The following is a 139231-nucleotide window of genomic DNA, read 5'->3' as shown; positions in this document are numbered from 1 at the left end:
AGATCCAGATTCCGTCCGTGTGTCTTCTGCTACCTCACCTACACTCCAACACAGAGGGAAGTTCACTACCAACCTAACTCAAACAGTTCATTGATGAAGAAGACAGTGACTTGATGCTTGTGGTCAAGCAGAAAAAAACTGTTCCTTATGCTTAACGTCTGTAAACGTAAATTTCGCTCATGAGCGTTGAAAGCGAAGTAAAGCTGTCAGATAAACGTACTTAGTCGCAAACCGCACACAAATGCTAAGAATCCTATACAATTGATAATACAAAAGTATCTTAAATGTGCAATTCATTGTTTGACTGATCTATGACTGTACACTGGCTGATACTGCAGCAAACCAAAATGCAAAACAGTGGGCTGCAAAGCAGGCATAAAATTTCAAAGCAAAACTGCTAATAAAGCCAGCACGTGGTTTGAGGCATTTTCTTGTCAGCCGCATATGCAACAATGCCGAACGAGCAGAGCGTGCGCCAGGAACATAAAACTTCCCACAGGCACAAGACTAGAAGTGTGGCATTTTTTAGCTTACGTGCACCACCTACCGGAAAACAAATACTTTTGCTTATGTGATGACTACGGTACAAACCTTTATTAAGGTAGTGTGCTAAGAAGTTTTGAAAATAAAAAAAAACATATAGAATGGTTCAGACACTTCTCTGTGATCACGTTTTAAATATATAAAGAACAGCAAATGGCACAGTTGAGTAAAAAAACACTGATTCAACATTTATAACATAGTATTAAAAGAGCCTAAAAAAATAACAAGTACGACAATATTGCTACAACTTGTATAAAAAAATTGTATGTCTACTTTATATATTTGCACATGTAGTAGATATTTTATGCGTTCACTTTGCTATCATTACGATTTTTTGCCTTCTGGAAGATAATAACAACGCTGTTTATAAGCAGTAACTGCATTTTTTTAAAAAAGCTAAAAAATGAATTAATTTATTCTGAACTTAAGTTTACGGCAAGATAACGATCATATACAATTCATAAGAAATATTGTGCAGCATTTCAGTAGTCGTATGCTGGTGGTGGGGCTTGCTCTGTAGCGCCACTTAGAGGTATAGCAAATGCCTGTGATTCGGCCTCTTTGCTCTGAACTGCCGTATATGCATTTTGTTGGGAAACAGCTGAAGTCGAAACGGGGCCGGTTTGAATTTGACTTGAACCTGTAAAAAAGAATAAAAGTGCTGCAAAAAAGGTCAAGCACCAAATTGCTTCCTAAACAATGGTAACCTATTTTAGTGGTTGGCAAAAGATAACATAAACTGGGAAAGTTTTTTTAAAGCCCTTGGCGATAGCAAAGATGCTTGTATGATTTTAAAATGCTAACAGATTATAACTTAAGAACAAACGTTTTCATGCTTGTAGGAATTATAGAAACGTTATTATAAAATTGCCTTTTCTGTATTTTTCTATACTATAAGTTACTTTAAAGTTCAAACATCTGCATAATAAGCATAAATGGAGCTCATTCTTTGTAATTTATTGTGTGTTAAAGCAAGTTAAAATCTCATTGGTAAACCAAAAAAGAAGGAGCACAACAAATATTTTTTAGAAACAATGTAGTGCTTTAATGGTTATGTTTTGAAATCTTTCTACAACTTTTTACCAAAAATAGCCAACGCTTTGTCGAAATAACTTTAGCAAAAGCATACCTGGTACCATCACAGTGTTCACAGGAACAAATTGTTGGTTTGGGTTCATGCTTTGAACAACATAAACAGCTTGGCCTTCTGGTCGGGTCTGCAATACAAACATCATTGAGGTTGAATATAACATAAAACGTCATTTGACTCACCCAAAGTGTAAAAAAGGAAACATTTGCCAATTTAACACACAACATATCTACTGTACATTAAACATGGTAACGTTTAAGTATCGTATAATCGAGTATTGCTCATCCAGCAGTTTTGTTATAATCGACGTTTAGGCGTCCTACACAAGATAATGGCTTTTTTGGGAGACAAATTTCTGATAAAGCGACAAATTGCAACCAACTACACACAAAAACCAGCGATAACAAGATCGTGCGGCTGCTCGCACCAACGTTTAAGTTTTGTGTCCACATGGTCAATTGGTAACTTGAATGCCAATGTCACTTTTCACAATAAACAATTACTACTCAAATTTACATTTTCTTTACCAGTCGTTGTAGAATAGAAATACAGAGTTTCTTAACCGGGGGTACGTGTAACCCCTTGGGAGTATAAAGCAATAATTAAAGCATAGGGTTAAGAGATAAAAATGTCAAAACAAACATTTGTAAAAAAGCGGTTTTAGTACCGTTTGGAATACTGTTGTGCTGGAAACCTTGATTATATTTAAAGACTTTGGTCCTAATGCATGCATACATCAAATGTTAAATTTCATGTCCTTCACAAGATTTGTATTTTCTTTTATTAGTCGTTGTAGGAAAAAAGTACAAACAAATAGCGTTAAAGCCTAAAAAGGTACAAACGCAAAAAAATTGTTAGAACCGGTAATTTACAGGGTAAATTTTAACAATACAGCCAAATACAAAAAGCAGAAATTATGTTTACCTGGTTGTTATAAGCACAGCAGTCACAGCAGCTACTGCAACAACTGACGTGTCCAGCAGCAGAAAGAGTGTAACAACAGTAGGTGGCGCTCACGATACATAGGATGAAAGTTACAAACCCAAATACGGCTAGGACGATTTCGATATTATGAAGAAAAATGGATCTAGAGCTCTGAAAGGTTTACAATGTTAAAAGTTACACCCTACAGATTCTTGTCGCATTACACGACTGTACTTTTAAAAGGGATGGACATACTTAGGTTTTATGACTGTTGTTTTGAGTAAACGCATTGTTGCCCATGGGGCGATTATCCCGCCCAATTGGGCCGGTTTCTGACATCGAATTACGGGTTGCTTTTTTTCGGCGAGTGGTTAACAGCTTAATTATTTGTTATTTTAAATGCATTTTAACATACATGTGCATTGCAAGCAGTTAAAGAGAGTGTATTTGGGCTTGAGTTTTACTGTTTGGGAATGCGACCCAGCAACACTGATTCAGTGTGCTATAACTCAGTGGTCGACAACCCTTTTTTATTGCGGACCGTTTTTGAAACAGAAATTTTATCGCGGACCGGTCTACAAACAATAACCACAAATATTTAGCAATGAAAACGCCTAAATAAGTTCATCATTCCCGGGATACATGGTTTTAAAGAATTAAACATGAAAAAGTAACGGCCCGGTAACAAACTCCTCGCGAACCGGTACCGGATCGACGGTTGCCGACCACTGCTATAACTATTGCAAGCAATCACAGGCTTGACAAAAAAAATGTATGGCAAACTTGTGGTTTTATGCATCTGACAGTACTCTGATTACATAAGGTTATCAAACGTCATTGAATGTATAAATGTAGACAAATACGCACAATTTTATGACATGTTTGTAGTTTGTACATTGCTCAAGTGGGTATAAGCGGGTGTAACAGATTATTTTTATCATTAGTGACCCTTTACATCACTGATGATGGCATGATCATTTGCCGAGACGTTTGAACAATAGAGCATGTCGCTTTTTACGTCTATTTGGACCGTTTATTTTGTCTTATGCTATAGTTTTGATTCGTAAAATATCTTTTGTAGTTTCGTGAAATTCTAAATTATTCCCCCAGTAATTTTAGACCTACTGAGTTATTTATTGGGCCGACGTTGTCGCAAATGGTAACGCCTAAACATATGGCGAGCATTCGGTCAACAGCAGAAAAAACACTCAGCATCATTTAATGTGGTTGGCCATTGAATGTAAGAAAACGATACATACCCTGAATCTGAGAATAAGAGACATGGGTATGGCAATTGAGAACATAACTGCTGAGAAGATGGAAGCAACGATCGACAAAGACATGTGGCTATTGATCTATAAAAGAGAATCCGGTTGAAAAATCGAAGAGTTAAAAAGTTAAATATCAAACAACCTACCATGCATTGGGTTGCATGTTTTCTTCCACTCAGGATTCCAAGCAAACCGGCAACAATAACCTGATATACAAACTAAGCGGTAAAATATATGTAAGTTATGTTTAAATGAGGCAGGGTAATATTGTAGTTAACATTTTACACCCTTGTTCGTTTAATTTTATCGTTTCACAAAGCTACATAGGTGGGATAACAGAAAATACTGAACAAGCGTTTCGTCCACCAGGTTTCATAACAATTTTGTCGTTAAACTGATGTGATTCTAAACAAAAAATTAGTTGTTTAAATTTATTATTGTATTATTTTGACGCATATTGCCTTCCCCTAATAACTAAGGCTTAAGCGTTGTTACTGAGTCATACAGCAAACTAAAAGTCATCAGTGGATAAACACTTTCTTATCTGTTTGCAATGTATGTCATTACCCTGATGAAGGTGTTTCGTATGGGACATCGAAACGTTGGCATATTAAAATAAAAAACTGCCGGAAGAGCTGAAAATTTTGTTGATACGTTATGCCTGGCAGCAACAGTGTATTCACTTTCTTATCTATTGAACACGCTAAAATCAAAAATATTTTTTAAAGGACAGGACAGAGAGAATCGGAAAAGCAGGAATCACATTCATTTGAAAACAAAGGTACGATTTTGAAATCTTAACTTTAAGTATTTTTTAAATTGAAAAAATGTTATGACTCTTTTATAGGCATAATGTCGGAAGTGCAATATTTCGTATTTAAACACTTACCCATACTCCACACCATAACCCCTGACCCATATAAAATGTTTCGTTATAATATGACGATGTTATTCTGTCGTCGTAGCTGTAAGCCAGTGCAACGATTCCAAGCAACGTTGAGAAAAGACCGAGCAAAAATTCAGTGACCTACAATCAAAAAAATATAGGACATTGAAAACTTATTCACATACAAAGGTAGACATTGCGATAAAGAATTTAAACCAACTTTATTCAACAAACTTTAATGTTTTGTTTAAAACAATAAACAGATTGCATTATTAGAATATTTGCATTCATTCGAACATTTGCAATTCCTATAGTCTTGGTAATGAAAATTATAGAAGTTAAACATCAGGCTATACCACTAGAACAGTTGTAATTTTTGTTATGCTCAATGGGCGTAATGCTCACAATGATTCCGCCGCCGTTGTTTCACTGCAAGTTAGCTATATCATTTTCAGTTGATTTTTTTTATTTCTGGTGTTTATGACTTTAATTTGTTCAAGCCATCAAATTCCGCTTAGTTGTATATCAAAATTGGACATTAAATTCAAATATTTTATTCGCATGTATATTCGATAAACTACTGAAGACGCGTTTCGAACTATGTGTCGTGACCTGAACGCTATACAAGTCAAGAACTTTTTATGTTTAGTCAGTACATAGTACATAATATCACAGTATTTGTGTTATGTGCTCACACCACAAGTAGCGCCCGTTGTGCTTCGCGACATGCTTTGTCGACCTGGAAACTTAACTGTGGTGTCCGGCGTCAAGGACTCAGACATACGGTGTGTTTACGATTTGTCTACCTAAGGGTCAGTACAGTTTTTTTAAACTTCAATTCTTTTGAAGTTTTTTCTCAAATAACACAAAACCCTGAGTCAGAATTTGAACCTACGCTCTTACGAACATAAGGCAGTTGCGCTAACCGATTGTTCACGTCGGCAAACCACTTGTTCAACTGTTTCATATTTACATCCATATTCTGGTGTTGCCGTATTTCAGCACAATAGTGTTGTGAACGCAATTGCCAAAACTAAGGCTCATAAGCAAATGATGCTTACCGCTTGGATATATGCGACACAACTTTATTTGCCTGTCATGAAATTTACCAGTAAATAATCGCGTAATCGACGCGTAAAAGCCAGACTACGTAATTAAAAATTTATCAAATTAAAATTACCCCCAGGCCAAGAAGAACTTTCTTGCAATGCGCCAGTCTCTTTTCATTTGAATTCACAACCGCTGATACCGGGACTTGAATCATCATTCCAGGCTGCTGGATAGGTGCTTGAAGCGTTGTCATTCTTATATCAGTCAATATGGTTTGCTAAATTCACCTTCAAACAAGTTGCAAGAAAAATGGTTACACATGCTAGGGTTAGTTGTATGGTAATATTTTGTGGCAAAGTAGCAATTTTCTATGCCAATAAACAATAATTTTAGTTTATGTACCATCACTACATGGAAAATAAATTATAAACAAGCAAATCCTTGCAAAGGAACCCTTTTTTGACATCTATTCCTGTAATCTGTGAGATAAATTGAAACTCACAAAAGGATGACTTCCTTATATGTCATTAAACTTAGTTGTATGTGACCCTGTGTAACTAATATTGCATGTAAGTAGTCCATGTACTGCTGCTGGTCTAAAGGAAAACAATAAAAATGCCAGTCGCATGCAGATTTTCTTTTTAATATAACAACATTTCGTGTAATAAAGTTAACACTTCGATTTACTCTATTAGTGTCACATTTGCATACACGATCACAGCAGACCAAGACAATTAAACCAAATCTAAACCTGTTTCTCCTTTTTTGACAAAATATATTTCCTCTGTGTATAACATACACGAAACACGACCACTACACTGCAAACAAACAGAACCGCACTAACTTAAATGCCAATCACACAAACTACATGTTTATCTGCAACACGCAGGGTGTATGTTGTCACGAGCACTCGTGATAAACTTTTCAGGAAGCAGTGACGCCAATCTGTCAGCTGGCTAGTTCTGTCTGACGCGATGCCGTCACTCGAGCGTGTCTGTTTTGAGCCCGAGGGACAAACGTCACACAGAAAAAATACGCTTGTGGGAATTCCCCCTTAACATAAGTGGCAAGTGTAGTGGTTCTCAACTGGTAGTCCATGGACCTAGTGGTCCATTATGCTCTTTTTGGTGGTCCACAAAATTTAGTAACAAAATTGAGATGATTACATACTACATGTTGAAAGAGTATCAAAATGCTAGCTGTTAATAAATGTATCTCACTTCTTGAAAATCGGTTTTAATAAATTATACTTAAAGCCCAAATGGTTGTTATGTATGCATACTTCAGTCTTGCTCAAACACGAAATGGTCCATGATATTATTTTTACTGGGCCGGTGGTCCATGGCCCGAAACGAGTTGAGAACCAATGGCTAGCGACAAGCTCGGGGCAAATTTATTCATAAAAACACTTGATCTTGATTATTGTTAGCTTGATCACCAAAATAACAAGGACCTTGCATAGCTTGACAAGTAGTTTTTTGTACATTGAAGATTGAAATGTTATATCATCATTAATACCCACTTTTTGTTCCAACCTTTTGAACAGCTTATATTTGCAATCACATTGTTAACGGTCAAAATTGTGCAATTTACTTTTTGATTAATCTAACCTGATACAGAAAACCCAAATACAAAACAACTGTCAAAAAGTAGAACTGCTTCACAAACTGCTGTAAAACCAAGTGTCTCATCAACGCCAGCAAGTGCCTTGAGGCATTTTATCTTTATTAAAGGACGCAGAAATGCTGAGTAAGCAAAACGTGTACCAGGCATAAAGCTTTACCGACTGCTAGTGTGGCATTGTCACACACACCATCTACCAGAAAATAAGTATTCTAGCTTGGCGTAAACTATGATAAAAACTTTTATTTGGGTAGTGTATTGATAAGATAACAAACACGGAAACTAAAGATTGGAATCGTAGAGACATGTTTCGATGACATCGTCGTAAACATCTAAACAGCAAAAGAGCAAAGAATAAAGAAAACACTTAAACAAGCAATAACATAAAGTACCACGAAAAGACAGCTTTATGCGTTTGACGCAGAAGCGCTTCTTTAGGTGCAGAACTAAATTGCAGCATGTATAACTTTTTAATCTATTTTATATATTTGCACATGTAGATTTTATGTATTCGTTTTGCTATCGTAACGATTTTTCGACTATTCGCAGTTCTTGACAATGTTAAAGCAGAAAATTATATTTTTGAAAGGTAAAGACCAATTCCACTTTGCTAAACTCAACTTTATAGGAAAAATATAATGATCATATACATCCCCTCTTCCACATAGTAAAGCGTTTTAGTCGTCGTAAGCTGGTGGTTGAGCTTGTTCTGTAGCGCTACCTTGCGTTAATGCAGATGTCTGGGATTCAACCTCTTTGCTCTGAACTGCTGAAAAAGCGTTTTAGTGCGGAACAGATCAAGTCGAAACCGGGACGGTTTGAATTTGACTTGAACCTGTGAAAGAGGGCAACAAATGCGGCAAGATTTTCGATTGATTTTCAACTACTCACAAAGTGATTGGCCTTCTAGTGGTCCGCAAAGATAACTTAAACTGGAAAAGTTTATTTAAAATATCCCGTAACGGTTCTTTTCTAGAAAAAATATTTTGTGTTGAAAAGTGAACAGAATATAACATAATAACAAACGTTTCCATGCTTGCTAGAAAAATTGTCATATTTTTTTCTTATACCTATAGGGTCTTTTTATTTTCATAAATTTTTCTGAAAAATATTACTTTGTTTGATTTCGAATCAAACTGATCGCTCTGGAACAATGTTTCTGGCAGAGTTTTATGCGAGAACAAAAAAGGGCCTGAAAGGGTATGAAATACTGTTGAAGATATGCTGTTCGTTTGTGTCACATGCATGTATCATCTATAAAAAAAACAGTAAAAATCCAAGCAGTTAGTGCATTGACATAATAAGGTTATTTTCGACTTTTTAAATCGACCAGGCATACGTTATATAGCAGAATGAGACTGTACTGTTTTAGAAATTATTCGGGATACACATTCTCAGGCCAAAATATAAATATATGGGAAACTACTGACTTCTGGCAATTCTATAAAAGAAGCTAAAGACGTTTTTTTATACATTAGGCTAATATGATGTATGGTTATTTTTGAATCTTTAAAAAGATTTATTTTCCCCACTATTCGTATCTACTACGGCCGTGGTTCTCAACTGGGGGCCCATGGACTTAGTGGTCTATAAGGGGTTGGTCCACAGGACCACAGGACCACAGGACGTTAATTATATTTGGTAATTAACTTAAATAAGTTTTTTGTAATTTGTTGAATATTCATTACGATCAAAGCCTATCCGAATTATCGGCCATATCTGGTTAGTTGCTTGATATCAGTGCTCAAAATTCTGTATTAAAGGAATACATTTCAAGTCAATATGCTTGTTAAGGATGCCTCCTTTATCCTTATTTAACGGACTGATCCAGGTTATTCTCTTAATCGAACCAGTGGTCCATGACCTAAAACGCGTTGAAAACCTATGCACTTCGGTATGTGATGTATAGGTTATCCCAGACTACAGTGAAGTAACGGACAATCCACTAATGTGTACAAATTAGAAGCCCGCAATGTTCACAAAAGTCTTCGTGCGCGCATGATCACATGGTTGTTATATTTAGAGACGTCGTCTTTATTCAGAGTCAAAAGTTTTTTTGTTTAACAACACAATCACCTTTTTACTTGCGCTCTATTGATCATACGTGAGGCGCGACGCCACGTCACTGGGTTGTGGCGGTACTGTGGAAGGAATAACAAATTCCAGTTCAAATGATTCGTTCCAGTTGTTGTGAGGTTTGTGAAATATCAGAGGTTATTTTCTGACCAAGTGACTAAAACTCGAATTCTGATAGTGTCGCTCTAAATGATGATTTCGTTTTAGCCTTGTTTTCGGTCGCTTTATTACCAATCGGATGAATTGCATCGCAATTGCGCTGTAAAAGGGCTTGTGTGCCTCAAAAAGAGGAACTAGTTTTGGTAACATTTTACGTGACCATGCTGTCGTAAACAACGTCTTTTGGTGTCTGACAGCAGCTCTAAGTAGCTGATTTTAAGTAAATTCTAAGTAGCTGATCAACTTTATTTTACGGTACACCTATGACTTATAGTACAGAAACAATACTCGTAATTGAAACTTAAAACTGGAATCACCCAGTCCGTTGCTTGGTGGATGAAGACTAATAAACCTTATAACAATGGATGCAAAAAAAGTACATCCATAAGTTGATTTCTGAACATACATCCAGTTAAAAAAAAGAATGTTGTTGGGCCTGTTTATTGATAGCAGAACGGTCTTAGCCTCATGTTATCGAGACAGGGGTTTGATACGTTTGCTTTACTTTACGTTACTTGTAAACTTACACATGTAGGTTGTTTTCAATGCATCGTTTCGTTTTGTCAGCACCATTTGTCACTTAGGCATGGCAGTTTCAATGCCAGTAGATAGATTGTTAATTGATACGTCTGTGATTATTATTGAATTGCATGGGAGGTCTGCACAACTTGCTATAGCCGCAGCGGCAACTGCGGGTGGATATTTTTTCTGGAAGGTTCAAAATCCAAATAGATTTGTTGACGCCATATGCGCGTCAGTAACTGAGGTGACAGGAGCTATTGTCGAGCGTATACGCCGAGGGACTCTCAGGGACTCTCTAGTTCTCACAGTCCTTGCTGAAACATCGGAGATAGCGCAAAGGGTGACGGATGCATGTCAATCCGGTGCTTTGTTGGCTGAGATAAACAAGGCTCTTTCAAGATATTCCAGCGAATTCCAAGACGGTGTGGGTCAATTTGAGTCAATTCAAATTACTTCTCATCAAAAAGTAAAATCAAGACCGGACAAATTGCGAAGGCGGAAAGAAGATGCTAAACGAAATCTTGCACTTGCGGCTCGAAACGGACTCAGACAGACAGAAGTAAGCTGCGTATTTTTGAGTCAAAACACTATCTATTGAACAAATCGCATACCCAGAAAAGATAAAAAGAAAAAAAGCGAAAAAATAGTGTCACGGGCTTATAAATGACCTAGAAGCAACTAAAAGTTGAGCTTACAAATGTGTTTTTGAATTCAATTCAAAGTACATTTAGTATGTTTGTTTTTTTCAGAAGGTGGACATCTACAAAGAAAACACATCTTCAACTTCGTTGGAAAAAGGTATTTCTTACTACAGAAAACCGTATAACTCTTTAGTCAGAACATTTATTATTTGTTGATATTTATAGTGGTAAAAAGCTTTGAAAAGCTAAAGGCGCTGTTGGAAAGAAATTTGTCAGCACTCAATTTATACTTGTATTAAAATATTAAAAGAGTACAAACGATAAAAGACAAGCAATGCAGATATAACGGTCGCGACAGAACCACCGCTCAACACCAACTCTCCCCGTCTAACCTCAAGGGCCACGTCTCGCTACAACGACGCAACATAGAATTGCATTTATGACGTCAGAGGGTGATGCCAAAAATACGTAGCAATAGTATTAGAGGGTAGCTTAAAAGTGAAGTAAATTATTAGTCAAAGCCACCCCTATCTTGGAATGAAAAATATAAAATAAAGGCCTATATATAGTTAAAGCTGAAATCCAACATCTGTTAATGATGGTGAAATTAATTTCCAACGGCAATGTACGTTGTAAACAACCGTCATAACAAAATTATAATCAAGCTAACGTTTGCTACAGAGGAAAGAAAAGCCATACATATACTTAAAAGAGGCAAGGACAAAAAATTTCAACTCGATAAACTGAGCTTGAAAACGGCACTGAACCATGCCGAAGGACATCCTATATCAATCATTACCATCAGTGGAGGCAAGAAGAGTGGAAAGTCCTTTATGCTCAACGTGTTTGTACATCTCCATATAAAGGTAAAAAAAATGGCGGAACGTATTGTTCGATATTTCTTAGTCTTGTATTTTAATCACTTGCCGTTTTTACGATATTCCCGCGAACATTTAGCATTTTAGCTGTAAAAATATTCGCAGGGTGTCGGTGTTTTAGATTTCAAACTGTATTTCTAAACATTGATTTTTTAATTTTAACACTGCAGACGTTTTTATGACCCTCTTACATCTATTAAATGACCCTTTTTATGACCCTCTGGCATCTAAAAAAACAATAATTTTTCTGTGCGTGGCTCTTTAACACTGAGTGACATCAGTTTAATAATTTACCAATTCCTTTTGTTTGAAATGTGTTTCCATTAAAATTGGGGTGGTGTGTTTCTCTGAGCTAGAGAAAAAAACGTAATGCTGATTGGCGAATACGGCGCACTCGGCGAGGCGTTCAAAAGAACGCAATCTGTCCCGTTCACTGCAGTTGCTTATATGAAACTTAAGTCAAGCGTTAGTGAGGATGGATTTTACAAGAAGTTTATTACTTACCATGATTGGTCAATGCGATATTTTTCTTAGGGAATGCCGAAAAAAGGGTGGGCAATCCTTTCCGCCTTCACCAAGCCAGAACAGTTAATGACAGTGTTTGGATGGAATGATGGCAGAACATCCAACAGTGAAGGAATCTGGATGCTGGACAAACCTTTGATGGTTGATACTTTAAATGGCAAGGTTGATTAACTTTCTTTTGAACTTTATTGCAGTTGACAATTAGTTTCCGGTTCATCACCACAAAAAATGCAGGTTGCTCTTTATCTGGTGGACGTACAACAAGGAACGGTGGATAGTTCAACCTCTAAGAAGGAATCGACTCAAATAATTACTCTTGCAACCCTTATGAGCTCGCACCTGATCTTGAACTTTAGAGGACAAATACAAGCAGCGTACAGTGAAAACTTTGAAGTAAGTGTAGCATGTTGTCAATTTCCACTTTCAGTAACACAAAGTAAAAGCTATTTTCTAAAAAAGTTTTTGGTTTAGTTTAATGCTTCTACTTTGTTTTAGTTTTTGAAAGATGTTAGTGGCTATTTACATGAAGTATCGCCAAAGCCTATGCTTCAGGTTGGTTGTTTAAAATTACCTAATGTGGTTTTGTAATTGTGTTTTTATATTGCTGTTTTATACTACAAACTTTTCGGACACTTTTTTATTGTTAGGAAATGTCCTTTTTTATTCGAGACGATTCGTGCGAGGAAAATATGGCAGAGGGGACAAAAGTACCAGGGTTTGAAACATTGGCAACTCGGACCAGAATAATAAAATTTCCCACTCCTAATAAAAGCGTGACAGGGCGACATGAAAAGGAAACACAATCGATTGAAATACTTGGTCGGTCATAAGTAAAATATCTATGCGATTTAAATTGGAAATGATTTGTAACACCACTAAACGCACATTGTGTGTAATTAGGTATCGGTGACACCTTTTTACAACAAGTGGACACTGTATTTAATGACATCAAACAAAACGCACGACCATTTCAACAAAATGACCTTGAACTTAACGGTCAGCAAATCTATGACCACACCCTGATCTGCTGCAAGCACTTGCTGACCGATCAAGAACCAAGTGCTGCAAAGCTGGGCAAGGTTTGTCGACTGAAAAAATGATTATTCCTAAATCCTTGGATTCAAAACAAAAGTCATGTTATGACTGTAGGTCGCCTGATTTATGTTGCATAGATGCACAAAAGTTGCTGCATGTAGCAAGTGTTACTTTTTGTAGCTACAGAAACTTGTTTAAATTGTAATTCGGTATCAAAGCAAAACCTTTTTAGGCGATGGCCTCTTTACAGCTACAAAGACTGTTGGAGGAAAGTGTAGAAAAGTACGAAAGTGTTATTAATAAGGTGAGCATAATTTATTATCAAAACTACAATTTTCAAACCGTTTTATATATACTAATGCGCAGAACTTGCAAGACTTTGAAAAAGGTGAACGCAGTTGTCAGCACCTTAAGGAAAAATCCCTTCAAAAATTTGATGAAGCTCCCAAGTGGGGAAGACATGACTTAATAGAAAAATGCAAGGGAGAGATGGCAGAGAAAATTGATGATATTAACGAGGTTCGTTTTCATATTTGCGCACATATAGTTATCTTAAACAGAAATACAAAAAAATTTAGTCGGTGGCAACTTCGCAACTGGACAAACGTTTGAAAGAGAAAGCGACGTACTATGAGACTACTATGACAACGGTAAGCATAGGTGTATTTTTTATGTAAATGTAGTATCAAACTACCAAGGCAATTAATGATAAGTAAGCTACAGACAGTGCACACTATTTCCACTGGTAAGGTCTCATCAGTGCAGTGGGGATAAGACATACACAGTTTGACCATTCTGTAGCCATTTAAGTACTCTTTGGTGGAAGTAACAGGAGTAAAATTGTGGGAGTTTAATAATTGTTTAATTTTCTTGTCCAGGATTTACAAGGCTCCAAGGAAGGCCACTATAATTGTCATCAATACCACAAGCGGTTGGTGCAAGAAATACTACAATCTTTTGACAAAGCTCCGAAGCTAGGAAGTGATGGTTTGGTCACAGAATACAGGAAAGAGTTAATTGACAACATTACCCACATTTATAAGGTCCTGTCATGTGCATTTGCACAAAGGAAATTTTCGCTTGGTGTGGTTCAAAACCAAAATGAAGAACTGATGACTACAAATGCAGAACTAAAAAACAAAAATGCTTGTTTGACAGCTGAAAGAAAAGAAAACGAACAAAAACTGCAAAAACTGGCGGAAAACGCAGAGCAAAACCAACAAAAAATACAACGGCTGACTATAGACGCAAACCAAAACCAAGAGACAATAAAAAAACTGAGAACTGCTGTCAAAGACGAAGAACAAAAAATACAACGGCTTACTATAGAACTGAAGGAAAAAAAACGCAAAATTGAAGAGTTGGAAAAGAAACAGGGAATGCAGAATCGAAAGGTTTATGAGATTCTAGGCAACCATGAGGGACAAATAGAACAAATGAAATGTAACCAAACACACAATGAGGAACAGACGGAGTTGATGGAGAATATTTCAAAAAGTTTGACAACATTTAATGAATCCATAATGCCAACGATACCAAAACATGATGAACAAAATTGCGACAAGCACACGACCAACACCGGGACATCACAGATATTTGAATAAATTGCAACACAACTGGAGATACAAAAATGTACATATATGCTACTTCTGTTCCCACTTATACTAGAAAGATGTGCACGTCTATATCGTCTGGTGACCACAGCTTGAAAAAGCGGCAATGTTGAACCTAAAAAGACTTACAGAAATCAAAATGTTCGTTTAGTGCGGTCAGATTGGATACTTTTGGTTCCAAATCCACAGCACTTTAACGACAGAACAACAACAAAAACACTCACCACTCGGTAACGTACCAGAAAACAATGCACCACAATCGTCTGATTATGCTGACTACATTCATGTAGCTGTTTTTGACCAAAATAACAGCTTTTTAATAGTAACAAAAGTAGGTTTTCGGAATTCTACGCTGGATTTACTGTTCTATTTTTGCTAAGAAAGTAAAAAAAAATAGTTTTAGCAATTGTTTTCTTTGCTCCATATAGGTTGTGACAAGTTTTATTCATTGTGGCTATTGTCTGTAATGTAATTTTATATTACAAATCGTTTTGGGCATGGGATTAATGACGTAAAATACATAATTGTTGCACAGGTGAACTGCCAATCGCAAAAACAGCATTTTCTTAGGGTATGACTTGTGTTTTATTTTACTTATGATTAATGTCTTTATGAATCCATTGAAATTGTTTTGTTGTTGAAAATTCTTTGTACATTGTTTTTAAATTCATAGTTCGTAGTGGCTCCCTGTCGAAATTGAGCGGTGGTCATGCCACAAACACGTCAGCATTTCCATTTTTGGCGTTGACGTAGCACCCTATAGTGCAGAAGTACAATATTTTTTGAACTATACGTTATGGCTGTCAGAGCTATTGCTTGACTGGGTTTGGTTTGATCAAGAAGTTTTTATGTTAGCCGTGTTGTTTTTGCCATACTTAAGTCTTCAAAAATCATTAATTCTTGACCTCTTCATACTTAAGTCTAAAAAAATCTTTAATGTTTAAAAAATTCTGTTGTATAAACTTTGTAAAAACAACACTGACTTAAGTAGGGCTTGTGTTTTATTTCCACTCCGATTGCTTTTTTGTGAATCCATTGAAAGTCTTTTGTTGTTTAAAATTCTTAATACATTGTTTTTGGATTCACAGTTCGCAGTGGCTCCCATGTAGAATCACAAACACGTCAGCGTTTCCGTTTTATGTGTGAGTCATGTTTGGTCGACGTAGCACCTATTAGTGTGGAAGTATAATATCTTTTACACTGTGCGGCTTTGTCTGTCAGATTTTGGTTTGTCAAGGTGAACGGGCTATTTTAATACTGGGATCAGCCCTGAAGCGTATTTGCGGACCAGCGATCACTGATATAGAAATATGATAGACACTTTTCAATGGGTCTGGTGTACTGTGATTTGGCCATGCTCATTAAAGGCGTTATATATAACGATTTGATTTTGGTTTTGATAGGTTAGTTAAGATAAGGTGCAGTGTTGATATGCCAGCATATGAAGCGAGAACGGTGATGGCCACGTAACGGCACGAATGGTGGAATGTATGCAAGGTGTCAAACACCGGCTTTGCAGCGTCTGTCATCCTTGAGCACTTGTGCAGAAAGCGTAGGCCAGGGGTCACAAAGCTAAAATCTCACACGTCAGTTTTTCCAGTACTTCAACTGGTTCGATTGTATGGCCTAAGAAAAGATATTTAACGCTTGGGTATACTTGCTAATTGCTATGCGCTAAACGTATTACCCATTTCCTGTTTTTATCACCGCATCCTACTTAGCAGTGATAGACCGACTAGGCCAAATTAGGTTTGAAACGAAACAATATGATTAATACAGTTTTCTGCGTTGGGGTTTGTAAGCTATGCGGCTGTCCCGCGTTTTGACAAACAATTTCAGGCACGCTGCAACAATAGTTTGGTCGGGGTCTTAATTTAAGTTAAGTTAGGTATATTGCGCAAAATAGTAGATGGCATAATTGGTGACTAAACTCACTACAGCACTGACCTGTATGTCAAACACTTCGTTAAAGCGGTTTATGGCGCCTATTGTCTTACGCTCAACCTTGGCAATTTCATCGGTTTTTGTTTTTTGTTTCGGTTTACACGCAACGATAAAATTTATCTTACATACTTAAACTATTTGCGCCATTCTGTTCTGTTTGTTTATTCGTATTTTTTACTTTGAACTTCAATAGGCCACAAAACGTTTTGTGTGTAGGTTTTTCCAAGTTTTTCTGAACAAAACCGAGTTGCCTATATATTAGCACCCTATAGTGCAGAAGTACAATATTTTTTGAACTATACGTTATGGCTGTCAGAGCTATTGCTTGACTGGGTTTGGTTTGATCAAGAAGTTTTTATGTTAGCCGTGTTGTTTTTGCCATACTTAAGTCTTCAAAAATCATTAATTCTTGACCTCGTCATACTTAAGTCTAAAAAAATCTTTAATGTTTAAAAAATTCTGTTGTATAAACTTTGTAAAAACAACACTGACTTAAGTAGGGCTTGTGTTTTATTTCCACTCCGATTGCTTTTTTGTGAATCCAATGAAAGTCTTTTGTTGTTTAAAATTCTTAATACATTGTTTTTGGATTCACAGTTCGCAGTGGCTCCCATGTAGAATCACAAACACGTCAGCGTTTCCGTTTTATGTGTGAGTCATGTTTGGTCGACGTAGCACCTATTAGTGTGGAAGTATAATATCTTTTACACTGTGCGGCTTTGTCTGTCAGATTTTGGTTTGTCAAGGTGAACGGGCTATTTTAATACTGGGATCAGCCCTGAAGCGTATTTGCGGACCAGCGATCACTGATATAGAAATATGATAGACACTTTTCAATGGGTCTGGTGTACTGTGATTTGGCCATGCTCATTAAAGGCGTTATATATAACGATTTGATTTTGGTTTTGATAGGTTAGTTAAGATAAGGTGCAGTGTTGATATGCCAGCATATGAAGCGAGAACGGTGATGGCCACGTAACGGCACGAATGGTGGAATGTATGCAAGGTGTCAAACACCGGCTTTGCAGCGTCTGTCATCCTTGAGCACTTGTGCAGAAAGCGTAGGCCAGGGGTCACAAAGCTAAAATCTCACACGTCAGTTTTTCCAGTACTTCAACTGGTTCGATTGTATGGCCTAAGAAAAGATATTTAACGCTTGGGTATACTTGCTAATTGCTATGCGCTAAACGTATTACCCATTTCCTGTTTTTATCACCGCATCCTACTTAGCAGTGATAGACCGACTAGGCCAAATTAGGTTTGAAACGAAACAATATGATTAATACAGTTTTCTGCGTTGGGGTTTGTAAGCTATGCGGCTGTCCCGCGTTTTGACAAACAATTTCAGGCACGCTGCAACAATAGTTTGGTCGGGGTCTTAATTTAAGTTAAGTTAGGTATATTGCGCAAAATAGTAGATGGCATAATTGGTGACTAAACTCACTACAGCACTGACCTGTATGTCAAACACTTCGTTAAAGCGGTTTATGGCGCCTATTGTCTTACGCTCAACCTTGGCAATTTCATCGGTTTTTGTTTTTTGTTTCGGTTTACACGCAACGATAAAATTTATCTTACATACTTAAACTATTTGTGCCATTCTGTTCTGTTTGTTTATTCGTATTTTTTACTTTGAACTTCAATAGGCCACAAAACGTTTTGTGTGTAGGTTTTTCCAAGTTTTTCTGAACAAAACCGAGTTGCCTATATATTAGCACCCTATAGTGCAGAAGTACAATATTTTTTGAACTATACGTTATGGCTGTCAGAGCTATTGCTTGACTGGGTTTGGTTTGATCAAGAAGTTTTTATGTTAGCCGTGTTGTTTTTGCCATACTTAAGTCTTCAAAAATCATTAATTCTTGACCTCGTCATACTTAAGTCTAAAAAAATCTTTAATGTTTAAAAAAATCTGTTGTATAAACTTTGTAAAAACAACACTGACTTAAGTAGGGCTTGTGTTTTATTTCCACTCCGATTGCTTTTTTGTGAATCCATTGAAAGTCTTTTGTTGTTTAAAATTCTTAATACATTGTTTTTGGATTCACAGTTCGCAGTGGCTCCCATGTAGAATCACAAACACGTCAGCGTTTCCGTTTTATGTGTGAGTCATGTTTGGTCGACGTAGCACCTATTAGTGTGGAAGTATAATATCTTTTACACTGTGCGGCTTTGTCTGTCAGATTTTGGTTTGTCAAGGTGAACGGGCTATTTTAATACTGGGATCAGCCCTGAAGCGTATTTGCGGACCAGCGATCACTGATATAGAAATATGATAGACACTTTTCAATGGGTCTGGTGTACTGTGATTTGGCCATGCTCATTAAAGGCGTTATATATAACGATTTGATTTTGGTTTTGATAGGTTAGTTAAGATAAGGTGCAGTGTTGATATGCCAGCATATGAAGCGAGAACGGTGATGGCCACGTAACGGCACGAATGGTGGAATGTATGCAAGGTGTCAAACACCGGCTTTGCAGCGTCTGTCATCCTTGAGCACTTGTGCAGAAAGCGTAGGCCAGGGGTCACAAAGCTAAAATCTCACACGTCAGTTTTTCCAGTACTTCAACTGGTTCGATTGTATGGCCTAAGAAAAGATATTTAACGCTTGGGTATACTTGCTAATTGCTATGCGCTAAACGTATTACCCATTTCCTGTTTTTATCACCGCATCCTACTTAGCAGTGATAGACCGACTAGGCCAAATTAGGTTTGAAACGAAACAATATGATTAATACAGTTTTCTGCGTTGGGGTTTGTAAGCTATGCGGCTGTCCCGCGTTTTGACAAACAATTTCAGGCACGCTGCAACAATAGTTTGGTCGGGGTCTTAATTTAAGTTAAGTTAGGTATATTGCGCAAAATAGTAGATGGCATAATTGGTGACTAAACTCACTACAGCACTGACCTGTATGTCAAACACTTCGTTAAAGCGGTTTATGGCGCCTATTGTCTTACGCTCAACCTTGGCAATTTCATCGGTTTTTGTTTTTTGTTTCGGGTTACACGCAACGATAAAATTCAACTTACATACTTAAACTATTTGTGCCATTCTGTTCTGTTTGTTTATTCGTATTTTTTACTTTGAACTTCAATAGGCCACTAAAACGTTTTGTGTATAGGTTTTTCTAAGTATTTCTGAACAAGAACGAGTTGCTCATTGGGAATAAGTTATGGCAGGTAAGTAATCCAGCAAAATGCGTTATCTCTTACATGTAAGATAAATCCTAAATTACCCAAATTTTTGTTACCCCAAGTAATGCGTGATCTTGATTACAGCATTAGCCAAAGTTACACTAACTAGAATTATTAGGAATAATTTTTGTCCAGCTTAATTTAAAGAAGAAACTTCCTTTAAACGTAAAGTAAGTTATGGAGTAATTCAAGAAAAAAACTTAATTAAACAATAATATATGAGGTCACCTGATTTAAATCAAGTTATATGCTTTTTCAGAGGATCGAAAAGCCATACAAATACTAAAAAGAGTCAAGGAGAAACACTTGGAAATCGATAAATCTGGTTTAAAAACAGCGCTGGACAATGCCGAGGGACATCCGATATCAATCATAACCATATGCGGGAGTAGGAAAAGTGGAAAATCGTTCATGCTCAACTTGTTTGTACATCTCCAAGTTAAGGTACAAATGAGTGCATTGTTAACAATAAAGTGCATCTTGCGTTTGTTTTAATCACAAATAACCACAAACTCTTTTTAGGCACAAATAAAAATTAAAAAAATAAACGAAAAAAATGAAAGAAAATGAAAAAACTTTAGAAACGAAAAAAATTAGGGTGAAACGTTAATGTAAGTCAAGTCACTCATACAGGGTTGTTTAGCCATTTAATCGTCCACAGGTTGTACTGGGCTACGTGGTACCAGTAGCAGTTGTGGAGCCTGACCTGACACGTCAATGTAAGGCTCATACTGCAGCAAAAATGATACAATTAGCAATAAATGCGCCACATGCGTTTTAATGAGAACATCAAATCCAATTCAAACCGAACCAATTTGTTTAAAACAGTGTTTATTTTGTTGTTTTGTTATTTATTCTTTTACCTGATTTAACGTTTAGTTTTGGGACACACATACAAAAACACAAAACCCGGATAAGTGCATGATGTGACGTTTTTCTTATAGGGCATGCCGAAAAAAGGGTTGAAAGATTATCTTCCATTCTTCAAACCAGAACAGTTACAGACAGTGTTTGGGCGGAATTATGGAAACAGATCAAACACTGAAGGAATCTGGATCTTGGACAAACCTTTGATGGTCGATTCTTCTAATGGCAAGGTTGATTGACATTCTGTAGAAATTTATTGAAGCTGTAACGAAGGGCGCCGGAACGTCAAGGAGGTGCACTTGCCCTTGTTTCCATAATCTTTGAGGTTGTACAAAATGGTACACGTGATTATGGATGTGTGGCTGCGTGTGAAGTTTTTTCACATTGTAGGGTGTTTCAGGATGAATGCAATGCAATTCTTCTGTTTTTCATTTATAGCTAATGAACCACTGTACAAATACGTCACTCCCCCCCCCCCCCTGCCATGCAAAAATTTTCCCGTCCCCATGGCTGTATCATAGTTCTGGGCTCACCACTAACACAAATTATGCAGGTTGCTTTGTACCTGATGGACGTACAGCAAGGAACGTTAAATGATCAAACCCCCAAGAAGGAATTGACCCAAATATTCACGCTTGTAACCCTTATGAGCTCGCACCTGATCTTAAACTTCACTGGACAAATACAAGCGGGATTTAGCGAAAATTTTAATGTAAGTGTAGCACATTTGTCTATTTTAAAATTTTGAAGGTAATATCTTTTTGGATTCATTTTTTAGTTTTTAAAGGATGTTTGTAGCTATTTGCATGAAGGATCGCCAAAGCCCATACTTCAGGTTGGTTGTTTAAATAATAAGTTCCGCCTTCTTCTTAAATTGAATCGAAGACCTTCGTTTTAATTTGCTGTTTAACATTTCAACTTGGCCAGGTACATTTTCATTATTAGGAAATGTCCTTTTTTATTCGAGACGATTCGTGCGATGAAAATATGTCAAAAGAGGCAAAAGTAACAGGGTTTGAAAAATTAGCAACTCGGAGCAAAATAAAAAAATTTCCCACTCCCTATGTAAGCGTGAAAGGACGAAATGAAATGGAAACGCAACCGATTGAAGTAATTGGTAAGTCATATAATTAAAACGACTATAGTAGTTAATCTTGTAATGATTCGTAACACGACTTATTGTGTATAAATAGGTATTGGTGACAACTTTTTACAACAAGTGGACACTGTATTTAATGACATCAAGAAATACGCGCGACCAGTTCATCTAAATAGCGTTAAAGTCAACGGTCAGCAAATTTATGACCACATCCTCAACTGCTGTAAGCACTTGCTGACCGATCAAGATCTAAGTGCTGCACAGCTGGGCAAGGTTTGTTTCAAATAAATATGAAAGTCGATAAATACGATTGTACTTTAGTACTGAAAACAACGACCGGTAAAATGACACAAGGAAAGCATACTTTTACTCTTACTATTACACTTTTGGTGCAACCGGTATTTAACTTATGAATGTGTGTTTCAAAATATATTTTTATAGTCGGTGGCAACGTCCCATCTAGAAAGACTTTTGGAAGAAAAAGCGACTTATTACGAGGCTACTATGACAAAGGTTTTTACAAACTGTTTGTTATTTGCAAAACTGTTTCAGTTATTTTTGTCATTGTTTAATTTTGTTATGTTGTGCAGACGTTAGAAGACTGTACACACGGGCTATTTTATTGTCACCAAAACCACAAGCGCCTGGAGCAAAAAATACTGCAAGCTTTTAATGAGGCAAAGATGGGAAGCAAGGACTTGGTCGGTGAATACAGGAAAGAGTTAATTGACACCATTAACCACATTTACAATGTACTCTCGTGTGCTCATGCACAACAAAAATTAATTAACAAAGATGTTCAAAATCAAAGTGAAGCCCTGGAAGCCAGAAATGCACAACTAACCACCGAAAATGCTCATTTGAAACAGCGTCTATCAGCAGAAATGGGAGAAAAACAACACAAAATACATCAGCTGACTGCAGAAGCAAAGCAAAATGAACAGAAAATACTAGAAATGACTATAGACTTGAAGCAAAAAGATCAGAAAGTACAGCAACTGACTTTAGAAGTAAAAAGAAACGAAGAGAAACACAGAAGAATTCTTGAAGAAAAGGAGGTTCTTGCCAAAATTTTTGAGATTCTTGCCAAACATGAGAAACAAATAGATTACATGAAATGCAATCAATCAGAAACTGGGAAACAAAAAAATGAAATTATAAGTACGGAGGAGTCGTCTTGCATGTTCAAAAAGGTTTTAAAAGAAAATTAGGTTGTCATAAATTTGACATCCGAAAAAGAAACAAGTCGACACAGAAATATAAGACAAGAACGCAACAAAATGGACAAATGAGTAAATTTAAGCAAAATCAAAGTTACATGAATGTACATATATGCCAACATCGTATATGTGTATAAGTTATCGTCTGTTGTCAACAGCTTGATATAGTTTTCACTTACCTTATCCACATTTTCGACTTTTAACCGCAATTTAAACGCGTTTTCTGAATATGTCGTAGCACCTGAATTCATGGTTAATTCAATTTTCATCACAAAGTGTGTTGTCATTTACAACGTGTTTTCGTTTCTTGTACTTATAATGAGAAAGATGGTTCCTTTAGTTTCGCCAAACAAAAAATGCAAAATTAAAAACTTCACTTGTCGTTTGCACCCAATGCTAAATATCTTGACATGAATCATTTTGGTCAGTTATTTCTGAAACGAATAAGGTTATTGACTTTTATGTTGTATGACCTGTGATGAACTAAAACACAACTTATTATTATATTCATAACATTATTGTCGTGAAACCCATCTGAATTATATGTTTTACCACATGATGTCTCGCGTAAGCTATGGTATACAATTTCGTTACTTGGTGTCTGTAGTGTTTCAAATATTACCCAACACTTGAATAAAAAAGCTAAGTTTTAATACATTTGTACAAGGTCCGTAGCCTCTTGCTTTTTCGCAAATGTTTCGTATTGTACAGAGTGACATTTTTGGTACGCCGACCGATTTCAATGCTTTTGAAGTTGGATACAACAATGATTTTTCGCTTAAATCCCCCATAAATTTTGACAAACTGAGAAAACTATGGTTGAAAGGCAACAAAGGTCACCTAAAAGAAAATAAATGAATTTAACAAAACTGCCACGTTGCGAATAATGACTTTCTAATTTGACCCAACTATCAAGTTGCAAATCTTGACTTTCTAATTTGTCCCAACTGCTGCATTGCATAGCAGTTATAATATTGAAACGCGGGAGAGTTAGCGAGGCCTAAGATTAACGTGTATCGATTGTCAAAACTACAGTTTCCCTTGTCGAACAGGCCCACCTACGCAAATCGCCCACGACAGTCATTCTTTATTAAACCGCAACCTTGTTGGTATAGTCTAGAAAAAAGTTTTGCCAAGGAATTGCAACCTTCCAGCACTAGTTTGCTCGAAGTTCAACGGCCTTTGAAACGCCACGTGCCAATTTACTTCATTCTCCTAGATGTGTAAAAATGACACTGTCAACAAAGTGCACTGCAGAATATCGATTAAGGATTAAAGACTAGTTTAAGCTTAACGAGCATCTAACGGAATTGTTTGCACAGCAACAAAATGCACCCAGACGGTTTTAATAAATTCAGAGGTCTGCTTTTTTACCAAAAATGCAAGTAATTACACTACCATCATATTTCACTGCACTTTAAATATTAAAACGCGGTTGAGTTGATACGGCCGGGGATTGAATAAAACGTACATCGATTGTCGAAACTGCAGTTTCACTCAGACAAAGAGGCGACTCTTTGTTTTGGTTGTTGAAATGTCCAAACAAAAGTCATTGGTTGTTTAAATGTCAAAATTAAAACTCAATATACAAACCGTTATCATATGGGCAATGAGTATACACATGCCAATTGCTTAGAGCAGGTTTGGAAACCTCTTTAGTTAAGGGCAATCTACTCAACCAGGCGAGAAAAGAGTTTCGCCAAAGACTTGAAACCGCATAGCACTGGTTTATCACTCCATGCGTGTTTTGCGCCCACTCGAGACAGAGAAGGAGAAATGAGCGCTCCACACTGTTTCTTTTTTCTCCTGACCCCTCGCTCTCCGCTTGTTCGGCGTCTTTGCAAGCCAGATTCAAATTTTGTTCAACAGAATTCTTAACCTATTTGGAATTATCCGTTCTACAGTGAGTAAAATTAGTGCAGTTGCACAATGCTTAAAAGGCCTCGGATATGTTATATGTCGGTAATGGATAGACAAATGCCAGGAGAGCTTTAAATGCTAAAGTGACAAAGAGTATTTTGAATCAGTTATGTACTCAAAACCGAAGTAAGGTATCACCAACATAGGGTGCTCTTGAATAGGGTGTTGTTACTAAAATCATGTTTTTGTGGCAATGTTTGGTGAGCGAGGTATTTGAAACTTAAGAAAAGTTTCCAAGGTTAGTTAACAGTTATAAGTATCCCGCGAGATCCAAATCGTGAAACAAGCACTACATAAACTGTAACTGTGGATTCGCTTCCTCTTTGGACTTCTATGTATGGTTGGTGACATTACAGACATAAATTTCGGTTCCCTTTTGCTGCCGCACCAGCGGGACATTTGAAGGGGATGTCCACGTTGGTAACAATATATTTGAGGTTGTTCGTAGCAACAGTTAGCGTATGTGGCAATGGCTTTAAGTATGTAAGATTTGAAGTTTTGCGTAAAGGCATCACTATCTTAGTAATTGAATTTGTTTAACTTGCTTATTTGCAGTGTAAAAACATCTCAACGGCATGTGGTACTGAAGTATTACTAGCCTTTTCAGTTTGGTTTAAGATTGTTTTGATTGTCTAAGAACACTAAAATACTATTCATGAGCTAGTCAAACTGTTGCTGCGTGTGGTTTGTGTCGAATTAGACCAAAATTTACTAAGAATTTGTTAAATATCATTATCTTTTTTGTTGTACAGATTTGTATTACTTATAAAAACCTTATAGATTTTACGTTGGTGACTGCATTGAAAAAGCCTTGCAATGACAGGTACGTTTCTATTTGTGTTTTGTAACCATTCTTGAACACGTGGTAAGGATTGCTGGTAATAAAGACTGCGGTTATGATCGTTTACACAGTTAAGGGCACATGTCTAACTTAATTTCAAGATCCATAGTTGGTATGTTTGCTTTTTTTCATATCGTAGTCTTTTGACAGCTTAACAGAGTTCGGTAAACAATGTGGTCTTAAATAAACATTTTCACATTAAAGGGCGTTTACACTTTATGTTTTTTATGTCTGTAGCCTGGCTCATAAAGGCAAGGTGATCTCGAGCTAAGGCTTTAAAAGTTGAATTATATTTCACATTTGCAAATAGAACAAAGTCTTCCGCACAGTTTATGACTCTGTAAATTGTTTGTACAAAGACTGCACCAAAACCCTAAACCCCGATCCAAAAAAGCCTTTAAAAAAGATGAACTGCTATATTGCGCGTGTTATAATTGCAAAACGTAATCAAATTTGCTAACGGTTTTTCAGAGAACTACAACACCGTCCAAGTTCTGATCAAAGGCCCCGATGACTCGTTCGAGCTTAATAAACGTGGTTTAAAGGCGGCTTTGAAGAATGCGTGGTCTTATCCTGTTTGTATCATCGCTATCTGTGGTGACAAGAGAAAGGGAAAATCCTTTATTCTCAACTTGTTTCTTCGTTACCTCGTAAAGGTAAGTTTATAAAGCTTGTATCGGGGTGATTGTTGGCTTTTTACGCTATTCGTCAATAGCCACTATCATATATGTTTTGTTTTTTTATATAGGATACAGATTTTTGGTTTGAAAGTTGTGTGTAAATGTTTTAAATTAATTGGAAAATATATTCGTCAGGGCTTACCTGGCAAGTCGTATCTTTCATACTGGTGGGGTTCAAAGGAAGATTTACATGCCGCGTTCGAGTGGAGAGGAGGGTCAAAAAGAAACACAGAAGGAATCTGGATTATTGACAAACCAATTATGGTTGATACCCCGGATGGCAAGGTTACGCAGAGCTGTAGAAAGAATAGGTGTAGGGTCACCAAAAAAGTTGTTGATGAACAGCAGGGTAGTTTTTTGGCTACAGAGCGTATCAGCAGAACACAACTCTGTACTCCCGTCTAGCGGAATCATTTTTTACTTAAAAATATAAAGGCAGACTTTGGTAAACATAGAACTTTTATTTTTAACCAGGTTGCTGTCTACTTGATGGACACACAAGGAATGTTCGACAGCCAAACCTCTAAGAAGGAATGTTCCCAGATTTTTGCTCTTGCCACGCTTATGAGCTCACATCTTGTATTCAACCTCATGAGACAAATACAAGCAAACGACCTTGAATATCTTGACGTAAGTTTGATAATCCTTTTCATAACACCATCACCGCTAAACATGCGCATGTAGACGTATTTTCTGCACACGAATGATCAATAAAAAGTTAATAGTAAATTTAAAAAATTTCTGTTGCAGTTTTGGACGTAGACGGCCAAGTACGTAAACACTGGATCAGAAGAAGCCTTTTTTCAGGTACTTTCGGAACATTGCACTTTTCGAACAAACTAATTATCGTTTTCCTTCGGTTTTGAATAATATTATCATCATTATGGATCACAAAAATCAAAATTTTTATCATTTTAAAACATCACAAAATCGCAGAGTTTGTTGTTTCTCATCCGGGACTTTCCCTTTCCGGATTATGGTTTTGGAATCCAAGCAGGGGAACGTTATCTTCAGGAGGAGTTGAAAGAGTCTGACGACAAAACGGCGACAGTAAATGAAAACATCAGAAACTTAAGAAACGTGTTTTCCAGTGTGAAGGCATTTGGAATGCCAACCCCGGACAAATCTGTCACGTTACGTAAAGAGGAAGACAAACCGGTTGATTTGCAATGTAAGGATACACATGTCTCATGAAAATTGTTCGTTCTTTGTAATCAAACAAATTTTAATGAACTTATTGAAAGTCAAGGCCAAATTAGGTTTTATAAAATTTGTTGTAATGCTTTGTTGTGGTATGTATTCTTTAAGAGAGCATCTTAAACCTAATAATAATAATGCATGTTTCTCCTTTAGATGCGGGACCGTCATTCATGCAACACGCAAGCGACCTGTTCAAGTATCTCCAAACGAACATCAGCCCTCTGACATTTAACGGAAGTCCGATGAGCGGACAGCAACTGTACGACTATGTGTTGAATTGCAGCGAAAATCTGCTTAGCGACAAAATACCAGATCCATTCACACTAAGTGAGGTAAATACTTACAGTTTCTAATCAAGTTTTCATTTTTTAATGGGATTAGCCCTCAAACATTTACTTGGCGGAATACTCATGTATCAAACGTAGTATATGCTGTGAATAGCTATTTTTGACTTGTTGCTAGGTGCAAGACCGATTGGATTCCATCAGTATGCCTCGAGTGGGCTTAATTTTTACTTATTGGTCTTGGTTATGTTTTAAATTAAAGTGCGCCGTTCTTGATTTTTTTGTACAAAAGGTACAAGGCTGTTCCCAGCATTAAATGTTTTTTAACGGTTTTGGACTAGTTTATAATCTTGTTTTCGCATTTTGCAGTCAGTGGCAAAGTTTCAACTTGGCAAGCTGGTTGAACAGGAAAAAAGTGAATACGAGAAAATCATGAAAGAGGTAAAAAACAATATTAACTACTTTATTATTTAAAAGTAACACATGTTTCACGTCCACATTGTGTACATTTATACGGACACTGGCATCTCTTCTCGACAGGCGCTGGACATCTTTTTATCGGTTTCTGATATGTACGAAAATCACCAGTTACAACTTCTGGAGGCACTGAGGAGGTTTGACAAGGTTTCCAAGTTCGGCAGAGATGATGTGATCATGGACTACAGGCGCATGTTGGAGCTGGACATCGGCGACATTTATGAAGTTCTCTCGAGTTACGTCAATCAGAAGTTGGAGTTGAAAGACTCCGAAAACAGGCGAGAGGAAGAGGCAAGGATTGCCAAAATGAGGGAGGATCAATTGGGCGACATGGTAAAGAGGCAAGAAGAGCAGATGAAAGAAACAGCTGCAAAACACGCCAGAGATGCGGAGGAGATGAAGTTGCGCCTCGAAGAACAGGAGAAGCGCTTCCAGGAGGCAGAAGACAAAAGAACAAAAGAGGCCGAAGAAGCAAAGAAGCAGATTGCAGAACAGAAACGGCTGCACGAAGAGGCAATGATTGCCAGAAGGAAGGAGACTGCTGAGGCGAAAGCAATGTACGAAAAGCAAAAACAAGAGATGCGAAAAATGGCAACTGATAGCTCGAAACAGGCACAGGAGGCTAGGGAGAACTTCAAGAAGATGGAGGAGCGTTACAAGCGTGAAGAGCAACAAAGAAAAGATGACGCTGAAACAGCACGTCAAAATTATGACCTGCAAATGCAAAATTACAAAGAGATGCAGGAGGCCAGAGAGAGGGAGGCTGAAGCGGCAAGAGAACAACAGCAGAAGATGTGGGACCGAATGCAAGTTGCTGACGAGCGTCGCTACGAGGAATCCAAAGCAGCACAAGCAAGAACAGATAAACTACTAGAGCTAATGCTGAAAGACCGACAGGTCCCGCAAGACTCCCCACCGCGGAAAACTCGTCGAGATCCTTCACCACCGAGATATGCGCGACAGAGGGTAAGATTTCGGAAAATTTACGTAGTTTTAAAAACTACGGAAAGTCTTAGAAGTTTTTATGAACACCTAAAAAATGTTGATAAACCTAAATAAACCGTTGTAAGATTTGCAATGCAAACCACAGTTGCAATATTTAAAGATGGTGATATGTTCTTAGATATTTTTTACTCTTGCTTATAAGCTTCCGAAGCAGGTGGTAAAATGTACTTTTGTGTTTTTCAGGATGATTCACCACCAGTCAGAGGTTTCGCCAGCTTTGCTCGTTGGGTCGGACGAAGGATTGTTACTTAAAAGGTAATTGGTTAAAAAATTAACCCTTACTTTTTCAATATTTAAAAAAACTCTGCAAGAAATAACACAGTTGCTATTTTTTTAGATGGATCACCACTGCAATGAAAAATACACTTTCCCCTGCAGTTGCTTTTACTTTCTTGTGTGTACGTTAGCAAAGCGTTCCCTATCGTGTAGTGCATTAGTTTTATCCCCTTTTCGTTTTGTGCACCCCTGTACAGCATATTCCATGCACGTTTATTATTGATGTAACCAGGATTTTCTAGAAAAACGAGAAAAACGAACAAAAATATTTGATTATATATACACACTCTCACACATTGAAACTCCAGCACCTACAATTCTTTTGGTGAACCCTTTTTTGTACCCTTTCCTCCTCTTGCAACCCTGTGACTGTTATGCGCCCCAGTTAAAGAGCGCTAGTGTAGAGTATATTTCCATTCGTGTTTCATTAGATGATTTTGAAATGAGTTTTAACTTCTCTTTGTCATTTCATGCCCTATTTGAACACCACCCGGTCACAGGTGCATGTACATGACGTCATAAGGCGACGTGTTTGCGTCATTAAGCGACATACTGTTTTTCGCCGGGTTTTACAAATGTTTCTAGACGCCTCGACATAATTATCTGCTGGCGTGAAATTTGTCACTCTTTTTTAACCAGGGTGGTCGACTCACGTGAGAGGTTTGTTTGCTTCTTGTCACGAAAATTTGAATGTATATCTTTGTGTGAGGACATATATATGTATTTGCTATAATGCTTAAAAATCGTCTTGTTTTGCTCCTGCACCACTACATAGCTTGTACAGTTTTCACCTTCGCATGTCGTTTTTGAGTGTTTGTGCACAGCTTGATATCGGCTGTAGTTGGTATAGTTGGTTTTATTGTGACTTCATGCCTATTATAAGAACCACTATCCCTATCGCACTCTCATGTAAATGGTGTCATTAGGTGACGTGTTCACAAATAAACGTTCTTCGTCAGGCTGTACAAATATTCCTGAACGCGGCGAATCAATTATTTGATAGCGTGGGTTTGTCTACCCTTTTTGTTGACGACGTTGGGCGACTGAGATGTGGATTTACTTTACTTGTCACGAAAAGTTGAACCACAGTCGTCCTTTTAGACAAGAATGTATGTATCGGTGTTTGTGGGCATATGTGTATATTTACATACCAAAACGTTTCACAATCTTGTCGTTTTTACTCACATGACGCTACACCGCTTGTACAGTTTTTTCTTGTTACTTGTAGATTTTGCAAAACTGTATACAGCATGTTATCAGCTCATACTTGATTTGTGGTTGTTTAGTGGACTTGCTTCCTTTCTAAAAGAAACAAAATATGTAGTGTGAATTTTTGCTATGAAAACTAGGGAGACAAAAATACAGTGAATTTGAATGGGTGCAAATATCAAAACTCTCGACGAGAGTCAGGCTGGGTTCGGGCTTACGTTTCTTCGAACAAACGGGCTTGATTCGGGCCGGACTTTACACTATGTGTCAGTATTTTTTAAAATAAATTTATCTAGCTAAGTAGCCTGTTGCTGGACCTGACCTCATATTAAAAGCCCTAAAACGCCTTGTTCAAGACCAATTGTCTGTTGTGTTTGTTGTCTTGGTATTTCCCGAGGCTTTAATTTTTAGGCCTGTCAATCAAACTTTCAAACCTGAACGGGCTTCTCAAAAACGATTCGGGTTCGGGTCGGGTTTCGGACTTGTATTTTCGAGTTCGGGCCGGGTTCGTGCTCCAATGTCAGGCCTGTTTACACCTCTGCTCTCGACGTAGTTTTTGGCAACGCAGCAACCTAGCCAATTTAAAAACAAGTCAAAAGATGTAAGTTCCGAAAAACCACTTAGTCGTTCACCCTTTGGTTTTAAAGATAAATTTTTTTAGTCTTCACCCACCAAGCAACGGACTGGGTGATTCGAGCTTTAAGTTTCAATTACGAGTATTGCAAGTCAAAAGATTTCTTAATTTAATATGGGACTACAAAATACCCCAAATAACAAAAAAATGATGTTTAAATTGCAATTAAAGAATGTTTTTATCACATATAACTTATATATACAATGCGGAATTAGTTGTGATTGCAAATTCCGAACCAAACATGCCACGATCTTTTGTTACAAGCAATGAAGTTTACTTACATGTAAATCGCCAAACATTGGGTTTCCAATCAGGAAGCGAGAAACGAGTCTCGCTATAGACTGAAAACATTCCAACACATGTTTACCACGCGACCGCAGGAATTCAAAACCAAGAGTCACAACAAAAAGAACGGATAACGTGGCGTATAATGTTTGTGGGCGGGGTTAAATCACAATAGGGGCGTAGTAATTTTAAACCAGGTTTGCAAGCCCACTAACATCGAACTAATAAAGTTTTTGCAACACCTCAACTTTTCTACTCCAGTGAAATTGTGGTAAATTTTTGAAGCAATTCAGTTAACGTGAAATATAACTTAATCCAAAGGCCTGACGATCCGTTGGAATGCAACAAATTTGTTTTGATATCAACTTGTTAAAGTCGCGTGGGTGTGTTAATCACATAAAAACATCGTGTTCGCATCATTGTTGTGGGAAAGTTTACAATTTCACGCTAACTCGGCTTCCGCGCGGCTCGGGATACCAACGAGCACTCGAAAGCTTTGTTCTTTGAGTGCTCCGACAACCTAAGTAGATTTTCCCTGTAAAGAATCAGTGAAACCTTGTAAAGGAAAAACTCCGGGTTTGTACCGGAGGCAAACAGATACTGTTACTCACAATCGCGCTATTCCAAAAAGGTTTAGACTGGGAATTTTGTTGATCATGGGGTTGAAAATTCGAATGGTCGGGACGTTTGAAGTTAAAAAAGTATGATTGGGATTGTGACCCCGAAAACCCAGAACCCGAAATTTGAGGGTTTTTTTCTGAATCCCGATCCCGTAAATATTTGTTTTTGAGGGATCGGAGCATAGTTTATTACGCTTATTGGAGGTGCGTGTTTTTTCATTTGAAGAAAACCGTGCATAAATTTGTATTCCTAGGCAAAGATTTGTTTTCGAAAAGCCATTATGCTAAAATCCCGATCTGAGATTTTAGAAATTAGTCTGGAAATCCACACTCTAAAATCTAAATCATGACATTTAAAAGCATAAAGCAGCGTCAAGCTGTCTTTGAACCAAATCTGACACTGAAATACAGATTAATTTTTAAAAAGATTGTCAATTTTTCACTTAAAAGTTCAGTTCTATAGATGCAACAAAAATTCAAGAAATAGGCTTCATAATGGTACTTTAGCTAATCTTTGGATTGGATTCCACCTATATATAATGGATAAATACCGAACTACTAAACATTTGATTGCAAAACGCAAGCCTTTTGGCTTTAGATGATTCGATATAACCATCGTGCAATTCACAATGGAGATTAAAGTAAAAATTAATACTTTTTGAGAAAGCGAAAGTGTATTGAAGTGCACTTCATGATGGTACTTATGTTTTTATACGTACTTTTTATACATGTAGCTCCTGTAAGGCATCGAGGGATTCACCGTACATGTTACAGAGTTTGATAGTGACCAAAAAATGTAATGTGCATTTAGCAAAAAATGCATTTCATTTAGCTTTTGACTATCCAATTTCGACCTCAATATTTCATACCAGATGCAATCATCAAAAGTGTTGTTACGATGTTACAATTCTTTTGTTACAAATATAAGTCCTCAAAGGTTAATAAATTTGCTAAAGGTCGTCGGTGTCACGGGAGTTCCTACATACTACAAATTGTAGTTGTAGTCGCCTAACTGCTGGACTTCTTCCTGCGATGGCGTCACGGACACAAATGTTATAAAAAGGTAGGTAAGGTGCGATAACAATATTCTGGCTAGGCGTCAGGCTGCTGATTAAGCCGAATAACTTTAGAATAGGATTAAACAAGAGTGAAGATGTTTTTGTTGATATTTTGTAACTATGAAAGTTTAATTGAGATGATTTAGTTTACTTCGCTTGATAAAAAAGATGCTCGTTTATGCCTGCACTGATTGGTGAAAAATGGTTGTAATCGGTTAAGTTTTCATATGGAACGTGTAATATGTGGTGACTTTGTACGTAGAAAGGCGAACCAGCTTCTATTTTATGCATAAATCTTTCTTTATCGTGCAGATATTTATTAGGATAAAGCTGACTGCAGTACCAACTCATCACAATGGTAGGTGAGGATTGATAATAAGGCGAACAATAAATTAACAAACAACAGAGATATAAGAGAAAGCAAACTAAAAATCTTGTAATAGAAAACCAGCGGTTTTTACCAGTCTTGTGTGGTTGTTTGTTCTCAACCATAGGCCGGAAAAACTGCGCTGCTTGTCTTATCATTGTTTTCTAGGACATGGACACTTAATTGGGTGCAAAGAAGACTCAAAAGACCCACTTTTAATATGTTTCATCGTATAACACCACAATAATTAAGTTCATCGCGTTACGGCATGTCAGGTTATAGGTATATGAAGGGTGTTTGAGGATCTAGTCCACGGAAAGGGAGGGTTAACCCTTTTACATTCGCTTCTAAAAGTGGCCCAGATCGTGATTGTATGTTCGCTTTGGTGTTACCGTTGCTGTGCACCAACACTAAAAAGCACATACAAAATTTAAATTTGCTAAATTTTTCAGACAAATACAGCACCGTTCAAGTTCTGATCAAAGGACCCGACGACTTGTTCGAACTTAACAAGCTTGGTTTAAAGGCGGCTTTAAAGGATGCATGGAAGCATCCAGTCTGCATCATTGCCATCTGTGGTGACAAGAGAAAGGGAAAATCCTTTTTAACATGTTTCTTCTTTTCCTTGTCAAGGTAGGTTTATAGATTATTACCAGGTTCAGTCCAAAACCCGCAGAACCTGCCATGCCCCATTTAGCGCGCTGTATGTTCCCATAGGCCACGCCCACTATTCCGGGTATAGTGGACTCAGCTGTACATAACAGGACAATAATATGGTGTAGCAGTGTCGCGTTTAGCCATCATGCAGCAATTGTGCGCTTCGCTGGTTTGCGCCCAAACATTTCAACGTCGCGCAGCCATTTTCGGCTAGTAGATCGTTGTAGTGCCGTTGTGTCGGTATGCTTAAACTTAATTCAACTCCTATCAATACTACCGGACGAAGAAGTATTTTTGTCTAATTGGTTTGTTATGTTATTTTTTGTCAAAAAAATGTACTGTGACAACCTATCGCCTTTTAAAAGGTAAACCAATACAAAGCAAAAAATGTAAAGTTCATTGGTCCGGTCGTGGGCGACGTTTACAGAATACAGATAAACTAATCGCATTTTTTATTTTATCGAACCTTTACAATGCTCAATCAAATACTAAACTATTTGGTAGGGCCTTCCTGGAAAATCAATACTATCTAAGACAAAAAAGATCTACCTGCAGCATTTGAGTGGAGAGGAGGGTCAAGAAGAAACACAAAAGGAATTTGGATTCTTGACAAACCAATCCTGGTTGATACTCCAAATGGCAAGGTGAGTAGAAAGTTAAGTTGTACAAATGTTAGTTATCGGTATCGTTGTGCACGTATTTCATTTCTAAAGATTGTATTGTATTGTATTTTGCTTACGTGCACCTTGACGCAACAAACATAGAAACACGTTATGGTAATGTGGCCCAAAACAATGGTAAAAAAAACGCACCAACAGCTGTACCTGGTAAAGGAAAATGGGCCTGAGGGGTTGGAGAAGCGCTTAGACCAAAATGCAACGCGATTGGGTTTCACAACATGGGTGGATACCAGCCGGTTGAATAATGAAGGTATACCTATAGGTGAACAACGACCACCGAAAAACGACCAACGTATTATATTAAATAACCGCGCCTTTTCAATTTTCTGATGAACTTGTTGTCTATATGTTAGAGTTGTAAGTCGGGACGGGCTTTTTGGGCCGGGTTTGGGTTCGGACCGGGTTCTTTTTTTACAAAAAAACGGGCTTGATTCGGACCTGACCTTATGCTTTGTTTCAGTATTTTTTTAAATAAATTTAACTAGCTAAATAGCCAGTTGCTGGACCTGCCCTAATGTCAAACATCCCTAAAACGCCTTGTTCGAGACCAATTGTCTATTGTGTTTGTTGTCTTGGTCTTGGTCGAGGCTTCGAGTAGGCCTGTCAATCAAACTTTCGTGCCTAAACGGGCTTCTCAAAAACGATTCGGGTTTAGGCCAGGTTTCGGGCTGCTACTTTCGGGTTTGGACTCCACTTTCAGGCCCGTTAACAACTCTAGTCTATGTTAAACACCATAATGAAAGTTGAACAAAAATAAAAGCTACTTACTCTATGTACGAAAATATTCCCAATATAATTTCCACTATTTCTTGAATTAGCTCACACATCTTGGAAATGATTCAAAGTCGAACCCCAGTATAAAACAGCTTGAATTAACACCAATAATGTCTTTACTACAACTTAGCGGAATCGATTTAACCTTGTACCTGTGTATGTTAGGTTGCTCTCTACCTAATGGACACACAGGGAATGTTTGACGCTCAAACCTCTCAGAGGGAATGTTCCCAGATTTGAGTTCGCATCTTGTCTTCAACCTCATGAGACAAATACAAGCAAACGATCTTGAATATCTTGACGTAAGTTTGATAAGATGAACATAAATTCATAACTGGGATCAGCCCTGAAGCGTCTATGCAGACCAGCGATTACGGCACACTCATCGCACTGTAAGTTTGATATTTAAGTATTTAGACATTTATTTTTTATTGCCTCGTTTGTTGTCCATTGCAACGAACATTTACTTGACCAGGGCTTTTACTTGACCATGTGAAAACATGAAGATGCCACTATAAATGCCGTCATATGTATTCTGTCTTCCTCACAATTATTATAAATTGACAAAATCTGGAGCATAAAGTGCCCTGTACATATATAATGTTGACAGATATTTGCTCTTTAAATTGTTGTATTTGTCTGGCGATTAGAAACGTCATGTTTTAATTGTTTTATAGTATTGGACGCAGTCAGCAAAACACATAAACACTGGATCAGAAGAGGCATTTTTCCAGGTATCAAGGTTTTTTGATTTTAAATTAAAAAATATTTGACCAAAAACATCAGAGCCAGCATTTGTGTATAAAATATGTCATCATCAAGATATCAGAATTAATAGCAACAGAAGGCATGATATATTTATTAATGCAAACAAAATTGTCATGAAGTTAAGATTTTAAATCATTTTTTACAATCAAATTGCAGAATTTGCTGTTTCTCTTACGGGACTTTTCTTTTCCGGATTATGGTTTCGAAATCCAAGCAGGGGAACGTTATCTCCAGGATGAGTTAAAGGAGTCTGACGACAAAACGAAAACAGTAAATGAAAACATCACAAACTTAAGAAACGTGTTTTCAAGTGTGAAAGCATTTGGAATGCCAACACCTGATAAATCCGTCACTGCACGAAAAGAGGAAGACAAACCAGTTAACTTGCAAGGTAAAGATTTGTGACAATTAAAAAAACAACAACTCGGAACAGTCCGACAGGCCTATTAAAGGCGTCATACCGAATCAGCCGGTCACTAAGCATTTACCACCATATGGCAAGGCGTAAGCTAGAAAAATCTAGCCTGCGGTGGGATTCGAACCCACGACAGGACTCTTTCAGGGAATCGCACTCTAGCAACTGAGCTACGCAGGCACAGTGGAGAAAACGCCGAAAGTCGAATCACAAGCACCTTTGCCTGCCTCGTATGCTGCACATGTCAGCTTCGTAGTAAGGGATCGACATATTGACCAGTATCAGTTAAGATTAACATAAATTCATAACTGAGATCAGCCATGAAGCGTCTATGTAGACCAGCGATCAAGGAGCACACATACATAAATCGATCATGGGCTAGGGAATTTTAGATCACAATTGCATACACAACTCGTATGTGCTACATATGGCTGTAAGCTTAACACAAATATGTTTTTCAGATGCGGGAAAAAAGTTTATGCAGCACGTCAACGACCTATTTAAGTATCTTCAAACGAACATCTGCCCTCTGACATTTAACGGAAATCCGATGAGCGGAGAGCAACTGTACGACTACGTGTTGAATTGCAGCGAAAATCTGCTCAGTGACAAGACACTCGATCCACTCACACTATGTGAGATGAGTGTTAATTTAAGGAGGATTCTGTACTTTGCTGAGCTACAGCAGCTGTACATTATTAACGTAAGCGGGTAAATGATGTTAGGTTTGTCAGACCCATCCTAACAAATCATGCTGGTCTTGCAAGCATTTCCATTTGGCCGGGGATATGTGACAAAAGTCGTTACGTGGACCAACCGTAACTTAAGGTTAACTTATAAACTATATTATACTGCTCAGCTTGAAAGACCAGTTTTATTTGGTACAACGCCTCGGATGCATATTGCGTCTATCGTGGTTTATTAATTTATCGTTATCGTAGGTTTGCAAGAACGCTTAGGGACGGATCTCAGCTTTAAATATTTATTCGCAGGCTTGTCCTAGTGTCTAATCTAGTTCTTGCATTCTACAGTCAGTTTCAAAGTTCCAGCTTTAAAAGCTCGTAAAACAGGAGAAAGACGAATACGAGATAATCATGAAAGTAAGAAAGATTTTACACAACTAGAGTTACTAAACATTTACTAAATTTTCTTAAAAATCAAACTCGACACTATTTAAAGTACTGTTTGATACTGCTACTAAACATTAAACATTTTGCATTTTAATTCTACTGAACAGGCACTGAACAACAATGAAGGATCGCTTTCCGATCTTCACAAACATCATCAATATGAACTCCAGAAGGCACTACAAAGGTATGACAAAGTTTCCAAGTTTGGCAGAAAGGATGTGATTATGGACTACAGAAATACGCTGGAGCTTGATATTGCTGAGATTTACGAAGTCCTTTCTACCCTCTTCACTAAAAAGCTGGATTTAAAAAAATCCGAGAACAGGCGAGAGAAAGAGGCAAGGTTAACGAAAGAACAAGAAGACATAATGGGCGACATTGTGCAAAGACAGGGAAAAATAGCTGAAGGAAATGACTGAAAAACACGCCAGAGACGCGGAGGAGATGAAGAAGCGCTCCGAAGAGCAAGAGAAGCGCTTTCAAGAGTCCGAAGAAAAAAGAAAAAAAGAGGCGGAAATCGCCAGGAAAAGAGAGGCTGCCGAGGAAAAAGCTAGGTATGAGGAACAAAAGGAAGAGATGCGGGTAAGAGCTTCCACGACATGGAGGAGCGTTACAAGCGACAGGGGCAACAAAGAAGAGATGACGCAGAAAATGCACGCCAAAATCAAGAGCAGCAAATGAAAATTTACAAAGAGATGCAGGAGGCTAGAGACAAGGAGGCTGAAGCGGCAAGAGAACAACAACAGAAGATGTTTGATCAAATGAAAGCTGCTGACGATCGTCGATACGAAGAGACCAAAGCAGCACAAGAAAAAACAGAGGCGCAACTAGAGCAAATGCGACAAGATCGGCAGCGACAAAGCGTAGGTTTTAGAAATTGCTTTGAGTTTCATGTGTTGCACTGTAGCAAAACTTACTCACCACAAGTATAGGTTTAAAAGAGTGTCTGACTCTACAATATAGAGAACCAGTATTACGTTTTTACCATGTGCTAAATAATATTTTAGGAAGATCCGCCAATCAGAGGTGTACGAAGTTTTTTGGGTTGGGTCGGACGAAAGATTGCTGATTAAGCGGTAATTAGTTTTTTTTAGCAATCTTTGCTATTGCTAAGAAATATACGTTTGTTTGCTCTAATGTCGCCTTCATACACGCGACATGTTACAAATAACGTTTTTTTTACAAACTTGTTTGGCCCAAAAGAGGATTGCGGTAAGTAATATGCAGCATCTAATGTTGATTATTATTTTTTTTATGTTAACATTCTAGTCACCATTGCAAGTAACAAAATTCTTTCACGGGAATGATCCGCCTTTATCGTTTGTGTATGTTTGCGAATTGTCACGTATTGTGTACCGAAAAGCACTGTATTTTTGTACTTTGTTTTGAATTTTGTGTTTGCTTTCACAGCAGAATAGTACCATGCTGATATAGCATGAATTAAATTTTTTTGGCTATTTTTATGATGTGTATTGCTTGTTTGGTGAGTTTGAAGTTATTCTGTAAGATTTATTATTCTTGTTACTTCTTAGTTTTATCGTTTTAAAAGTATAATAAAACAACTCACACCAGATAAAGTTTGCTAAATATCGCAAAGATGTGGCGCAGACTGCAATAGTGTTGGTAACTAACTGGGCTGAATTTTATGCTATTACTAAAGTTGGTTTTATTGTTATTAATTATTAACAACACACTCCAACTCCAATGGCCCTGGCCGTCAGCATTTTCACACAATTTGCTTTTAAATCGCCAATGTTTTTTGCACCAACTATCGGGATTTAGCAAAATTTTCTGGTGTGACTTTTGTTGGATTTTCCTATCTAAAACTGTTTGTCATCTGTTGTTAATGGCATTAGGGTTGTTAAGTAGATGTGCTTTCGCTTTGTTCCCCCCCCAAAAAAAAAATGAAAAAAATGATTTTTTAAAAAAAGGACCTACTTTTTTTTGCAAAGATATGGTATGTACTATGCAGTCCTAAGAAACATTTTATAACCGGTAAAGAAGTCTTTTTTTGCCTGCTTCATTTACGAAACTAATATTATAGTAAATTCGGTTTCGAAAGGAGTAAAAAGCTTGAGTCTATCAAAATCTAATCAGCACGATAAGACCGGGGTTCGATGCCTACACTAGATTATGGTATCCGATATTGTGGTAGGTTGTGTACGCCACCATGTGATCAATGTTTCTTTGCATTTTAGCCGCAAAGTGCTGATGTGGATTTAATAACTTCCCAGCTTGCTTATCTGCAGTCAAAATGAGAAAATAAGTTTATATGTTTTCAAACCGTTTAGTCCGTACAACTTGCTGTCCAAAGGCGATTGTTTCCTTGTTTGGTTCTCCATAGTCGGTCGGTTCTACCGACTTGGTAGAGTAAAAGTTACAGATTTAATGATCCAAGCGCCTGGTCTAGAGAGTCTGGAGACCGCTAGTGGACATCAGTTGGTTAAAGCGAACAGCAAATACGGTCATAGCATCGTCGCATAGCTCACTACACTTATTGTAAGAGCAAAGGGCCAAACACAACAGCTAGGAATTTAATACAGGTCGCAACTGTTGACATGGTTGGGCAAGTCGCGTTTTATATGATGTCTTTAATAACTAGCTATTATACCGACAAAAAATTATGCGCGTGTACGCATAAAAATTTTTGGTTTTCGAAAATCGTTTCGATCTGTTTCAATCAACCGACATTCACATGTTTATGGTCTAGAAAGATACAAGGGTACATTTATTTTCTTTAATTGAGATCAGGTTTATTTGTTTGTCTGTTTTGCACTTGGGTTGATCATGTCTTCCATCATCTTTTTCATCTCCAAAACCTTTTTCTCCTGAAGTCTCTGTTTATTTTCCAGCTCTTCAATTTTGTGATCCTTTTCTGCCACTTGTTTTGTCAGTTGTTGTATTATCTGTTTGTTTTTACTGGTTTCTGTCCACAGTTTTTGTAATGCTTGTTCCTTTTGCTTTGCTTCTGAAGTCAGTTGTTTTATTTTCTGTTCATTTTCTTTTTGTACTACATACAAACGTTGTTTTAGATAAGCGTTTTCGGCGGTTAGGTCAACCTGCTTGTTAACAACATCTTGCAAAAAATCCCTTTGAGCGTAAGCACTTGACATGCTTTTATAAATGTGTTTAATGTAGTCGATTAACTCTCTTCTGGATTCCCTGACCAAATCATAGCTTCCCAACTTCGGAACTTCGTCAAAAGCTTCCAGTATTTCTTGCTCCAGGTCCTTATGAAGTTGGCGACAATAGAAGTGTCCCTTGTTGGAGGTTGTTAATTTCTACAAGAACAAATTAGGCACCGACCTAACTAACATTGTTATTTACAATAAATACTGTAGGGACGTACCTTGCCAAATGTAGTCTCGTACCACGTCGCTTTCTCTTTTACAAGGTTTTTTAGTTGAGACGTTGCCATTGACTATAATTTTGGTGCAATAATTTTTTTAAGGCGTTTGTTCTGATCCAACGCAAAATCAAACGCCTCATATTAAATATAACTGACTAATTTTCTATTATAATTCTATCAATCTATACATTAACATAAGTGCACAACAACAAAAAACACCTCATTACGCTGTTCGATGATGCTTTTCAACTTGTCAGTGTATTCTTTGGATAAATCTTCGCTTCCCCATTTTGGAGTAGCGTCAAACATTTGCAGCGTTTCAGTTTCAAGGCGTAACCAACAGAGGTTACCCTTTTCAAAGTTTTGCATATTCTGTACATTTGTAAACACAAAGTTCCTTATGCTATAAAATATGTTAAATATCACATATCGTACTTACCTCGGCCGAATTGTCTTTGTATATCATTTCACACTTTTCCAAAACTCTTTGCAGTTGAAAGGATGCCATTGTCTGAAAATGATAAGTTTTGAACTTCAAAGTACTTTAAAATCCCAAACGATTGTTACAAGTGTTGAGAAATTTATCCGAGATATAGTTAAAAGTTTTTATAGTTAAAAAAAAGTTTTTTTACCCAAACTTTACAAGTGCCGTAAACCAAAGGATGAAACGGTAGTAAACTGCTGTGAAAAAATGTGGTAAACAAACCTCGCCTAACTTAGCAGCATTAGGATATGACTCAGTCAGCAAGTGTTTGCAGCAAGCCAAGGTGTAGTCATACAGTTGCCCACCATTTAGTGCAACGTCATTTAATTGAACTGGTCGTGAGCTGTACTTTCCATCAAGCAAATCGTCACAAACAGCGCTGACGTGTTGTAAAAATATGTCATTGATACCTAGTTAAACACAAACTGTTACACCTGTGTTATTCGTTATTGAAAACTTCAAACGGAGTCGTTTTGATTTTTGCTTTTAAGTTATACCCTACCAAGCATATCAACCGGTCGTGCTTCCCCTACTTCACGCTCTGTTACGCTTTCATTTGGCGAGGGAAATTTTGATATTCTTGTCCGAATTGCCAAGTTTTCAAACCCTGACTCTTCTGTAACTGTGAGGGGAGATTTTGTCACATTTGTGTCTAAATCTGGATGATCGCGGATGAAGAAAAACAATTCCTAGAAGTAGCAAGGGGAACATTTTTTAGTCGAACAAAGCCTTACACAAAAATTTAAACTACAAACTCGAAGCATAGGTTTCAACTCTTCTTGATGCAAATAGCTTCCAACTTCTTTCAAAAACTATTGAAGCAAAAAAAAAAAGCAGAGGAATAAAAATTGTTTAACATTTGAATTAGGTTACCACATATAAATGACCCTTACATTAAAATGTTCACTGTATGTTGCTTGTATATGTCCAGTGAAGTTTAAGATCAGGTGTGAGGTCATAAGAGTTGCAAGAGTGATTATTTGAGTCGATTCCTTTGAGGTTTGATCCGACGTTCCTTGTTGTACATCCATCAGGTAAAGAGCAACCTGCAAAATTTGTTTTCATAAAGTGAAAACTAATTTACAGCTGCAATAAATTTCAACAGAAAGTTAACTCAACCTTGCCACTTGAAGAATCCACTATAAAAGGTTTGTCTAAGATCCAGATTCCTTCATTGTCGTTTTTTTCTCCATAATTACAACCAAACACTGTCCGTAACAGCTCTGGTTTAGTGAATGCGGAAAGAATTGGCCAACCTTTTTTCGGCATGCCCTAAATTAAAACAACCCATTTTCTCGCAAAGACCACAACCAACTCATTGTTTTTATCACGTTCCAAAACTCTCTACGTAATCGTTCAATTGAATTCAAAAAAGGATTGACATACACTCCTACCGCAAACTAAAAATGTTGCCTTCTTTGTCAACGAAAAATACGTCGTTTTTGTTTACTTTGTCGTCATAGTTTTGATACAGCCAAAATAAACGACTGAAAAAAACTCTTTTACCCGGAGAACATGAAGCACCAGGTGGGACAGGCGACAAAGTTAAAGAAAGTCTTGTATATGAAAATAAGGTTTAGTTATGGATTAGATTTGGACTATTGCCTAAAAAATTGTTTTCCATTCCAACACTAAATGTGTGCAAATGCAAATAATGACTGCTACTGTATACAATACGCGTTAATGTTACCTAAAGCTCTTATTTGTACCTTGACTTTGAGATGCAGGAACATGTTAAGCAAAAATGATTTTCCACTTCGTTTGCTTCCACAGATGGTAATTATGGCAACTGGCTGACCCCAAGCATGCTGAAGAGTTTTTTTTAAACCCTGTTCATCGAGTTCAAAATGGCTCTCCTTTCCCCGTTTTACTATTTGTATGGAGTTTCGTTCCTCTAAATAAAACAACGACTGAATTTATGTACGTTATGTCAGCTGGAAGCCTAGAAGTCTTCAAACTCAGTTATGCACAACTTTAACTATAATAGCATGCGAAAGATACATGGCCTTATTTTGTTAAAGATCCGGTTAGGTAACTTGTAATATTGCTGTGATCAATCTTCAGTTACACTTAGGGATATGCTAGAATATATCCTTTGTAATGTAAAACGTAACATACTGTGCTGCTCCACATACCATCCATAGCCTAATTGTGCACGATAATTTCCAGAATCAGGTTGAAAACTTCTCAGAAAGGCTGTATCTATTACACGCTGTAACCGCTCAGCAAACAAATTTATAAAATAAACACAATATACTACAAATTTAAACTGGTAACGAGTCTTAACCTAAAGCGACAGAACTAAGTGAGGCATAACGGCACTGATGGCTGCGTTCTGCTTAAATTTACGTTCAAAGCCGTCGCTACGAAAGCTAACGTCACGGAAACCGAACAATGCAGGGTTTTATTTACCCAAGGCACGCTTGAATGCGCATCCGGGCCCGAATTGTTTTTGAGAAGCCCGTTTAGGCCCGAAAGTTAGATTGACGGAAAAGTGTAATATGTGGGAAAGCCCCCAATAGAACGGCTGTACATAATATAATAAAACACACACACACACAATGGACCATATAATATACAATAGCTTAAACAGGACGTTTTAGGGCTGTTTGGCAATAGGTTAAGTCCAGCAACTAGCTAGGTATTTTTTAATCAAAGTGGGGTCAGATCCGATTGAAGCCAGGCGCCTTACAGTTTATAAAAAACACTGCACCATAAGTTTCCTGTATTCTAGCAAATCAACAAGCAGAAATTTACTAAATAATGGAAATTTAAGATGCGATGCTACAAAAAAGAAAAAATGATATTAATATTGCGACGAATAAACTAGTGGAAGGGGTTACTTTCCTTGACAAAGTACGTAGCTCCGAAATCCGCAAATCTCTGAACGTCGATCCTCTACTTTTCAGAATCGAAAGATCCCAGCTGAAATGGTTTGGCCATGTGAGCAGAATGCTTCCGGAAAGGCTTCCCAAACAATCTTTGTTGGCAAAATCAAACGGAGAGCGGCCCACTGGACGACCTCGAACTCGATGTCTCGACCATATTAAAAGTCTAACTTGGAATCGCCTGGGAATTCATCCAAATGAACTGAAGGAAGTGGTGACTGACCGTGAAGTGTGGAGGCTCAATCTTGAGCTCTTGCCCCCGCGACCCTCTATTAAGGATTAAGCGGGACAGAAAAATGATGATGATGATAAACTAGTGATTAAATGTTGTATGAGCCCGGTAATAATGAGTAAATTACCAAACCTAGATTACCAAATTTTAGCATGGTGAAAAAATGTATAAACACGATGATTTATCCACTAAGCTCTTTAAATATCAACGAGCAATCCACTACTGAACCAACTTTAAAAGAAGTCACAATACGAAACGAAAAAAAAGCGCCTCAATCATTGTGTAGCTTGTTCACTTACGGCACATAAAGCAGAGGGGTATAGGATTGTAGGCATTGTGTAACGTCAATAAAATGATACGAATTTAAATGTATAACCATACAAACCCTATTTTAGAAATGTGGGTTTTTTAAATGCGTTTTGTGTGGTTATACATTCATATAGCGTTTAGCGTTTCAATAGATATCGGTGATGCCATTTATGAAAACACGGCTTGGCAAACAACAAATTAAATTACGCTGCACTAGAGTCTGTTTAACTTTATTACACAAAATTGTCCTCGTTTGTAAAACGTAAGTGCAACTTTGACTAGCCTTTAGGGTCGAACAGAAGTTAAAAATGTTCAAGAAAGGGCACCATTGTCATACGTCCTCCGTTTATTAGTTTTCGCTGCGGTCTACTATAGCCAAGCTAGGTTAAGAAAGCTACATTCTAGTTTAACGACTTTTTTTGCATAGATATTTTTTTAAACGTGGGGTTTTGTTAGCAACTGCAACGGCTTCTTTTTCGTTCATTAAGTTGAAAGATTCATTGACAAATCCAAAGAAGAAATGTTACAGATTTTGCATAGCAGTCTACGCATCTCGATTTGCATGTGCGTTAAACAATGTTAGATTTCTTCACGAACAATCACATAGGCCAGCAAACATCACGCGAAAGAATTCTCAGTCGAGATACTAAAGAATCCAGAATGTTTAACAACCAAGTTTCACATAAAGTTCATAGTGAAACGCTACTTATTTGGTCGAAACCAACTACATCACTCTAATCAGCACGATGTGACTGGGGTTCAGTGCGCATCGAAGTATTGCTGTAACCGCGATTGTGGTGCATTGTGTTCTGGTACGCCGCCGTGTGGTCGAGTTTTTGGTGTTGATCAGCCGCTAGGTGCTGATGCGGATTAGGCAGTTGTCTAGATTGTATGTATGTAGTCACGGCCGCTAGCTGCTGATGTGGGTTAGGCAATTGCCTAGTTTGTATATCTGCAGTCATAATAAAGTATAAATAAGCTGCTTGCATTTTAATGCATAGCCTTGAATATGAAATTATTTAGTCAGTACAAATTTTTGTCCTAGCATGAATCTGCCTTTGGTTGATTCTGAACTATTGGTGATTTATACAGGCTTGTTGGGTTTAACTCAAAAAGTATGGCTATTCTTCTAGTTTTTGAGTTACAACACCATGTAATAGTAAATAATAGGTCTAAAACTTTGTGGCAAATTAAGGAAGTAAATCGTACCTGGTCTGTAATGCACTGCAACTGTTGGTTGGATGCCTTGTTGATTAAGGGAATCCCCGGTGCTCCGATAGATGACGTAAAGAGCAGCGCAGTTATTTGAAATAAACAGTGAAACTGGGATAGAGTTAAGGACCTAATTTAATATAAAGAACTGAGTTTTTAGGTTGATTTTATTGTAATCATTATTATGAAACCGCAGACCAACCCTAATAGCCCCTACCGTCAGAATTTTTTACACAAATTGCATTTAAATATTTGCCTGCGTCACCTACCAGTAATGAGCAAACCTGACTACTTACGTTAGTACCTCCACCTTTATTGCGGGTCATGTGTAAAAAACAAGAACTTTTTGCTGATATCGGAGCGTCTGCCATTTTTGAGCACTTGTCCAGATAGCGTAGGCTAGGGTTCAAAAAAATGAATCCTCACACGTCAGTTTTTCTAGTACTTCAACTGGTTGGATTTGTATGGTTTAAGAAAAGATATTTGACACTTGGGTATACTTGCTAATTGCCATGTGCTACGTATTACCTATTTCCTGTTTTTATTACCGCATCCTAATTGGCGGCGATGCACCGACTAGACCAGTGGTTCTTAACCGGTGGGAAATTTCCCACTAGTGGGAAATTTAATGTTTTCGGAGGGAAAATATGTAAGCCTGAAAAGAGCAAACTCGCGCTCGAGGGTCGAATCCGGCTTTGAATTAACCATTGAAATTTACTTTACTAAAAATTTTCTGCAACAACATGTAAGATTAATTTCACAAAGGTTTACAAGATACATACAAATCCAAAGGCCGTTTGTTACATCACAGACAAGACTAAAACCATCAATGACTTTGCTATTGTGCACGAATAAAAGCCTTTCCTTTGTTGATTGTGATGCAATAAATGAATAATGGAAGCAGAGCAGACTCTTCAGTATTCCAAAAAGTTTAATCTCTCACAGAAGCACTATTTAAACCAAATGAGATTGCAGTATACCTTTAGGGTCCAGACCAAATCGCTCCACAAAATTATTTTATTTACAAAATATTTTTTTGTTAACATAGGGCACAAAACATGATTTTAAAAATAACAGAGGGGGAAATTCGAAGTTGGTGATTGGCGTTAGTGGGAAACCACACCAAAAAGGTTAAGAACCACTGGACTAGACGATATTAGGTTTTGACCGAAAAAATAGGAATAATACAGTTTTCTGATTTGGGGTTTGTAAGCTATGCGGCTGTCCCGCGTTTGTCTAAACAATTTTCGGAACGTTGCAACAATAGTTTGGTGACCCCCGGTGCAGAAACAAGGCCTTAGGAATGCCAGCCTTGTGAATTAGGTTGAGTTAGGTTTATTTCGTTTAGTGAAAGAACACAAAGTGACACAATTGCACTAAAACAATCAGCAAGCCGGATATAGTCGCGCAAAAGTAAAGGTAATTCGCAACGATAAGTTCAACTTCCACACTTAAATTATTTGTACCATTCAGTGCTGTTTGTTTATTGGTATTTTTTGCTTTGAACTTCAATAGGACACTAAAACGTTTTGTGTACAAGTTTTTCCGAAAAAAAACGAGTTGCCAATTGGGAATAAGTTATGGCAGGTAAGTAATCCAGCAAAGTACGTTACATCTCTTACATGTAAAAAAAAATCCAAAACTGCAGCATTAGTCAAAGTTACACTTACTAGGGTTATTACGAATAATTGTTGTCCAGCTTAATTTAAAGAAGGAAATTATTTTACACGTAAAGTAAGTTATGGAGTACTTCAACAACAAAATGGACTAAGAGGAAATTAAATCAAGTTATATGCTTTTTCAGAGGATCGAAAAGCCATACAAATACTTAAAAGAGGAAAGACACACTTTGAACTCAATAAATCTGGTTCAAAAACAGCGCTGGACAATGCCGAGGGACATCCGATATCAATCGTAACCATATGCGGGAGTAGGAAAAGTGGAAAATCGTTCATGCTCAACTTGTTTGTTAAGGTACAAATGAGTGCATTGTTAACAATAAAGTGCATCTTGCGTTTGTTTTAATCACAAATAATCACAAAATCTTTTTAGGCACAAATAAAAATTTAAAAAATAACGCTTTAAATATATGCACAAGGCACTTGAAGTATAAAGCTGCATGACCTTAAAGGTAACTTTTATTTTCCAAGAAAAGAAAAAATCAGGGTAAAACGTTAATGTAAGTCAAGTCAAGTCACTCATATAGGGCTGTTTAGCCATTTAATCCGCGACAGGTTGTACTGGGCTACGTGGTACCAGTAGCAGGTGCCTGACCTGACACGTTAATTTAATGTAAGCCTCAGCAAAAATGATACAATTAGCAATAAATACGCAACATGCGTTTTCATGAGAACGTCTGATGTGAAACCAATCAGAGTTTATTTTGTTGTTTTGTTGTGTATTCTTTTACCTGATTTGTCGTTTACTTCGGGGACACACAAACAAAAACACAAAACCCGGATAAGTGCATGATGTGACGTTTTTCTTATAGGGCATGCCGAAAAAAGGGTTGAAAGATTATCTTCCATTCTTCAAACCAGAACAGTTACAGACAGTGTTTGGGCGGAATTATGGAAACAGATCAAACACTGAAGGAATCTGGATCTTGGACAAACCTTTGATGGTCGATTCTTCAAATGGCAAGGTTGATTGACATTCTGTAGAACTTTATTGAAGCTGTAACTAAGGGCGCCGGAACGTCAAGGAGGTGCACTTGCCCTTGTTTCCATAATCTTTGAGGTTGTACAAAATGGTACAAGTGATTATGGATGTGTGGCTACGTGGGAAGTTTTTTCACATTGTAGGGTGTTTCAGGATGTATGCAATGCAATTCTTCTGTTTTTCATTTATAGCTAATGAACCCCTGTACAAATACGTCCCCCCCCCCTTGCCGTGCAAAAATTTTTTCCCGTGACCATGGCTGTATCATATAGTTGTGGGCTCACCACTAATACAACTTTTGCAGGTTGCTCTGTACCTGATGGACGTACAACAAGGAACGTTAAATGGTCAAACCCCCAAGAAGGAATTGACCTGGACAAATACAAGCGGCATTTAGTGAAAATTTTAATGTAAGTGTAGCACATTTGTCTATTTTAACATCAGTTATGTCACATAAAGCAAATGCCTTTTGAATTTCTTCTTAGTTTTGGAAGGAGGTCTGTAGCTATTTGCATGAAGGATCGCCAAAGCCCATGTTTCAGGTTGGTTGTTTAAATGATAAGTTCCTACTGTTTCCTAAATGGAATCGAAAACCTTGTTTTAATTTGCTGTTTAAAATTTCAACTTGGCCAGGTACATTTTCATTATTAGGAAATGTCCATTTTTATTCGAGACGATTCGTGCAATGAAAATATGTCAAAGGAGACAAAAGTTACCGGGTTTAAAAAATTGGCAACTCGGACCAGAGCAATAAAATTTCCCACTCCTAATGGAAGCGTGACAGTACGAAATGAAAAGGAAACACAACCGATTGAAGTAATTGGTAAGTCACACGATAGTAGTTAATCTTGTAATGATTCGTAGCACGACCAAACACGCATTGTGTATAAATAGGTATTGGTGACAACTTTTTACAACATGTGGAAACTGTATTTACTGACATCAAGCAAGGCGCGCGACCATTTCATCTAAATGACGTTGCACTTAACGGTGATGAACAGTATGACTACATCCTAAACTGCTGCAAACACTTGCTGACTGATCAGTATCCAAATGCTACAAAGATCGGCGAGGTTTGTTCCATATAAACAAAAAGATTTACAAACGGTATTGGTTTATAAACGGTTACGAGTAACATGACGAGGAAAAACATACTTTTACGCTTACTGTATTGAAACAGTAAACGGTAATGAATGTGTGTATCAAAATACATTTTCACAGTCGGTGGCAACGTCCCATCTAGAAAGACTTTTACAAGAAAAAGCGACTTACTACGAAACTACTATGACCAAGGTTAGCACAAGTGTCATCTTTATTATTTGTGACACAGTGTTAGTTACTTTGATCAATTTGTTGTGCAGAAGTTAGAGGACTTCACCCAAGGGCTATTTCATTGTCATCAAAACCACAAGCGCCTTGAGCAAAAAATACTCCAAGCGTTTAATGAGGCAAAGCTGGGAAGCAGGGACTTGGTCAGTGAATACAGGAAAGAGTTAATCGACACCATTAATCACATATACAAGGTACTCTCATGTGCTTACGCACAACAAAAAATAATTAACAAAGATGTTCAATATCATAGTGAAGCCCTGGAAGCAAAAAATGCACAATTAACTGACCAAAATGCTCGTCTGAAACAACGTCTAGCAGCAGAAATGTCAGAAAAACAACATACAATACAACAGACTACAGAAGCAAAGCAAAATGAACAGAAAATACAACAAATGAATATAGACTTGAAGCAAAAAGAACAGGTTCAGGTTTTCAGAACAGGTTTTGGACATGAAAAGCCATAGCTGCAGCTAAGCAATTGTATTGTTGGTATGTAGAAACTTAACGGCGCCAGGGAACGCTATGTGCGGATTAAAAATCATAATTGGACAAACAAAGGGCTGTGACTGTTACAAAACAAAAGTTTATGAATATTTCTTTAATACGTCAAATGTCATCTGTGCAGTTCAAATTCTTACCTAGCATATGCATGCGCCATTCATCCTGTTCCGAACTCAAAATATGTGTGGGGACTCATTGGTTTTTGCTAGCAAAAACAATTATGTTATAACAGGCCACAAAAGTATTGGTACCATACTGAATGTATCCATCAAATATATATCCCTTACAATTATAATGAATGGTGCATAAATATGGCACAGTTTCTGTAAAATGGAATATATAGGAAAACCACTATTCCAGTTTAACAATGAGTGTGCCCTATTTTTACTGTTACCAAATCGCATATGCATGTGTGGGGACCCATTAGATTATGCTTGCAGAAACAATTATGGTATAAAGTGCCAGGAAAAAGATAGGGACCCAATGAAATGTAGGTGCCAAATATATATCCATTATAAATATAGTAAATGGTATATGTGATACATCGATAAATATGGTGTAGTATATATAAACTGGCAATATATAGGAAAACCACTATTCTAGTTATTTAACTACATTTGGTATTAATATGAAAACGTCCTAGAGTTCGGTGTTTCTCATTCGGGACTTTTCTTTTCCGGATTACGGTTTTGGAATTCAAGGAGGAGATCTTTATCTTCAAGAAGACGACAAAACGGCGACATTAAATGAAAACATCACAAACTTAAGAAACGTATTTTCAAGCATAAAGGCATTTGGAATGCCAACACCTAATAAATCCGTCAGTGCACGAAAGAAAAAGGATAAAGCGATTGATTTGCAATGTAAGGATTTGTAATTTGTCGTTTTATTTTGTATTGATTTGTCGAATTGTCGTTTATTCGTTGATTTTTTGTACAACGTAGAGTCTTGTTTAAGTCTAATCATAGTGTTTATCTGAGTGTTTTCAAACAAAATGAAAATAAGTTATAGGTGTAACGTATGGGTGTATGTGTTTAATGGCGGTTTTGCGTGTTCAAAGTTGACTTTTGCTTAAGACGTTATTATAAAACTCCTGCTAACACAGGCATGATGCTGGTAGTCATACAAACGTTCAACATTTGTCGTAATACAATGACTATGCTTTATTCCATAGGAATATGCATTAAGGCCCACTGCATTTCGTTATAAACACCTACACACAAAACAAATACAAAATTTCTTTTCTAGAAGCGGGAAAACCGTTTTTGTATTACGCCGACGAGCTGTTTAAGTATCTTCAGTCGAATGTCAGCCCCCTGAAATTTAACGGAAGTCCAATGAGCGGGGAACGTTTGTACGACTACGTGTTGAATTGCAGTGAAAATCTACTTAGCGACAAAGTACCAGACCCATTCACACTTAGTGAGGTGAGTGCCAGTTTAGGTAAGATTATGAAGCATATGCATAAAGCTGTTATTTTATGAAGCATCAGCCTGTCCATGTAGCAACTGAGCCAGACATGCTCGATATCAAGCCTGACGAAAGTTTGCATAAACGTTCTTAAAATATTTATACACAGTTGGAGTCACGTTTGGGTAGTTTCTAATCTAGTTCTTTTTTCTGCAGTCAGTTTCTAAGTTCCAACTTCCCAAGCTGGTAAACCAGGAGAAATCCGAATACAAGAAAATCATGAAGGAGGTTAGAAGATTACTAGCGATTTATTAAGTCAGTGGTCGTTAACCGCCGCGCCGCGCCCCAGTGCCGGCGATGATTAGGGCAATGTTTTTCGTGTATTATGTGCATAGTTTTACAAACTCGCAAACAGTTGTAACGGCAAACTAGTTTTCTGCTAAATCAAATTATGATCTGACTAGTTATGAAACTTTTCTGAATCTCAGTCATATTTGGCAGGTATTAAACAGCTATGATGGAACGCTTTCTGATCTCCACAAACATCACAATTATCAACTTTTAAAGGCACTGCAAAAATTTGAAAAGGTTTCAAAGTTCGGCAGAGATGATGTGGTTATGGAATACAGATGCATGTTGGAATCAGACATCGCCGACATTTACGAAGTGCTTTCTTCCCAAGAAGCAAGAAGACAGATTGCCGAGCAAGCAGAAATGGCTAGGAAAGGGGAGGTTACCGAGGTAAAACCTAGGTATGAGGAACAAAGGCGAGAGCTGCGGAAAGTGACGGATGACAATTCAAAACAAGCGCAGGAGGCAAGGGAGGCAACACAGGAGACAAGAAAAATGCGTTACAAACGGGAAAAGCAACAACGAAACAATGACGCAGGAAAGGCACGTCAAAATTATAAGCAGCAAATGAAAAATGACAAAGAGATGCAGGAGGCTCAAGAGGGGGAGGCGCAAGCAGATCATCAAAAAACTGTTGACGAGCGTCGATATGAAGAGTCAAGAGCAGCGCAAGCAAGAACAGAGAAACAATTAGAAAAACAACAAGAGACACAACGGATGATGTTGGAGCAATTGAAAGCAGCACAAGCACGTGCAGAAGATCCACCAATCAGAGGCTTGAGAAGTTTTGCCGGCTGGGTTGGACGGAAGATCGTTGATTAATCTGTAGCTAATTCATTTCAACGTACTTTTATGGAAGTAATAGCTCATGGCTATTTTGTTTCCAAACCTCTCCTACATTGTTCTTACGAATAGCAGAAAAACATTTGCTTAAAGAACAAACACAGTAGTGTATCAATTGATATAGTTTATTTTCTAGTTCAAACATTCTTGTCACCACGGCAATCAACCGAGCCACCTTTACTTGTCTATGCTGTGATTTCCTTGAGTTAGTTTGCAAATTGTTTCTTATCGCGAAGAGTAAAATGTTTCGCGTTTGTTACGATGATTTTGCTGTATTTTTATATAGTAGCTCAATAATATACTTTGTAGTAGTCCAAAATACTGACGTGTTATAGTAAACAGAACTGTTGCCAAATATTAAATGCTTTTATCTTTGACCTTGTCCGGTATAATTGAAAACCATTTCTGTTCATGACATACAGTAAATTTAGGAGGTTGCAAATATAAAAACTCTTGCCGTAGCTGTTGGAAAACTAGCAAACTGACTCAAAAAAGGCAATGGATTTCTCATTTTAGTGAGGCACTACAAAATACCCTACATTTTACAGAAGAGAGTTTATAAATTGTATTTAAAATTATCTTTCTACTCACATATACCTGTGAAAATAAGGAAATAGTTTTGATAATAAATTCCGAATCAAACGTACACCAGTTTTGTCATGAGCAATGAAGTATACTTACATGCAAATTGCAGGGTGTAGAATGCTTTGTGCTTCGATTTTGTTTTGATCCCAAATGACAAATTGGAATGCAACTAATTTGTTTTGAAAATAAGTTGCTAACGCTGTGTAGGCGTGTTAATCTCATGAAAACATCGTGTTCGAATCATTGTTGTGGGAAAGTTTACAATTTCACGCTTACTCGGCTTCACCAGGGTTCGGGATGCCAACGAGCACTCGAAAGCTTTGTTCTTTTTGAGTGCACCCACAACCTAATTAGATTTTCCCTGTAAAGAATCATTGAAATCCTGGAAAGAATGAATTCCGTTTTGAAGCAAACAGATTCTGTTACTCACAATCGCGCTATTCCAAAAAAGGCTTTCCAAACACTGGGAGTTTTGTTGATAATGGGGTTAAAAATTGTAATGGTCGGGACGCTTGAAGTTAAAAGTTTATGACTAGTATTGTGCCACCGGATAAAGTCTTTTTTTGAATCCCGATCCAGGGGTATTTGTTTTGGAGAGATTGGAGGACATCCCGAAATGATTGCGTGGCCCCAAATGGAAACAAAATTGGTCGTGCTGGGAAGAACCTTTATATCTTCATCAAAAATGCTTTTCCGGGAAAATCGGGGGGTTGGGGGAACCCCGATCTGAGATTTTAGAAATTAGTCTCGAAATCCATACTCTAAGTCTAAATAATGACATTTAGTATAAAGCATAAAGTAGCGTTGAACCTAAACATAACACAATAAATGCTGACCCAAAACTGACAATAAAATACAGATCAATTTTTAAAGTAATTGTCAATTTTTCACACAAAAGTTCAGTTCAAAAGATGCAGCAAAAAATTCAAAAAACTGGCTCCAGTATGGTACTTTTCCTAATCTTTTTGGATTTCAAAAAAAAAATTGGATTCGATTTCAACTATTTATAATGGACAAATACCGAACTAATAAACATTTGATTGCAAAAACCTCTTTGCCCTCAGATGCATCCTTTATAACCAATGGTGCAATTCACAATGGAGATTAAAGTTGATACTTTTTGAGAAAACGAAAGTGTATTGAAATGGTGGTATGTATGTTTTTATACGTACTTTTTATACACGCCCATGTCGCTACTGCAATGCACCGAGGGGTTCACCATACAGGTTAGTTTGACAGGGACCAAAAACGTTAATGTGCATTAGCAATCTTTTGAATGTCAAATTTCGACCTCAACCTTTTATAACAGATTCAATCATCAAATTTTCTTATGTAACAATTCTTTTGGAACAAATACAAGTCCTCAAAAAGTCAATAAAGTTGCTAAAGGTCGTCGGTGTCCCGGGGGTTCCTACATGCTAAATTTCAGTTGCTTAACTGTTGGACTTCTTCCTGCGATGGCGTCACAGACACAAATGTTATAAAAAGGCAGGTAAGGTACGAAAACGATATTCTGGCTTGGCGTTGGGCTGCTGGAATAGCTTTAAAATAGCATTAAACAAGCGTGAAGAAATTTCGTGGATATTTAGTTTATTTCGCTTGATAAAAAGGATGCTCGTTTATGCTTGTCTGCACTGATTGGCTAAAAATGGTTGTAATCGGTTAGTTTTCCATATTGAACGAGTAATATATGGTGACTTTGTACGTAGAAGGTGAACCAGCTTCTATTTTTTGCATAAATCTTTATCGTGTAGAAATTTAATAGGATAAAGCTGACTGTACTACCAACCCATCACCATGACAGGTAGGCGAATTTTGAGGCTCGTCTACAGCTCGGCGCTACTGTGTGCCAACGCTCTTGGGCATTTATAGAATTTAACTTTGTTAACGTTTGTTCAGACAAATACAACACCGTCCAAGTTCTAATCAAAGGCCCCGAAGACACGTTCGATCTTAATAAAGTCGGTTTGAAAGCGGCTTTAAAGGATGCATGGAAATATCCTGTTTGTATCATTGCCATCTGTGGTGACAAGAGAAAGGGGAAATCCTTCATTCTCAACATGTTTCTTCGTTACCTTGTAAAGGTAGGTTTGTAAAGCAAGTTTGGTTTGTACATTATTACCAATTGCAGTCAAAAAACTATTAACCTGCAGAGCCTGTCATGCTACGCCGAAACATGATATGCCCTACTTACCCCGCTGTATGCCCCGCCAGACACAGTCCAGTATGCTGGTCATGGCAAGACTCCGTGGAAAACAAGACGGTGTAGCTGTGGAGCTTTCAGCCATCATCCACTAATTGTGTCCTGTACAACCTATACAATTCTTAATCAAACACAAAACTATTTTCCAGGGCCTACCTGGAAAATCAATACTATCCAAGACAAAAAAAGATCTACATGCAGCATTTGAGTGGAGAGGAGGATCAAGAAGAAACACAGAAGGAATCTGGATTCTTGACAAACCAATCCTGGTTGATACTATGAGTGGCAAGGTGAGTCGTATCTGACCTCAAGTAAAAACGTAAAAGGGTTATTAACTCTTTTTGCGCGCGTTACAAGTCTATAGTTTGTTTTGTATTGTGTTTTGTTCACGCAACAAACACAGGCCCCTGCGAAAAACAGAGTCAGCAATTAGCTTAGTCAGCAATTATTGCCATTGAAAACGCCTATGCTCCGTTGGGTCACCTATCGAAAATTAGCAGGCCTGTGCCGTGAGTGTTAGTACCTCTACCCGAAAACCTAGCTGTTGTAAATACATAAAAAAAAGAACCTGTTAAAGCCGTTACCTGATATAGATAAAAGGGCCTGAGAACGTGAAAGGGCAACAGAACTGGGTTTGTCAACATGGGTGAATACCAGCCGGTTGAATAGTAGTGGAAGGTAAACAACAACCACAAAAAAGTAAACCATGACCAACGTATCATATTAAATAACCGTCCCTTTTTAATTTCTGATGCACTTGTTGTCTAAGTTGAACGCTGTATTAAAAATTAAACAAAACTAAAAGCTAGAAGTTTATTTACTCCCTATGAAAATATTCTCAATATCGTTGAATGGATTGCCACCAGTAGCGCTAAAATAGCTCACATATCTAGAAAATGATTTTAAGTTAGACCCCAGTAGGCAACAGCTTTATTGTCTTTGTCCAACTCAGCGGAATCGATTGTATCCGTCTTACCTGTGTATTTTAGGTTGCTGTCTACCTAATGGACACACAAGGAATGTTCGACAGTCAAACATCTAAGAAGGAGTGTTCCCAAATTTTCGCTCTTGCCACGCTTATGAGCTCGCATCTTGTCTTCAACCTCATGAGACAAATACAAGCAAACGATCTTGAATATCTCGACGTAAGTTTAACATTTAAGTGCTTAGACATAAGCTCATAATATTTAATGCTCTATTTATATTTTTTCCAAACCTTGAACATAATGTACCGTGTAAATTTATAATAGCGACACTTACGTGTTTTTTTTAAAAAAACTATTGCTCTGGTCTGGCGACCACAAACATCTCAGTTTGTTTGTTTTGTAGTTTTGGACGCAGACAGCAAAATACATAAACACTGGATCAGAAGAGGCATTTTTTCAGGTTTATTTACGTTTTTAGATTTCGTTGAAATAAATGAAATGATTTTTGTCGAGTGAATCAAAAATTTAAATTACTTTCAATTTTTTTGAAATGCAGAATTTGCTGTTTCTCATTCGGGACTTTCCCTTTCCGGATTATGGTTTTGGAATCCAAGCAGGGGAACGTTATCTTCAAGAGGAGTTAAAAGAGTCTGACGACAAAACGAAAGCAGTAAATGAAAACATCAGAAACTTAAGGAAAGTGTTTTCGAGTGTAAAGGCATTTGGAATGCCAACACCTGATAAATCTGTCGCCTCAAGAAAGGAAGAGGATAAACCAGTTAACTTACAAGGTAAAGAATTGTTACAAATGCAAAAATACACTAATTCAGGATTTCCCAAGTTGGCCAAAAAGCACTGCATTGTAAAGTTGCTATTCTGGTGTAGAAAATTTTATAGGCTTAACACGCAGTGTTTACTCCTTTATCCAGATGCGGGAAAAAAGTTCATGCAGCACGCCAACGATCTGTTTAAGCACATTCGGGATCAGCCCCCTGACATTTAACGGAAGTCCGATGAGCGGTAAACAACTGCACGACTACGTGTTAAGTTGCAGTGAAAATCTGCTCGGCGACAAAATACCGGACCCAACCACCCTGAGTGAAGTGAGTACCATTTTAATAAGGATTTTGCATTATCTGCTGTGCATTATCAAAGCAACTGGGTAAATAATGTCAGGCTTGTCAGGCATATCAGATGCGCCATAACGAATCGTGCTGGTCTCGCAAGCATTTTCATTGGGCGTGGCATAGGTTAAAAAAGTCTGAGTTGTAGTGGGATTGGACTCACAACAGGAGCCTATCTGGCGCTCTATCAACAGAGCTACACACGTTCGGTGGTAATCCCACCCAATGTCTAAAAACTCAGATCGTTTCCTGGCGTATATGTAGTCAGCTTCTAGTAAGAAAGTTCGAATGTTTGATACGAATATCAACTATAAATAAGTACTCATCACTGGAATCAGCATTTACGTACACTAGCCCTAACGTAAGGTTCACATACAAATTACAGTATAATGTACCAAGATTTTAATTAATTGGTACAGCTTGAGAGATCAGTTCGGTTTGTTATAACGCCTTGGAACCTTGCGTCTATTGCTTATTTGTTATTAAGTTAACCGTCATCGTTGATTTGCAAAACACTTTAGTGGTGTTGGGTTTGGCCTACGCTAAACTGGTTCTTACATTCTACAGTCAGTTTCAAAGTTCCAACTTGCCAAGCTGGTAAACCAGGAGAAGGCCGAGTATGAGAAAGTTATGAAAGAGGTAAGAACGGTTTTGCTAAACATCTGTTGATGAATGCGTTGAAGCCTAATCCAGACAGTGGTATTGTTCCAAGCAAAATAAACCAGACTGTGTTTCATTAGTTAAGACACATAAGCTAAACCAGTGTGTGGGAGTATTGGCTTTCGTGGTGAGCCATCACTGCAGGGTTCTAAGCCTTGTAGAATGAGGGATGCATTATTTAGAGTAATTTTATGTTGGATTTCTTGGGTTTGGTTGGCAAGGTTAACATCGCCGCCCAAAACTGCTAGACCAAGTTCTGGAACTGACGGATTAATTCCGTAACAACAAGTAATGAATTTAAAGTCAAACAGGTCTCGCAGTCATTGTTTGCACGTTTCCAATATCTTGGAAACATCTTAATATGTAGTTGCTGTACCAAATCAATACTTTTGTATGTTTTCTTGGTAATTCAATCTCTACTTGACAGGCATCGGACACGTTTGAAGCAATTGATCTGTACGAAAATCACAAGGTACAACTGCTGGAGGCATTAAAAAGGTTTGACAATGTTTCCAAATTCGGCAGAGATGATGTAATCATGGACTACAGACGGATGTTGGAGTCAGACATTGCCGATATTTACGATGTCCTCTCTTCTTGCTTTAATCAGAAGTTGGAGCTGAAAGACTCCGAGAACAAGCGAGAGGAAGAGGCAAGGATTTCCAGAATGCGAGAGGACCAACTGAGTAATATGGTAAAGAGACAAGAAGAGCAGATGAAAGAAACGGCTGCAAAACACGCCAGAGATGCAGAGGAGTTGAAAAAGCGCCTTGAAGAACAGGAGAAACGCTTCAAAGAGGCAGAAGAAAATAGAACAAGGGAGGTGGAAGAAGCAAAAAAGCAGATAGCAGAGCAGAAGCGGCTGCACGAAGAGGCAATCATTGCCAGAAGGGAGGAGGCAGCGGAGGCGAAAGCAATGTATGAAAAGCAGAAACAAGAGATGCGAAAAATGGCGAATGACAACTCGAAACAAGCGCAGGAGGCAAGGGAGAACTTTCAGAAGATGGAGGAGCGTTACAAGCGGGAAGAGCAACAAAGAAAAGATGACGCTGAAAAGGCACGTCAAAATTATGAGCAGCAAATGAAAGATTACAAAGAGATGCAGGAGGCTCGAGAGAAGGAGGCAGAAGCAGCAAGGGAACAGCAACAGAAGATGTGGGATCAGCAAAAAGCTGCTGACGATCGTCGATACGAGGAGTCCAAAGCAGCACAAGCAAGAACAGAGGAACAACTAAAGGAATTGATTAATTACAAAACAACGCAGGAGGTCAAAGAGAGTGAGTACCGGGAAAGGGCGGAAAAGGAGGCTAAAGCGGCAAGGGAACAGCAACAGAAGATGTGGGATGAGCAAAGAGCTGCTGACGATCGTCGATACGAGGAGGCCAAAGCTGCACTAGCAAAAACAGAGGAACAACTAAAGGAGTTGATAAACTACAAAACAAGGCAGGAGGAAGAGAGTGAGAACCGGGAAAGGGCGGAAAGAGTGAGGGAAGCTGAAGCAACAATAGAACATCAGCGGATGATGTTGGAACAAATGAAAGCAACTCAAACCAGAACAGAACAAAATTTGGAGCGAGCGCTTGAAAATCGTCAGCAACAAAATGTAAGAATCGGAAATAACTTCTATAAAACCAGCTTTTGACAAAAACTATAGTACGGTTTGCAAAGCAAGCTATGAGCAAACTGTATAAGAGCCCTTGTTTAAAACTTGGAACTTTAAGTATTTAATTCGTTGGTTTTTAAATCACCTAATAAAAAGTTTGTTTTTAGGATGATCCACCAATCAGAGGTTTGAGAAGTTTTGCTGGCTGGGTCGGACGAAAGATTTTTGATTAAACGGTAATTAGCTATTTTTTTCTCTCGCTTCTGCAATCAGGATTACCATGCCTTCTTTATATATTTTCAATTTATCCAATATTTAATAGACTACGACGAAAAACAAAAAAATCATAATTTTAAAAAATGTGCATATAGTTTCGGCTTGTGTCCTTTTTTGTCTTAATTAAAGCATTCCCCCCAAGGTTTTTTTTCAAAAAAAATCGCAAATTCTTTCCAAATGCCTCTTATGTTTAGCTTTCGGACGATAATAAACGCGGTTTACTGCAAACAAAAACAGAAAGAACAAATAAAGGATTTTTTATGTAGCAACTAATTGTTATTTTTCTTTAGGTTTGAAAGCTCTCATCACCACCAACAATGTGAAGAGACTTTTTACCGATTTTTTTGTGTTGGTTTGCAAATTGTTTCTTTTCTCGTCAGTACATTTTTTGCCTTCAAATTGATTTTTATGTAGAAGTCTAATAATATGCTTTTTTAGTAATCGTATTGCCTTTTTTTTCTTGTCTTACGTATTTCGTTAAAACTAAAATTGCTGTCGCAGTTCACCCATTATTTTTGAAACAAACTTATGTCAATATCTTTCGTTACCGATACTTTAATGAAAAATCTTATGTCGTGCCATGATGTACAAATGCCACAAAAGTGCCCGAAATATAACATGAAATAACGTAGGTTTGGTCGCACTTTTTCGCACACTATTGTGTACATCAGGATTTTACAAATACAATTGCCTTGTTTAACTGAATTTATAAACCCAATACCGTTTCGCCACTTGTACAGCTCTTATTTGTTGCCGTTTTTGTACAGTTTGTTTTTAAATTGTCTTTTGCTTTATAATGTTGGTAAATAGATCGGCTGTGATTTATTAGAATAAATACAAGAAATAGGCGTGTTTGTTTACTAATAAAACGACAAGATAATAAGCCATATACAGCCAAGATAATAATTACAATAGTTTTAAACCTAACCCATTCAAGTAAAGACAAATTTTCCTGTTAAATGTGTGCAAAAATGGCTACTTTTGCCACTTTGGCATGGACATTACTGTTTTTTTTATATTTCAGCATTACCGAAGCCATAGTACTGTATATATTTTTTCATACATTCCAAGTCGCTGTGCATTGTTCAAACTGTCCGATAACTTCTGACTAACTCTACTAAATTAAACAATATAGAATGTGCAAAACAATATACAATGTATAAACAATATACAATTTGCAGCCTTTTTGATACATTAGCCAAGTTAGGGCTAAAAAAGTTACAATCTACTTTAGCGCAATAAAAACAGTTTTGTCCCAAATTTTTAAAGAATTGGTATATGACCAGATATTTTTAAAAAAACAACACATCCATGCAACAAAATGTAAATTGGTTTGTTTTAGCGATCAAAAAGAAATCTTTTTAGTAATTCGATATAAGTGATTGTTAAGAAAAAAGAGAGCTACTGACTATTTCTTTTAATGCCAAGGACACCGGCCAATAAAAGGACAATTAAGGCTAAAACTAGACACAATTCGTAGATGGTAAAAAGAAACTCCTTAGTTTATCTACAAAAAGTTTAGGATGTTTAGACGAAGAAAGCTAGTTTAATGCAAAAACAACTACTTTAATCTAATCAGCACGATATGACTGGGGTTCAGTGCCCATCGAAGTATTGTTGTAACCGCTATTGTGGTGCATTGTGTTCTGGTACGCAGCCGTGTGGTCAAGTTTTTGGTGTTGTTCAGCCGCCAGGTGCTGATGCGGATTAGGTAGTTGCCTAGACTGTACGTCTGCAGTCACGGCCGCTAGGTGCTGATGTGGATTAGGCAGTTGTCTAGATTGTACGTCTGCAGTCACGGCCGCTGGGTGCTGATGCGGATTAGGCAGTTGTCTAGCTTGTATATCTGCAGTCACAATGAAGCACAACTAAACATGTTTGCTCTTTGAATGCATGATTTTTAATTTAACCGTTATAAATTGGTGATTTACCATTGGTGATTTATACAGGCTTGTTGGGTTTAACGTAAGAAATACAATTTTTCCTCCAGTATTTGGGGAACAGCATAACATCATGTAATAGTAAGTGAAATGTCTTAAGTTCTGTGCCAAGTCAAGGGAGTAAAACGTACCTGGTCTGTAATGTACTGCAACTGCTGGTTGGATTCCTGGTTGATTAGAGTAAACCCCGGTGTTGGGAACCACATAAGCGTTTCTCGGTTCAATGTCTCTCTGATAATATCGATAAAATGAAAACCAAATAGATTCGTCAATAATTTTCTACCCGGTGTATAGATAAATGGATGTAAATTGTCGGCTTGGTATTAGAACTATACCGAAATTCCAAAGTCCGAGGGCAAAAACAAAAGAAATAAGGCATGAAACTTTTGGAAAACACAAAAGGCAGTACAGCTTGATTAAAAACATGCACTGATGATGACAACAGAGATTGTCGAAACGTCTGAACGATGTATTCTTTATATACACCACTACCTTGGCAGTAATGTTTATGACTAAACAAAAGGCAGTTCTCCATAAAAAAGGAACAAAAAGTTGAGCCGATCTAATTTGGACATCCGGACCGTTAAATCGGTTTTAAGTCTTAAACATTGTGTCTTTATGATTTTAGCATATCCCTGTTGCTGCTAGCGCATTGTAAGTGTCAAAAATACGATAAATCCCATAGAGAATTTACAGACAACAACGGTGCAAGCAACAGCCCAAACTTAACCGACAATTATTTACTGTAGTGTAATACCCAGAAAACAACAAACGGATTTTAATACCTCGCTTTGACAACATTCACAACAGCCGTATGATACTCCGTTTGTGACAATTTTCGATGCCCAACAGCAGCAGAAACTGGCACTCACGATACAAAGAACCACAGCTACAATCCCAAATCCTGTAATTGTGCGTTCCACACCAAATCCCAACGGATATAGCACACCAGTCTAAACATATTATACATGTTTTGTGTTAAAACAACTCTGCAACAATAACCCCACCTAAAGTTACTCCGTATAAAAATGTAAATACTAACACTGAACGGAAAATCAGTATAACGAGCTCATGACCAATACCCTTAATCCTAATGAAACCTCATCCAAATCCTAATTGCCCTTAGCGCCAGTATGTTTAAATACTTTTCTTTATAATAATTGCCAGTGGTTGTACACCACTTATAGGTAATTAGTAAACTCATCAAATCAGTTCTTAAGTTAGTAACTCGACCGTGTTAAAAGTTAGAATTTTTTGACGTCTTTGCGTTCACGGTCTTTGCGTTGTATCTCTGTAAATGTTGTTCTTAAACCCCTGTCAGCCTGGCTACAGACTTATGTTTCATAGGTGAGTGCTTCCCGTAACCGATGGGCTGCGAGATTATACTAGGTATTATGTAGTGTATAATCACAACCCAAGAAAAAAAAAGTGAGAAACGAACAGAAATCAAGGGCTGAAACTCATACAACCTACCCATGTCGTCGTGTAACTTTCAGCAACATGTATACTGAGGGCAAACATCACACCTGAAAACACCGCAGCCAAGATTGAAAACGCCATGTAGCTGTTGATCTGCATGCAAACGTGCGAAGAGTGGTGAACAAAACGTTAAACGACACGTATTTTGAACTTAAATCCTGTTTGTTGTACATTCAATCACAAAACTCTTTATTATCTTCTTGAAAAATGCAATACTACTAAGAAGTTATAGGTAGGGTACGATTATTTGTTTTAGCCCTGCAATCCCAAACATACATGTTTATGAAATAAGCTATTGTTGCCAGGCATAATGTATAGGACGTCGAAACGTCGATTGTTTACAATAAAACTGCTGGATGAGCAATACTTGGTCATACATGTTTATATCACTTCAAAAACAAGGCCAGAATCACCGCACTAAATCTCCTATAATCCAATGCAAACCGAAATGTCTCTACAGTTAAGCTTAGCTATGTAATTATGTTTTAAAGTCTGACACATTGCCACAAAGCTCAGTTATGTACAGATGTGGAATTCCGACAACACCATACGTTGGTGCGCTTCCACCACAATACTTCCGTAAAGCTATTAGTATACTGAGCTTACCAAGTGTTGCGAAACAGTCTTTTTGCCACATGCAATTCCCAATGATCCAGCAGCAATAATCTATAAATACAGAGTTTATCGATAAGAGTTTCTCAATTATACGCACATCAACAAACAACAAAACGATCATTCTAAAAATGGCGTGAGCATTTTATTATAAATTGTTGAGTAGGTACATCACATACATTTTATAGATCACATATAGAGGCCTGCGTACCAAAATACCCCTTAAGGGGTAGGAAATAGGAGCTAAACGGGCTTGATTAGGGACTGACTTAGCTTCATCTTTACCGCAATTTTACCCACTTTTCATTCTAAGTTGCACTACTTTTTTGCTAAAACTTTGTTTCGCGCCACGTTTTAGGTCGCTACAACTCTGTGCCAAACTGGTCCATTCAGTAAATTAATAATTAATCAGTTTACCATGTTGAAATTACTACGTAACAGAATTAAAAGATGGAGCTTTCAAATTAAACATTTGAAGGAAAATTTTAGCTGTCAGAGTAAAGGCGATTAAACGGGACTCTAGTGAAGAAGTATTTAGAAATTCGTTTTCCACAGCCGAAAACGAAATCACGTACAGCCCGCACCTAGACATCTGCTTACCCATATACCGCACCACACTCCTTCGCCGAGATTCATTCGGTAAACACTCACGCTATGGAAGCCGGCCAAACTGATTTGAAAGTTATAATGGTCGTGAACGTCCACGAGTAAAACCGTACCAAGCACAAAGCAGATGACACCGATCGCACACTGGATGTACTGCACGAATACAACGAAATAATGTATTATTTGTAGCAGACTGATAGCTGAAATGTCAAGGTTATACACTTTAGTTAATAACCCATTGGTATAATACAACACAACCGATTATGGTACTTAATAAAACAGTATAATTCTGAACGAGGGGGTCAAGAAACAGTGCCAAAATATACGATCTGTGCATGAAACATTAAGTGAAAGTGTAGTTTTTAGAATATTTTACACAAAATATTTCCACGATTCCACCACCAATCTACTGAATGGGCTACAATTTTAAATACTTTTGTCAGTCATTATGAACGAGGGGTAAAAATAAATTAAAGGAAAGTTCAAAAGGCAGAAAAGGCTAAAAACTACTAAAGTTTCAAACACTCGAATAAATCTCTCGACTGAAAATATCCATGATCTTACGGGTTCATAATACCTTAACCTGCGTCAAAGTAATGTTTAAGGTCAAACATGTTGAAGCAACTTTATTAATACAGACTTGAAGTTCCTATTACGTGTACCATTTGATAAAAAACGTCAGAAATTAAAATACGACAGACATCTTAAACTGGGCTGGCGCCGGTGCATTGCTTAAAACTTTTTTTCGGGACACTTGATTTGTCTACTGAAGTATAAGTATCACCATCTTGAGACCCTTGCAGGCTCATTGTGTGCAAACAATGCAAAATCAAAGAAAACCACAAAGACAAAACAATATATGGTAACGCCACTAAATGATCAGAAAAAAATGACCTTTATTTTACGTCTGTTTTTTATTAAAAAAGACTTTGTGCAAACTGGCCGCCACTGGTGAAATAAGAACATGTGACGCGGCCGTCCATAGTAAAAACAGGCCTTACCCCGAATATACGAAAAATCCTTTTAAGTCTTCGAATTTCAGCATTTCTGCTAATCTCAGTCCGCTGGACCGTCCTTTGAACAGGCATTCCCGGAACTTGCATTTGATTGCGCATTTTGAAAGATTTCAAATAAGAATTCGAAAAGCTACAACATTCCAATTATAAAAGCAAACTTAAAACATTCCAATTAACAGCCTTTTTCAAACGTATTTTGTAATTCTTTCAGTTTTTGTACGAGTCAGCTTGTAAATTGCAGTATGTTAAGTTAAATCATAACAGATGTGTTTACAATCGCTGTTTGAAACCTGTTTTACACTGATGATGACAATAACAAGTGTTGGAACGCCTCTACTAAGCATATGAATACTAACACATACCGCAGATTGGTTTTCAGTCATGGTATTGTTAGTTTAAGTCCACTTAATACTCATCACCACTAATGCTTAACACTATGGTCAGTAAATCCCCCATCTTAATCACAACTTCTAAATCCAGAAACCTTCAAAACTGTAAGAAACACTATTAATTGAAACAGAAACTTAGAAGCGAACGAGTTTGCTCAACTAATTAGTTTCAAACAATCGAAACGCACCAGTTAGAGTGAAAAGGGGCCACTATAGTTACAGACTGGTGAACAAAAAGCTCCTAGATACGTGTAAACCTGTTTGATTCTGATTGTATTGTCCTCGATACGTATTATTACCATGAATTATATTCGCAGTAAATGTAACAACAAATACTTTTTTTGTTTTTAATACTCAGCGGAATATTGTCGAAGAAAAGGTTACATGAAGGTTGTTAAACTTATCACGTAACATTTCTTTTAGCGATTCGCTATAAATCACTTGGGAATGCAGAGTTTAATTAGCTTGTGCCACTAGTTTAGTTATGGAGTCGAACCGCTGGTCATATGGGTTGAGGATTTTTGACAAATTATATTTTAGGGTTCGGGTTTTGTTCCGATACTGGCAAATTTCCGGTCCGGTCCGGTCCGGTTTTTAAAACCGATTGAAATCCTCTTTCTTTCAAATGCATTTTTACCAATTATCTACTAACTATAATAAACTCCAAATAGATTTTGACAGTACACTGCGCGTCACCTTGCAAATTATATTTTTGACACGCCGTATGTCCGTTATCTCGAGTATCATTTGTGTGGCAGTAAAAGTAATCACAAAAAATGAAACATGCCGCTTTTTACTGGTTCGGCTCCGGTTTGAGCAGCTATTTCCGGCTTGGTGAATATTTTAGCGCAATTGTGGTGCTACGATTTTTTATCACCGGCGAAATAAACTCAACTCAATAGGCTTGTTTGCGCGCAAAAACAACCGCTCATTGATTTATTGGGTTTGTACATATCAAGATATATTTTTACTGGTAAAATATGTGTTAAGCAAAATAACTTGGCTAGAAAAAAATAAACAGCGACATACAATTGCTGTTTACTATTTCAAAACATTGGATGCTGGATACACAAGAGAACGTGTCTAACCTGGTAGACGCTTCTCTATCACCACCAAACGACGCATTTAACAGTTAATTGAATTTTGGTCCTGCAAAAAGATTATTGGCTAAACCGTGCAATTCAGTAAATATTACACCCATTTTTATCAGTTTACAAAGACTACAATAATTCTGGTATGTTAAGCTGACAAGTAGATGTACGTCTTCCGATTTATTTCAGGCATCAAGCCCATGTTGCTCAATTGGCACATTGACAAATCAAGGCTAAAGTCACACTTTGTTTGCTTTGGTCTACACCAGGGGTGGGCAACCTTTGTCACTGTTGGGACAAATACAATTGCGATGATTAGATCGCGGGCCGTACCTTTATATAACACAAGGTGATTTTACTTCGTTGCATACCAAAAATGCCTTACTTTAAGTAAAATTTAAATTGATTCCAGCAGCATATTGTCAGGTCGCCGAAAAATAGCACCGAGCGCACTAATCTGCTCAAAAAATATAATAATTTGACTCGTTTGCCATTACATTTGAATACCAAGTGTTTTTGCGGGCCGCACAACTTTAGTCAATAGGCCGCATGTGGCCCGCGGGCTGCAGGTTACCCAACCCTGGTCTACACCTCGCAAAAGGCTTGGAAGACTGACTCAAACCAGCTTAACACCTTTTTCAGGTCTCATATGCCGTTAATTCTGGCATAAATGAACGATACACGGCTTATTGCGTTGATATATACGCTTTTGCACGTTTATATAATTAACTACAATATATCAAAGCTGTTAGTATATAAGTTCGCTGCAAGTTAGCATAATGATAGCAAAACGTGCGGATATGCAAATGAGACAAGCTTCGTAGGGCGTCCATCATCTTAGCAGAGAAAGCATCGACACACGGTCCAATAGTCTATACATGAGACATAGGGAAGCTTGGGTTGTTTATCCCGCTTCCGTTATAATAATCCTGTAAAGTAAAGCAGTATTGTAGGCGCTAAAGCATGGGAGATCATCAGCAAATCGAATGACTGGTGTTAAAATAATCTCTAAAAACAATAGATTTGCCAAATTCACTGTTTAGTACATCTGCAGTAAAAACGGTAGAGCTACTTACACCATAACTCACGTCAGCCGCACTTTTAGCTATTATTTGATAGGTGGCGCAGGAGCTAAACTATTTATTTAGCGGCTAAATAGGGGTAGGGTCGGGAAGCAATTTTTTTGAATAATTTACATTAGGAACTAAATTTTTTCGGTTGGTTTCTTGGAATTTTTCATGGAAATACCTAATCCCAACCCTAATAGACCTAACCGTAGGCATATTTTTAGACATACCGTTTTCAATAGGATTTGTGATTTTTGCGCAGCCTACGGAAAATTAGCTAAATGTGCTGCTGACGTGAGTTATGGTGTTATGGTACATTTTTCAGTAAAAAACAGCGTATCGAACGTTTTGCATTTTCTGAGATTCAAAGTTACCTGATCCGGATCACCACAGCACTTAGAGCCACAAACCGATTCCATTTTAGTTGGAGGTGCACAACAACATAGAACTGCTCCCACAATGCTCAAAACCATTGCTACTAGACTAGTTAATGCGAGTGCCAGTTCCAACCTAAATGCAAATGGGTCCAACTGCAAAATAGACACAGAAAATGCTTTTAATTTTAGCTGGATAAAAAAGCAAGCTACAAACAAATAAGAAAAACACAAAACAGACACGGAAGTCAGGGGTTTAGCTGGCTACAAAGCTATGATTAAATCAAATCAGATTAAATGAACACCGAATATTAAATTTATACTGCAATAACATTGATAAAAGCAGAATAAGTTTCTCATCGAAAGATCCGATATTTGTCAATAGAAATTTTAACATTATTTATAACACCGCCACATAAGTATGAACAACATAAGCCTGCGCACCGAAGATTGTCGAAAAATGTAAGTGCGCCAGCCATCGTTTTGCACAGGTAAAGCCAGTTGTCGTTTTGCAAAGGCGAAGGCAAATTTTATTGCAATTAAGCTTATTTTGACACTGATCTAATCCTATAGCATATCTACTAGTACTGGTAATTATTTTTTCTGTGTTGTACGAACAGTTGTAAATAATTAAGCCGTGAAAGTTAACAAAAACTTACCACCAAGTAGAGAATGGCAAGACTTAGCGACACAAAAACTGTGGCAGCTGAAGTAACACATCCAAAAATTGAAAATGCCAAATTCAAATTGACCTAAATATAAAGTGCAATTTAACCAATTATATTTTCACAAAACCAATACGATTTGTCTCAATGAGAAAAAATACTATAGGCGCTGTTCTTACTGTATATATTATATCCATTTTCCGAAGTATGTAACCAGTGTGTTTTTGCCCAGCTATTACGTTGTGTAGACTTTAAACTATATGTTTTTGCTCGTTTACAAAATCTCCTATCCTTTATGTTTCGTATGTGATAAGTATATGGTCTTTGGCTTCTGTTTTAATTTTTAGTTTCAGCAACTTACAACCCACGGTCTTTTTGCACAAGTGCTGCTGATGATCCCCAAATTACCGGCAAGGATTACCTAAATAAATATGAAAAGCGGGATTAGTTCAGCAAATAATGCAATTAAGCATCAAACAAACCAAACCCGTCAAATCTCAAAACAATTAAAAAGTGCAACATACTGAAGAGATTTCTATGTATATAAAACTATAAAGTGTAGCTATTATTAGTTTGTACTATGTTTTGAAGCCAGACGGTATGCGTACAATTCAACCTTAACATAGCGCTGGGGTCGGCAACCTCTGGCACGCGTTTATGTTGAAGCAACAATTAAACCTGTTAAGCTTCTTGGTTTCGTTTTTATCGTGCCATTGTCTCAAAGTTCAGCCTTACATGCACAAAACACTCTACTTTCTCTTTGCTATTGATATCATCTGGCACAAACCACTATTACATAAAAAGAAAACGTTGGCACGCGTCGCCTAAAAGGTTGCCGACCCCTGACACAGCATATTTACACAAAATATTTTTAAAAAACTTTCCTAGTCTAAACTTATATTCTTACCCAAACACTTCCCCATATTCCCTCTCCAGCTGTTATATAAATGTCGACGGTGATAAATAATATTTGGGTGATTTGTTGCTCCGTATAAACCAAAATCCAAATACCCAGCCCCAAGCAAACAAAACCGAAGAGAATTTGAGCAGCCTAAAACAACAAAAAAACAGGTTTAAAGCAAAAGTTCTGTGGCAGTGTTTCTCAACCTTGGTGTCTCGGATCAGAGTTGTAAGCGAGCCGAAACCCGAAAGGACTAGAAAACTCTACTAACGCAAGTACCTACAACAAATAATGTTTGCTAAATACGGATTGGTGGCCCAAGATATTTTTGCAAATATTTGAAGCAAATTGTGTTCATTTGCAAATATTTAAAGCAAATTGTGTGAAAAGACGGTTAGGGCTATTTTGGTTGTGCAGAGGTTTTATAATAAACAATGCCAATAAATTAAACATCTAAACTTAGTTCCTAATCCTATTCCAGTTTTACGTTCATTTAAATACCTGTGCTCTTTACGCCATCTAGTGTTACGCAAACTTTGTCCGCTGTAAGGACAATGCCATAACCCGAGTCAAACAGTTGGTATTATTGCGAAGATGCCATGTGTCAAATCGGGCCCTAAACAATCACGTTTCGTTCTTATTTCCGAACCCGACCCGTAAAGCCCTTTGCAACTTGCAACTATGTCTCGGGCTTTTTTGCCTTAAAAGCCATTTATGAAGCTAATGATAATGTACAGGACGGCAGTTTTGTCGTTAAATTCGGACAAAATCAACCGAATCATATTTGACATCACGCGAGGTCGGATGCGCTAGACATAAAAACATAAGCTTTCTTCCCGGGCAAACAGTGCTGCTACAGAACAAGGTAGTTGTGTTTTAATATATTTTTTATTTCTTTGTGGTTTAAGGTTGCTTCGGCCATGGTTTCAGCCTGCCAATGAACTACCCTTTTTTGTCCGGAGTGGGAAGCTTATACGTTTTAAACAATCATAATAGTTGACGCGATTTCAATTATGGCGTAGTTTAGAAGATTGTGCGGCACCTCATAAACCAGAAAAGACACGTGAAACGCTTTAAATTTGTCTTCGTAAAAAATTCGGTTTCGGCCGAATCGCAACAAATTACTCGGCCGAAACCGAATGTTTGTAAAAATGGCCGATTCGATCGAGTAAAGAGGCTATATATTATATATATTTTTTGTTCGGCAAACAGAATGCTCGGTACATCACTAAAACCCAGCATTTAAAACTTGGCAGTAAACATAGTATTAAACTGTTCGTAACATATTTTTTACCCCAACACCTATGATTGTCTTCCTTCTTCGCTCGAACCCAGCTTCATTCATGATGCTCTTTCCGTGGCGTTTTAAAGCAGTTCTTGGTTAGACAAGTAAGGTTCTTCAGCAAAGTAGAAAAGCTGAAATATTATTAAAAATGTTGTTAATACAAAAACATCCAGATGTGAATTAATGCAAACTACTTAAAAACGGGGTTTGTCTCAAGAAATATCACCGTTGCGAAACGTCTAACTGTAGTTGAAACTAAATGTTGCTTCGTAAAATACTGCCAGGACGACGTAACCAAAAGACATGTTAATAAAACAACCATTCGTTTACAGCAAAACGTCACTTTTTGCAACATGTTTGAGAGGTTTTCGTGAAACAATTCGGTTATGATGCGAGCTGATTTCAATGCTTCAAAATTCATTTATAGCTTTATTTGTATTTACAACAATATGTTTAAACCAGCGCCACCTTAATCTAAACGGTAGATTCTAACCGTATAGCTTCCTTTATATTAGAGTCGCGATACATATGTGTTACGAAGCCTGCACAACAAAAAAACGCAAAATATAAGCTAAACCGCAATAATAACGGGTCTAGGAGCAACAAAAATGAAAACGGAAAATATCAAGTTTCATGGAAATACTTCACAGAAATAAGAGATAAAACTGTTTTAAGCGATATAATGTGTTAGTTTTAACGCCGTCACGCCTCATACGCGTTAACTCTTGATTCACGTATTCACATGTACAATCTACGTTTTTATTAGATTTAGTGTGAAACCCAATAAAGTAATCAGCGCTATTAAATTAATATCTTTATTGGGTTTCACACTAAAGTACTAAATAATTATCGAAACCATGTGCTTAAAAATATTGCCACCTACGAAAAACAATACAAGATGTGATACGGAATTATTTCGGCAGGTCATAGAATCTGTTATAAGTTATATAAAATCAGAGTTCGAAGCCCGAATCGGGCGTGAACAGGAATTATTTTTAAAAAGCCCGTTTAGACCGAAATATTAATTGACAGGCAGAAACATTAACGTCTTAGGAAAACCGAGACAACAAACACAACAAACTATACTAAAGACAATAATCTTTAAAAATGCGTTTCAGGATGGTTTGACATTAGGTCGAGTCTGGCAACTGGCTATACTTATCTATTTAAAAAAAATTTACAAAAATATCGGCACCGAGTGTAAAATTAGCCAAACCAAGCCCGACCCGACTTACAACTCCGGGTCATAAAGTCTGTTTTATATCCAAACCTACTGACTTAATGCGTATTTATACGGACCGAACTCTACAATGACGACTCACCATTAAAGCCAAAAATGCCGCGTACTGGATGAGTGTACAGTATAAGCGAGGACTTATATTTAGACTGTAAAAGACATATTTAAAACTGTAAAAAAACACGTAACGAACAACGTACAACAGGGCATGTGGCAACCCACCACAAACCCCACGTTCCTGTTTCACTGCGCTCAGAGTTAAAGCCTCCTAATCAATTAGCGACGCCCTATTAAGGCATGCAGAACAGGAAGGAGAAAAGTAGGAAGGGGTACAGTAGGAAGGCTGCTGGCGCAATCAACCCTTAACAACCAATCACCTTTAATGGGAAGCAGCAAAAGTGCCACAACACAAAGATATTTAAGGAGCTACAACGAACGAGTATGAAACACAAAGGCGTAGCCGTGACAAAATCATGAAACAAAAATACACCTGAAATTTCGCTACAATAGAGACCTCCTAATAAAGAACACTTCATACTAAAAGACAAAGAACTAGTTAATCGTATATTGCTGTACAACCTGTTTTTCCCACTAAGCCTAGATTGTTTTAGGTTAGAAAATTCGACCCACGTAAAAGCACCGAAAATTCTCACCGAAATTGGTCTTAGTTACTGGGTGCGGCCGTGTAGCACTAATTTCGATACACCAGTGGTTGCAACAACATGTAATCGATACTTCCTAGTGCTTTTTCTGAAAAACCGTTGTGTTTAGTAACGAAACATGTACTCGGAGTTTTGTTGTAGGAAAAGTCTGTCTCAAAACTGCAATCACGTTTGCAGTGCAACTAGGCAGGTTATTCACCAAATGACCAGAATGGTTGCAGATAATTATGCCTTTTGACTACATCACAGAGTTGTAAGGATTCGGGCCTGACTTTAAACTCTGTGTCAGTTTAAAAAAAAAAATTACCTAGCTAAGTAACCAATTGTCTATTGTGTTTGTATCGTGTCTTTCCTTCAGTGTATAAGATATCAATCAAACTTTCGGGCTCAAACGGGCTTCTCAAAAACGATTAGGGTTCGGGCTCGAATTTCAGGGCCGTTTACAACTCATCACTACACCAAAATGCTCATGGTTGCAAGCGGTAAAAAAATACCACACTACGGAACTTGTTGACAAACACCTTGTTTAATGTAAATCTTGGTATTAACCAGTGCCAGTTAATCACCGATTTCCAACGCGGAAGACAAGCAAAGGTAACGTACGCTACGGCAACAAAATTCGTCTAGAGCGGGTAATTGATTATATTATTTCACAAAGCATTTTGTTAACTGAGTGCTGTACTTTGTTACATATTTGTTTCACATTTCCGACGCACAACTTTTTGCTGCAAAAAGTTAATGTTATGTGGCAAATCAACGGGCGCAATAGCATTGCTATTTAATTATGTTAGTACAGTTGCAGCAAACAAAAGGAGAAAGAAGCACTGATGGACATTGTTGCAAAAATGTGGGTTAAATGAAACTAAAAATGTGAAAGTAATCTGTAACAGTAAAGACTAAATGTCCACGAAGTCTTACTGCAGCATTTCAGTTCAAACAGCACAAATTCAGTAATTCCATTACAAAATAGTCGCCTTTGTAAAGAAGCAATAATTCAAAAACAAAACTAACCTGGCTTTGCTGGCGGTTATATGAAACCAGCCAAGATTACGTCCACTCTTTTTACGCCAGTTTGTACCATGGTAGCTGGTGAGATATATTTCTAGCGCGCTACAGCGACTTCTGGTGGCGAATGTCTGCAACAAAAGTCATTTCAAGTTGCAAAAAGCTGCGCTCATGACTACCGTAGCCCAATAATGTCTAGGCAAAACAAAACTTCCTTTTTACACGCAGTCAAAATCAGATGTTACCTTCAAATCAACTCAAGAGTTTTGCTAATGTACCAAAAACAAACGTATCACGTAACGGTGGAATGTCATTTGTCACCATGTAACATGTCAGGTGCAAACATTTTTGCGTCATGACCAAAACGCTGTTGACATAAAATACATAAAATCAATTACGTGTTTACCTGCATGTAGTGACGTCACATTTCCACAATATTGTGTCAAAATTCTGTTTGTAACCCGGTCTTATCGGTCTCATTGCTCAAAAGTCAGGAACAATGCTTTGCAAGCGACTGTCGTGTCAACATCAAATGACCTTACCTTATACCTTATTGACACACTGGTACATGTAGAAACACTTCAATTGCACAATTGTAATATTGGGTCTGCGTACAATCAAAACATGGTGGAAACATCGCAAAAATCCTTTGCAGTTTGGCCACATGTGTGTAATTTAAGTGTTGATAAGCCGACGCATGTATCCTTGCGTAACGCCTCTCGCACAATGCCTTCCTCGTCATTTGTACGGTGCCGAAGGGATACCAATATCTTACTGCACAACTGCTGGTAACCGTACATTTCACGCGCGTGTACAGTAATAGTAGCCCTGTTTTCCACCAAACTAAACTTAAAATACCAAAGAAACGTGTAAGATCAACATTGTACACAATTGTTACAGATAATATTGTAAAGCATGTCATAGTCAACTTCTAAAATGCTACTAGATATGAACTTACACTAGTAAGGTAAAGTTTGACTTACCCACATGTCATACATTTAAAGCAATAGTCATTAGGCTACATCTAATATGTCCATGGAATTGTACAGGTTTCCAAGTTTTTATCTTCACAAAATGTACACCATTGCTGCCATATTTCCATGCCTCTGATGCACAATTGTTGTTTCAGCTTCCAAGATTGTCAATCCCTTTCATGTTTCCAAATCGAACCAATCAGCTTCTCTGGATCTCAGACGTATTAAAACCACGTTTGTGACGAAACAATACCGTTTCGACAGGCACAGTTCAATGGCGAAATAATGCAGTAAACCGATTACGTAAAGAGTTAGGCCTATGGGTGCTAACTTCTGTATTTAAGCACATGTACTGTGTGCATGGAGAGCGATCGTATCCTAAAATTTACCTAACGTTCTTCCTAATTTCTAACAAAGTTTGAAACATCGCCGCCATTCACTGTTGCTCCAAACTTCATCACTTCAACAACAAAGCAGTTCGGTCACGTGATTAAGGCAACCCACGCCTAATGAAGGCTCATAGAAATCATTTATTTTAGTTTTAAACAAAGAAATAATTTCATGAATGAAGAAGAAAGGTCACATGTGTTTAATCCTGTTTTAATGATCTCTATTTTTTGCTGTATTTAATGTGCATCTTTTTAGTGGACAAATTAAGTAAAATATTTTGTATTTATACAAGTGGACAAGTTCATATATTTAGTGGACAAATTAAGTAATACAAAACAGAATATTTTGATGTTTTTCTCTGCGCTGCTTAACTAGCCTACCTTCTTTTGAAATGTAGGCCCTACATAACTCAATCAATGCTGCAGACTATCTAACATAAATCAGAAATTCTGTCGAAATTGGCCCCTATTTTCAAATGTAGGTAACAGTAAGAGCAAGAATAACATTTATTAACACTTTACTGCCAATAGAAGCCTAACAGGCATCGACAAAGCAAACACATGACAAAGCGATAAGTAGGTAAACTGAACTGATCACAAAACTTTTAGAAATATGTACAAATGAAGAAACAGTGCTTGCATATTTACATAACGTAACCAGTTGACCATATGTCGAAACCTATTAGGGTTTTGGGACGCCATTTGTAATACAAAATAATACAACACCATTATGGTTTTATATATTTAAGCACATAGCAAAGCATAAGTTCAGGTTCAAACGAATTTAAGAGGCTTTTTCACCAGTCGTGTCTGCTTTATAAGCTGCATTGTCTTGCTCTCCCGCTTCTGTTTGTGGTTTAGTGTCTTCTGATTGCTGCTGCTGGACTGGAGGTTTTTCTGGGTCCGTCGTTGGTTTTCCTAAACGCTTGCTTGTGTCAAAGTTGTACTCACAAATCAGAGGTCACGATTTTAGTCAAAAAGTTTGTTTTACTCATTGAAATTCGCAAAACTCTTTACCTTTGCGTACAACAGGCTAAAGACTGACAAATTTGATATATTTCAGTTTACTTATGTTACATCTATATAACAAAAGCTTAGAGTAGAGTCACAATTTGTCCGAAAATGCCCGAAATATCTACACTTATTTTTCACAAAATTACACAATGACTAGCAAGCGGCCACCGCTTACCTTGTTCTCCCTCTTGTGGCTTGGTCTCGTTGGTTGGTGTTTGTTGCATAGGAATTGCTCCTTCGTTGGTCATTACATAAGTTTCGCGGCCCTGCAAGTAAATTTAAGACTCAGCCAGATTAAATCAATTAAGATATGTTCGCATCATGATGGCTGACAAAAACTTGTTAACCTTATTCTAGTACAATTTCTGAGTGACTGGCTCGATAAAACGTGCTTAAACAAAACTAAAGTGCTGAATATTGGAGTATCAACCAAAGTTATTTTTTTAAAAAACTGCTAGTCATCATCAACGTTATATCATCAAAACTAAGACGTCATACGAAAATGCATTTACCTGATCCTTGTCAGGGCAGCAAGGACAACACTGGAAAGCTCCCATGTCAGTTGGAGGCAAGCAACAGCATAATACCGCACTAACAACGCACAGTACCAAAGTGAACAAACTGGCAATTGCAATTCCGATTTCTAACCCAAGTGCATAGCCGTCGTACTGTAAACAAGAAAAAGAGACTCATTTTGTTGTTATTAGTTGGGCTTGCTCATCCTCTTTTCGCGGAAGCACGAAAAGGGAAATACATTTCGCCGGGCTGACTGTTTAGTGCAAGCCCATCTGTGTACAAAACAATTTTTGTTGAATGTAATTTTTGAGTGCATGTTGAACAACCATTTCGTGTACTTACAAAGAAATAGTACGCAATAAAGACGAACGATGAGAGAAGCATTGCTCCTGAGATGGCTGCAGCAATTATCGAGAGGGCCATGTGCACATAAACCTGGATGTACAAAGCATTATTACACAAATTTCAAACATAGATTTTTCTTGTCCATGCACCCGAAGTCGCATCATTTAAAAAGCATACCAAAAATTTAGTATTTATGTATAACAACGTTGAATCAAGCATCGGAGACCCGTTTTTGTAGAAAGACTACAATGCAATAGTCATTTTAGAGCAGGGGTCGGCAACCTTTTTTGCACTGCGGACCGGTTTTGAAAGTGAAATTTTATCGCGGACCGGTCTTCAAAAAACTACAAATATTTAGCTTTAGTTTATCCCCAGCATACATGGAAAATGTTTTATAGCATTTAAACTGAAAAAGTACACGGCCCGGTAACGAACTCCTCGCGGACCGGTACCGGACCGCGGACCGGCGGTTGCCGACCACTGTTTTAGAGTACAGCTTTCTAGAAATGTGTGAACTAACCAAGATGCGAGAGCAGGGTGTTTTTTGACCGCTTACAATTCCAGAAATCCCTGCGAAGATAATCTGAAATGTATTAAGAATTTAAATAATAGGGTTGCAACTTTTCAGTGCTTCTAATAACAATGCGATTTACTCTGTAGCGCCACCTTTTGGACAGTTTTTCATCAAATTTATGCCACATACAGTCATACTTAGGACCACACTGAAACTCCTATCACACACGAAAAAATCTAATGTTATATGGCGCTCTTGTTCATGCTATTCCACTAAAACAACAATGTTTCAACTTTTCGCGATATATTTAAAATTGTCGTATGTTTAAGAAAAGTTGCGACATAAACTTCACCGGACGGAAAAGACGTCACAGAAGTGTCAGAATAAGAGCACTTACCCATATATTTCCCCAGACGCCTTGGCCAACTCGAAAATATGGACTAAACTGGTTTGTAGAGACAGCGTTTGAAGCATGGTGCACGGCAACGATTCCCAACACAAAACCAATGATGCCCAATACAACTTCAACAATCTAAACCAAAACAAAAATGTTTTCATATACTATGTAAGTATAATAAAATTGTAATAAGGCGATCGAAGCAGAGATGTTTATTTCACTAAATTATCTATTATCACAGACCTGTTCATAAGTCTCATGAGGAAATTACTGGTCCAAATAAAAAGCGACATGATATATTACAAACATTTTATGCTCATGATAATATCATCAATTGTGAAAACGAATGAAATAAATGTCAAAACATTATAAAATGCATAAAATAGTAAAACAAATGTTTTGTGTTCATCAGAAAGGTTGGGTTTTATAAGCTTAGAATTTCGTTGCCCTAAAACCCAATTTTAACTTTATAACGCACACAATGCACACCAATAAAAAATGTCACGCGCCCATATTCTTGTTTACTACAAACGTCACAAAGGCTCTTTCAAGTGGTCAATGAGTGCCTGGTTGGAGTAAGCTGTTACGAGGACCGATTTTATTTACTACAGTTTTCAAAACAAACTTTGTTGCAACTGTCGGTAAAAACAACAGCACTACAGTTAATATATCCTGGATGTCCTACCCCGAGTGCAGTGAGAGATCGCCTGCTTCTGTTCAACGCAACTTCATTGTGAGCAGGAGATGCAGGGTCTTGACGTAACATTTCAGTCGTGTTATTAATTATTGTGTAAAATTCAGTACTGAAAAAACATAGACAACTATATTTTAACCTGTACATGGTATAAATGTACATGGGTAGTAAGAAAAGGATACATATGTTACACGTCCAGCAAATGAAATTATTTGTTTTCAGTTTGCTATTCAAATACATACAAAAAACGTTTCAGCTGTCGTCTATGTACAGCAGTAACACACGTCCAACAACTACCTACGCAAACCGCGAAAAACGGACCTACGTGACCAGCGCAAACCGCGAAAAACGGCTTCAGTTCACGCACAAAACATCGCATATCTTTTGTTCTAAAAAAGGTAGAACGGCCAAATTTCACACCTGTGCTAAGTCGAGCATGCAGAATGTAAAAATGCAAAAAATAAAAGTGAATTTAGAAACCAGAACCGTGGCCAAAAAGCATGTGCACAGTTGATCTGAAAAACAAACCTTCATACGGTAAAAGTATGGTTGTACTAAGGCAGGGGTGGGCAAACTACGGCCCGGCAAAGGAGTTCGTGCGGCCCGCCAAATGTTAGTAAATTTGACAGAGAAAGTTACCGAGCAACGCTGAATAGTATTATAAGCAGGCGTAGAGTTTTAAAAAATAATAAAAAATGCGGGGGGGTGCCGATACCTATACCATGAGCAGTATCTGTACCTGTACCATACTTAGGAACTAAGCACAGATGCTTTTTACGTGCTTTAGCCTGTTGTTTCTGCCACGTTATTATGGAAATCGTCACTTGACACAATTTCTTCGTTCGATAATGTAAAATTGAATCACGTTTCGAAATACAGCCCACTTCGCACTGTTGACGCATAAACGTTGGATCAAATTTAGGTCGTTGCAGTACTTTGCAAACGGACAAAAAACGGCTATAGAATCGTTAACACAGATCCGCACAACACCTAAAGATGGATACTAAAAGCGGCTCGCATTCTTTAATGTTGGCGCAAGGAATATATCAACAAAAAAACGTGCTGATTTAAATGTTGTTTATTTTGAAACAATTACAATTGTAGCGTTTCAATCAATGTTTGTTCAATCAAGTGACAACAAACGCATTTGCACATAGCTGAAAATATACTATGTTGATATTTGGGGCTAAATCAGGGGTGCACAACCTGCGGCCGTGACCATGTATATTAAAATACATGCACTGGCGGCCGTAAAATAACTAAAACTATTTTGCCAAATATTTTGATTTTTAAACTGCTAAAAACAGATTTCGTGAGACTGGAAAAAGGATTATCAGCCTAGTAACCATATGCGCCAGGCTTTTTATCCGCTTATTGTGTGCAAACAATGCAAAAAACAGGAACCGCATTCGTCACAATACAGATTATGACATCATAAACAGTTAGCTTCGTACAGCTAAACTTATGCACCAAGTAAGAAATTATTAATCTGAGCATTTTAAGTGGCTTTAAATGGTATTATGATAAAAACCAAATTCTTTGCACCACTTATTTTAAAACAAAAACAACCAAGCAATTGGCGGCCGTTGGTGAAATACTATGCGGCCCCTTAAGATTAAAAACTTTTGAATGCGGCCCTTGCACTGAAAAGTTTGCCCACCCCTGTACTAAGGGCTAACGTTCATAAAATGTTGGCACATTTGCTTTATTTACATCCACACCATATATCAAATAAACTGAACACCACAACTGAAACATACGATGGCTTGTTCTACACTTTACTGAATGCCTAATGTTGACATCCCACTGTGACTTTTTAAGCTGCACGAAATCCCAGCTCCAGCCTTTTCAATTCTGAACTGAATATGATTCTGTACTAGTCTCATTATCTGAGACTAAGAATGTTTTGAAACAAAGTACTTATACTGACCCTTAACTTGTTGACGCGGGCTTCGGGTTTAATACTATTTCCCTTCACATCATAAACTTTTTTGGCTCAGACAGAAGAAAAGGCGACACGCTTGACTTGTCATCAACGTCAAATCTTGCTTTAACATTTTAAAACATTGTAGACTTTTCTTTTCCTAACTAAACATTAGCATTTAATGCTGAAATTTAGCTAAGTTAATGAACGTACATGTAGAAATGCGTATGAAAGTAAACTAAAAGTTATAACTGCGTGATTTCTAAAAAAAAAACTAAAATTTACTTTTACAGCCATAAGCCCGTATGACTACTAAATTTTTATTTTACGAGCATTAATTAAGCATAATTAGTGGCTCAAACTATAGTTAAATGATTGCCGAGTCAGGCATATTCATAATTCTTAATTATATATGAACCACCTCAATTCAAAACGTCTCTTAATTTCCTTCTCAAATTTGATACAGTATTCAATTAAAGCCTAAAAGCCTGCATTTCAATGGTAAATTACCGATTACTCTACGAGCAAAAACACTATTGTTAGTAACACAGGAAGAGCAATGCATATTATAGAGAGGGTGGTGCTCAATACCAGGAAATTACATTGTGTTGTGCCAATCTCTGCGTCAGCGAGGGTACTGAATAAAAATCGTGCTGCTTTGGCATTGTACAGTGAATTAATGAAACTGAAAACTAGCAGATTAACTGGAAAACGAGAATCTATTGCTGAAGCTAAAATTAAACATCACAAGTAGTTTGAACGAACCAGTTAAAAAAATGATTTCTATATTTAGGCATAGTTTTTGACTTTTTGTTGAAACAAACAAAACGAAGCGTATCGCTACAAAGCGAATAGCTGTATGTAGACCACGTGACGATTCTTCCTGCCCAACAACCGAACCATTTCCCAAAAACTTTCCTATTTCAGTGTATGCAATTACGTTGTTTATGGACACTCTTAGTCACAATAGATTGGTACGAGGCAACCAGTTGTTGTGAGAAGAAGATTGAATCACATAACCCTACACATTTTTAGAAAATATTGACTTGTAATGAACAACGGGTAAAATATGTGGAAATGTTTTTCGCAAAAAGTTTAACTGCGTACCCATGATGTATAACTACGGCTACCTAGCTGTATTGTCAACAGGGTTGGAATGCTTTAAAACTTTTAGTAGCTGTCATTATAGTCACAAAATAAACAAATCACAACACCAAACATAGTAATGGGTGTTTTGTATAAGAGCGTATACTCATACACTTGTTTGTGATAAACATTGATAATTGGAACAAAATTACAACTTACAAATAATTTCTACATTTAAACAAATCTATAACCAAAAGTTTAAACCACACTAAAACTCCATTCAAAGATTTGATAGGTTAGTGTCGATGTTCTTGCTTCTGGTAAATATAAGCAAGGTCGACTGAAGGTCGTTGATAAATTTCCCTCCTTCATGTGGATTTCTATTGGTGTTCACGTGATCAGGCAGTTGGTCCCAAGCTTTAAAGTAAAACCGATATGTGTTAATTTGTCAAAATACAAAGGTCACTCTGTCGAAATGCAGTAAACAAACACCAAAGCCATTATAAAATGTCAAACATGACACGAGTGATGCTAACTGACTTTGCAAAGATAATGAAACGTGATGCACTAACGGCATTGCCACAACTCCAGTATTACTACATGTAATTACAAATGCAAAAAACTGTTCTTAATGATATTAGGAAGAACTTAATTCACACAAGTTTTTTTTAACGGCAAACAAAGTTTTTGTTACAAGGCAGCAAAGGTCTTGTTTTCACGTATTTTCAGTTAACATTGTTTAAGTTAGTGCCCCTGGTACTCGGGCATTGTTCCGGTAATATGATCTAACTTTATAGGTGCAGTGTGGTAAATTAAAAAAAGAAAATTAAAAATGTCCGGTAGATAGTAATAAAACTTGAGTGTGTGTGTGTTTTTGCTCAATAAAATATTGTTTAAAACGTATGTGTTGTTTTGATTGCCTGGCCCAATTTTTACGTGTAAGTTATGCCTCATTGCGATAATCAGTTGCACGCCCTCGGTTTAAGTTATTTAATCGGCCTTCATGAACTTTTTCCCACTAGGGTTTATTTAGGTGTAAATAGCTATTGAAACTAATAAATGAGTTTCAGCAAAAGTGATTACCTGCAAAATCACCACAACGAGACGGATTATTTCGTTTGCTGTTTGCAGATCCAATGCAGTAGAGTGCTGGGTCTCCAGGTGGGTAAACACTAACAATAAAACGGTTTTGGAACAATTTGGTACAATTTTGACTTATAATATCCCAACCGTACCTTACACTTGGACACATAGCATAGCTGTAGCCATATTTATCATATGCTTGGAACTGCATGTAACCGCTTTGAACATTGGTGGAGTTATAAGTAGTTTCTCCTTTCAAAAAGGTAACAGGAACGGTTAAATTCAAAGGCCGATTGAATTCCACAATATCTAAAGTGTCTGGGGACACAGGAATAACAGTTTTCAAGCTAAATAGGGTTGCACAAAAGATCGCAAATTTACCTACCAATGTTGTCCACTATACGGTTAACAAACACCTTCATTTCATCAATAGACATTGTCTTGCTAGGTGATCTAAAACCACAAAATGCATTAAACAACTCAAATCACAATCTAATCGCCCGTTTATTTTTGCATCACACCATGTCACTTTTGTCATTATGCCTGGAATGGTGTTTTACAGTTGTTGGCCTATTGTCTATTAGGAAGCCACTAAACCTTGCTCAGTTTAACGATTCACACTTTTAAAAAATCATCTAATAGCAAGTAGGTTGATCACACCTTTCAAAATTTTCACACCTCCAAAATTATTTAATAGCAAGTAGACTCTAATTTAACTCCGTTTTGGAAAATGTTCTTGCCTTTCAAACTTTACATCAGATAAAGTAATGCTTCGGCAAAACTTACTTGTAGAGCAACATGTAGCCTGTTATGACATTGCGGGTTGTGCCAGTAAATTGATACTCCATTGTCAAGTGGTTCCATTTCTTTCCATTGGGTGGTTTCGTAATTACTGCAAAGTCTGAACTTGCAGCATTCCATTTCTAAAAACATTTTTAAAAGCCTTTAAACTAAGAAACATTTTTTATGTTTTTGAACTAAAATAAAACTGAGTTGAACCAGACTAAAAACAAAATATAACCTCGGTGTTATAAATGACGAAGAAGACTTGAGTGAAATAGGGGTAATATGTTGTTTTGCTTGCATAGTCAATTTGAATGGTGTATTCTTTGTACAAGTAGGAATTCACATTGGACCATGATACTTGAGCGGTCTTTGCCACCATCGACTCCACCTAGATAAAAAAAAAGCAGTTGTAGTTTTGTCTCAACTAGTAAAGGTTTTAATAGGTTCAAAATGCTCTTTATTTTTTTACATTTATATATAAATGTATACATACAGTTGTATAATTTAATTTTACGTTTAAACATACACTTGTACAACTATCAACACTCACCCTTAGACTAAAACGACTAAATCCCCCTTGGTTTGCGAGACTTGCCAAAACAATAAAAGGTTCAGTTTTCTCGGCTCGAATGTGATAATTACGGTTGTCCCTATTGATGAAAAAAGTTTAACTATCAAAGTTTAGTATTTGCCTTTCTTGTAATGTCACTTACGTATAAGATATTCCTGCGGTCATATAGACGAACGGTTCATTGTTCACACTGAAGTAGACCTAATAAAATAGTGTATGATATGTTTAGATTGTAACCATTGGTGGGATTCAAATTTTTTGTCAGCAGGTTCTATCAAAAAAGTCATATTTTTCAGTCGGTTCTGTTACAAAAAGTCCATTAACAGTAACCAGTAATGCTAACCGGTTCGCGGATCTCATAAAACTTCGTGAGACGGTTCTACAGAATTTTCTGACACATAAAGCACAAAACCCTATACCACTATCCTGGTAATAAGACCTTATTAAACTGTTCTTATTGTATGGTTATGGGTCGTGAGTCTTGGATTAATTGTCTGGATAGATAATAAATTATGTCGACGCACATCTGCCCTCAAGCGGAAAAAGAAGTACTATCAAGCAACAAGGCAAACGCCTGCTGTCTGACCTTGCCCAGAAGCATTTTTGGCGTTGTTAAACCATTTCGCCCGAAAATGACGACCATACCGAAAAGCCGTTGTCTGTAAATTGAGGATAGCTTGGTAGATGTTGAGGGTAGAAAGTTGAAGTTGTGACATCCAGATAAGTGTAGTTTGTCCAAATAGTAGCGGCCGTGAAAAGAGACCCTTCGATCAACTCTTGCACTTTAGCGTTCATTCCTTTAAAAAAACCTAAAGTTAAACATCAACCCAAGACAACCAAACCTTACACGTTAGCATTTTGAAAGAGTATTACGTTGTTGCGTGATTTATTTTTCTGACAATTCATGGTATAAATCTGTCTTTGTAGTAGTGATGTACCGAATCGGCAAAATTTCGATTCGCCCGAAACCGAATATTCGGCGGTTTTGCAGAATAAATTCGGCCGAATCAACCGAATCATTTATGACGTCACGCGAAACCGTACGCCATGCGTTTGACATGAAAACATGTTTATCTACCATGCAATTAGTGCAGAATTGTTCTGTTCCGTACTCATTTCAGTTCTGTGAGGTTTAAAATTGCCTCAAGAATGATTGGCAACCTGCCAATGAATTACAAATTTTTGACTACAGTGGGAAAAACGATAATGTGTTGAAAAAGGTAAAAATTGACGCGATTTTCGTTATTGTTAGGCTTTTGAAAGATTGCGTGGAGCTTAATAAGCAAAAAAGACACGTTTTACGATTGAAATTTGTGTTCTTAAAAGATTCGGTTTCGGCCGGATCGCAACAAATTATTCGGCCGAAACCGAATCTTTGCAAAAATGAGCGATTCGGCCGAATAAATTTGGCAAACCGAATATTTGGTACATCTCTACTTTGTAGTAAGGGTACTGAGCCCACAGCTTTTTTTCTATACTAGTATGTTATTATTTTCAGATTGGTGATTATTTTAGTTTAGTGCAATACTATCCTCTTCCGTGGTACCAAAACCAACTATATTCAATGCCCACCGACAACACTAAGGCTTCTTAAGGGAACATAATCATTAAACAAATTCCTTAGACTTCCTCCGAAATCGTCCAAGAACTGATTGTTGGTGTAATAGCTGAGAAAAGATGACCCAACAATATCTTCAACAGGAGTGAAGTTTGGGACGTGAGACACCATTATGTCTTGAGCCTGAAAAAAAAGTTTGTAAAGTTTTATGCAACAACTCAACTTGTTTGTGTGTTAAAACATAATGTTGAACAACATCTCACTGGTTAAGGCGGAAACTAATATAAACGAAACCCAACGCAACAGATTAGTTGAAATGCTTTGAACTATTGACAATAAAGATAAAATATATCAAATAAAATTTTACATCTGTTCATAAGGGTTCAGAAAATCAACGCAATAGTCAAAAACCCTCTCCACTTTAAAACAGGTTTTAAAATTTCACCACAAATTCAAAGCGTTCGTCCTAACATTGTTTTCCTGCAGGGTGTAGCTGTTAGAAACAGACTTAAAGTGAGATTGGAGCCCAAGTGTGCAGCTTATTGGGGTATAGCGCTCTTATAATCTTAGATTGGCTTAGAGGCAGGAAGGGCGAAGTTTTATCATAAGGATTAGTGTAATAGATTCACCGGTAGACTGTGGTAAGCAGGACTCTTGTAGTCGCTATTGAAGCACGATTGAAGTTTCCCAAAGCTGCTACCGTTGAACCAATGCGAAGAGCCTAAAAAGTGAGTTAATTAGCACTTGAACAGCCGTATACCGCCGTATACTGTTTGCTGTGGGCGTTACCTGAAGCCGTGTAGAAGGAGACCCCGTCCGGAAATGGACTTGCCCATTTATCAAGTGTCGTACATTTCTCGAGTGGGTCATCGTTATGAATTGAGGCCACGAGAGTCCAGCCTCCTCCTGCTGATGTCATGTCGCAATAAATCTAAAACAAAAATATTTTAATACAGGTATTTTATCGGGCTAAAACTGTCATGGCTTTTTTGCCAGGAAAAAAATGGTACTCAAATGATATGGCAGCCAAGTCCACCTTAAGATCAAACCTAACTTTGTCCTGCTTTCCTTTGCGATTTAAACACAATCTTAAGATGAAATTGTGAGATTACTAAATCTTGGTGTGCGGTTTGTTGTGTTGTTGTATCAAAGAGCACTTATCACATGGCTAATAAAAGAATAGTTTTGAGCCGTTGCTTTTTACAAGCGGGATTTAAGGTGTTGAAACTACGAACTAGATTCCAGTTTTACACTTTGTACCAAAAATACTGGTTAACATGCCATTATTGATAAATGGATCACTTACCGAAATTGCTGGATGTTGTTTACGTGGCTTGATTGTGTAGATGCCAGAAGTTTTGAATCCATGTTTTTTGAGATGCCAACACGACGTATAGATAGGTGTTGATTGGCCGATGTTCAAGTCTTTTGTCGCCTACAACACGGTGCAATGTATTGTTTAGTTATTAGACAAGCAGTTTCGATTGTGTATCGAAAAACATAAACGTCGGTTATAGTGTTACGGAACAAGGATATCAATGTCAATGAATCTCTTTCACAATTGGCTTAAACGTAACATGGGTATTAAGACGCAATATAAACATGTCAAAAAATCATTTTTCCAGCAAACTTAATGTTATATCTACGTTGTGATCAAAATGCTTTACAGTAGAGACCAGGAACAGTGCAATTCCCAGCCTAATCAGTACAATTCTGGGTTACGTCATTGCAAACAAATACGGAATATTAATCTCCTGAAACCAATTCTGAAGAGAGAACAACTAATATGCTAAAAAATATCAAAAAAAAACGGGAAAAAATCACAGTTGGTTTTGTTTAAGTATGTATTATAACCCTACTGCATGTATGTAAATATGGTACTGAAAAGACATTTTACAAATATAACTTACGAAGCACACAAACCAAGTCTTTGGCCTTTTCAAACACAAAATGCCCCAAAATACATTTAAAATGTAATTAACCATACAGCAGTGACAATTAACTTACCGAGTAGATGAGAATCAAGAACACTGTGGAAAGAACACTGAAGATTAAAACTGATACAAAATAAAACCAAACATGCTTAGTCGGTGAAAACATTTGTTGGTACTGCTTACTTCTCCCAGAGTTATCCATTTCTTGTTGAAATTACACAAAATCTAAGAAACCTTACTAACACATCTCGTGAGTTATTAACGACCTGTATGCAGAAAAACTAAAAATATTTTGTTGTGATTATACTTTCACCTTGTCACACACAAAACAACATTTGTGGGGACCATGGTAACAAACAACCCTTTTCCAAAGCAAGTGCACCAGCCTTGACTAAAACGTGTTTTAAAACAACCGCTTATGAGTTATCTCTTTCTGACCTTCCAATCTAGAGTGCTGGTCGGGACTGCGGCTCACACATACAACTGCTTGTGACAGCGATACTGCCTTGGTCAATAAGTAACAGATACAATAGCTGTTGCCAAGTTAAAACGAAAGCAAACTTATCACAGTTAAATATGCACTGATAAGAAACAGTTGTTTGCACAAAGTTGTTGGCTTTGTAAAAATAAATTACACAGAGCTACGCAGATTATTTATTTGTTTTGAATGAAAGAAGGTTTTTCTACACTCCATTTTGTTGTGGATTTTGTAAATATGGCAAATTAAAAAATGAAGGTGGCTCTTCGGGAGTCAAAACATTTCGAAAATGGAGGTATGGTTTTCATACGACACTGCGAAGCAAAGTTGTAAACGGGCCCGAAACCGGGCCCAAACCCGAGTCGATTTTGGGAAGCCCGTAGCACCTGAAGTTTGATTGACAGGAAGCCCAAGGAAAGATCAAGACAACTCACACAATATAGACAATTGGTCACGAGCAATGCGTTTTAAGGCTGTTTGGCATTAGGTCAGGTCCGGCAACTGCCTACTTAGCAAGTTAATTTTTTTTCAAAAAATACTGACAAGGAGTGTAGATTCAGGCTCGAATCAAGCCCGTTTCTTGAAACGTAAGTTCAAACCCAGCCCGAAACCGAACCCGGGCCGCAACTATGCTGCGAAGAAATGTACTCTATGCTCAGAGAATGTTATTTTTGCGCAAAGGTCACATCGGTAAAGTCCTGCAATTGGCTGCTGCGGGCCACGTGACGTGCTGTTGAGCAAAGTATATTCCCGAATCACAATTAGGTCAGAACGCCCGATATTGTACTCACACTCACTCATGTATGGTACTGAGTCAGTATACTCAAATAATCAAATTTTCAAATGCAAAGGACACGCATAAGTGTAAATTAAATTTCACGCATAATATTTTAAAAAAAATTACATTCTAAAGTTATTAGATTTGGAATTGCTCTATGTAAATGATTTTATGGGTTCGTTTCAATGTTCTTGCTTCTGGTGAATATAAGCAAGGTCGACTGAAGGTCGTTGATAAATTTCCCGCCTTTATGTGGGTTCCGATTGGTGTTCACGTGATCAGGAAGTTGGTCCCAAGCTGTAAAATGAAACCGATACGTGTTAATTTGTTAATATGCAATCGAAACTCTGTCGAAATGCTATGGAAACTACAAAGCCATTGGTAAAGGCCACAAAAGATGGTCCACAGAAAAGCGTTGGAAACATGGTAAAACGTAATGCCAAACGGTAAAAGAAGCCCACTGTTTGCCATAGTTTGTAGTTTGTACTTTAGAAATCCTGTCTTTGTTGCATGTGGTCACCAATCTTACACACCGCCTTGCTATTTATATCGTCTTTAATACTTAGGTGGGCTAATAGTAAATCGGAAATGAAACAAGTAGACGTATTTGAGCCAAAATTGATTTACCAGCAAAGTCACCACAACGAGACGGATTATTTCGTTTGCTGTTTGCAGATCCAGTGCAATAGAGTGCTGGGTCGCCAGGTGGGTTGACACTAATAACAAAACTAAATCAAAACTTTGTGTTAACATATTTTTGCCTTTGATCCCAATACTACCTCACACTTGGACACATAGCATAGCTGTAGCCATATTTATCATATGCTTGGAACTGCATATAACCGCTTTGAACATTAGTAGAGTTCCATCTAATGTTACCCTTTGCATAGGTAATGGGGACTATGAAATTTTGCGGTTGGTTAAACTGAACAATGTCCAAAGTATCTGTTGAGAAATGATGTTAATTTTACAAAATAACAGGGCAAAAAAAACATCTTAAAAAAATGTTCTTACCAATGTTGTCCACTATACGCTCAATGAATGATTTGATTTGTGCAGTCGACATTGTGCTGGTAGGTAATCTGAATAAATTTTTAAGCACTCGCCCGTTGTACACTTTCAGGTACAATTACTTCATTAACGAATTTAATCGTGTCGCTTTGTATAAAATTATTCAGTCAAACCATTTTTAGTTATAGTTTAAGGGATTCAAGCCGGGATTTATAACGAAACGAATTTAATTGCAGCCTGGCATTACGCTCGTCAACAATTGTGTGATAAATTTACAAAATCAAATAATGGAATAACTTGGGTTGTTACTATAAATAAACTACTTAACATCAAGAAGAAAAACACCTGAATAAAATTTAAACTAAACAGAGAAAAGTTCCACATTGTCTTAACGTTACAAAACCCACAATGCACTAGGGCTTTAATTGGAGTGAGTTCGGGGCATTGTGGGCAATCACGACTTAGGGGGGAGTGTTAGTGTGACAGGTTTAGGAAGCCCTATTAAGAAAGCCCGCAGACCTAAAACTACTAATCAGGCAGAGATTCTGTTATGAGAACGAATTAAATTCAAGCTTTTAATTACTAGAAGGTTTTACATTTTTCATTGTGACTCTAAGCTAGTTTAAATAACTTGGTTTTTATTAGAAATAGCAGTTTAAAAGACGAATTAGCCAATGAAACTTATTCGTTGAAAATAACTGCTGCAGATTGCATAAACTAACTTGTACAGCAGCATGTAGCCGGTTATTACATTACGGGAAGAGCCAGTAAACTGATATTCCAGTGTGAGATTGTGTCCCGTTTTTCCATAAACTGGTTTAGTAACTACTACAAAGTCAGAGTGGGCTCCATTCCATTTCTGAAAACAAATATTTAACTACTTAAGAACCAACTTAAGTAACTTGTATCTATTTGAAAAATCCTAACCTGGGTGCTATAAATGACGAAGAAGACTTGTGTAAAATAGGGGTAGTAGGTTGTTTTGGCTGCATAGTCAATTTGAATTGTGAAACCTTTGTACACGTACGGACTCACAGTTGGCCATGACGATTGAGCGGCCTTTGCTACGGTTGACTCAACCTACATAAAAGCACAAAAATAAATGGTCGAGTTGATCGACAAATTTGTTTGATATGCAACCATTGTGGACGAAACGTTTGTTCAGTATTTTCCAACAATAGTTATCTGTTCGTTATTACTCTTTTTGTGCCCATAAGTGACACATGCATCGATTTTAATGTATTTTTTTATCTACATTTTAGAAATTCCTAATTGGACTATTCTTCACACAAAAGTATGTACGTTGGTGCTAATGACACCACAAGAAAGAAAACTTTTAGAATGGGATACGAAATTTCTCACTTGCTACTTGTTCACATTTGAAAAACTACGCCTGGTTGTATTTCCTGTACCAAGCCCAAAATATTCACAAAAACTTTGATCAATCAACCTAACTTACTCGTAGCCTAAAGCGGATAAAACCTCCTTGGTTTGCAAGACTTGCCAAAACAATAAAAGGTTCCGTTTTTTCGGCTCGTATGTGATAATTTCGTTTGTCCCTGTTAAAAGACAAGTTTAAAGCTTTAGATTTTCACATTTTGTCTTTCTGGTGATGTCACTTACGTATACGATTTTCCTGCCGTCATGTAGACAAACGGTTCATTGTTTACACTGAAGTAGACCTAAAAGTATAAAATGTACCTGGTTGAATTGTGTTTGTAAGTTTGAGACATGATGTCCCACATATCTAGGTGTGCTAAAACGCAAATTCCAATTAATGCATAAATGTATAATGAAGAAACATAAATGAAGAAACTCAATAAGCTAAATTAATTTGACCCAATCAGACTACAAGGTTTCGAAAGGCACGCTGCGAGGGCAGTGGTTGAAATAAAACACTGGCTCCAAAATAAAATAATTTTCAGTTATTTGTCATGCTGCTTGCACTTCGTGGCACTGGTAAACTATTAATGGTAAACTATGTTAAAGTAGACAGACATGCAAATTCGATTGACTATTGTAGACGAAATCGGAAATATTTTTATGTATGTATGTGACTACCACCATGGTGCAAAACAAACTTTTTGATTTTTACCAAAAAGCCGTTATCCACAAATTGCGGATAAGTTGGTAAATCCTGAGGGTAAAAGGTTGATGTCGTGACATCCAGATAAGTGTAGTTTCTCCAAGTAGTGACAGCAGTGAAGAGGGACCCATCGATAAGTTCAAGCACTTTTTCGCTCATTCCTTCGAAAAAGTTTACTGAAACGTTAAGCTATATTAGCAGACAGTAAGAGAATTTTATGTATTTTTTAATCACTTTTAAAGTTAGGTTAGAGAGAATTGTTTTTGATTACCAAATATTCTCACAAGCAGATACACGAGTGGATATTTTTTATCTCTTTGCCGTTAAAGCTACATGAAATGAGCTTCATGACAATAAAGATGACAATAAAGCTTACTTTTTAAAAAATTGTTTTTCGCAACCTTCATACTTAATTCGTACCACCTAGTCGGTGCTTCGTACCAGGTGGTACGCATCCCCAGGATCAAGAAACCTTTGTTTAAAACAAGGCTCGGCAACCGAAGGCCCGCGGGCTGAATCCGGCCCGACAAGCAAAATTACCCTGCCCGCGGCCCTTTTAGAAAAGTGGCTAGAAAACCATAAGATGGGTTAAACTAAGCTTAAATGTTTTATCACGGGTTTCGCAAAGATTGTACTAAGGTGGTTGACAGCCCCACGTCTGCAAAAGTAAAAATGTTCATGGACGTTTATGCTAATGGACTGGTTTTGTGTCCAATTGTTTGCAATGATGGCAAAAAGTAAGAATAACTACCCAAATTCGATAGGTTTAACAACATGTTAAACCGTAAAGGAAACGGATTTTAAAGTGAAAAATTAGTACGGCCCGCTGCGACTTGACTGATCTCGGTTTTGGCCCGCTGCATGTTAAAGATTGCCGACCCATGGTGTAAACACTTGCCAACTACGGTAAGACTTCTCAAAGAAGCATAATCATTGAAGAAGTTTCGAAGACTTCCTCCATTTGCCTCCAAAAAGTGATTGTCTGTGTAACAAGTGAGGAATGATGACAAATCAATATCTTCAACAGGTGTGTAGTTCGGAACGTGTGATACCATGATGTCTTGAGCCTGTGAACGTACAAGTTGAAGTTGTTAGATTGAACAATATTTGTCCGAAAAATCATCCTGCTAACTCAATGGCTCTAAACCTTTTTATTATCGTTAACCCTGACATCATGCAACCTGATAAGGTTTATTTACACCCTTTTCAAGATACTATTTTTTGCTAACCCCAATTTAATCCTATGTAGTTTACCCCTAAAAATGCCATTACCCCCCAGGTAAGGAACCACGTTTAATGCAAAAACAAATCTAGTAAAAATATAACAGAGGGTTTAGATTTAGGGTATCATTCATATTTGAAATCGACATAAACAATAATTTGTAGCGCAAGTAAATACTTCTTTAATAAATATCTCTTAGTTATAAATATCTCTTAGCCCCAAAGCATTCATGCTGGCCAAGAATACGACACATTAAGCATGGATAATATTGCTTTAGGGCTTACAAATAGAATTGTTTGACTCAGTTTAATTAACCTCACGATAATACAAAACATGTGACTTTGATCCAAGAACGGAGCCGTTCTCGGACCGGTGCTCAACTATTTCAGATTGTTTCACCCAAATACCTTTAGACATCATACACAAGAATGAAAAAAATACTTCTGCAAGTTACCGGTAGACTATAGTAGGCAGGGCTCTTGTAGTCGCTATCCACGCATGAGTGCAGATTTCCAAAGCTGCTACCGTTGTACCAGTGAGATGAACCTAACAAGTTGTATGAAGCTTTAAATCCCTTAACTATCAGCTGCAAATCTTAAGTTACCTGCAGCGGTATAGAGAGAAGTTGCATCTTCTACTGGGCTTGCCCATTTATCAAGTGCAGAGCATTTCTGGAGTTTGTCGTCATTGTGAACTGAAGCGACAAGAGTCCAGCCTCCGTCGGCTGAGGTCATATCACAATAAACCTTCAAATATAACTTCTTTTTTTCAAATGTAACATTTTTACATCGTTTCGAAATTCCAAGTGAGCAACGAATGGAATTTTTGCATTTTTTCTAGGTTTTTCTAGGACTTCTAGGCGTTTGTTTTAGGCTTGTTGACGAAAAGGGTGTGTAAATGCCATTTGACTTAATCTCAACTTAACTTCTGTTTATTGAAACAAGTCAAAATAATCAAAAACAAGAATGAATTGCATGGACAACTTACCATAATTGCTGGATATTTCTTGTGTGGTTTGATTGTGTAGATGCCGGAGATTGCGGATCCATGTTGTTTCAAACCCCAACAAGATGTATATATTTGTATTGAGGTGTTCGTATCAGACTGCCAGATTTGTAAAGTAACTGAAATCAGTTGCCCCAAATCGTTTTGTCACGAAATTAAATTGGCCAACGAAACGAACTAGCTCGCTGTTTCAAACTAAGCTCGCTGCTATCTAATGCAAACTTGTTATACAACAAACTTTAACAAAGAAGGTCCAAATCATGAGGCCTTTTTTTCAGTCACCCGAAGGCCCGAACTGCAGAGCGTTTTACACCCATCAGCGCTATTTGCAGGCTCTGAGGCAATTAGGTTAGAGGCAATTGAAAACTCAGGTAGTTAAACAAATTAAGCTAATTAAAAGCCGTAGCCTAAAAACCTCATAGAATGCCTAAAGTTAAACCACAATGAACGTGCAAAGTCTACTTTTAATTGGTGTTGCTTATATATGTGTGTACATATACACTATATGGACACACAGGCAGAGTAGCAGTCTTACTGAATCTAAAATTGGAAAGAAACTTAACATTATCAAAATAAATACTTACAGCAAAGATCACGATCAAGAATATTGCCGATACTGTAGTGACCAACGCAATCCATATTATACAAATCCACATACGGTTTGACCAGGAAATTTTTCTTCCACATTCCTTATTTTCAACGTTATTCATTCTGAATGTTACTTTTTCCTTCCTTAAGTCACACAAAAATATAAGAATAAGTAAATAATTTTTGGTTTTTATACGCAACTAAACAGGCGTTGACAAAGCAATATACGATTTGTAAAATGGGTAATATGTGTATGATTTTAACAGTGTTTCCAATCCCTTTAAGTTGCGGCACACGAACAAACGACATAGTTTCTCACGATATACTTGCAAGTCAAATGTAAAATTAAGTTGACGTAAATTGATTTGCAGGTTTTATGTGCACCCCGCATTTCGTAACGCGATTGCTGTGGCATTGGTTGGAATAGATAAACCATTTCCCGAGACTCGGAGCGTCCAATCTTATCAATATTTGTCCCATTAGAAGATAATCACACTTTGTTTAAACAAGTTACCTAAAAATGATAAAAAAATCAAACAAGCAAAATCAGTTAATTAAAGAACATGAGGTGTCAAACAATATATTGTTGTGCTGTTTTGGTGTTTCACACTGTGCTTTTGCAGGAACTCATTTTCGCACCCAGGAGGGAAAGCACATGGTCATGACCCCATCCTCTCCAATATTATAAAACTCACACTTTCGTCGCCATAATTCGGATTTTCGATTCACCCTAAAGAGGCGCAACATTCACCCTCGACACCAATTTCAATAAATTTGCTCTGGCTAATCTGCTGCGCGATGACATTTAAACGAAATTAAGCTTTCAATGTCCTGACTATGTTTCTCAGCAGCGTATTTCCATGCTCAGTTGCAAGTTACAGAGTCACCACATAACAATAATTTAAAAGCAAACTTAACTAGCCCTGACAAAAACATTAACAGACAAAAACGCAAGCTTCTGCAAGCTTCTGCTGTGTAGTAGCTTGGCAACGTTATCTACCACTGAAGCCCACACACGTTAAATTAACTACCAGTCACAGATGTATCGTCTTCGTCACTGAGTACCAACTGGAGAAAAGGTGTTTCATGTAACAAACCCGACCAGCAACTAGACTTTGCGATGTCAAACACACACTGATAAGTATTATCTAACGAGAAACAACCGTTTGTTTGCATTAACACGGCAGGTGGTTTTTCCAACATACATTCTCCCAGAAATATTTAAAGAATACTTCAAAAAATGACAAAGACTTTTCAAGCAAAATGCTATTTTATTTTAATGAAGTGAATTGAACAAATTAGGTGGCTTTGCTTTGAATGTTAGCAGACTTTTGGTGTAGCCTGGAATGAAAAAATAACCTATCTATCTCAAGTTATGTAATTACAATTAAAATGTTTAAAAAGTCGGTTATTCGACATTGCTTTTATGTTTGACAAATTTATGTAGAATCGATTGCTTGTTGTAGAGATTCAATATTGCTTTGTCACACGCAATTATCGTATTTAATCAGACTTCGAATTATCGTTTGGATTATGTGGAAAACAGATACACTTTGCACGAAAAAGGTCAGGCCTGGAATGTAGCAGTGTCTTTGGATTTTCGTTACTGCATTTACGTGCACAAAAACTAATATTGGCATCACTTTGACCGACGGTTACTACAAATCAGTGGTTTACAAACTTTCTAAACATGCGTCACAACAAGATACTAAGTTTTCGTTCGGAGGCACACAGACACACAAGCAAAGGTTTATCAACTTTAATGTGTTGGTTATTACGGTGTTTAGTAACGAATGAAAATTAAATGAAGTCCAATCGTTGTCATCCACACAAAATTTCAAACGTGAAATGAGAAATACAATCAAATAAATTGGCGTCACAAAGTCGATTAATGGTTGTTAACAAATTTCCACCTTCATGTGAGTTTCGATTCCGTTCGTATCACTAGGAAGTTGGTCCCAAACTGCAGGACAATATCAGTTTATTTTAATATTTTTTGTTTTAAACATGAAAATGCTGTAATGCACAACCAGCCTTTGGGAAAGTCAAAAACTTTACGGTATTTTATAATGTACAAATATTTTGCTAGCCCTTTGTTTGTTCAACTTGTCGTTTTACGAGTACACCCAGTTCAAAAAGAAATAGTAAAAGAATACAAGTGTCGGTGTTTGCGCCAAAGCAATTGTTTGTCGATTAACTGGCTTTGTGCATGCGTGTAGGGATACGAAAGGTACAAATTGGGCAATTAATTTTTATGAGGCACAGGTAACTAACAATGCAACTTTTACAATAAGCAAACAAACCAATATGTAGGGAAAAGTTTACGTTTTAACATTTCTTTTGTCTAATAAATAGCATAATAAACCTACAATGGCCCCGGAAAATATAAAACTGATCGCCGTAATTTATCTGTCTATGATAAAACTTCGTACGTGTGATGGACAACGTCCATTACTATCCGAAAAAATCACGAAAAGTCACAGAGTTCAAGGTATTGGCTAAACAGGATTTTCTCACAACGGTCCCGTGATGTTTTTGCCCCTTGTGAAAATGAGCAAGGTCGAGTGAAGGTCATTGACGAATTTCCCGGCAGTGCGGGAACTCCGATTGGTGATCACGTGATCAGTTAACTGCTCCCAAGCTGGAAGTAAGCACAGAATATAAAAAGGTGAAAATAACGACACAGAATGACAGGCAACTTATCGACGGACGGCTGAATACACTTACCAGGTAAGTCGCCACAACGGGAAATATGGTTTTGCTTGCTGTTCGCAGATCCAATACAGTAAAGCGCAGGGTCAACTGATGGGTTAACACTTTAAAACAAACTCAAATGTCACGGCTTATTTTGAGATGTTTACCATTTGCTTTAAGGTAAATCGTACCTCACACCGGGGCACATGGTATAACTGTATCCATATTTATCATAAGCTTGGAATTGAATAAATCCGCTTTGGATAGTGGTTGAGGTGTAATTGATTTTCCCCTTAGCAAATGAGACAGGAACAATGGTTTGGGGTGCTTGGTTGAATTGGTAAATATTGAAATTGTCTGCAGAAAATAATATGTCATATTGTATGTTTCGTATTTATACAGCCGTTCACACTTTCACACTCTTGGACACTCTAAACAGTAAAACTAGGTTAAATTAGGCGACCTTAGTTGTTACGACAGGGTTAAAATGCAATGTGCTCTGTTTTGAAAAACAACATTTAGGTTACGTGTGTAAAAACTACAGATACTGGGTAAAAATTGCTGAAATAATGGAAAACAACTTCAAAGACCGTGAAGGATGTTTTTAAATCACTCGTTTTAAATACTTTGAACGACCTAATCAAAGATACACTGATGCTCAACATTTAAACTGTGTTTTTATACTACAAAAATATATTCAATTAGTGAAAATGATTTCTGGTTCGAATCCAGACGCAACCTTTTGGATTTTCAAACGTTTTTGCTTTAATTGTACCACTAAAAACATTACAGTTACAATCAGAGTTGTAAGAGGCAGGAAACTGAAAGTCCAAGCCCGAAACACGACCCAAACCAAGTCCGAAATGTGTAAAAATGCGGGAAAATATTACCGAGTGTAAAAGTCAAGCCCCAATTAAACCCGTTTTATTAAATATCAAGCGCGACCTGATATTACAAGCATGATTCTCTTGTGGTTTCTCAATTCGTTGCGTATAAAATGAAAAAACAAAAGATTGTAAAAAACACACTGACCAGCATTATCCACGATCTTGTTGACGAAAGCTTGCATTTGAGGATATGTGAAGTGAGCTGCGTTCCTGGAAAGTACTTTGTAATAAGATTTCTCTTAATATCCACATGTATTTACGCATGTATTACTTCATGCTATCCGCAATACTGTACTTAATTTATACCTAAAAGATTTGCTTAAAATCTTTAAAAAGAGGTTACCACCTTTGGGTGCACAAATTTAGTTGTTTTATGTGAACCTGTTTAACCGTAGGTTGTTAAAGTTAGTGTATGACATCGTGAACTAAGTTATATGAACCAAAAGCAAATCTTTATTATCTCTCCTTGAATGTCAAAACCTGCCTTAATTTTTATAATTTTTTTCATGGCCTTAATTTTGTAAAAAAAAATTTCCTAAAAGTATATCTAATTTACTCATTTTAATATATATTTCCAGATGGCCCTACTATATCCCAGTCCGTATTCGGAAAAAGTTTGCAATTTTTTTAAGCATTTGACTGCTTGAGTCTATGACATGGGGGACTTACTTATAAAGAAACATGTATCCGGCCAGTACGTTTCGTGTCCTGTTTCCCAGTTGAATTTCCGTAGTAAAGTTAGTGGTATAACTACTTGCGACAGGTTTCAGAAGAACCGAAAAATCAAAAGTAGCAGCATTCCACTTCTAAAAAGTGTAATTTAAGTTTTTAAGCACTTCCTAGTTTTATAAAACAGAGCATCACAAAAAATCCTAGCAGCAAAAGTCGTATCATGTTAACCTGGGTCCCTGCAATGACAAAGAAAGCTTCGGTAAAGAATGGATTGGAAAAAGATCGTTGTCCATATTCAATTTGTATTCTGTAGCCCTTGTACATGTAAGGCACTTGTGGGGTGGACGTATATGCCGAGTTTAAGTTGGCAGTTGATACAACCTAAATTAGTAAGAAAATTTTCAGAACAAATAGTAAATTCAACTAGAAAGGTGGCTTAGCACATATTGCCCTTGCACATACACTATAACCTATTTTAAAACATTAATATATTTCCTATGCTTATTTATATATGGGTATTTATATACATATCATCCACTGTCTTTTATAACCTTAGTTGTTTCCGCAAGCAGAAACTCATGGGTCCCCACACATGCAAAGTTGTAGATAATGCATTTCAAGAGATAACCATGTGAACGTGTTGTAAGGTAAAAACACAATGATCGGCACTGGGCTTAAATAATAATACTATGTAGAGTACAAACTATATAAATCTAGATTTACCCCAAATATTGTTCGAAGTATGTCCTATTTAACGTTCCTTTTCAAAGAAACGAAGCAGTAAGTGGTGACATAATGGGGTAAAACAAAAAATAAATAACAAATTCTACAAGCTGTCCGGTTTTCGTTCAATTCGAACATTGTAAAAAGGGTCACCTATTTTAGGAATTAGTTGGTTAAGTTGTGGTGCCACGGGGCAAAACATAACCTTTGAGGACTTAGTATGTTTAATAAACTTTGCAAAATTTCATATAATTAGGACGTTTTTTAAAAGTTCATAATATTTGGGATTTGTCCCCGGGAAAGATCGACTAAGTTTGTAGTTGATCGAAATTAAAAGGCGCTTGTTTTTATTTAGACATTACAAACCGGATCTAGTCGAACCACGTGAATAAATTCGAGCAGGTATAAGGAAAGTCCTGCAGTTTAGAAGTTACTTGCAATACTCACCTTCATCCTAAAACGACTGAAACCGCGTTGGTTGGCAATGCTCGCCAATATAATAAATGGTTGGGTTTTCACGGCCAGTACGTGGTAATTGAAATGATCCCTGTATGATAAAGTATGTCAAAATATCAACATTGTGTAATTGCGTTTACTTAACTTACGTGTAATTTATTCCAGGTTTAATGAGCTTGTAAGGCTGATCGTTCAAGCTGAAGGAAACCTAAAGGTATGTCGTTTGTTGTTTATAACAGTGGTCCGCGAGAAGTTCGTTACTGGGCCGTATACTTTTTCAGGTTAAATGCTAAAACATTTTGCACATGTAGTCCGGGAATGACAAACTAATGTAGTCGTTTTCATTGCCAAAAATTTGATTTGTAGTCTTTTAAAGGCCGGGCAGCGTGGAAATTTCAGTTTCAAAAACAATCGGCGGTACAAAACAGGTTGCCGACCTCTGGTTTAACAAAATAAAACTAGTCTATACAAACAGAGCACGAAACCTAAATATACAAGAGTTTTACGACTTTGTATTGTACCGAAAATCCGTTGCTGACAAATACAGGATATGTGGGGTAATGGGCAGGAGCGAATGTTACTGATGGCAGAGCAAGGTATGTGTAGTTCGTCCACGGATTTACAGCCAGAAACAGGGAGCCACCAATGCTTTGAAGCACTTTGGTATTCAGCCCTGTGAACAAATATGTTGCTTAACTAAATTGTGCTTTTTTGTCCAAATTAAACGATCATGTATAAATAACGTTTAAGGTAAGTGCCTAATTGTTCTATTTTGTTTTGGCTCGTGGTAAAAAAACTGCTTTTGAAATACCTTAGTTGAAATCTTTAACTAAGGAAAAAGAGATTCTACAAATTAGAATCCGAAAAAAAAACTAATGAAACTTACCAACAATAGTAAGGCTGTTCAAGGGATTGTAGTATCTAAAAAAGTTTTTTAGGCTTCCACCTTTTTGTTTTAAGAACTGGTTATTCGTGTAGTAAGTAAGAAACGATGAAGTTACGATGTCTTGTACAGGGACGTTGTTTGGGACATGTGAAACCATAACGTCTGTGGCCTAAATGCAAGTTAGAGTTTTAGAGCAAACAGGAAGTTGTTATAATATTACCATAAACTTGAATTTGTGCCATGAGATTCTTCTCGCCAAAAAATCTATTTTGCTTTAATAAAACTGTTAAAAAAGATCATTAAAATAAAGGCTTTTGAGTTTAGGTACTGCCATATGCTTTAGTGATAAAAGATCTTCACAATCAACCACATTTTGATAATGTGACCTTACTTTATCCTACTCCCGGCTCGAGGTTACATTTTCTTGAAAAATTTCAGGCTAGGCTTAGAACTTTTTTATAGTTGTGTATAAAATGTGCTTTGTTAGGCTGCGCGACCTGGGTACTTCCGTAATAGATACTTTCACTACAATGTAAAACAAACTTACAGGGAGGCTGTAGTAGGCCTGACTTTTGTAGTCAGCACCTAAACAGGTATTGATGCTGCCAAAGGTGATGCCATTGTACCAATTCGGAGAACCTATAATGTATAAACGACCTTACGTGTGCATTTCAATGAAAACATGCGCAATATGCTTTACCAGTAGCAGTGTAATAGGAAGTTCCGTTGGGTGATGGAGTTGCCCATTTATCACGCGCCGTGCATTTCTGGATCCTGTTATCTTTGTGAACTGACGCCACAAGAGTCCAACCTCCTTCAGCTGACGTCATGTCGCAAAACACCTGCGCTTGGCATTCAACAATAACATACTGGTCATTTAAGTCAATAGAAAATGGCAAGTCGATTGTAATTTACTTGTAAAGCAGGAGTATTTTAAACCTGATCCCCTTGGACGGGGGACTTTACTTAAAAAAAACTGCAATTGTACAAGGATCTTATTGTATGTGCATATGTGACAGTAAACTAAGTTGATGAGCACTTTAGGGGGATTTTTCTGTAAGACAGTTAAAGCACACAGACCACAAGAATAAATAATACAACTTAACAAAGTCCATGTAATATATGCCAATTTTTATAAAATGCCAATTTTCTGGGACACTTTACCTGAATTGCAGGGTAGTGATTTCGTGGTTTAATGGTGTAGATGCCCGAACCAGTGAATCCATTTTGTCTTAAATGCCAACATGACGTATGGGTAGACGTGGCAGCTTTGCAAAAAATATTTTATTTAATTAGCATTTATGTTTTCGCATAAAGTCTGCAAATGCTTACCAGTACTAGCAATTTGCCCCGTTTTGCTGGCTGCTAACAAGTTGGTGAGCCCCTGTAAGTAAAAATAAAAATTTCCCCCAAAAATAAAGAACAGCATGTTACTCAAAACAAACTGCATGAATAGCCGTTCGATGGATACATTAGCCAGAACGGCTTATGTCATACATGCACTGATTGGACCTTATAGGTCGAAACAGTGTGCACTGTTTGTAGTTTACCTAAAGGACTTAGTTTGTCATATGAGTAATACCTGTATGAAGGCATAGCATTTGAAAAACTAGACCGCCGCTACATTAGCTTATGCGGTCACCAGCTGCACTAATCCGACCTTATAGATCGAGTGTATCAAGTACTCTGTATGCAGCTTACCATAAAAATTAAATAAACAACTACAAAGTCTTAAAAAGCATTATATTGCCGGCTTATATCTTAGCACACAGCGTTTCTGATTAACCCATTTTGAATATTTTACACATTACATTACTCACCAAATAGATCAAAATTAACAGAAGAACCACCACTGCACAGAATGCAAAACATACTACAACTCCAAAATACATTTTCCTTGAACTTGAACTCTTTTGCCGGCATTGTATTTGTGGCTGAGAAGAGCCAGAGGGTGGTTGCTGTTTTGCACCATCTAAAGCTGCCAGATTCTCATACCGATTTTTTGATTGTGTCGCACCTACATAAACACGACGAAATGAATTTGTTTCAAAGGTAGAACTATAGCTCAAGTGAAGGTAGTCAGCATGCAGAGAGATATCGATTTTTACATTATTATCAAACTGAAAACAAAAAAAGACTTACCTAAGTTTCCCTAAAGGTAACGTAACAGTTCTTATCTACACGTTACAAATGTCGTTTTCCCTAAATGCTATAAAAAACCTTATTTACACGTTGCAAATTTTGTGATGCCATGCTCACGGTAAATACGTTAACGCATGACGCGCCAACCTTAGAAGTTTTTTAAAGTTATAACATGCAGCACTGCTGTAGCCGCCACCCTAAAAATGGTCTTCATTCATTACATCAAGTTTTGGGTAAGTAACAATTTTAAGCTAAGATATTTTTTCAGTGTTAGGGGTGGACATGCATTTTGAAAAAGCCACTGAATCAAAGCTGTTGTTCTGGCGGAAACGTCGCCGAATTGTCGAAAGAATACCTTGGGCCATCGCTGGTATTGGATCTTCGTATGTCGTGTTCATGTTGCTTTCAAAGTATTGGTTATTCATAGCCTAACAATCAAGTCTTTGCTACAAAAACAACTATAAAATATGTTAAACATCGTCGAAGTCAACAATTTAGATCCGTTTGAGGTTGATAAACGTTATACATCTTTTGCTTTGGAAACGATTTATCGCAACAAAACGAAAAATGTGCTTTCATATTGATTTCTATTACTGAGAAACTGATATCCCTGACATTGTTACAATTGTAAACATGTATTATTCATTTAGACCAAAATCTATAAATAACTTTGTTCTTAATGCAGAACCTAGATTATCCAAGAATCGCCTAAGCTTTCAATATCGACCAACCGCTGCTGGAATAAAGGTTTGCGAGCCTTGCTAAAAATTAAGTCTTGACAAAGACCCGCTGAACCCATAAGCGTCTGAAATTCGACCTACCTTGCAGGAAAGTCATGCAGTGAGTGCATGAAGCCTTTGTGATAATCCGACGCAAGCACACGGAAGGATGTAAGTGCGCTTAATACCTGTCTTCATGAACCAGTGCGAAAGAGGAACAAGTAGCCTAAAATTAAAGCAATGCAAAATTTCCTGCAGTGGCCAATGCAGTGATAACTTGATGTTTGCTTTAGCAATGTTCACATTATGAATCCCCAAAAATTGTATAATACACAAAAACAAAACCAGGACCAATTGGACATTTATTCAAGTAGCACCATATTGTTTGCATTGATCTTCAGTGGAAAGTTGTACTGAAATTGGACCTCTAACCCAAAAGTACATGCTCGAAACATCACCCGAAATCGATTTTTTTAAACAAAGCCCGAAACTTCAAAAAGCCCAACTACGGGACGAATGCTGTGTAATTTAAAACCATGTGGTCAAATGAGGGTCGTAAGTGCAGGAATTTGATTATTTCATCGTGGTTTTGGTAAAAACAACAAGCTACTTTTTTTAAAGCTTTAATTGCAGCTGTACAACAGAATCTCGTAAGATTAAAGTGGTAAGTACGCATGATGTTGCTAGATAAGTCTGAAATGACTCAAACGAGCAGACATTGGTTACATTTTCAAGCGTCTCAAACCAATGTTTCCCAAACATTTTATTTACGCACGTCTATAAAAGCACATTACATTTTTTAACATTGTTTTCACACAGGCCTATGGTGGACGTTTGCCGAGAAGCACTGTTTAAAGGAAACTGCGTTGCGTATTAACCAACACTAGCTCTAAAGCGACATTCACACCAGATGCGGTTGGCGGATAACGACGCGTTTTTTTGCGTTCGACGGGAAACGGTAGGGTATTCACACCAGACAGCGGCATGGCGTGTCGGCGCGGTTTTGGCGAAGGTATCGTTCGAACAACAGGTATGAAGTAGAACTGTTCATTCGTTGGTATAAAGTGTTAAGGTAATCTACAGTAGCACAGGGCACTGCATTTTTGGTGGACAGCCGTAACAAAGCAGTATATGAGTAATAAGTTGGCGATGTATTTATGGCAAACTGCAACTAAAATGTGCTCTGTATTTTGATCAAACACGAATCTGGCAGTTAGCTTGTTCTACAGTGAATGCAATATAATGCAGACGTTTCGACCTATTGACATCATTCAAGAAAAGTAAAACTCTGAAGTTTTCTTTTTGGTACAAGCTTGTTTAAAGTTCGTGTCTCGTGTTGCATATTTCGAGATTACCAAGTGATTTATCTGTTAAGTCAGTAGTGCTAAAAGTGAGTGCCAGCGCCCACTGGGGAGCGTTTATAACAATAAAGGGGGTCACTGGGGAATAACTGGTCAATTGCAAGGCGTTAAACAGAACTGCAACGACACGATTTTGTTTTATCTCTTCAATCAGGTAAAGTAGTTTTTGGTCAAACGTTTTCTATAATTGGCTATCTCTACCTTGAAATCAATGGTTGACAAGCATAAGCCTAAACCGTCATCGAGTTTTTCTATAACGAGGCGCAATTTAAAACCAACAAGCTGTAAAGGGTACAGAAAAAAGTTTTAGAAACATTGACCAAGCCGTCATAAAATCATACCAAAAACATGCTCTAACAAAACAAGGCTGATGGCCTAGAATCACAGACACACTAACATATAGCCTGAGGGAATCAATTATTCACTTGTCGATTATCGCGAGTTGCTATTGGGTTAGGCGTTTTGAAAACCTTTTTTTGTTGGTCAACATTAGTACGAGCTGCAGCAGATAAACAAGTTCTTTGGGATTCTTGAAAGGAAAAAAATTAAAGCCCTTATAACATTTTGAGAGTCCTATATTAAAAATAAACGGGAGCAACTGTACGACTTTGGAAGGCATTTTTCCACACACCCTTGACAGGCGAATTAGTATTTCATTAAATTGATTCTGGGAGTAAGAACAATATCGATCGAAAACACTACAAAGATATATGTTTCTTTAGTTAGTTATATCATAGATAAGCTCTTTACCAATTATATGTCCTGGTATTAAAACTTTTCCACGAGCTTTTGCACTAATGAAGACGTGCAATTACGCAAGCTGTGCAAACGTAGAGACGCAACGAGTCCAGGAAATTGGTCATTTCAGGGCACAAGTCTTAAACAAGCATTGTAGAATTTGGTTGGTTGATAGTCCCAAGGCTGATACTTCAATATTATGATTCATTCATGTTGAATATTGGCATGTAATCTGCTGCACACCCACGAGCAGTAAGGTAGTAATTTTTTTAGAAGATTTTATTTGTGTGAGTTGGAAAGGGGTTATGGCGTTGTGAATGAAAAGTGCAGTTCTTTGATCTGTCAGTTCCGTCGTGCAAGGATTAAGTTAATACCTGCGGCATCATATATACTGACCTACATTTAGTTCCGTAGTTGTTTAAGCAGTGATATCATTCTCGACTTTATGTTTAGGAACACTGATTTGGTTTGAGTTTCATGTTCAAAACGAAATCGACTTGGTTAAACCCACCAACAGGCTTAACTTGACTTAAATTACTAAAATACCAAATCCACATTATTTTCGTAATCCACATTACGTGCATGGCCGAGTTTTTGGATAGTCATTTCGTGTGTAAATACCATATTTCGCCTGAGGCTCTGAACAGCTATAACAGGGTCGGCAACCTTTTTTGCACCGCGGATCGTTTTTGAAAGTGAAATTTTACCGCGGACCGGTCTTTAAAAATCTACAAATATTTAGCAATAAAAACACTTAAATTAGTTTATCATTCCCGGTATACATGGGCAAAATGTTTTAAACCATTCAACGGGAAAAGTTATACGGCCCAGTAACCAACTCCTCGCGGACCGGTACGTCACGGTGAGTCTTACCTGTAAGAAATGGTAGATTTATATGTTTGATATTACCGCAACGGTTTGGCTTAAGTGGTTTCTTCATTAAAGTTGCGCCACCAACCTAATGAGAATCGAACCTTAAAAATTCGAGCATAAACACCTGTTCAAGTCACCGCTTGAGCGAAAATTATCTCCAAACTGTTTTTATATGTGTAGGTATAGATAGACAGAAATGGTGGGTATATAGACGTAGAAAAGTGACACATTAGGAGAAAAGAATGAAACCAGAGAATCTCACAATGTTCAACCTCTCGTTGTGTGGAATTCCCCCATATTGCGACTATGAGGCAATCCGAGAATGTTGGAACACAACCATAAGAGATTGTTCTTTATGCAGGTAATTTTTTTGTCATTTAAACCACATCGCGAAGTAGTGTTAGCATAAAGGTTTGAAATAAGTAAATTAAATAAAAAGAAAGGACTTTTTTGTTTTTGAAGTACCAGAGAGTTGAGAGGTTTGAATCAATGATAGCCCATTGCAAATTTTGTGGTCAATTTAGGTATATTGGATTCGAATGAAAGAATACTGTTGCTAATTTTGAAGCACCTCACGTTGGAAACTCCACTTTACTAGAATGCTAGACAATAAGTATGACTTTAGCAGCAAGGATAAACTATAGAAATATATAAGTTACAATTTATAGACCCCAGCGTTAACGAAAAGCAAAACAATGAACGATGCCTTCGGGGTTTAATAAGAAAGGGTCAAGTCAATATCAAAACAAACACGTTGCTGTTGGTCTCTATAGCAATGCAGGTTCGGATGCAATACTGACGTATATCCTGCTTATGGCAACGTTCATCATTCTGGGAAATTCCCTAGTTGTCGCGTCCGTCCTTGTAATAGAAAGCAAGAGTCGAAAGACGCAAGATCTTGTGAAAACCTCTCTTGCAATCGCAGATATGTTCACAGGTAACAATTAGATGTAACATTTGCACAAAATAAGAATTTAGTATACGACTGTCTAAAATTAATGTTTATTCCCTTACACTATCATAAAATATTACAGGTAAAAGTAGGCTAGAACGTTTAAATGTGGCATAATTGGTCAATGGCCTATCTTTCCCCAGGGGTTTATTGCATGATTAATACAGTGGTAACAGCAAAATAAAATACTAAAAAACATTTTTAAGTTTCTAACAAGCCGAATACTTCAACATGTATTTCTTTGTAAAAGAGTCCACAATTGTCAAATAGTCGGTTTTGCAAGCTAGACAGTTGAAAACAACCACGTTTACGGTTCACTGGGTAACAAAGCTACACGGCATAGTTTGATACTGATTCACATTTTTCAATAACAGATGTTTTTTGACTTTAGGTCTTCACCTATTCGCAGTTTGCGTCCCATATATTGTCCTCACACCTAAACTAACCTTCAAGGAACTCAATGATTACGTCATCGTGCTACGGCAGAGTGACTTGGCAAAAGCAATGGCCCCTGTTCTGATGTTCACATATATTTCATCTCTCTATCACCTATTCTACATGAGCGTCCAACGCTTTATTGCTATCTACGCGCCATTTACATACAGAAATCAATCTAGAAGAAGCGTATCCAAGCACCTTGCAATCCTTTGGGTTATTCTAATCGTTGGGTCAACTTTTTCATGTAAGTTTTTTTTTACTTTTAGATGGGTTGTTGATTCGGTGCTATTTTTGTTATTGTTTTAATTTAAAGTTTGGTATTTGCAAAGTTGACAAAAGCGGTAACCCTTACATTAATAGAGGTTGTGAAATGCTTTTTTACTGTGTTTTAGTGTGGGAGAGCAATTATTTTCAAAACTTCTACAGACCAGAAATGTTTCAGTTTATGACGACCGTCGATCCGGTGGCAATGGGCATTTGTATTGTTCTGCCCTACCTTGTGATGGTACAACAAGCATATTTTTCTGTTTATATAATTAATAGTTTGGTGTCCAAGAAATGCAATACTAAGACTAAGTTTGTAGATATTAAATACTAGACTAATAAAGACTAAAAAAGTGGTCACCGATGTCAAAACAAAACAAGTCTGTTAGCTACATTTTAACAGACAAATTGACGTTTTTTCAGAGTGGTCTTACCTTTGCAACAGCTTGCAATGCTCGAAAAAGACTTCAACGGTCGAGAAGCTACAGAGTCGACTCAGCCGCAAATAGAGAAACTTCGCTGCTTAAAGTCACATTTTGCATGTACCTCGGTTTTACAGTTACTGTAGGTAAGTGAAAATAAACACTCAGGGAAGGTATAGTCTGTGGAAACGTTTTTAATATGAGGAAACAAAACGTACTTTTTCTAGTGCCGGTCGTTATCACCAACGCTCTTCAAATAGGTCAATACTTAACATGTGACACGGTATCTGTTGCCATTTTCGCTACTGTGCACACATCCACGCTCAGCGGGTAAGAATGTAGGCCCTGTCAATTTTTCTGTATGACACAGTTTAGTATACGACAGGACGTTTTCATTTCAGGATTCTCAACGTGCTGATTTACAGCGCTTTTGACCGAACCTTCCGGCAAACCATTCTCAAAGTCTCCTACAGAATACGCGGGAAGACTGAAAGTAACAGCTGCCGAAGTATGAAAAAATATATCTAAAAATTGTTGATGGCATTGTTACAAGATGCGTTGTTTGTCTTTAGACTCCAACAACGTCCGACTTCGGCAATTTTATGCGCGAAACCACGGGCAAAGTACCGTAAAAAGAGTGAAATCTAATGATGACGTCATCAAGCAAGGTGACGTCATGAATGACGTATCGAAATCCTAAGCGTCGCAACAACAAGGCGTTTTATGACTGATCTTGAAAGATGAACGATCCAATTTCGATGAGTTATACTATTCGTTTTTTCCTGCCACAAATACATTTTGCAGAGAAACTGCATCGCACTGTACCAACGTCCTTAAAAGGTCTAAATCGTTCTCTTACAAAGTTGATTCATTAACAAATTCACTGTGACTCCATGTTTATGTACTGTACCAGAATGAAGGGTGATCTTCGAAGATCAGAGAATCATGTAGATAAAGTTTTAGCACAATTATTTTGTTTTTAACAATACATCGTAATACTCGCACTTTAAACTCAATAAAAGAATCATCCAGGTTGTTGCTTTGATCGATAGACTAAAATGAACCTAATTTTGTTTGTTGGTTTAAGTTTGTGCAATAAAAGTAAAAGCCGTTCGTCCTCAAAGTTGTGAAGTATTTATATTTTTCCCTAACACCATAAACAGAAAATTAAGGGAATTTATTTCATTACTCACTATGCTATTAAGACTATAAGGTTGAATAATAATAAAATTGTGCTGCATGGACTTCAATCCACAAATAAATTGAAACCACAACAAGGTTTACATTAGCAAACGTTTATATCATATCTTTGCACCTACTTCGCTGCAAACTACTGAAAGTCGTTGTAAAGCATCAACAGTCACTTTGATCAGGAAGTAATAGAAAATTCATACAACCGTTTACACACCCGTCAAAATGGCAAATTATCCGATTACACACATAGTTCGAAAACAAAAATCCAAAATATTAACAACACTTCATTGATTATACAAACACAGGGCAACATAGGGATTAGCAAACTGTTAGTCTACGTTTCAGTGTCAATGCAATCAAACCCAAGTCTAAATATAAACACATCTACCCCGACGCAGCGAGGCGGTAATATGTATCTCCACAGCTTGTTCTTGTCAAGTTACTATCCCATTCCGAGAAAACCAAGCTGCGTGCAAAAATACATAATAGCCTGCGTTTTATTGGCAAATCATCAAGCGTGCTTTTTGAAACCTAATCACGTTTCTAAGAAAACGCAAATCAGTCTGAGTCTGTGTTGAAATCACACAATGTTGGTTGCAACAATGCTGTTCAAACCAGTGACTTTAAAGAACGAGTTATGGCTAGAAGTTTACATTGAGTACATAACATCTATGATTCGAGCAGAGTTATTAACGATAAAACAATAGACAATATATAAAGTATTGTTTTGCCCTGGGTGCAAAGTGATGTAGCAATCTAAAACAATACGCTTATGGTAGTAGGATAATTGTGACTGAGCACTGTCTGTGTTTACATGCTTATAGCTATTTCGATCAAAACCTAAACTTTCAGTGAGCTTGCATAGTAAATACAATATAATGCAAACGTTTCAACAGTCGCTGTGGACACCATGATAGAAAAGTAAATTTTTGGCAGTTTTGTTTTGTAACAAGCTACTTTCCAAGGGTTTTATACTCAGAGATTACGATATGGTCAATATGTTAGGTCAATAGTGCTAAAAGTGGGTCAAGCGCTCGCTCGCGGGCGTTTATTACAATAAAGAGGGCGCTGGGAAATAACAGGTCAATTGCAAAGCGATAAACAAAAAGCACCAACGCGAAAATTTTTTGGTATCTCTATCAGCCAAAATATAAAACTTGATGAAATGTTCTCATAACATAAGCTAGTGTCGTTATATAAGCCTAACCTAAACTGCCATCGCATTTTTCTTAACGAGGAGCGATTTGGAATCAACAAGCTGTTTTACGGTGTAACAGAAAATAATTTGATTGAACAAACCGCAAAAATGAGTTAATGATCAAAGAGCGCGATGCCAAAAACATGCTGTAACAAGGCTGACGGCCTGGGATCAAAGAAATAGCCTAAGGGAATCAATAGTTATTAATAATTATTCACTTGTCGATTATGGGGTGTTGCTGTTGTATTAAGCGTTTTGAAAACCTCAAAGTGGACACTTCAAGTTTCAACAGGCAAACAAAGGTGGTAAAGATTCTTGAAAGTCACAAAGTAAAGCCCAGGAAAAACGTGTTTCAAAAGGTACACTAAAAAACGGAAGTGGGTCTACAGGTTTAAAATGTTTTTTCCATTTACCTTGAAAAGCAAAGGAAGTATATTTCATTTTGTTGATTTTGGAAGTAAGAGCAATACCGATCAAGGACAAAACTGAGATATGTGTTTCTTTAGCCAGTCGATTTTGGGATAAACTGTTATCCAACTTTAGTCCTAGTTTTACAACTTTTGCAAGTGAAACGTGAATTACGTCAGCTATGCAAACGTAGAGACGTAAGGAGCCCAGGAAATCGGACATTTAAAGGCACAAGTCTGAAACATGCATTGTTGTGTTTTTTGCTCGATAAGTCTGATAGTTGAATATTGGCATTCAACCTTCTCTATAAACCAACTATAAGTTAAGTAGCAAAATGATAAGAGGAGAATTCATTTGTGTGAGTTGAAAACGAGTTATCCGTGTTTTTATACTAGGTGTAGTGCTATAATATGTTGATATGGAATAAGTTTACAAGTGGGCATATTAACCGGTGACATCACATATACTGATCTACATTTAATTCCGTTACGGCTAAACAAGTGATGTCATATCTCGTGTCCATTTTAGGGACATTGCAATAATTATAGCGCTTAATGCTTAGGGAAATTTATGGGGAAATTAATCTGGTGAAATTAATTTGGTAAAAAAATAACATAAAGACTTAACTTAACGAACGAAGTTAAAAGAGTACTAAACCGACAAATTTTTCTTTTGTACAAAGGCCAGTTTATCACATTCGCATGTAAACAACATATTTCGCCTTGGGCAATGTACAGCATTAATAGTCACTTTAATCAGGAAATTGTACCGGGGGTATTGACCTATAAAAAACGTGATGCAACCACAACTACTCCAGAACAACACTGTTGTACAACGACAAGAACCTACAGAGTTTTCTTATCACACTTTTGGCAGTATACTGCCGGTTGCTAATTCACTTTCTTTAGGCATTTGACGGAAGTTGTACTTGCAACTTATAGGGTTTAGTTTATTTGAAAATATGCGATGTGGTCCTTTACAAAACAAACCTAAAACTTAATCATAAAGAAGCACAACGCGAAACGTAGGCACAACGGAAAAGAGCAAAACGGAAAGATATCTAGACTGTCCTTCGCCATAGCTTGGTCACTATGTTACAAAATTTACAAGTCCTGATGTTCGGTTATCCTTTTTCAACACTGCAGTATCAGATAATGGGTTTGAGCTATTATGTCATGCCAATGTCCTACTTCATTCTCACAAAATTATCGATATTTTAGAGTGCCGGAAAAGACGCAATAAAAATCAAAACCGACAACAACGGGCGCTGATGACGCAACAAAAATGTGTCTGACGAGTTGGAACCAAACAAACATTTTTTGGCCTGAGGGGATTAACAATAATTCATTTTCTCTTGGTGATTACCGCGTCCTAGCAATTTTAGCCCGATTGCCTCTTTTTTGAGTGTCATCTGCGGTTGTTGTTGGTTTTGATAACAAATACCACTGATATGAGGTTCGGGTCTGGTAACGGTATAGCAGACATGATGAAAACAGTTTGTAGAGTATTTTATACAAAGTCATGCTGTGATAGTTTTAAACCAGTCTGAAAGGTTCTTACTTTTTATGTTTAAAATAGGTTAGACTTAGTATGACACTAACGTACAAAAATGATATACAAGTGATTTTTTCACACCGCCAGTGAAATTATTACTAGTTAAGAAGTAGTATCTATACTAAGATATTTTGAACAAATTGTCATGGATCTAAATCGTGCCAATATAGGGTGGAGCAAGGGCAGGTTTTGACTTCTTTATACTTTGTTTGTTTTGTGTTTCGGTGACGATCAAAACGTGGGTTACATCACTCGTGCGAAGACGCCAAAGCAGGCCGGAAGTTAATTATAATTAACTTCCGGTATTTAAGGCGCGATCCAACACGAACTACTCACGAATGCTAAAGTGATACTGCATAGCCAATTCCATCAGATCTGTTCGTTCAGGACTGTTTTAAAGGCAGTCATAAATATACATGATGTTCCGTTTTCAGATTGAAAGGAGTTTAGAGTACTGAGACGAAATATAACACTCGTGAAACGAGTCATTGGAATAAGATTAAGCTGTACTTTGTAAACACAAAACGACTGACATATTGCGGCCCTTAATACCAAAACTGTTGTGCATAAGTAACTTCATAGACCGTAGGGCGTTTTGGGGAGTTAATCAAATAACTGCGTTTAATATATATTCGACTTTGAATTATTCGAAGTTATGTACAAGACAACACTATAAGTACTAAAAATAATCTCTTGTTATATTGTTATAAATATAAGTATGTATAGAACCCATAGTCATATGCGCAAGCATGTATAGGAAGAGTTTATGAATGTGACCAGTTGGAAAAGAGATAAAACAAGTTGAAAAAATGTCAGCTGAAATAGTGACAAGAATTAACCACACGTTCTGCGGAATTCCCCCATATTGCGACTATGAGGCAATCGTGGAATGTTGGAACACAACTATAAGAGATTGTCCGCTATGCAGGTAAGCTGTTCCCTTTAGTTCACAAACAAGTTAGTTTACAAACGCAAAGCCAGTTAAAAGAAGTCCTAAACAAGTACATTAGTATGAGAAGAATGAAACATTACATTACTGCAATACACGAGTTTCCGGAGCTAGATTTTTGTTCTAAAATTACCATAAATTGGTCCATTTGTGGACTTGGTAGTTTATTTGGAGAATTCTATAGTCAATTTAGAAATGATAGTAAAAGTTTACAATAGTAGTTTTGATATTTTTAAAACGGTAATTAAACTTACACAAGCTACATATTACAACCAATAGGCCTAAAGGGCAAGGTTCAAACTGACCATTTTTACAAGTACCGCAAAGCTGTCCCATTAAACTCCAATTAGTTGGTTAAACATTACGCTTAATTGGTTCACAGCAATGCGGGTTCGGATGCAATACTGATGTACATCCTGCTTTTGGCAACGCTTATTATTTTGGGGAACTCCCTAGTGGTCGCGTCCGTGTTCGTTATGAAAAGCAGTAGAAAAACACAAGATCTGGTGAAGGCTTCGCTTGCAACCGCAGACATGTTTACAGGTAAGGATTTCTCCAACATAGTAAAACGTCCAGATAAAAAAAATAACAGTTTGATCTTTGCAAAGTTGATTAGGCCTACACTGTGGCTATAGGTGAACAATACTAAATGCAGTCGAAGTTAGCAATTAATTCTAGTAGAACCATACATTATGTACAAGTACTGCTTGTATTATGTGAAGCCAAGCTCTGTAAATGTTCTTTGCGCGAATCACGAAAGCAAGTCTTAACAACCCACGTGATCCTACGTGAAACCCAATTTATTTTCCCTTCTACAAATGTAAAACACCTTACTCGAATCATGAGTTACGACAAGTTCTCCTGTTGCACTTGCTTTAGTGCAAATTTAGCATTAAGTTTTAAGTTAAGTTAACGTATTTTAAGCTTTAGGCATAAATGTAGCATAAAATTTACGGTATTGCGAACTACCTATATGGGTGTCGTCTGTAAGTACAAAAAAGCGTTTTTTTTTCACATATCCTTCATTTTGCCCAACAATTATCGTTTGTTCAAGAACAATGAACGAACAGGTAAATCAATGCATCTAATTGGAGACTTAATTTTGTACATTTTTAATAGCAATAGCCAATAATAGTAACTAAAACAGAGAAACGAGGACTCGATTAAGCCATCGACCCTGTATTGTGCGCGTCTGCTCCGTTAATAAAGCAAAGTTGAAATGAATGGACAGATTTACAGACATATATAAGCTATTGGTGCCAGGCATAATATCAAGTTTGTAGAGCTCTTCTGGCAAATGTAATTTTATTCCGACGTTTCGACGTCCTATACGGGTCGTGTTCATCAGGGTAAATAACACTGAATGCGACAAGTACAGTGTACGACAAAAACAAAGGAAAAAAGGATTGAACGCAAGCACGTCACAACGCAACGAAAAGTTTTCGTTTTCGTCGAAAACACCGCGCGATAACGAATGATTGGGCCTCCAATCTTTAAGAAGGTGTCTGTAGCACGCTGAAAGCATCACGTCTGTTTTGATGTTCATTGTGTTGCCCCGTTGGTGAATATTCCATGACTCAAGAAATAGTCTTTTCCTGTAGTCAGGCTCCCGGGCCACAACAGACGCCGCATTGAGATCAATACGGTGGCCTTGTGATCTTCGCGTCGCTGTTGGCAACATCCCGTTGATGTTCTTTTCGGCGGGTGTTGAGTGACCTTTGGCTTGTGGTACACTCTCGAGTACAAGACACCGTCATCGGTTCTTGTGACTTGAACATCTAAAAATGGAAGACAGTTTACCGATTGGAGTTCCATGGTAAACCGAATGCCTGGTTGCGCCTCGTTGAGATGCCGTAGAAATGCCTCAACCTTGTTCTTAGCAATGACACAAAAAATGCCGTCAACATATCGCCGCCAGAATCTTGGTGGGTTTGCAAATGTTGAAAAGGCTTTTTCCTCAAGCGCTTCCATTGTCATGTTTGCGACAACTACAGAGACCGGGGAACCCATCGCTGTGCCTTGAACCTGCTGGTAAAAGCTTCCCCTGAATGTTAAAAAGGATTAAAGATTAAAGGCCCAATCATTCGTTCTCGCGCGGTGTTTTCGTTGCATTGTGGCGTGCTTGCGTTCAATCTTTTTTTCTTTGTTTTTATCGTACACTGTACTTGTCGCATTCAGTGTTATTTACCCTGATGAAGACGACCTGTATAGGACGTCGAAAGGTCGGAATAAAATTACATTTGCCAGAATAGCTCTACAAACTTTACAGACATATGTTAACTTGCTATTTTCTTATTGCAGCTCTACATCTCTTCGCAGTTTGCGTCCCTTACATTGTCCTTACATCTCAACTAACCTTTCAAGAGTTAAACCATCAAGTCATCGAGCTACGTCAGAGTGTAGTGGCAAAAGCAATGAGTACCGTTCTTATGTTTACATACCTTTCATCTCTCTATCATTTGCTCTACATGAGCGCTCAACGCTTCATCGCCATCTACGCGCCATTCAGATACCGAAATCAGTCATGTTCAACGATTTTAAAGCACCTTGCAGTCCTTTGGGTTGTTGTTATTGTGGCTTCAACATTTGCGCGTAAGTTATCATTTTGCACGAAATTGCATTAAACCAAGCTATAGTCCTCCGTTTACTTTGCGTAGGCAGCAATAGAATGTCGTTAACTTGATAGAACATTAACGACAACCAAAATCATAATTAGGACCTAAGTAAAGTTTATTTGTATGACATTTAAAACAAAACAACGCTGACACAATTTTGTTAAACCATGTGTACTGTGTTTTAGATTGGAAAACACACTTGTTTCAAATCCGATATAAACCGGAAATGTTTCAATTCATGACGACCGTTGGCGAAAAAGAGTTCGTTGTGTCCGATGCTATTGCTTGGAGCATTTTAGTTGTTCTTCCCTACATTTTGATGGTACTGGAAGCATATACCAAGAATAACAAAGGAGTCATATACCTAACGTGTCAAGTCATTTGCGAAGTTGATGTTTTGTTAACGTTGTTGCAAAAGTCTCAGCAAAGAAGAGTAATATATAAGCTATTGCTGCCAGGCATAATATCAAGTTTGTAGAGCTCTTCTGGCAAATGTAATTTTATTCCGACGTTTCGACGTCCTATACAGGTCGTCTTCATCAGGGTAAAGAAGAGTAATAATTCCGACATTTATTCAGAGCGGTCTTACGTTTGCTACAGCATGTAGTGCTCGAAAGCGAATACGACAGTCCAAAAGCCTCAAACGTGTTGACTCAGCTGAAAGCCAAGAAACTTCACTAATCAAAGTGACATGTGCCATGTACCTTGGTTTTACCATTACTGTAGGTAGGCAACATTTGTTTTTACCTGGTATCAGGACAAACACTTAAGTAAAATATTGTCGGTCGTTATAGCAACTAGCCTAGAAGTAATTAGCCCTATCTTATAAACTTGCACAAACGGTATATAGCAAGTAAAACTATTTTTCTTTTTTAGTTCCAATAGTGATCACCAATTTTCTTCTAATGGCTCAATATCTCAAATGCGACAACTTGTCCGCCGCATTTTTTGCCACCGTACATACATCCACGCTTAGCGGGTAAGTAAGGAAACTAATTCCTTATTTTCTAATCAGCAAGTGGGAAATATGTAATGAATTTTCGTTGCAGGATTCTTAACGTGCTGATCTACAGTGCTTTCGACCGAACTTTTCGTCAAACAGTTCGCAAAGTTTTCTACCGAATGTGTGGAAAGAGCGATAGTGACAATTGCAGAAGTAAGTCAACATGCGTAATCGGCAAATATAACTCAACAATCATAGTCAGTATCTTAACGATTCCAAAATTCTGAAAAGCACATCAGGTGATGTAAATTTACCCACCCAGTATACCTCCGAAAAAAGTACGAAGAACCAAGAATAAATAAATTCTCACACCCTACCCTTTCCAGATCACACAAACAACATACGACTTCCGCCAAAGGGAGTCGAAAAACCCAAAATTTAATCGAGCCCAACTTCCCGTAAAACTGCAGAACCAAGAAATGAAATCATGAATCGATGACGACACACAAACAAGCTTATTCTAAGTGGACCATTTTTAAGAATGACTGCGACAATCTCGTTGGGTACTTTTTTATTAAACAAATACACATTACACAAGCAATGGGCGTACTGCATAAAAGCCTGTTTAAAATTCATTTTAACTGTTCTCAATTGATCAACCATGTGTACCTCAGTAGCAACATGTATTTTAAGTTGTAAGACAGTTTGTGTTTAGGCTTGATCCCAATTTTTATCATTTATCAAGTCAAATTAACGGGAACCCTGATGCCTCCTTAACGAGCAAAAAGTTTACACCGACTTTGTTGCAAATGACTTTATTAGTGTCAATTTACTTTAATCAAGTAGTTTTAGCAGGGGTTATGGATACTACTAAAAAACGTGAAGAAACGAACTACATTGGTACGACACTTCGCGGAAAGCCTTTGTTCGTGAATAATTTTTGTATCATATTTCACTGCTCTTGTGCATTTTCGCTTGTGTGCTCCCAATATTTTATTCACTGCAATGAAAAAGCACTGCCGTTCTGGTGGGCGAAACGTCAGCAAAATACAAGTTCTTGAAAACAACAACTAGTATTTTGTTTGTTAAATATGCAAACTGATGTCAGCAAAAGTACAAGTTCTTGAAAAAAACAGCTAGTACCAAATTTGTTAAAGTACGTGGCTCATCAGAAACCTGCGCTGCATTCGGTTGCAAAATCACCTTGGCATATTAAAGCATAACTAGAAACGAAAGCAGAAGGGAAAGGAAGTATAACTGTAATATCCCTGCGCCGTTGATAAGGCACTATATAAGACAACTTTTAGAAGCAGAACAAGGCCAGCATGTGACTTTAATGTTATTTTGTATATGTTTTGGAAAATGTTAACATGCCAATGACTAAATTTGTGTTTCAAAGCAATTCCCAAATTAAAAAATGTGTCTAGTAAACCGCAAAAAGATGTGTTAACAATCAAAACTGATAACAATGATCACCGATGACACAACACAATTGAGGCTGACGAGTTAGAATCAAAGATACACTTACACATCTTAGGAAATTAATAATTCATGTTCACTAGGCGATTATCGCGTTCTGCTATTATTTCAATCATTCTGAAACATCTGGCATGAATTAGGTATATGTGCGAGTAAAAGACTGAAAGAAGTTAGGGAAGAATTTAATGCGATTTCTTGCCAGAATAAGTTTCAGTGCTTCTATTTGAAGTTTAAAATATATCATAGTTTATTCTGAGAAGACAAAATAGTTTATGGGCATGCATGGATTCGGTCCTCAAACATACTAAAACACGGCATAAATGTGATTTCATCACTTATAACATTAGTTGTTGTAACTAATTAAGACGTGTGGATATACTAAGATATTTTGATTTTAAGAATTTTTGTCAAATTATAAATCTTGATTCGTACTTCTGAATTAGCTAGAGCAAGTGTAGGCTTTGGTCATGTTTTGTTTATTGAGTTTTTTGTGCAAAGCAAAACGTGAGTTACATCATTTGCGCGGACGTAAAGACGGCAAAGAGGCCAGAAATGTATTATTTTTAAGGCGCGACAACACATGAATGCAAAAGTGATCTTGCACAGCCAATTCAAACAGGTCTGCACAATTAGTTCTGTTTGAGGGACAAACCTTATATAACGATAAACAGCGAATCTTACAGGATGTTCTGTTTCATTTTTTAGGTAGTTTAAAGTACTGTGACAAAAAAGGAGTTTGTAGTATTTAGTTTGCAAACCTGGTCTGAACGAATTTCAAGGGACTAGAAAGATATATTACAGGCAAAGTAGACATAATTAGGGCCAAGCTTTTGTACTTTTTTGCAATAATGTAAAAAAATATTTTCTTGAAAACAAGTCTTGAAACATACATTTGAATTATTTAAACTCATTTTGTCAAAACGATACCTAATTTAGGTAGTCTAAGATATGTTTGTCACACTGGTTCACCAAACATAATGTCAAACTTTTTGATCATAGTGTAGGTAGGATTAGAACTCATTATCATGAGTGTGGTATGAATTAAAGAAAATGATAATTAAAAAAATAAAATAAACTGCAAAATAATGACAGCTGAAAACGTAACAAGAAATAATCATACGTTTTGTGGGATTCCCTCATATTGCAACTATGGGGCGATTGAAAAATGTTGGAACACAACCGTAAGAGATTGTCCGCTATGCAGGTAAGCTGGATTTTCGTTGCAAACAAGTGAGCCCACATTGTAAAACCGATGCCAGTTATTTAAGGATGCTGCACACTGACATATAAACAAGAAAAATGAAACATAATAACACCAGATATGAATAAAAAAATATAGTTTCCTTTTTTCAGATTTGTGTTCTTGCATAATATTACGTTCAATGGGTCCGCATTATGGACTTTATTTGTAACCTATTTAGAGATTTGGAGGGTTAATTTGGAAATGACAGTTTTTAATTTACAATGATAATTTTGATTTTCCGATTAAAGATAATAAAACATAAGTTCCCCAACCTATTTACATATACGACGTATCTCAAAAAATTCCTATACACAATTCTAGGGTCAAGTCAGTGTAATAGAAATGATGCTTATTTGGGTTCACAGCAATGCAGGCTCGGATGCAATACTGACGTACATCCTGCTTGTGGCTACGTTTATTATTTTGGGGAACTCCCTAGTGATCGCGTCCGTGTTCGTCATGAAAAGTAGGAGTCGGAAAACGCAAGATCTCGTGAAGACCTCGCTTGCAATCGCGGACATGTTTACAGGTAAAGGATTTGTCCAGTACAGCGAAACATCAAGATGTAAAAAAATATGATGATATTCGACTAAGCAATTTGATCTTTACCAAATTGATTACGCTGTGGCTTTGGGTGAACTACTCGAAGAGGCCGATTGGCAAAGTTTGCAATTGATCAGGAGTGGGCAATTAATTAAAAGGGGCCACAAAGAAAACTAACACTATACTATAGTGACTATAGTGCTAAAGGGCCGAACCAACAATCACTTGAACTTCAATCTGCTCAGTATCAATTTCCTCCATTGTAGCAAGCATGAAAAATAACACTTTAGTTTGCAATATTACGCTAAGAGTTAAAACTCGTAACGCAACTTTAATTCCATTTGGAGAATCACATTTCCGTTTTAGTGTTTTACTTTGTAAAAATCAGGGCATTAATGTATTTTTCTTTCTTACATCCACTGTATTATTTTGGACACAAAAGACTCCATAGGCTTTATCGCGTAACATAGGGTAGAACAACTTGTGTTTTATGAAGACTTTGACAAGCATCACTTGTAGCTGTTCGCTTACGCATGTGCGTCAGTAAAGGGTTTTTTTTAAGGTTTGGTTTGGGTGACCGCTAAGTAGTTTTAAGAGACCGCAAGTGTTTCATTTAAATACCAAAAACTGTAGTTGTAGTTGCAAGTCCAAATTTTGGGAAACCGCTGGAGAAATTTGAAAACACCTTAAAAAAACACTGGGCGTCACTACGTAATTGTACATAAAAAATGACAGTTTTTTTAAGTAAAAGCAACACTGTCGTATTTCATGCAAAGTATAAATCGGCCATATTTTTAATTTCCTTGACCTCACGCGGGCCAGACAAAGACAGCCAAGAGGCCGGATGTGACCCGACCGTAAAATGCCCAGGTGTGTCATTGATTATAGTCCCGTATATCACGTTCTCTTGTATTATATGAAACAAGACTCCAAATTCATTATTCATTAGCATGAGGTTAGTATAACGTACTATTAACCTTAAGGCACAACTGTGACATAAAAAAAAACAAGCACTGACGACAGAAAAACACGTGTCATAACTTGTTTCGAACATCCTTTATAGTTTATTCAATCAAACAATTACCGTTTGTTCAAGAACAATGAACAAACAGATAATTGCGTCATAGGGGAGACAATAAACAAAGGAGATTAACTTTACACACTTTTGATACTACCAGTATAGTATAGTACTAAACACACACTAAAAATTGAAATGGGGACCCAATTAAGCCATCGACCTTGTATTGTTCGTTCCTACACCGTTAATAAAGCAAGTTAAAACAGAATGGATAGATTTACAGTCACATCTTTACTTGATATTTTTTATTCCAGCTCTACATCTCTTCGCAGTGTGCGTCCCCTATATTGTCCTTACACCTCAACTAACTTTTTGAAGAGCTAAATCAGCTCGTAATCGATCTACGTCAGAGTGACGTAGCAAAAGCAATGGGCACTGTTCTTTTGTTTACATACATTTCATCTCTCTATCATTTGCTCTACATGAGCGCTCAACGCTTCATCGCCATTTACGCGCCATTCAGATACCGAAATCAGTCATGCGGAACGATTTTGAGGCACCTCGCAGTCCTTTGGGTTGTTGTTATTGTGGCTTCAACATTTGCACGTAAGTTATCGAAATGAGCTTTAATGATTTATTTTTAACTTATTCAGTAAAGCAACACCACGAAGGCCTGAAATTGCGACTAATAATTAGGACCTATGTAGAGCATATTTGTAACAAACAAAACAACACTGACACAATATTGTTAAACCACTTCCACTGTGTTTTAGTGTGGAAACCCGAATATTTTCAAATCCAATATAAACCAGAGATGTTTCAATTCATGGCGACCGTTGGAGAAAATGAGTTTTCTGTGTCCGATGCTATTGCTTTGAGCATTTTGGTGGTTCTTCCTTACATATTGATGGTAATGACTTACAATTTCACTTTCAGCTACTGTATATAGCAGGGATGGCGAACCACTGACCCGCGGGTCACAAAGTGACCCACTTGTAGTTTTAAAACTGATTACTGATTACTAGTTGTAGGGTTACCAGACTCCAAGATTAAAAAGCAACGCAACAGTTAACTTTAGGCCCTTTGCCAGATTGATAATTGTCTTAAAATACAGATTGTTGAGTCAATTGTGAGGCAACAATATGTTTATTTACACGTACAATTTGAAACGATTTGTTGTAACTTTGATGACGCTGTTTGGTTCCACATATTTCTGCGAATCTTTGTTTTCACACATGAATTTCATAAAATCAAGTGCCAGGAATCGTCTCAGCTCAGATATGAGTGCTGCGTGTGTTAAACTGAAAACTACCTAGGATTACAAGACTTGCAGAAAAGATGCAGCAACAAGCATCTTAGCATTGACATTGACATGTAATAAAATATGTGACCCACTTCGTTTTCTTTCCGAATTTCGATATCATGTTTGACCCATTCAACTAAAAAGGTTCGCCATCCCTGGTATATAGCATGTAGAGCGGTTCCTAATCTTTTCCAGGTCGCGCACCAGCTAACAACTTTTCCTATCGCTGCGTACCACTTAAAAGACCTAAACCCTGTTTGAATGGATAGTCCAATAAATAGGCCCATTTTCTCAACCAGACTAGCTTATTTAGCAATTTCAAAATTATGTTCAAAATACGAATTTCACCCGAGCCAGGGCTGATCAGATGAGTTGCAATTTTAGATTGGACTTAAATTAGGTATCGCAGAAGGCTAATCACCTACCACCTGAAAAGCTCCGACGTACCATACTAGCGGTACGCGTGCCACAGTTTGAGAACCACTGGTAGAGAGCTGAATTAATCACGGGATCGTTGCAAATACAAGAAACTTATGGCACATTTCATCAACCAAACTTATCACGGCAAAATAGATAGCATGACATCACAAAATATGTCATTTGGGAATTTGATGTTTTGTTTAACGTTGTTACAAAAGTCCCAGCAAACAATAGAATTAATTCCGACATTTATTTAGAGCGGTCTTACGTTTGCTACAGCATGTAGTGCTCGAAAGAGACTACGACAGTCCAGAAGACTTAAACGTGTTGAATCAGCAGAAAACCAAGAAACTTCTTTAATCAAAGTGACATGTGCCATGTACCTTGGTTTTACCATTACTGTAGGTAGGCAACATTTGTTTTGTCTGGTAGTAGGTCAAACAGCAAAATAACATATAGTCGGTGAACATACCAACTAACTTAGTAGCCGAGTAACTTGCATGATAAACTTGCACGAATGGTGTAAAGCAGGCAAATATGTTCACCTTTAGTTCCAATAGTGATCACCAATTTGCTTCAAATGGCTCAATACCTCAAATGTGACAACTTGTCCGCCGCCTTTTTTGCCACCGTACAAACATCCTCGCTCAACAGGTAAGTAACGTACCTAAATCTAATTTCCTCTTCTGCAATAAAAAGTGGGAAATAATAAATGAATTTTTGTTGCAGGATTCTCAACGTGCTGATCTACAGTGCTTTTGACCGAACTTTTCGTCAAACAGTTCGCAAAGTTTTGTACGGAATGTGTGGAAAGGGCGAAAGTAAAAACAGCAGAAGTAAATTCAACATGTAATTTAGCAAACAAGCATTCCCATTTCGTATCGCTGCGACAACCAAAAGTGATAACTTGTCAAATAAATGACCAGACACAGATTTACCAATCCATACCCGGTATACCTCTTAAAAAACAAAAATGATTTTTTTATATCTTGCTCTTTTAGATCACACAAACAACATACTACATCGCCAAACTGGTTCGAAAAGCCCAAAGTTCAATCGAGTCCAACTTACAGTAAAATTGTAGAACTTTAATATGACATCATCAATCGATGACGACACACAAACAAACGTATTTTAAGTGGAAAATTTTGAAGGATGACTGCGACAATCTCGATGTGGTACTTTTTAGACAACAAATACACTTTGCACAAACATCAGAAATTTTGGACTCTGCGATAGGCGTACTGCATAGAAGTCTTTTTAAAATTAAGTTCAATAATCCGCAATTGATCAAACATGTGTACCTGAGTAGCAACATGTTTATGTTAAAGATGTAAGACAGTTTGTGTTTAAACTTGGTCCTGATCTGGAACCCTGCCTTCTTAGTGAGCAAAAAGGTTCCACAGACTATGTTGCAAATGACTTTATCAGAGTTAATGTTCTTTGATCAGGCAGTTGCAGCAGGGGTTATGGATAGCCTACTATAAAAAAGTGGTGTAACCAACTACATTAATACCACACTGTTGTACAGCTACTGAATTTTCTTGACAAACTTCTTTCATAAGGCCTAACCGATTGCCAATTACCAGTTTTTTCAAATCGTCTTCGTAACTTTCTTATTTGGCTGACTATTTTATCCCTTTTAGCGTTGGCTGTACATGCAACTTATAAAGAGTTTGGCTTACAATTCCACTAAAGTACGTGGGTCACTTAAAACCTGCGTTGCAGTCCGTTGAAAAATAAGCTTGACATATTAAAGGAAGTATAAATGTTATACCATTGCGCCTTTGCTAAGCCACTATATAGGAAAAGTGTCAGAAGCAGAACAAGGCCAGCATGTGACTTTCATAGTCGGTTGCTGTTTTGTATTTTTAACACTACAGTACCTATACAGATAATACGTATGAAAAAATTTAACATGTCAATGTCTTTGTTTTGATTCTAAAAACACTATCGTCATGTTTAGAAAACCGCAAAAAGATGTGTTAACAATCAAAACTGACAACAATGATCACCGATGACACAACAAAATTGAGACTGACGAGTTACAATCAAAGATACACTTACACGACTTTAGGGAATTAATAATTCATTTCACTTGGCGATTATCGCCTTCTGTTATTATTTCAACCATGCATTCTGAAACTGCTAGCATGAGTTAGGTATATGTGCGCGTAATTTTTGAACAGGCTTAAACGAGTTAATAACGAATTCAGTGCAATACCTTCCAAGTATTAGTTTGAGTGTTTCTATTTGAAGTTTCAAATATATTATAGTTTATTTTTAACAGAAAAAAGAGTATATGGCTATACATGGATTCGTTCTTAAAACATGCAAAAATACGGTATAAATGTGATTTTGTATGACATTGGTTATTATAACTAATTAAGACGTGGGTGCCTATCATACGATATTTTGATTTTAAATAAAAAACGTTCAACAATATAAATCTTGGTTATTACTTTTTAAAATTGATAGAGCAAGTATAGGTATTCGACTTTGTTATACTTTGTTTATTGAGTTTTTGTGCAAAGCAAAACGTGAGTTACATCACTTATGCAGACGTGAAGACGGCAAGGGGAGGCCGGAAACTTATTATTTAAAGAAACGACCCAACACGGTCAACCCATGAATGTAAAAGTGATATGGCACAACAAATGGGGGAGCAACGAAAAGGATACTGCAAGTATTTAGCTTGTAAAGCTGGCCTAAACGAATTTAAGGGGCAGGAAAGGTATATTACAAGCAAAATTAGACATTATTAGGGTTAAGCTTGTGTGTTTTTTGCTTATTGTTCTTATTGTAAGAAAGTATTGTTTAATAAATCTTAAAATATGGCTTTAAATTATTTGAAGTTATTTTGTCAAAACGAGGCTGAATTTAGGTAATCTAAGTATATTTGCCACACCGTCTCACCAAAAATAATCTCAAACTTTGTGATTATAGTGTAGGTATGTTAGAACCCACCATCATGCGTATAGGCATGGGTAGTATGAGTGTAACAAAATGATAATTTAAAAACAGATAAAATTATTTGCAAAATAATGACAGCTGAAAATGTAACAAGAATTAACCACACGTTTTGCGGGATTCCCCCATATTGCGACTATGAGGCGATTGAGGAATGTTGGAATACAACCATTAGAGATTGTCCTCTATGCAGGTAAGTTGGTTTTTCGTCGCAAACTATATAGTAAGCCTACATTGTAAAAACCATGCCAGGTAATTAAGGATGCTGAACACAGACATATAAACTAGAAAAATGAAACATAACTCGACCTGATATAAATAAAGAATAGAGTTTCCTTATTTACTATAATGTGTTCTTGAATAAGATTACATTCAGTGGCTCTGCTTAATGGACTTTAATGGTGACCTATATTAGGAGATTTTAGGGGTAAATCTGGAAATGAAAGTTTTTAATTTACATTAAGATTTTTTTGATTTTCTGAATAAAGGTAATAATACATAGGATACATTACAATCAACTAACCAATCTATTTATTAATCCCCCAATTGTTTTTTCTAAACTCAAATCTGGGGTCAAGTCAGTGTACATAAACATGATGTTAATTTGGTACACAGCAATGCAGGTTCGGATGCAGTACTGACGTACATCCTGCTTGTGGCTACGTTTATTATTTTGGGGAACATCCTGGTGGTTGCGTCCGTTTTCGTAATGAAAAGCAGGAGTCGGAAAACACAAGATCTTGTAAAGACTTCTCTTGCGATCGCAGACATGTTTACAGGTAAAGAAATCGTCGAATATAGCGAAACGTAAAGATGTAAAAAAATTATGATGACATTCCACTTAGCAATTTGATCTTTACCAAATTTATTGCGCTGTGGCTTTGGGTCACCTACAGTACTCAAAAGAGGCCGAAAGGCAAAGTTTGGCATTGATTGTAGTCCCGTACACGTTTGCTTGTATTTTGTAAAGCAATATTCCAAATTCTGGCACAAGCCACAAAAAATGAGTGAAACCAAGGTTATGCTCTATTTTTTGCCTTCTAAAAACTGTAAAGCACCTTATCAAATGGGAGTTACGACAACCTTTGCTTTAATGCAAATTCAGCATTAGTTTAGCATAACGTATTATTAAATTAACCCTAAAGTGCGACTGCGACTTAAAAAATTGAGAAGCTTTGACAAAAAAAAAAAAACTGTGACAACAAAACAGCGCTATACATTTTCTAAGTTTATGACCGTGCCCTCTAAAATTAAAAAAAAACTTGTTTCTAATATCCTGTATGCAACCAAACAATTACCGTTTGTTCAAGAACAATCTCCGAACTAGAAAATGTATCAAATGTGAGACACTTTTACACACTTTTGATGGTACCGGTATAATAGTTACTAAACACACCTTCAAAAAAGAAATAAGGTCCCTATTAAGCCACCGGCCTTGTATACTGCGCCCTTACACCTTTAACAAAGGAAGTTAAAGCAGAATGCCATATTTTCACCAGACATTTTTTATTACAGCTTTACATCTCTTCTCAGTGTGTGTCCCCTATATTGTCCTCACACCTCAACTAACCTTTCAAGAGCTAAACCAACTCGTCATCGATCTACGTCAGAGTGACGTAGCAAAAGCAATGGGCACCGTTCTTTTGTTTACATACATTTCATCTCTCTATCATTTGCTTTACATGAGTACTCAACGCTTCAGTGCCATCTACGCGCCATTCAGATACCGAAATCAGTCATGCGCAACGATTTTAAGGCATCTTGCAGTTCTTTGGGCTGTTGTAATTGTAGGTTCAACATTTGCGCGTAAGTTACCAAATTGGCTTTTTACAATGTATTTTCTTAAAAGTTGTTTAGGCTACAACTTGATGAAATATTAGCGACCACTAAAATCATATTTAGGACCTACGTAGAGTATAATTGTATGACATTTAAAACAAAACAACCCTGACACAACTTTGTTAAACTATTTTTACTGTGTTTTAGTGTGGAAACCCGAATATTTTCAAATCCAATATAAACCGGAGATGTTTCAATTCATGGCAACCGTTGGAGAAAATGAGTTTTCTGTGTCCGATGCAATTGCTTTGAGCATTTTAGTTGTTCTTCCCTACATATTGATGGTAATATCTTACAATTTAACTTTCAGCTAAAACAGTTTGTTCTCCATAGCCTGGACTTTATTAACTGAATGGTTCGTTATGACACATTACATTAACAAAACTTATCACGGCACAATTAAAAAATAAGTTTATCTCTGGTAGGTATGCATTGTTATTGTATTGACCGAAATTTATTTAAAAATCTGTGCAGCCTGAAACTGTACCGCCCGCCGCACTAGGGGTTTCCTAATTTGTTTTAAACGGAACGCTGCCTACCTGATGGTACAAATTTCTTCTTGGTTTCACAACAGCATTGGTTCTCTGTTAAAGCGAACAGAAAGGTCTCACAATCGGCTAGTAATATACACATAAATGACCAATAAACTTATGCAGGAAATATGTCACTTTAAGAAGTCGTTTTCTCTTACACAAAACATTATCACGTCTTAACTCATACACAAACGTTATCACGACAGTTAACTAATACAATTAGACACAATCAATTACGTACCAGCTTGTTAGGAATCCAGGTTAATTTCAGACACTTTTACGGACGTTTTAGCACTTCAAGTTGACTATAACTTTCATGTTTATATGGCTGCACATAACACTAATGTTAGGACATGTGCCCAAACTAAATCGGATCAACGACAAACTGCGACTAGCCAAAAGTCTGCTTACAGCACAGAAAGAATCGGTAAAACGTAGTCAGCACAAGATTGCACCACTAATGATATCATACGCATTGTTACGTATGTGGATTTCTAACCAATCATGGAAGGCGCTTTGTTACGTCACAGTCAATGAAGTTTTAGATCACTGGCGTGAACTAGAAACAGTAAAAGACGGGCTCCTCTAAAATACGCAATCTACGCAATCTACGCAAACTACGCAATCTACTTATAAAACGTATGTAACTTTTAAAAATGTTGACGGTTAGGGCTTTTAGGGCTGGGTGAGGGTTTGCAATAAAAATAACACTATAATTTAGTTTTAGATGCCCAGTTTGGGCTTAATATTCACATATGTGTTGAGAGTGGTACTAAACACCGTATGGTACCGCATGTTAACACTTGTAAGAAAATTAGGCCCAAAATTTATCTGAGATTAAATTATAAAGTTATTTTTATTATATACCCTCACCCAGACCTTAATAGCCCTAACCGTGAACATCTTAGTTAGTTTTTTTTAGTAGATTGCGTGTAGATTGTGTAGATTGCGTAGATTGCGTAGATTGCGTAGATTGCGTAGATTGCGTAGATTGCGTAGATTGCGTAGATTGCGTAGATTGCGTAGATTGCGTATTTTAGAGTAGCCCGTAAAAGACACACAAATTCCCGCTGTAACAGTTATGGTACTGAAATCATATACCAAGAATGATACTGGGATCATGTACCTATTGTGTTAAGTCATTTGCGAAGTTGATGTTTTGTTTAACGTTGTTACAAAAGTCTAAGTCTAAGCAAACAATACAGTAGAATTAATTCCGACATTTATTTAGAGCGGTCTTACGTTTGCTACAGCTTATAGCGCTCGAAAGAGACTGCGACAGTCCAGAAGACTTAACCGTGTCGAATCAGCAGAACATCAAGAAACTTCACTAATCAAAGTGACATGTGCCATGTACCTTGGTTTTACCATTACTGTAGGTAGGCAACATTTGTTTTTGCCTTGTACTAGGTCAGGGGTTCCCAAACTTTTTTGGTCTGTGGCCCAAATGTCTATTTAATAGCGATTCGTGGTCCACCATGTGCTGTAAATTTGGGGACAAACAAAAAAATAACTCAAAAACAGGCGAAATGGTTTCTACCAATTTATTTTAATGAGATACATGCTCTTGAAATTTGGCTACAAGATTCGGAATTCTTTGCAAAATATTATGTTTTTCAAAACAAAGCGCATAATATCTACAGCAGGGGTGTCCAAAGTGCGGCCCGCGGGCCAAAGTGCGGCCCGCGGCGGCATTTCAAGTGGCCCGCAGCTGTTTTTTTTTTCAAATTGTGTTGCGTATGGCCCGCCATCGTCCGGATAAGGCAAAAGCCTTCCATGGAACTGTATTTCCCGGTAAAAAGGAAGTGTACATCGTGCTGACGCAACAAAATTCCACAATTTCTTAAATCCCGTATATTTGTGTTCTAATTCTAAAAACACGTTGGCCCGCGGGCGTCTTCACTTGGTAAAAATTGGCCACCATTAAAAAAAAGTTTGGACACCCCTGATCTACAGTATAACAAAACAGTAGAATCTGTTCAAATGGCTCTGTGGCCCATTACAAATGTCTTGGGGGGCTAGTACTGGGCCATGGCCCACGGTTTGGGAACCACTGTACTAGGTTAAACACTAAAATAAAACATTGTCGGTAGTTACAGCAACTAGCCGTAAACATGGCACTATAAACTCACGGACGGTGAAAAGCAGCCAAACTTATTTGTCATTTTAGTTCCAATAGTCATCGGCAATTTCCTTCTAATGGCTCAGTATCTCAAATGTGACAACTTATCCGCCCCGTTTTTTGCCACCGTACATACATCCACGCTCAACGGGTAAGTATTAACGTATGTAGGCTAAGCCTTTTTTCTGAATACGCAAAAAAGTGGGAAATAAAAAAATGACTTTTTTGTTGCAGGATTCTTAACGTGCTGATCTACAGTGCTTTCGACCGAACTTTTCGTCAAACAGTTCGTAAAGTTTTCTACAGAATGTGTAGAAAGAGCGAAAGTGACAACAGCAGAAGTAAGTCAACATGCGTAACCGGTAAATATAAGTAACTCAACAATCATATAGTATAGTCAGTATATCACTCAAGCCAGAGGGTTGCACAAACTGCGGCCATAAGGCCACATGCGGCTGCGGAAAATAATTTATGCGGCCGTGAACCTGCGTGTATTAAAACACATGTACTAGACTTTTTTCTTAGACATGTGGCTTTGAAAAACTGCTCAAAACGGACTGGGATTAAAACGTATGATATACCAAACCCAGTAGCTATGTACGTTAGACTTTTTGTATGCCCATTGTTATAAACGGGCTAACAAACAACGTATAACTATAAAAGGTGGACCCATAAACAGTTTTAGAATGATTGCAAAATCGTTCAGTTGAACAGACGGGACGTTAAAAGATGATCCTATTTCTTTACATCAGTAAAATATAAACAAAAAATGGGGACACTTGGCGGCCGTTACCAAATGGCGTGTCTGTGATGCGGCCGTCATGTCGAAAATGTTGTGTAACCCTGTGTTAAGCCAATAATTCACAAATTTATCCACGCGATTCGCGGGAAAACGATCCAAAGATCTTGAGAAGTAGCTGATGCAGATTTACTCACCCACAGCCGGTATACATCCAAAAAATGTAGCAAGAACCAATAAATGTTCGACACCTGCTCTTTCAGATCACACAAACAACATACGACTCCGCCAAACGGATTCGAAAAGCCCAAAGTTCAATCGAGCCCAACTTACTGTAAAACTGTAGAACCTTAAGATGACATCATCAATTGATGCCGACTCCCAAACAGGCGTATTTTAAGTGGAATCTTTTCAAAGATGACTGCAACAATCCCGATGTGGTACTTTATTTACATACAACAAATACATTTTGCACAAACAACAGCACTATTGCACTTTATGATGGGGCGTACTGCATCGTAAGCCTGTCAAAATCGTTTTCCTGTAAAGCACAAGCGTTAAGGTTAGTCAGGGAGCTTTATTTTAAAGCACTGTACCTTGATGGCGAGTTCCCGCACAAAGGGATGACTGTTGTGTGAATCCTTAAGCTGTGAAATATAGCGGTTTGTCACTTCAGGGGCCTTGCCTTGATGTTGGGATAATAGAATCATATTGATCAATGTTTCGGCACAGTTGCTGTCCTGTAATATAGTAAACACAATATGAGTAACGTTAGCAAATGACACAATCTGTTTTAGGTCTTTAAAAAATCATTGCAATATATCACAGAATTAAAATTGTTAGGTACTTTGTGACAAAACTTGGTACCAGGTATAATAAAGAAATATACCTTTTTTAATTTTTAAAATCCACCTCAGTGTCAATGCAGAGCCTATGGTTTCTAAACTGTCGGCTGTGGCAATCCTTGGCCAACACAGCTATTTTACTTGTAATAAAAAGTGATTAAATAAGCGGTCTTGATATCTTGTGATTTTACATTTGCAAAGAGTTTTGAAACTAGACAGAGAGTAATTTGCTAAAAACTGATTTTGATGTGATATGTAAGCTTGGAAATAAAAATGTTTTGGAAAGAATAGCCCTGATAAACTATCATTAAAACCCAGATGAACGCTTGACTTTTAGATCGTTTTTGGTGGAGGTTTTGTATTCTATTAATTTACCTTGTCCATTGCTTCCTGCAACACTCCTTCAGCCTCGTCCCATTTTCCCTGCGCCATGTAACAAGCTGCTTGTCCATTTAATAACAAACTGCTGGATTGATTTTTGTCAGCCATTTCCTAAAATCAAAATATACCATTGAAAGTTGAACTAAAATGTAGTTTTATCAACTGCACTGATATGACTTTACTGGTCGATAGGATCTTACTGGTTTTGTGTATAAGTTTAATGTCCAACACACCAACTAAAAAAACTCTTTCATCACTGGTGACAACTTGAGTTATCGTTAAAACACAAGCAATGAAGAACAAATGCTTTCAGCCAGTGTTTTCTAAACTTAGGTCACCTAACAATTCTTCTAGGGTGCCTGTTTTTGTAACAAATCATATGGTATTTACCTTTGACAGTTGAATATATTTTTATTATTTAATGCACCTGAAAAATGTAGTAAGCATCTTGCAACTTCTCCCCACCAACCGAAATATTAAACCACGCCTGTGCAAGTTGTGTGAGCGTCGCATCTTCATCTGCTTCTTGCATTGCTTTCACCTCTTTTCTGTGGTTCAAATTATTCAAACCTTTATTACTATTCAAGCACCTACATTTTCAGCATGGTCCGACTATTTAAAAATCAAGTGGGCCGCACACTTGCTTGGACAAATGATATAATATACAATTTAAAACAACAAGGCTGCAGTATAGGTCAGTGTTTCCCAACCTATGGGTCGCAACCCAAAGTTTGGTCGCCTGTTTTTGTTACAATAAAAGCATCTGCTCTTTAACTTTGTTTCGTAGCGTTATTTTATTATAAGGGTGTAAACTGTTGCCCAATAACAATTTGCCTTGACAGTGGGTAATTCTGTTTGTAACCTCATAATGTTTGTGTGAGATCACTGTTAAGCGTTGTCTGGTTGATAATGCTTTGAACCAGCTCTAAGTTGGTCGAAAAAAAACGAATATTGTTTGATTTTTCAAACTGGCGCAGTAATTTTCGAAAAGCTTTCCTGATTTGCAAACAAAAATACAACCCAAATAGTAAGAATGTGTGTCTATGGGTCGCGAGAAACCACAAAACGAAATTTTGGGAAGTATTTGGGTAGCGACAAAAAAAAGGTTGGGAACCACTGGTATAGGTGATGGTATGCATGAGGCCTTGCAATTAATTTTTTAGTCCCAAAAGCAACAAATTTTTTTATAGTTACCTTGCAAGATCAACACGATTGATAGTAAGCAAGACTTGGATTGTGAGTGCAGATCTGCAGTAAGAAAAAAACTGATCATGTATATATACTGTATGGCAGGGGTGTCAAACTCGCGGCCCACAAAGCCCTCCAATGCGGCCCACGAACACTCAACAACAATTACATTATTTTGTCAGATATTTGTGCGGCCGTAAACATGTTCATTAAAATATATGCACTGGCGGCCATGACGCAATTAAAACTCTTTTGCCAAAAATTTTGATTTTTAAACTGCTCTAAACAGATTCGTGTTACTGAAAAAAGTATTAGGCTACCAGCAGCCATATGCGTCAGACTCTTGTTCGCCTATTGTGTGCAAACAATACGGAAAAACGGGAATCACAAGCGTCACAATATAAATTATGACGTAATAAACAATTAACACTGATCTTCATACTGTGCAGCTCACTATGTGCGTCAAGTTGGAAATTAATCTGGGCTCTTGGGCATCAATAGTTGGTATATATGTGATATAAACCGATTTCTTTACATCTGTAATTACAAAAAAACAGCAGGTAATTGGCGGCTGTTGGTGAAATAAGAATCTGCGATGCGGCCGTAGTAGCGAAAAGCACATGCGGCCCTCGGCACAATTTCCAAACTGCAATGTGGCCCCCGAACCCCACGAGTTTGACACCCCTGCTGTATGGCACAAAAACATTTTAGCAAAATAGGTATAAAACCAATAGTCTCTTTAAAAATGCATCAGGTAATGATGTAGTACAGAGAAAACAAATTTTATGTAATTACCAAAACAACATCATGTGTAAAACATAAAAAACACTGTTACCAACGCAATCAAAAACAAAACACTGTAATTAGTAATTAGAGGATGAATAATATTAAATATCAAAACTGTTTTAGGGTGAAATAGTGTGGGTTCAGTACAAAAGTAAAAAAAATTTGAACAAGGTAACCTAAAGACTTACGCTTCTAGAGATTCTGTGCTATGCAAAATCCTCAAAGCCGAATCATAATTAAGTTCATGGTAATAAATACTAGCAGCCATCAGTGGCAGTGTTTTGTTTTCAATGTCAACATTCCCCGAAAGACTCTCCTCCACTTTCTGTAATATACAAACTCAACATGTTTTAGGGACTTGGCTTTAACCAAACGAAGAAAATGTACTGTTTTACTGTTAAATAATCCAAACGATCTACATAAACAATAAAAAAGGATAAAATGCATTAAACGAAACATAAACAAACTAACACAAGAGGTGTACAAAAACTTTGTTTGCCTGAAAGAATAAAAAAAACAAAATATTAAGCCTATGATGTAGTAAAATGTACGACTACTTAAAATCTTTAAAAGCACAACAGTATATGAGCAAAAAAATCAGAGCCAGAGCCAGTATATTTGTGTAGAACATAACTACGTTTCGACAAGTGCTATTGTCATCGTCAGGTTATAAGAAAGAAAAGTGACAGAAGGCATGCAACTAGGTGACGCACAAAGGTAAAAAAATGAGACACGAAGTTAACATGTAAAAACAATTAAACAGAGATAAAATGAAATGCACGCGGAAAGGGTGCAAACGGGTGTACCCGAGGCAAAGCACGACCGCTAGATATTAAACAAGTAGGGCAGTGTTGATGCCTGGTGTTTGTTTAATTCTGGGTTATGTTGTTGTATGAATAGAGATTCAAGAAGCACTAATTTAATATTTTTAGGTAAAAGACGTTTCGCAGTACATTATTTGCAGCAACGACTTACCTTTAAAACATTGTCTTTGCGAGATGGATTGGACAAATAGTCTGCGAGCAGCCTTACAGCTTGAAGTTCCGATGAAGCAGAAGATTTGATTTCATCCAAAACAACTCCATATTTGCGTTGGGCAATGTAGGCACGATACATAAAAACATCTCGCTCAGTCTTTTTCAATTGTGAGCTAACCTGGAAAAAAAATATTATGATAGGCTTTAAATAGTACTACAATTGCTAAAATAATTAAAACATGTAAACAATAATGTTGCAAATTTCAGCATAGTCATATAGTGCCTGCACACATATATACAATTTAAAAATCATAACTGTTTAATTTAAACCTCATTAAGTAGACAACTTGTTTGTACAAAATCAGCTGGTCAAAGAATTGCTTTTTTTCCACACACACGTTTGCATACAACAAAATAATGTTAGGACCTGGTTATAATTGCCGCAGAACAGTAATTCGGTTTTGGTGACAAAATTCAGAAATTAAAATCTTTTCATTGAGTACTTTTGATGAAAGTAAGGTTGCAATTTGAATTGTAACAAAATTTGCTTGCAAACGTGCAAAACGTTTCAGACCAGCATTTTGATGTTGGCATAAACATAAACAAATGCAAAAAAATATGAAGTAAAAGTTAGAAAAACCTAAATTAATTTACCTTCGCCTTTTGCGCCTCGTTGATGCACTGTTGATAAAGGCCCAAGTAAAAGGCATTTTTCACATCAAAAAGCTCGTCAATTTCGGTCTGTGCCATTGTTAATTGCAATTAAAATATATTCCAAAAAGTCTAGAATATTAACAAACTTCGAAACCAAAAAATATTTGTCGAAGTTGCCAACAAGATGAAATATGTAATCCGATGCTACACAGCACTCTTATAACTTGTCATCGCCAAACACAATATCATTCAAGCAACATTTTATTCCTAAAAAATAACTTTAAAATATACTAAAATATTTTTCTGATTAAAATCAATTATTGGGGTCGTCCAAATTGAACCTAAATACATGTTTAATTTCAGTTATTATATTGCCACGAAGGATTATTGTAAACGTCAACACCAATGACGTATTGTATGACTCATGACT

The 139231-nt window shown here is 37.2% G+C and overlaps 15 protein-coding genes, 2 long non-coding RNA genes and 3 pseudogenes across 25 annotated transcripts; 10 read left to right on the top strand and 10 right to left on the bottom strand.

The window, feature by feature from the left end:
* Window positions 1-579: 579 nt before the first annotated feature.
* Window positions 580-6088, bottom strand: LOC145214878 (uncharacterized). The gene is made up of 7 exons (XM_080083486.1): window positions 5895-6088; window positions 4718-4855; window positions 3975-4034; window positions 3817-3912; window positions 2558-2728; window positions 1673-1760; window positions 580-1183 (listed from the first exon to the last, which is right to left on the bottom strand). The coding sequence occupies exons 1-7, from the start codon at window positions 6015-6017 to the stop codon at window positions 1026-1028; spliced, it is 834 nt and encodes a 277-aa protein (XP_079939612.1). The 5' UTR covers window positions 6018-6088; the 3' UTR covers window positions 580-1025.
* A 5320-nt stretch (window positions 6089-11408) lies between these two features.
* LOC145213267 (uncharacterized) lies at window positions 11409-15975 on the top strand. Its single transcript, XM_080081498.1, has 10 exons — window positions 11409-11651; window positions 12198-12350; window positions 12423-12581; window positions 12684-12740; window positions 12836-13007; window positions 13089-13267; window positions 13456-13527; window positions 13590-13742; window positions 13802-13873; window positions 14102-15975. The coding sequence occupies exons 1-10, from the start codon at window positions 11409-11411 to the stop codon at window positions 14825-14827; spliced, it is 1986 nt and encodes a 661-aa protein (XP_079937624.1). The 3' UTR covers window positions 14828-15975.
* Window positions 15976-19889: 3914 nt separating this feature from the next.
* Window positions 19890-23815, top strand: LOC145214865 (atlastin-3-like). Its single transcript, XM_080083473.1, has 9 exons — window positions 19890-19961; window positions 20236-20420; window positions 20921-21073; window positions 21397-21555; window positions 21622-21678; window positions 21789-21960; window positions 22037-22215; window positions 22384-22455; window positions 22533-23815. The coding sequence occupies exons 1-9, from the start codon at window positions 19955-19957 to the stop codon at window positions 23151-23153; spliced, it is 1605 nt and encodes a 534-aa protein (XP_079939599.1). The 5' UTR covers window positions 19890-19954; the 3' UTR covers window positions 23154-23815.
* A 2083-nt stretch (window positions 23816-25898) lies between these two features.
* On the top strand, window positions 25899-31109 carry LOC145213266 (atlastin-3-like; annotated as a pseudogene). The gene is made up of 11 exons (XR_013856817.1): window positions 25899-25905; window positions 26395-26579; window positions 26739-26888; window positions 27078-27233; window positions 27354-27410; window positions 27540-27774; window positions 27957-28135; window positions 28457-28528; window positions 28628-29530; window positions 29753-29824; window positions 29907-31109. The product of XR_013856817.1 is annotated as an atlastin-3-like (transcript).
* A 2877-nt stretch (window positions 31110-33986) lies between these two features.
* LOC145215316 (atlastin-3-like) lies at window positions 33987-39945 on the top strand (annotated as a pseudogene). Its single transcript, XR_013857262.1, has 9 exons — window positions 33987-34013; window positions 34471-34651; window positions 35180-35319; window positions 36295-36431; window positions 36807-36863; window positions 37054-37288; window positions 37774-37956; window positions 38348-38412; window positions 38550-39945. The product of XR_013857262.1 is annotated as an atlastin-3-like (transcript).
* Window positions 39946-45056: 5111 nt separating this feature from the next.
* LOC145213264 (uncharacterized) lies at window positions 45057-45446 on the top strand. Its single transcript, XM_080081497.1, has one exon. It carries the CDS (start codon window positions 45057-45059, stop codon window positions 45444-45446), a length of 390 nt encoding a protein of 129 aa, XP_079937623.1.
* A 4785-nt stretch (window positions 45447-50231) lies between these two features.
* Window positions 50232-53993, top strand: LOC145213263 (uncharacterized). The gene is made up of 8 exons (XM_080081496.1): window positions 50232-50400; window positions 50472-50650; window positions 50799-50870; window positions 50939-51100; window positions 52054-52273; window positions 52662-52837; window positions 53037-53108; window positions 53322-53993. The coding sequence occupies exons 1-8, from the start codon at window positions 50232-50234 to the stop codon at window positions 53991-53993; spliced, it is 1722 nt and encodes a 573-aa protein (XP_079937622.1).
* A 3794-nt stretch (window positions 53994-57787) lies between these two features.
* On the top strand, window positions 57788-61348 carry LOC145213262 (uncharacterized; annotated as a pseudogene). The gene is made up of 7 exons (XR_013856816.1): window positions 57788-57947; window positions 58132-58188; window positions 58285-58519; window positions 58658-58831; window positions 59420-59491; window positions 59940-61115; window positions 61283-61348. The product of XR_013856816.1 is annotated as an uncharacterized LOC145213262 (transcript).
* Window positions 61349-62455: 1107 nt separating this feature from the next.
* On the bottom strand, window positions 62456-67128 carry LOC145214619 (membrane-spanning 4-domains subfamily A member 8-like). Its single transcript, XM_080083177.1, has 7 exons — window positions 67030-67128; window positions 66023-66181; window positions 65417-65476; window positions 64805-64903; window positions 64117-64284; window positions 63463-63562; window positions 62456-63237 (listed from the first exon to the last, which is right to left on the bottom strand). The coding sequence occupies exons 1-7, from the start codon at window positions 67114-67116 to the stop codon at window positions 62963-62965; spliced, it is 948 nt and encodes a 315-aa protein (XP_079939303.1). The 5' UTR covers window positions 67117-67128; the 3' UTR covers window positions 62456-62962.
* Window positions 67129-68382: 1254 nt separating this feature from the next.
* On the bottom strand, window positions 68383-75661 carry LOC145215185 (uncharacterized). The gene is made up of 7 exons (XM_080083840.1): window positions 74139-75661; window positions 72826-72947; window positions 71538-71681; window positions 70992-71051; window positions 70625-70717; window positions 69966-70121; window positions 68383-69453 (listed from the first exon to the last, which is right to left on the bottom strand). Exons 2-7 carry the CDS (start codon window positions 72874-72876, stop codon window positions 69397-69399), a joined length of 561 nt encoding a protein of 186 aa, XP_079939966.1. The 5' UTR covers window positions 72877-72947; window positions 74139-75661; the 3' UTR covers window positions 68383-69396.
* Window positions 75662-75911: 250 nt separating this feature from the next.
* On the bottom strand, window positions 75912-77188 carry LOC145215186 (uncharacterized). The gene is made up of 3 exons (XR_013857227.1): window positions 76704-77188; window positions 76263-76568; window positions 75912-76087 (listed from the first exon to the last, which is right to left on the bottom strand). It is a non-coding gene; the product is annotated as an uncharacterized LOC145215186 (long non-coding RNA).
* Window positions 77189-77582: 394 nt separating this feature from the next.
* Window positions 77583-80664, bottom strand: LOC145214615 (uncharacterized). The gene is made up of 7 exons (XM_080083173.1): window positions 80555-80664; window positions 79870-80004; window positions 79479-79541; window positions 78956-79048; window positions 78610-78765; window positions 78273-78363; window positions 77583-78001 (listed from the first exon to the last, which is right to left on the bottom strand). Exons 1-7 carry the CDS (start codon window positions 80633-80635, stop codon window positions 77868-77870), a joined length of 753 nt encoding a protein of 250 aa, XP_079939299.1. The 5' UTR covers window positions 80636-80664; the 3' UTR covers window positions 77583-77867.
* A 2978-nt stretch (window positions 80665-83642) lies between these two features.
* Window positions 83643-86212, bottom strand: LOC145214886 (uncharacterized). Its single transcript, XM_080083498.1, has 8 exons — window positions 86156-86212; window positions 85993-86092; window positions 85678-85830; window positions 85443-85579; window positions 85042-85109; window positions 84809-84974; window positions 84657-84745; window positions 83643-83990 (listed from the first exon to the last, which is right to left on the bottom strand). The coding sequence occupies exons 1-8, from the start codon at window positions 86176-86178 to the stop codon at window positions 83854-83856; spliced, it is 873 nt and encodes a 290-aa protein (XP_079939624.1). The 5' UTR covers window positions 86179-86212; the 3' UTR covers window positions 83643-83853.
* Window positions 86213-90920: 4708 nt separating this feature from the next.
* Window positions 90921-95820, bottom strand: LOC145213261 (uncharacterized). Its single transcript, XM_080081495.1, has 12 exons — window positions 95685-95820; window positions 95535-95626; window positions 94757-94925; window positions 93868-94034; window positions 93396-93454; window positions 93232-93331; window positions 92700-92852; window positions 92495-92631; window positions 91776-91843; window positions 91541-91706; window positions 91389-91477; window positions 90921-91058 (listed from the first exon to the last, which is right to left on the bottom strand). The coding sequence occupies exons 1-12, from the start codon at window positions 95812-95814 to the stop codon at window positions 90931-90933; spliced, it is 1458 nt and encodes a 485-aa protein (XP_079937621.1). The 5' UTR covers window positions 95815-95820; the 3' UTR covers window positions 90921-90930.
* A 3346-nt stretch (window positions 95821-99166) lies between these two features.
* LOC145212175 (uncharacterized) lies at window positions 99167-99677 on the bottom strand. The gene is made up of 3 exons (XR_013856657.1): window positions 99559-99677; window positions 99401-99489; window positions 99167-99314 (listed from the first exon to the last, which is right to left on the bottom strand). It is a non-coding gene; the product is annotated as an uncharacterized LOC145212175 (long non-coding RNA).
* Window positions 99678-102590: 2913 nt separating this feature from the next.
* LOC145213260 (uncharacterized) lies at window positions 102591-105680 on the bottom strand. Its single transcript, XM_080081494.1, has 8 exons — window positions 105489-105680; window positions 104812-105008; window positions 104324-104375; window positions 104156-104259; window positions 103692-103860; window positions 103539-103630; window positions 102992-103160; window positions 102591-102778 (listed from the first exon to the last, which is right to left on the bottom strand). Exons 1-8 carry the CDS (start codon window positions 105556-105558, stop codon window positions 102591-102593), a joined length of 1041 nt encoding a protein of 346 aa, XP_079937620.1. The 5' UTR covers window positions 105559-105680.
* A 789-nt stretch (window positions 105681-106469) lies between these two features.
* Window positions 106470-111932, top strand: LOC145214535 (uncharacterized). 2 transcript variants are annotated; one of them, XM_080083087.1, is made up of 9 exons: window positions 106470-106882; window positions 109005-109185; window positions 109598-109761; window positions 110168-110458; window positions 110607-110719; window positions 110902-111046; window positions 111128-111230; window positions 111302-111408; window positions 111473-111932. In XM_080083087.1, exons 2-9 carry the CDS (start codon window positions 109067-109069, stop codon window positions 111598-111600), a joined length of 1170 nt encoding a protein of 389 aa, XP_079939213.1. In that variant the 5' UTR covers window positions 106470-106882; window positions 109005-109066; the 3' UTR covers window positions 111601-111932. The 2 variants fall into 2 exon arrangements, with proteins under 2 accessions (XP_079939213.1, XP_079939212.1); XM_080083086.1 differs by having other exon boundaries at window positions 106470-108813.
* Window positions 111933-115973: 4041 nt separating this feature from the next.
* LOC145213615 (uncharacterized) lies at window positions 115974-126626 on the top strand. 5 transcript variants are annotated; one of them, XR_013856854.1, is made up of 9 exons: window positions 115974-116182; window positions 116586-116746; window positions 118505-118795; window positions 119004-119140; window positions 119397-119544; window positions 119695-119797; window positions 119868-119974; window positions 120148-120324; window positions 120617-120831. XR_013856854.1 is itself a non-coding variant. In XM_080081977.1 (8 exons), exons 1-8 carry the CDS (start codon window positions 116064-116066, stop codon window positions 120201-120203), a joined length of 1122 nt encoding a protein of 373 aa, XP_079938103.1. In that variant the 5' UTR covers window positions 115974-116063; the 3' UTR covers window positions 120204-120831. The 5 variants fall into 5 exon arrangements, 2 of the variants coding, with proteins under 2 accessions (XP_079938103.1, XP_079938104.1); XR_013856853.1 differs by having other exon boundaries at window positions 120614-120831; XR_013856852.1 differs by having other exon boundaries at window positions 120608-120831.
* A 2096-nt stretch (window positions 126627-128722) lies between these two features.
* Window positions 128723-134980, top strand: LOC145213614 (uncharacterized). The gene is made up of 8 exons (XM_080081975.1): window positions 128723-128930; window positions 129353-129516; window positions 130253-130543; window positions 130724-130860; window positions 132341-132488; window positions 133280-133382; window positions 133466-133572; window positions 134234-134980. The coding sequence occupies exons 1-8, from the start codon at window positions 128812-128814 to the stop codon at window positions 134314-134316; spliced, it is 1152 nt and encodes a 383-aa protein (XP_079938101.1). The 5' UTR covers window positions 128723-128811; the 3' UTR covers window positions 134317-134980.
* On the bottom strand, window positions 134401-138998 carry LOC145213616 (coatomer subunit epsilon-like). The gene is made up of 8 exons (XM_080081979.1): window positions 138802-138998; window positions 138146-138325; window positions 137359-137495; window positions 136391-136444; window positions 135624-135744; window positions 135191-135307; window positions 134567-134710; window positions 134401-134511 (listed from the first exon to the last, which is right to left on the bottom strand). Exons 1-8 carry the CDS (start codon window positions 138895-138897, stop codon window positions 134467-134469), a joined length of 894 nt encoding a protein of 297 aa, XP_079938105.1. The 5' UTR covers window positions 138898-138998; the 3' UTR covers window positions 134401-134466.
* Window positions 138999-139231: the final 233 nt, after the last annotated feature.

This window comes from Phallusia mammillata, chromosome 2 (genome assembly GCF_965637545.1).
Source record: "Phallusia mammillata chromosome 2, kaPhaMamm4.hap1.1, whole genome shotgun sequence".
In the NCBI taxonomy this organism is placed as follows: Eukaryota; Metazoa; Chordata; class Ascidiacea; order Phlebobranchia; family Ascidiidae; genus Phallusia; species Phallusia mammillata.
The sequence above is the reverse complement of the archived record's forward strand: the minus strand, read 5'-3'. Positions and strand labels throughout refer to the sequence as shown.

Excerpts from the sequence above, each read along its gene's own strand:
- LOC145214886 (XM_080083498.1), bottom strand. The coding sequence starts at position 86,178 with ATGACCGCAGGAATATCTTATAC. Across the intron at positions 85,110-85,442 it reads GGCTACATGTTGCTCTACAA|ATCACCTAGCAAGACAATGT; the intron begins GTAAGTTTTGCC and ends TTGTGGTTTTAG. Across the intron at positions 84,746-84,808 it reads GCTATGTGTCCAAGTGTAAG|TGTTTACCCACCTGGAGACC; the intron begins GTACGGTTGGGA and ends TTTTATTGTTAG.
- LOC145213267 (XM_080081498.1), top strand. The coding sequence starts at position 11,409 with ATGTACGTTGTAAACAACCGTCATAACAAAATTATAATCAAGCTAACG. Across the intron at positions 12,351-12,422 it reads TTGATACTTTAAATGGCAAG|GTTGCTCTTTATCTGGTGGA; the intron begins GTTGATTAACTT and ends CAAAAAATGCAG. Across the intron at positions 12,582-12,683 it reads CGTACAGTGAAAACTTTGAA|TTTTTGAAAGATGTTAGTGG; the intron begins GTAAGTGTAGCA and ends ACTTTGTTTTAG.
- LOC145213615 (XM_080081977.1), top strand. The coding sequence starts at position 116,064 with ATGTCAGCTGAAATAGTGACAAGAATTAACCACACGTTCTGCGGAATT. Across the intron at positions 116,747-118,504 it reads AACCGCAGACATGTTTACAG|CTCTACATCTCTTCGCAGTT; the intron begins GTAAGGATTTCT and ends TTCTTATTGCAG. Across the intron at positions 119,141-119,396 it reads TTCTTCCCTACATTTTGATG|AGCGGTCTTACGTTTGCTAC; the intron begins GTACTGGAAGCA and ends ACATTTATTCAG.
- LOC145214619 (XM_080083177.1), bottom strand. The coding sequence starts at position 67,116 with ATGCCTGTTCAAAGGACGGTCCAGCGGACTGAGATTAGCAGAAATGCT. Across the intron at positions 64,904-65,416 it reads AGACTGTTTCGCAACACTTG|ATCAACAGCTACATGGCGTT; the intron begins GTAAGCTCAGTA and ends GTTTGCATGCAG. Across the intron at positions 63,238-63,462 it reads TGCAGTACATTACAGACCAG|ATATACAAGCTAGACAACTG; the intron begins GTACGTTTTACT and ends TTGTGACTGCAG.
- LOC145213614 (XM_080081975.1), top strand. The coding sequence starts at position 128,812 with ATGACAGCTGAAAATGTAACAAGAATTAACCACACGTTTTGCGGGATT. Across the intron at positions 128,931-129,352 it reads AGAGATTGTCCTCTATGCAG|CAATGCAGGTTCGGATGCAG; the intron begins GTAAGTTGGTTT and ends TTTGGTACACAG. Across the intron at positions 130,544-130,723 it reads TGTAGGTTCAACATTTGCGC|TGTGGAAACCCGAATATTTT; the intron begins GTAAGTTACCAA and ends ACTGTGTTTTAG.
- LOC145215185 (XM_080083840.1), bottom strand. The coding sequence starts at position 72,876 with ATGAATGAAGCTGGGTTCGAGCGAAGAAGGAAGACAATCATAGGTGTT. Across the intron at positions 71,682-72,825 it reads AGACAATCATAGGTGTTGGG|GCTGCTCAAATTCTCTTCGG; the intron begins GTAAAAAATATG and ends TTGTTGTTTTAG. Across the intron at positions 71,052-71,537 it reads GAATATGGGGAAGTGTTTGG|GTAATCCTTGCCGGTAATTT; the intron begins GTAAGAATATAA and ends ATATTTATTTAG.
- LOC145213616 (XM_080081979.1), bottom strand. The coding sequence starts at position 138,897 with ATGGCACAGACCGAAATTGACGAGCTTTTTGATGTGAAAAATGCCTTT. Across the intron at positions 138,326-138,801 it reads ACGAGGCGCAAAAGGCGAAG|GTTAGCTCACAATTGAAAAA; the intron begins GTAAATTAATTT and ends TTTTTTTTCCAG. Across the intron at positions 136,445-137,358 it reads AGCACAGAATCTCTAGAAGC|ATCTGCACTCACAATCCAAG; the intron begins GTAAGTCTTTAG and ends TTCTTACTGCAG.
- LOC145213264 (XM_080081497.1), top strand. The coding sequence starts at position 45,057 with ATGCTACAAAAAAGAAAAAATGATATTAATATTGCGACGAATAAACTA.
- LOC145214865 (XM_080083473.1), top strand. Across the intron at positions 21,679-21,788 it reads CGCCAAAGCCCATACTTCAG|GAAATGTCCTTTTTTATTCG; the intron begins GTTGGTTGTTTA and ends TTTCATTATTAG. Across the intron at positions 22,216-22,383 it reads GTGCTGCACAGCTGGGCAAG|TCGGTGGCAACGTCCCATCT; the intron begins GTTTGTTTCAAA and ends ATATTTTTATAG.
- LOC145214878 (XM_080083486.1), bottom strand. The coding sequence starts at position 6,017 with ATGACAACGCTTCAAGCACCTATCCAGCAGCCTGGAATGATGATTCAA. Across the intron at positions 4,856-5,894 it reads AAGTTCTTCTTGGCCTGGGG|GTCACTGAATTTTTGCTCGG; the intron begins GTAATTTTAATT and ends TTTTGATTGTAG. Across the intron at positions 1,184-1,672 it reads GAACACTGTGATGGTACCAG|GTTCAAGTCAAATTCAAACC; the intron begins GTATGCTTTTGC and ends TCTTTTTTACAG.
- LOC145213260 (XM_080081494.1), bottom strand. The coding sequence starts at position 105,558 with ATGAATAACCAATACTTTGAAAGCAACATGAACACGACATACGAAGAT. Across the intron at positions 103,631-103,691 it reads TTCCTATTACACTGCTACTG|GTTCTCCGAATTGGTACAAT; the intron begins GTAAAGCATATT and ends TATACATTATAG. Across the intron at positions 102,779-102,991 it reads GAACAGCCTTACTATTGTTG|GGCTGAATACCAAAGTGCTT; the intron begins GTAAGTTTCATT and ends ATTTGTTCACAG.
- LOC145214535 (XM_080083087.1), top strand. The coding sequence starts at position 109,067 with ATGAAACCAGAGAATCTCACAATGTTCAACCTCTCGTTGTGTGGAATT. Across the intron at positions 110,459-110,606 it reads CGTTGGGTCAACTTTTTCAT|TGTGGGAGAGCAATTATTTT; the intron begins GTAAGTTTTTTT and ends ACTGTGTTTTAG. Across the intron at positions 111,409-111,472 it reads TGAAAGTAACAGCTGCCGAA|ACTCCAACAACGTCCGACTT; the intron begins GTATGAAAAAAT and ends GTTTGTCTTTAG.
- LOC145214615 (XM_080083173.1), bottom strand. The coding sequence starts at position 80,635 with ATGTTACGTCAAGACCCTGCATCTCCTGCTCACAATGAAGTTGCGTTG. Across the intron at positions 79,542-79,869 it reads GCGTCTGGGGAAATATATGG|ATTATCTTCGCAGGGATTTC; the intron begins GTAAGTGCTCTT and ends AATACATTTCAG. Across the intron at positions 78,002-78,272 it reads GCCACAAGAGGGAGAACAAG|GAAAACCAACGACGGACCCA; the intron begins GTAAGCGGTGGC and ends GCAAGCGTTTAG.
- LOC145213261 (XM_080081495.1), bottom strand. The coding sequence starts at position 95,814 with ATGACCTCAGCCGACGGAGGCTGGACTCTTGTCGCTTCAGTTCACAAT. Across the intron at positions 94,926-95,534 it reads CTGCCTACTATAGTCTACCG|GCTCAAGACATCATGGTATC; the intron begins GTAACTTGCAGA and ends GTACGTTCACAG. Across the intron at positions 91,478-91,540 it reads GCTATGTGTCCAAGTGTGAG|TGTCAACCCACCTGGCGACC; the intron begins GTAGTATTGGGA and ends TTTTGTTATTAG.
- LOC145213263 (XM_080081496.1), top strand. The coding sequence starts at position 50,232 with ATGTCCATTTTTATTCGAGACGATTCGTGCAATGAAAATATGTCAAAG. Across the intron at positions 52,838-53,036 it reads ACCCATTCACACTTAGTGAG|TCAGTTTCTAAGTTCCAACT; the intron begins GTGAGTGCCAGT and ends TTTTTTCTGCAG. Across the intron at positions 53,109-53,321 it reads ACAAGAAAATCATGAAGGAG|GTATTAAACAGCTATGATGG; the intron begins GTTAGAAGATTA and ends CATATTTGGCAG.